This window comes from Rhipicephalus sanguineus, chromosome 6 (assembly GCF_013339695.2).
Source record: "Rhipicephalus sanguineus isolate Rsan-2018 chromosome 6, BIME_Rsan_1.4, whole genome shotgun sequence".
In the NCBI taxonomy this organism is placed as follows: domain Eukaryota; kingdom Metazoa; phylum Arthropoda; class Arachnida; order Ixodida; family Ixodidae; genus Rhipicephalus; species Rhipicephalus sanguineus.
The window spans coordinates 156825434-156933204 of NC_051181.1; the positions used below are offsets into that span (position 1 = coordinate 156825434).

The 107771-nt window shown below is 42.3% G+C and overlaps 3 protein-coding genes across 3 annotated transcripts; all 3 read left to right on the forward strand.

The window, feature by feature from the left end:
- The first annotated feature begins 4819 nt into the window (after positions 1-4819).
- Positions 4820-74370, forward strand: LOC119397654 (uncharacterized). Its single transcript, XM_037665078.2, has 54 exons — positions 4820-4847; positions 5822-5843; positions 6440-6651; positions 7927-8022; positions 8704-8814; positions 10048-10203; positions 11042-11271; positions 13457-13569; positions 13870-13984; positions 14714-14866; positions 15131-15253; positions 15780-15906; positions 16562-16585; positions 17935-18012; positions 20109-20243; positions 21010-21206; positions 22839-22951; positions 23774-23891; positions 29419-29568; positions 30081-30194; positions 31423-31549; positions 31990-32034; positions 34819-34890; positions 35890-36018; positions 37407-37630; positions 38291-38400; positions 38459-38570; positions 39166-39303; positions 40638-40754; positions 41255-41372; positions 45417-45494; positions 45570-45602; positions 45849-45902; positions 48495-48626; positions 49442-49647; positions 50964-51073; positions 51447-51564; positions 51938-52078; positions 52167-52283; positions 54295-54427; positions 54550-54585; positions 54702-54764; positions 55878-56006; positions 60767-60966; positions 61705-61811; positions 64547-64655; positions 64802-64966; positions 68055-68168; positions 69051-69180; positions 69253-69288; positions 70779-70907; positions 73099-73310; positions 73937-74037; positions 74226-74370. The coding sequence occupies exons 1-54, from the start codon at positions 4820-4822 to the stop codon at positions 74368-74370; spliced, it is 6405 nt and encodes a 2134-aa protein (XP_037521006.2).
- LOC125759044 (uncharacterized) lies at positions 73969-87012 on the forward strand. The gene is made up of 14 exons (XM_049417257.1): positions 73969-74037; positions 74226-74322; positions 74540-74697; positions 74863-74976; positions 75485-75614; positions 77081-77107; positions 77168-77209; positions 80100-80231; positions 80666-80886; positions 82740-82825; positions 84334-84442; positions 85349-85507; positions 85569-85682; positions 86826-87012. Exons 3-14 carry the CDS (start codon positions 74596-74598, stop codon positions 86964-86966), a joined length of 1377 nt encoding a protein of 458 aa, XP_049273214.1. The 5' UTR covers positions 73969-74037; positions 74226-74322; positions 74540-74595; the 3' UTR covers positions 86967-87012.
- A 14258-nt stretch (positions 87013-101270) lies between these two features.
- Positions 101271-106417, forward strand: LOC119395524 (uncharacterized). Its single transcript, XM_037662511.2, has 6 exons — positions 101271-101490; positions 101956-102062; positions 102954-103062; positions 105133-105273; positions 106031-106144; positions 106256-106417. Exons 1-6 carry the CDS (start codon positions 101287-101289, stop codon positions 106415-106417), a joined length of 837 nt encoding a protein of 278 aa, XP_037518439.2. The 5' UTR covers positions 101271-101286.
- The last annotated feature ends 1354 nt before the right edge of the window (positions 106418-107771 follow it).

Below are 107771 nucleotides of genomic sequence, written 5' to 3' on the forward strand. Positions count from 1 at the left end.
ACCAAATCACGCTTCATAACTCGCGACTGAGATTTGCGAGCAATATGTTGTTGCCGTCAGCGTCCTCTAACAACATAAATACGCATGAAAGATACTTTTCGAAACGACGCTCTTACTGAAATGCCTTGCGTCGCTACCAGATATTGCTATAGTAAAACCCATCATTTTGGTGTTCTCAAAATAACATCGTGTGTTGCTTTCGGAACGACGCGAGTATATATAAGCAGCTCGCTGCTCCATAGGTATGCAGCAAAACATTGTGAGCAGATATAAAGGCAACATATCGTGTTTATATGATCAAAAAATCCAGCATTCAGCTTAGCTTTCAAGTGGATGCTACAGAGAGAAAACGACGAAAGTGTTTTCGGTGCATACGATAGAAAAAACTCGCAGGGTCCCTTATGCATTCGCTTAAGACGGCTCGAAGGCGAATGCCATCTTATTTTTCTTCTCAATCGATGTATTGATTCTGCCCCTCCAGCCTTCGAAAGCTTTCTGCACCTAACATGGTTTTGCACTGCCTCCAGGATCGGAGTCGCCTATCTTGGTTTTGCATTGCCTCCGTTATCGGACCACCTGTGACCAAGCTACGATGTCATATGACTTCATCATGTGACGTCATGATGACGTCATAATGACCACTAATTTTGGTGATCTGTGGCGTCATCGTGACGTCATCACGTGATGATTTTTTGCATCACTCGTCCCCGACGCCGCGGGACGCCGACGGTCAAATTTCGCGTTTGATGAGGCATTTACGGCTTTCGCCTTAATAACTTTGCAGCGTACTTATTCATTTGCGGATGGAACGATCGGAAACCGATTACTTCTCTGACTTCTCATGCTGCGCTGGCTGTACAGCGAACGCCGTACTTACAAGATAATGCACGCCTGACCTCCGAGTATATATCACGCATCTTGTTAACTCGGTGGCTATTTATAATTACAGCAGGGGAAAATACGAAGGGGAGACACTAAACGACAAAACGAAGGGTTCTCGTTTTACCTCGCTTTCATATTTTGCGCTATAGTAATCGTAAAACCATGCCAATCACCCCAATTTACCATTCCCTTAATGGCTATGAAGGTGTGTTATACTAAGCACAATATCACGGCATCATTAAGATTTGGCTATCGTGAAGTGCCATGTGAAAAGCTATCTGTTTGTAATGGCAGACGAAAACAATTTACTAATATATTGAAAACCTTTAATTCACCGCACCTAATGAATGTAATCCTCTAAACGGCGAAGAGCGTTCATTAAGTGGTACCTCCAGACTTGGAGCATTGTCCTGCCCGATTTAACAAGGACATATCGGCTTATACATACAAGGGCAGCGATCCGCGCTCCTCTTACGTGAGCCTGCATCACCGCCGGTTAACCGAAGACCTATTTGCCAAGTTGCAGACTTCTCCATCACATGGGTCGGATCAATTTCCTACGCTGGCCGCACAGAATAAGGTCATAGAGTTATTTCGAGTTGAATAAAACAACACAATGTATCCGTCTTTCTTTAATATCTGTCGCGAACTGTTTCTTCAAAATGTTCCCGGATTTGCCCGTCTACAAATTTGTTATGCTATTTCGATGACACTGCCGTGCTGCTGTGTTCTTCGGAACGACGAAGTGTAAGCCTCATATAGACACATTTTCAATAGCAGATGCAAGCAAATGCTTTTTTATTTATTCCATTTCATTTTTATTAAGATATTTTAGGAGTGTTTTGAGTGCTGCATATGACTTTTATCTGAGACTTTATAATCGTAATCGTAATCGCAACGTACATATGTTTCGACTATAGCAACGGTTTTCTATATACCGTGACAGCGGACAGTGAGAGTCGACGACAAAGCTAGGTCCCAAGGTGCTTCGCCCCTAACAGTTTTGCGAGGGTGACGGAGGAGGATAGATGCATCGCCTGAGAAGAAAAAGAAGCTGTCTTTCGCCTTCGAATCGTCTTAAGCGAATGCATAGAGGATGCTGCGAGTCTTTTTTTAATTGTTTAGCGAAATAAGCTAGAGCTAACAGGTCAATATAAAACGTCGTGTCATCTTGTGAGCCCTAATAGTTCTAAATTACTGCTGCAAACCATCGTACAATTGTCTGTAAGGGCGCACCACTGCATACTTAGTAATATAAAGGCAAAGACACCGACAAAAAACGAACGCATCGTCGCGTTTAAGTAGGGGGCTTGTAAGGAAGGTGCTTATGACGTAGCCATCGCAACGCATGATCATAGCGCCATTTTTGAAATGTCGTAAAACGCAAAATATTTATTTCTCATTCCACGTTACGGCGCTAGATTTGGAGACACTTTTGCAGTTGACGTTCGCTTGTACAGCGAATCTGTTCAGTGCTAGGATCAAGGAGTGCATGTGGGCAAGATTCATGGTGGCAACAACTCGACAGAACCGCCATGTTTCGGAGCACGCAGACGCGCGCTATGGCAGATGCCTTGAATATAACGTCCGAGTTCGTTCTTTCTATTAAAGCTTATCATTTCTGCGGCTTCACTCGCGTGTCTGTCATCGTGTTTGCACGTCACCTTAAGAAGAGGCGGTGCCCACATCAACGAATTCGGCCCAATATGGCGCTCACCTAGACAAAGTTTGTCGCCACCCTGCGCCCGAGGCAGGCGGCACTGACTTCGAGACACTCCAATTCAGACTAATTCAGACAGGCGCGTCGCGACTGGCGTAGCCGTCTTTAATAAGACGTCATAGTATTTCACCAATAAGTCTCGTCAACCAATCGCGTTTGTCCTTTGTATACCGTGAAGTAAGAGATCACGCTAGCGACGTGTTCAGTTGCTCTTTTGACTCGTCATGGGTAGGACGCCTGTCGTACGTTCCAAAGACGAGCAGTGGCAGTACGAAGAACGTCGGCGCGCCCAAGAGCGCGAGTGCGCTAATGCCACCGATGACGATCGTGCTAGTCAAGCCAAAAGCACGCGCGATGCCTCTCCATCGGAACGCTTCCCTAGCTTCGCTGGTCTTGGTCGAGCCTTTCATGTCCGGGATCCGTGTTAACGCTTGTGGGCATCATAAACGGGCCCACTACTCACCCACTACTCACCACTGGTCCATTAAAAATGAAGGCAACAGTTAGCCCAACAAGCAGGTATGTGCACAGAAATCTGCGCGGCCTCTCAGAAAACTATCATCATCATAAACGAATATGTGCCACAGAAATTGGGTAAATCACACTACAGGAAACAACTTCCACTAAAAAGGCAGAGGGCAACAGTTATCCCAACAAATGGCGTGCGCGTTACCATAGTCACACCACCGTCACGTGATACTTTGTGGTTATGAAAGGTGGTGACTATACTACCACCTAAAAGCTTAACAAAGAGTGTTTAATAAAAATGCACTGATACAACATATCGGAGCATCTGAATTAGGCGAAGGCTTCTTTGTAAACCTGCGAATAAAAGTGGTATGGCCAAGATGCAATAAAGCTATACTACTACCTCAAAGTTTAACAAAGAGTGTTTGATAAAGAGCAGTGATACAACATGTATGAAAGACTTGCAAAACAATGAAATGCGTTAGCCTGACGAAGGGAAGGCCACGGGCTTTGCTGTTTCATCGGTGTCCGCGAAGCGGAGCTGGTTGAATTTTTTTTTCTTCACGAAGCGACTGAGTGGAGTTTTTTTAAACCACTATTTTTATTATTCACAGAGTATCAATATTGAACTGTTATGAGTGATTACTGCCGAAATCACTTCGGTAACATTTAACACTTTCTTACAATTTACAGACTGGTATAGCTTTGTTTCAATTTATTTTACTCCTTATTTTACCAAACCATTCTACTGCACGATTCAAGGCTGATACTCTAGGGAGGGTAGTTCCAAGTCACGTAGCAATCATGCGAACCAAACAACACTGTTCGAAGGCCCTCCGTAAGTCAAGGAAGACGTACACATATTTTTTTTTTTTCGTTTTGTCGTTTTTCTACAACCCGAACGAAGACGCTCTTGACCAATCCCACTTAAATTAAGGAGTAAAGTAAATTGTAACAAAGCAATGTCAATTCGTAAATTGGGAAAATAAGTATTAAATGCTACCGAATAACGCTGTGCAGTAATCACTCATAATACTTAAAAATTGATCATTTGTGAACCATCAAAATAATTGCTAAAAAGCTCCTCTATGTACTCGTTCGTGAAGAAAAAAAAAACTTTGCTTTTTTTACACATTTTATTTGCACCAAAATTTCGTCGATAATTTTGTAAGGTTTCTATTATATAACTACCCATTGCTAAGTTCTATATAAATTCATAAAACCACTCGATTCTTGACCAACCCTGCCGTGGTGGTCTAGCGGCTGTTGTGCTCGACTGCTGACTCTAAGGTCGCAGGATTGAAACCCGGCCTCGGCGGCCGCATTTCGCGGAAGGCGAAACGCTAGGCGCCCGTGTACATATAGGTATACGTGCACGTTCAAGAACCCCAGGTGGTCGAAATTTGCGAAGCCCTCCACTACGGCGTCCCTCGCAGTGATATCGTGGTTTTGGGACGTAAAACCCCAACAATTATTCATTCTTGGCAAATCCCCCAGAGTGGGTGTGAGCCACGGTTAATAGGTGAACAAGAACGAGAACTTTGTGGCTGCGTGCCACTGCCTTGTAAGACATCATCATCGACAACAAGAGCAGACTAAGGAAGAAGAGGCGTGCCTGTCGCGAGACAGAAGAAGACGCCTCAGCCGGCTCGGACGGTAAGCAAGCAGGCGAAACTACTCGCACGAAAGAAGCCCAACCCACGGCTTCCCTTTCTTTTTCTTTTTTCAGAGCACGACTTCAGGGACGCCATGGACGCGCCCCGGGAACAGCCCAAAGGTTAGCCCACTTTACACGCCGCCCGCATGAGCTCTCGAGGAACACCGGGAGCCGAAGGACGAAGACCGCGCTGTAGCTCGACAGATCGAACGTGACCTGCGTGCTCCATACGACCCGAAATGCGTGTCAAAATGACGCAATGCCTGTTGCTGACCGTATCGTGCACGTTTAGGATAAAAATATTTAGGGAGACCGTTCGCGACGGTTTTTACTCGAGCCCACGTCGTTCGCGCGCCACACGCGGTAGGCACATGTCGTGGAGTCATCATGCACTGCGAATATAACTTTTTTACACTCTGAAAGACGGGAAAGACGTTGTATACTGTAACACGTTACTGTGTTTATGCTAGCCGTGAAACCAACGTGCAAATTCTGCTTGAACTAGACGCTTCAACCATAGGCGTGCGCAGGGTTTTCCGTTAGGGGGGAGTGGGGGGGGGGGGGGGCAAGTTTTACCGCAGCGAACCCCCGCGCTCCCGTTGGTAGAGTACGCAAGAAGACCAACTTCGCAATGAATACAAGAATGAAAATGAAACGATGATGCGCTGCTCGCAATGGCCTTTCTTAAATCCCCGGATTTTCGGGGTTGCTCCCCGAAAGGTGGGAAGTAAACAGTTGTTGGAATGCAACATCAAGGGGCCTCGGCCCCCATTATCGTCAAAAACCTGCATCGCCATAACCCGGCACTTTAAACTATAACGGGACAGGTCCGGCTGAGTAAAAGTATCGGGAAGATTTGGCGCCCTCTTAGATAAACGGGGGGGGGGGGGTGCTCACCCTGCCTTCCCCTACCCGTGCGCATGCCCATGGGTTCAACATTCATTTTAAGAAGAGGACCGCGGTTCAGCTCGTATTTTCTTAGTGAAATAAATTCATGACTGAACTCAACTACTTGCACTTGTGGCCAGAGCCGACTCTCTTCTCTGCAGACGACGCATTTTACTTAACATGTCCATTTTTTTTCCTTTACGCAGATTCACCTGAGGCCGATCAACCGTAAGCTTGACTGACTGCTGCCTGGAGTAAAACAAAAAAAGGCTCCTTACGTGGCACTTACTTTTTGAAGAAATACGCGTTAGCTTATTGTACAAGACGTAATGCGGTGTGAAACATGGACTGCACATATCGATTAAGTATTTTCTTTCTGTGTCTACTGTAATATGGGAAGATTTAAAAAAGTCAGTAGAATGTTTGTTGTTTTTTTTTTCGTCCCCTTAACGACTCAGTCAAATTTACCATCGAGTAGAATCTACAGAGATGTGGTTGCGGAGAAAATCAGTTAAGGTCTTTAAAAGTCACATTTATGCATAAGCATTTGCGTGACGCGCGGTCTGAAACTGTCCACTCTCGTGCCATCTTTAAGGCGGTCTTAAGAGAAAAGTTTTTTATGATTCTTTGTGAAAGTGAGAAGGGTGCATTGTACAACAAAGGTTTGGGAACTGTGTGCTAAATAGGCGTGTGCAGAAAAACACTCACGAAAGGCACCATGCACCAAGAAGCCCGAAGAAGTGCTTTACTGGGACACATTGTATATCGGAAGTTGTGTCTCGTGTACATTTCTCATGTCTTCCTGCGCTGTCGTGTTGCCGCAGTGGGTCGAGCCCGAGCCAGGGAGGACGACGGCCGAGCCTCAAGGTTTTGGCTATTATGTTCTGCGTGGTCCTGGGCTTGGCACTGGCGTTCGCTCTGGGAAGCCGCACATCGTCGACGCCGCGCGAAGACGACAGCGGCATCAAGCCACCGCCGCCGCCACAATCAGCCGTCGCCGGACAGCCTCGCGCCGGACAGCCTCGCGACGAAGCCGGTCAGCGGGCAAGCGAGGGTAGGAAGTGTTGGGAGAGTAGCATACCTGTGAGAAGAAAGATATCCGTACAACAGAATCCATACCAGAGTTCACATAAAATGTAAACTTAAAACGATCGACAGTTCTTGAACAAGGGATTTTGCCGAATCAAACGTTTCGACAAGGGGGTGGGGTCTTGATGAATAAAAATTCCCTCGACGAAATGTTAGCTTCAGCGACATTGCTTGTTCATTAGAAGGGGCAATTATGAAATTTTTCGGAGCTGGTAATGACGAAGTGTTGTCTAACTGTTCCGTTTTAGGATTTCAAACTTTCCATCTAACTGCAAAACTCAGCTTAACCTAAGCCAGTGAAGGCGCAGACGAAGGGCAGGACGAGAATGAATCCGTGTATTTGGGATCACCTACTACGCATGCCTATGCCTAAGGCGGCGTACTGCAGTATTCGCGGCGCTCAAAGTGAGACTGATTAGGACTCAGTTCCTGTCTACACGGCTACGTAGTGAAATTCGCTTTTTTTTTCTCTTTCTTTGGTATAGATTTTTAGAGGCTGTGAGCACCACTGCAGTACAATGTAGATTCTGCCATGTATGCAGTGTATTCGAAGAACGACATAGTCTTTACAAAACTGTATTTAGCCGAAGTTTGTTGTGTAACAGTTGTTCCCATCTACAAACTGTAGTCTGTGCTTGCGGATATGTTTTGCAGTATGACAGGCCCCATGAAGTTGTATTTATTCTTGTGGAGTCTACACAGTCGAATAGGCTGTGTTAAAGTTGTACAATCTTATTCGCTTTTCCAATCCACTTCCCCGGTATTGTGACAATTATTTTACTGCGACTGCCATCCATTAAGACAATGCTGGAATAAGCTGCAAATATTAACAGTAAAATAAAACCGAAGACGAAAAAGCGCCCAATATCTGACCACGACACAGCAAAGACCGCTGGCCGATAGCAAGAAGGGCTCATCTATAGCTTAGCTGCCTTTAGGAAGCGCATTAGCGCCCTGCTAGTATCACGTATACTCGAACTCAGCAGCCAAGGTTATATACTGTAGCATACGGGAACTTACGTGGGACATCCTGAACATTTACGCGAGATTATTGCTTATAAGGCATAAGTGTTTTCTATCTTTTTTTTCTTTTTTGATATGGTACTAAATGATACCGTACGCCAACCTTGAAGGAAGGTGGGACAAATTTTCAAGACATTTAGCCTAACACCTGCGAATGCGCAGTTTTTGTATTCAGTCAATCAGCATAACAATTTCGCAGGCACCAAGAGACGTGATGCTGTCGCTTTCCCAGCTGCCCCAGGGAAACAGAAGCAGAGCGCGGCACCCGTGAACACTCAACAAGTGGCGAAACAAAGTGAGTGTTTCAAGAACATTGTTTCTTGCGTGAGTTGGTTTCGAACTCTGGACGTGTATTGGATCTCAGTAGTTTTTTTTAGAGTGGCTAGCATGAGCTGTACCCAAGGAGCATACAACATTCAACAGAGCCTGCCACACCATGAGGCACGCGAAAAGCAAGCCTTATGAATCATGGCTACAATGTGTCTCTGCTCTGCAGCACTGCATATTTTCGTTATGTATGGCTTAGTAAAACGTTTTGTTGGGCGAGTTGGTTCATGACTTGAGAAGGAAAACATGAATTGCGCCAGTTCAGCGTTCTCGTATCGTCCTCGTTTCTTTTGCGCTATGGTTCTTCCTTTTCATTTCGTTAAAAGTACGCGCAACGCAAAAGTCACGCACAATGCTTTGGGCATTGTCATTATTCTAGCGCGAGACGTGAGCTCGTCTTATTAGTACCAAGACCCGTGACTCCTGGGTCACAGACTCTTTTGATACCCTAATTCCATTACCGAGCATTATAATCCCTCGGAGATGCGGGGTAATCACGATAACGTTAACTCCGATTCTGCAAGTTGCCCACTGTTGCAACTATACGGCTGATAAAGCCACCCAGTGAGGTGCACCACAGCGATGTGTGCGTCTTCTCCTCAGCAAGTAAAATTTGTGGAATGAATGTGCACAACACTTGCCGTTACAGTCGCCGGCGACGAGGTTTACCGGACAGCGTATGTGAACGTATCGGTGGACCACCTAGCAGCTGGACATGCTCGTGCCGCCGATGTCGCCAAGCCCTCAGGACGCGCTGGAGGTAAGTGATGTGTGGCGACGCTCGTTGGCTGTTCACTCTGATGTTGTAAATTTCACCACAGACGCAATAATTAAATGCTTAATAGCGGAGGGCAATGTCTAGCAAATCGCGTTGGAAAGTTTTTCCGAGGCATAAAGATCAGCACTGCTTCAGTCGCTGTCTCTGACAGAGTTCATAAAGATTTATATGGAGAGCGAATACCATATTACTAAATATGTTTAAGGACAGATGGAATTCACCCGCTACCAGATCTATTTACCACTATGGCGTACGCCATTTTCTGTCTGTGATTTAACGTAACTTTACTGTGCTGGATCTTCAACTCGCCGCATGAGATGAAGAATTTGCGTATGCCAGCGAATCCGCTACACAGTAAAAAGGTGTAAGAGTGCTGGTGTGTCCCATGTCACCTTTACCCTTCAGGCTGTAAGAATTGGTTTGGCTGTACGTGGCAGCCAGTTCAAGCTAATATCTGTGATGAGAGAAGCTTTGGTTCAAAAGTGTATGCTAACTTTGGCCACTTGGTGCGCAACGAAATATATGGAACAAGAGTTTAACAGCTGTAACCATGAATGTGTACTTCATTCGGTCTTCGTGCTCAGTTAACATTGCACAGAAAATCGCAAAAAAAAATTTTTTTAATCGTTTCTCCTTATCAACGATTTGTTCCTGCCCTTTAGAAGCAAGGTTGTTGGCCATGAAAAAAATCAACATGTTTTAAAGGTAAAAAAATAATAGGCATAGACGTAGTACTTGTAGGTTGTTCATTATTACTCAACAGTATTCAAGTTTGCCTTAGGGGCGCATAGTATATTGAAGCAGTGAAGAAGCAAAGATAGTGAAATGCTCAAGCAAATTGAACTAAGAGGTCAGCTGTGGAGGCAACAAATGAAATCGCCGGGCAACCATATAACAGATCTATTCTGGTCGTATACACAAAACGCGAACAACGTTTGATGTGACCCAATTTGTCATTATTATTGTTCCCGTTCCTGGTTATGCTCCTGGGCTATTAAGATTTCTTTATATAGGAAGTCCACCATTGCTACTTTTTGCGTACTTGCGGGATATTCGGCGCTCGTCCTGGTTGTGGTTAAGTGTACTGAAAACTGGACATTCACCCGTAAGTTACTGGGAAGAAACTACATCCAGTTAGATCGCTCTGATACATAAACGTATTAGTGAATCCAGCGTGCATCTGTGCAACGACAACTACGATCCGCGCATGCGCAGGAACTTTTGGAGAAGGCGTTAGTGCCGGCCCGCTGTTCTGCGTGGTGTCAAGCAGTGCTACGCACGCGGCACAGTTCCCACGTGACGTCTGCACGCACCTCATTTACTCTGACGTTCATTACCTGGCTGACGAAGGAAAGTTCATGCCCGTCAACGGTGAGTTCGGTCTTCTTTTTTACGCAACAAAAACGAACTGCTTCGAATGTAGCAATTTTGGAGACCAAGTAGAGACGCTCGCTCGTGCGTCGCAGTTGCTGAAGGTTTCGTGAAGAAAATCTTATGGCACTCTCTATGCTCAAAAACTCTGTAGTTTCAGAAGTGCTGAAACAGTCATCGCTGCGAGGGTAACGTATAGTTGAAGAGCACGACACAAGCGGAAGTTATTGAAGCATGTATGTTTCATTGAAACTTTCACTTATTGAAACGTTCACTTCTCTAAACATATAACGCTTTCATAGTAAAGCTAATTTAGCCAGGTAATTGAAATTGACTTTTATTCAAGGGTACATCGTAACACTTTGAACAGAATAGAATTACTGAATACAGAAAGCTAGATAGATAGTGTATAAAATTTTAGAATATATTAAAAGTACACGAATAATATGGCCGTACTTTCTGACAGTATATATACCTATCCAACGTTTTAGGAATAATTGAAGGTGTTGTGAAAGCGCGAAAGAAACTTCTTGTGGTCTTTTGCAATAGCGGAGTCTGTCGCAACTGCCTATTCCCGCCAGTGGTGAAAGCTAAAGCATTCATTCGTGTGAACGACACCCGGAACGCGACGATCACCAATGACGGGTCGAAGCTTAAATATAGGGCAAAAAAAAAGAAAAGAAATGACGGACGAGACGGGAAAGTCGACAAACGAAGCGCTTACTGTCTGTTGGCTTTCTCGTTTATCTTTTTTTTTTTTCACTATGCGCATAAATATTTAACGTGTATCATCAACTCGGCCAAATAATCACTCTCCTCCCACAAACGACTCCTGCAGACCAGACATTCACTGCGTTCTTGCTGCTGGCGAGTACCACAGCGCAGCTAAAGACCCTGGTCAGCATCGGGGGTCCCACTCTGGACGCTATGGAGCGCTCGCCACCGCTTCTCACTCGTTTCACCAGAAACGCTGCCGGTTGGTTGACGTCTCGCAGCCTGGCTGGTCTCGCCTTCATCGAGTACGCCTCCTCGACGAGCCGCATCGTGGAATACGCCGCGCCCCTTCAGGTACGTATATGCCAGTTAGCGGGGCTCACGATGTGCCGACTGGGCTAGTAGGTTATTCATAGTGATGATAAACAGCGCAGAAAAGCATGGCCACGAAAAGCAAACACACAGGACAGCCCTTGTCCTGTGTGTTTGCTTTTCGTGGTCATACTTTTTTGCGCTGTTTATCTTCAGTTCGATGTGCCGCTTGGGTGTCACTGTTGCCGAGCGAGAGCGTGTCACTGTTGCGACAAAAAACAAGCATGATAAGCAGTGTGAAATCAACATTGTGCATCTCCTAATTACAAGTCAAATGTCCCTGCATTGTGATAACACTGGTTGCTTGCAGTATGTCGTCGCAACTGTTTTCAGACTACAGTTCAGTCAGGAAATGCACACAGGACAAAGAACGCGCTGTGGTATGCTACACCAATATTTCCGTGTCTATCTGATATTGCCATGGTCTGCCACCTCCACGTATGTATGTCCGCTTGTTGTATTTAATTACGCTGTGATAAAATGTAATCACTGGGGCAATTTATCGAGGGTCAAAAAGCCCGAGAACTCCACTCCTTACTGCTTTATTCACTCGTTGTTATTTAGCAGATTAATTGCCTTTATCTACATTGGACTATAGAATAGTGCTTCTGGGAATATGCAATATTATTATTTGTAGCCAGGGGTGGTCGCGTTGTACTGTTGAGCGCCATGTCGATAGTTTAGTTGAAGGACGACGCGACTATACTTTCATACAGCAATTATAATGAGGCGTAAAGAAAAACATAAAATACCGCAAGCACCACTCCCCCCCCCCCCCCACCTTACGGTGAAGCATAATCCGACCAGACTTGGAGGAGGAGGGGGGGGGTGGCACTGCTCGGTCCCGGACCGAAATTCAAGATGGCGACGGGAGAGCCGCTAAAAATAAGATGCCTATCCATGTTTCTAATGAAATGCTTTATTTATTCATTGTTTTTATTCCCCCTCGTCACTGTCAAACCATTGAAGCAGCGACCGGTTTGACCAATATACGACCGGCCACATGACAACAGAATTTCATAAACAACATTAGATACGCATTCAGCGTACTCATTCATGTGGTTCTTTTTACACAAGCGATGCTCGTCCTGAAAAAAAAAAAAAAGTGGCCGCAGGGGAGGAGGGGGAAGGGTCGCGCTTGCTCGGTCACTGGCGCTTATTTCAGATCTCCCGAAAAAGGGAGGGGGGCGCTTGCTCGGCATTTTAGCCTGCACCACTGTACTTCCATACAGAACGAAATAGCTACCGCTGGTGAGCTTTTAATGCCCGTTAGCAAACCTAGCTTTTCGATGCGAAGCAGCTTTTGCTCGGGGCTGTGTCCGGCGCTGGCGTCCGCGCTCTACTGCGCATGCGCGTCCCCTCCCCCTCCCTCTCCTCTCCTACGCCCCCCCCCCCTCTCGCGCGCCTCATTCTCGCGCAACGCCGCGATGAGCGCCAGCGCATGCGCATCCCCTCCCCCTCTCTCTCTTCTTCTTCTACGCTCCCCCCCCCCTCTCGCGCGACTCATTCTCTCCTGCGACGAGTAGGCAGCAGCGACGCCTCCGGTGTCTTGACGGGGCACGAGCGGCCGATGGCCGCCTCAGCTTCTGTGGCTCTAGACGCGGGGCGCTCATGCTCTCCTTCCCTCGCTGAAGAATCCCAGGACGACAACAATGGCATGGACTGCAGAGAGGCAGACGCACATGATCTTGCGACTTTGCGGAAGTCGAATACCTCAGACACCGGCAGTTCCACGCAGCGGGAGCTGAATGGAGACAGGAAGACAGTGCTGATTCTACGCCAGAGGAAGGCACAGGCTTGAGAACGCAAGAAAAAAAAAATTACACCATCTCCCGCTCAAGCGAACCATCTCCCCGCTGCTTCGCATCCACACATGGTTCCCTTTAGCGGGAGATGGTGTAATTTTTTTTAATTTAAAGCACGACTTCTCGCGTATCGCTCGCGCGGCATTGAAATCTTAAATGGCATCTTAGCAGGTACCATACGTTGGTAATCTTTAGCACTTTTCCAGTTCTCTAATCCATTGCATTCGTGCCACAGACGCCCTAAGGGGACTGTAGCATTAAGGCACGATGTGCTTCTCTGTGCTACACGTACGGTACCAAAATAAGGCAGGGCATGAAGCAATAACTGTTTCGTTGTTTTTTTTCGCTCTGCTCTTCAACAGTACCTGCAGGACAAGCTGTCGGTGATGGGCCTGAAGACTGTGTTCGGCGTTCTCATCGAGGACTGGAGCGCACCGGTAGAATCTGTAGCCACCCACCTGACCAGCATTGCAGAGTAAGAGGCCAATGGGACGCTGGTACTTTCGCGCGTATCACATGCAGTGTCACGGCGAGAATAACACCAGAAAAATCAAAAACGGTTTCTAAACCGTAGCTAAGTCTCCCCGTACGGCTGAGCAAACGCGGAGCGTCTAATTAAAAGGCGAACGAACACAAGTGTTACAGTATCTTTCATTATATTATCGGAAAGTAGATAAATTTTTCAGAGAATTGAAAATCGTACCTTGCTGCATTGGTGTCCCTGAGCACGGTCTCCTAATATCGTCTAAACCAATTTCTTCTCCCTACTCGACAGACACGTTGACTACATGTTCCTGCAGACACACTACGAAAAGGAGGGCGACAAGTGCAGCGTGGCACTGCCCTCTGTGTACGCTGCCGCCAACAACTGGACGGGTAGTATTCCCATCGTGAGTGGTTCAGTTTATTCAAAGATTTTTTTTTAAGCATGAGCAATTACTCAACGCCGTCTATAGAAGCGATTGGACTTTGATATAATCAACCGTATGTGTACTGATATCAGTTGCTTCGGCCTGACGACAGACGTACAGTTCCAGTGAAACCAGAAACATCCCAGACTCATGCGACGTTTATGTGCAAAGGCCCCCGGAGAGAGAGGAAACTCAAAACGTGGGAGCAGTAGAGAGTAAAATGGGATTATGTGACGGGAAAGGAGAACGAAGGAAAATAAAGAATCGGGGAACGAGAAGGTGCTTACCATCTACTCCATGCTTCGAAGGAAACGCATCAATTCGTATTCACAAGGTGTTCTTTTGTCTTGTGTCACATCTATCTATCTATCTATCTATCTATCTATCTATCTATCTATCTATCTATCTATCTATCTATCTATCTATCTATCTATCTATCTATCTATCTATCTATCTATCTATCTATCTATCTATCTATCTATCTATCTATCTATCTATCTATCTATCTATCTATCTATCTATCTATCTATCTATCTATCTAATCTCAAGCTTTAACCCTTACGTTCCTTCTATCGGCAGATTTGCTCCCCTTGAGAGTTTCCGTCGTCTGTAATTTCTGTATTAAATTTCTATGGCGGAAGGAAGCTTCTTGGCTTGCTGTTGGCGGTGATTCACGATTAATTGCGTTCCTGCCTGTTGTCCTTACAGTCAGTCGCCATGGACTGGATAGGGGCAGTGCAAGAGAATAGGGGCAAGCAGGCCACCCTATGCTTCTCCGTCAGCATGGCGGCCTTGCTCTATCGCTCGCACAAGGACAACAGCGCTCCATGTGATGACGTCACCTCTGTCAACTACATGCAGGTAAGCCATCCCATGTAGAGAACAGCTGAGCAGAGAGCGCTTGTTGTCGTCGAATTTGTGCACGATTGTTTTCGACGTCACGAGAGGAGGGCGTTCCAGTCTAGCCAGATTGATGCTTTCGAGGCAACGCCGCCCTGGTCCCTTAGAAAGCTCGGTGTTAGGCTTTACTAAATTCATTTGGCTTCAGCTCCTGTACCCGTTATCATTAGGCTAAATCCCTGCTCCCTACATTATAAATCCCAAGAAATGCTGGTGACGATCCAGGTCTGCGACCCTGCGCCGTGGCCCGCGGTCGTCCCCACCTCGAACCAGGCTTCGTTGGCGTACATGGGATCAAATGGCGAACAGCTTGAGAGTCACGAGACGGCTGACCTGCTGGCCGTCAAGGTGAGCACAGTGCATCGAACTTGATGAACAGCAATACTTCTTTGCAGACTAGTTGGTTCATACTTGATGTTCATAGTTGATGAACATATTGCTCGAGCGAATAATAAGTCACCTCCAGAGACAAAGTTATCCAGGACACGGGCTCCACGGCAAATGCATATACATTTTAGCACTTTCTGTTCATTTGCCATCTAATTTAATTAATAAAATTCGAGGTTGGAAAAGCTACTACAATTGAAACATTTAATTACAGGCTGCGTTGTCAGGCTGAGCGAGAATTGCGGTGAAACATGGTCCTTCCCTCCACGATAACATTCTTCAACCTTAATGAATAGCTCTCTGAAGGGGCCACCTGCCCCTAACAAAGTCCCATACCAGGGACACTGTTCTCCTTTCCCCCTTTTTCTCCATCTTACCTTTTCCCATCTTTTCCTCCACCATGCAGAGTACATTGTGCTCCCTTCATGTGCTGCAAGAGTAGCGCCTCTTCGTCATCTCACTCACTTCCGCCCCATCCCTGACGCAGGTGTCCCGCGCCGGCTTGCACCTACCCGGTGTATGTGTAGCCGCATTCGACGTTGACCGAGACGACTACGAGGGAGTGTGCGGCGGGCCGTTCGCACGCCTGCACGCCATCCGACAGGCACAGCAACGTACGTCTACAGTATACGTCACTATACGGTATACGTCAACAGGGCACGCGCTGCCTGCTGCCGTCGGACTGTGCACGGGATCTCCATTGTGTACCTTCTAGATATATAGGCAAAAGTGTAAATGACTTGCATATCAGAAAAGGTGTAAAAACTATGTGTCACTTTACTGCCTTAAAGCAGAAGCTTTCAGTGGCGTCGCAGATTCTGCGCAGTCTATAGCTTAAAGTAAGAAGTTCGCTACAAAAAAGAACAAAAAATAAACAGTAATTGGGGACGCGTGTTTCATTTGTTGTATCTATTGCATCGCGCAGTAGTTTCCGTTTATATTATTATTCATTCGGGATACGATTCGTTAGACACAAATACAGTGCTCCATTGAGGAGTAGAAACGTTAGAAGACGTTTTTAAATATTTTTTCTCAGTATCTTGGCCGCTTCCTTTTACTGTGTGTGGTCGAGACCTGACGGGCTTCCGTCGTGCCATTTCAGGACTTAAGTCATACTCGCGACTTCGTCCATTTTGTGCGCTTTATACGATTTTGGGTACTACGAACCTTCGTGTAAGGCACGTTGCTATCACTGCAACGCTTCGGCTTTCGGACGAAATTGCGACTTGCTGATAAAATACAACAGCCTGTCTTTTGCTTTTCTTCCAGCAAACGCATCAAGAGCAGCCCAAGGTAAGACGCAATGGTTTTGTTTGAGCTAGTTGGTCAGACTTACTGGTACAGGCATCCGGGCACGAAAAAGAAAGACAACGAAACATCTGTATCGGAATGGGCGCCTATATCTTTGTTTTTTTTTTATTGCGATAGCAATTATATGGACACTCGAGGCGTATTTTTGACGTCGCTGTCATCTTCCGTATAAAGTCGAAATCGATCAATCAGTGTTTATTCAATCAAATGAATACAAAGAAATGGTTACAAAAATATTTGGACTATTAGCCTGTGTGGCTAGTTAGTGGTCCAATCTATTACATGAGTATTCAATATATATACATGTCAGGAACAGAGGAGCGGTTAAAATTATTGATATTAACGCCCCGCGCATCGTATATTCTATGTTCGAGTGAAGGCTCACGAAAGCTGTAAACGGGCTCGGCTCAAGCAGAGATGAAACGCTCCGGCCGGCTCCGTCGTGCGAAGGAGCATGAAGGGGGGCCGGGGAAGGGTGGGAGCGGCGTCTCTCGGGCAGCAACTGCGAACTTTCATCAAAAATGCGCGTGCGATCTCGTCAGAGATCAATAGACAGCTCATAGCTTTGTACTTGCTGTTCTCTCACCGCTTACTTCGCTTTGAGACGGCAGCCAGCACGAAAACTGCTTCTCTCCACGGAGCGGCCGTATTCGCTTAGAGATTTACGCAAAATCGGAAAGAAGAGAGTTAGCTGCTAATCTTACTTCGCATAGCACTGCGATTTGTTGCTATCGCATTCACTGCTTCACCTTTGAAGGGAAACTGCGACTTTCTTTTGGTTTCTGCGCCAAGACGTCTATACCAAAAGTCTGAAGGTTATTGCATGTAATCCATAATTGGTCATAATTTCTGCTTTTATGAGCCATCGCTTTTTTTTTTCCTCGTTCTTTTCTCGCCCATATTTCGTTCTCTAGCATCTGACAATAAGCGTTTGTCGACAAAATAGTGTTGGTTTGCACTATTTAAGTGATGTTTATGATTGTAATCAGCAAAACGATTGCAGTTTCACGCGAAGTTTACTGTTCACACAAGCTGAGGATGATCAAAAAGTCCCTGTGACCTCATATTCTACTATGTAATAAAGGAGCTTTCGAAGAAAAAAAAACAATGTTGAATCCACAACCACACCTACACGCACGTTTTCATTAGCGAAGCAAGCGACAAAAGTGTTATAATAATAATAATAATAATAATAATAATAATAATAATAATAATAATAATAATAATAATAATAATAATAATAATAATAATAATCGTTATTAAATCGCGGCGATTAAGTTCTCGAAACCATCAACATATCGACCGCTAACGTGACCTTCTTATTATTGCAGGGCGTTCTCTGCCCGAGGACAAAGAGCGGAAAGAAGACCAAGTTGAAGCCTCCAAGCGATGCATGCCACGTGGAAAAGGTACGCAACCTCATCCTACATGAACCACGGCGCAAGATGTGAAATCTCGTTGATACGATCCCACTTAATACGGTTTTCGGCATAACACGTTTTTTTTTTCCTGTTCCCAGCCGACGCCCCATAGTGGTAATGCATTTTAGTACGGTTAATACGATCTTATTCCCGCGTGAGCTTGGATAATACGATCGCGAAAACGTCTGAAAACCTCGCTTGGTTTCAATTTTCACGCCAAGAGGCACTACGCCCGCGCGGCGCTGGCCCATCGAGGCACCCCATGTAGCGCTTGTGGTATAGTGTGATGATAACAACGAAGAGGCAGGAGGTTGCACCGGCGATTGTCGGCCTTGTCGCGATTTTGTAGTTCGGCGATGAATGTGCTACTCGCTTCTACGAGTTCCAAAAAAGCTTCTTGCGGGACATCGAAAAACAAAATGTTCAGCTCAAAACGACGGACTATTTTAAAGTTCTTTAATAAGAGCAAGTTCTGTGCCAAGTATGTACTGTTTGTGATCTCTGTTTGTGATCTGTTTTGGATAATGAGTTTTTCGGATATACGTTTTTTTATATATAATGCCCGTGAGAATCGTATCAACGAAATTCCACTGTACATCTTGGACCGTGTCTATGCGAGAATCGTCTAATGATGATAATATGCGCCGTATGTATACCACCTCGACTTGCGAAACAGGCACTGTGGCAGTGCCCGCATTGTGGTGGATGCACACCTATGCGCAGGCGCACTAGTGACAATTGATGAACGCCCTGTACCGTAATTGTAATGTATCACAGCCTCGTCGGACAATAACTGCGTTAAAGAACAGCTGGCTTATATTAGTAAACGTGACTTCACCACTTTGTTCAACGACCTCTCCTCGTTAAGGTTAGGCAGAACACTAAGGCACTTTCGTCAGTCTGTCTTCTTCTTTGAACACGTTTGCGTCATTTTGTCGTAAATTGCGCTGTTCAGCTACGCGCCGACTGTGGGCCAAATCCTTTCGAAGCATATTTGTCGCCTGCAGGCTCAGACCGGCGGCCATTCGCAGAAATCGTAAAACTAGCACTGCTGTTGTCGCCTTCTTGTTTCTCATTAATAATATTTCATGTTTCACGTTAATAATAACTTGTGTTTCTCGTTAATAATCTTTAATGAATGATGCTTGTAAGTAAGCAGTAGTAAAGTGGCCTTGCTTCCTTTGATTGAATTGCCCTGTAGCAGCGTGAGAAGCCGTGTAGTCATGCTGTCAGGTCACCGGTGGACAACGTCTTCCCCGTCCACCTTCGGACTACACGGCGATATCAACATTTCTAGTGTTGCCAGGTATCTGACGGGAAAATTATTTCTCGCCCGCTTTTCCGTCCCTTGCTTCCCTAACGTCCGCCCTTTCTATATAGGATACCCAAAATAGGGTACCACATTTTTCGGGACACCCTGTACCAATTTCTTTCAAGCAGTGCGAGTGCCGTTTACCGATATGCGTAGTTCCTGCTTTCCGAAATGTACTCAAATCTGCGCATTCTCTAAACGTTCCTGGCAAGAAAAAGAAAAAAAGAAAAAGAAATGGCACCGTCGCGGTGCGACATTATAAAGGGACACTAAAGTGAAACAATGAATTGGTTTACATTGATAACTTGAACTCCGAGTACTCTAATTTTGTTACTTTCACTGTCATAGGTCTATTAACAAAGAAAAAAATAAAGGATGAAATTTCATTTTTATATTTCGCGCCGAAATCTCCGCGCGTGACGTCACGAATTTCAAAGTGTATTATTCATATTTTCGAGTCATTGGTCCAGCGAAATTTTCAGGGGACAGTGCAGTTCATTTTTACGGATTAGGAACTGCGTAGGAACTATAGTACACGCCGTCAAAATCTATGACGTCACAGCTTTGGTGCGGAAACTTCAATGTGGCGTCGCCATGCTGCATTTTCTTTTTGCGTGTTTTCTCGCTTACGAAGGTTCTTTATGCGGCAAGCGGGGTGATTTTGAAATTGTGGCAGAGTAATTTGCTAATATGAGAAAAATAATTTTTCTCTTTATTGTATCTTTAATAACGGGTTCGTATCTATGCGGTGATTTAATTGCTTTGTTTATAGAGAAAGAGCGTCCGCTGGTGTGCGTGCTGTCAGAACGGACGGAGAACGCGCGGACAGTCACCACCAGCTACTGTACTCACGTGGTCTTCTCACTGCGGCAGTTCGGAAACGCTGACCTCACCGTTCTTCCTAACGGTGAGCACAACCACGTACTTTCTCTTTCCTCTCTTCACTGACGTCAATCCTTCTCTTCACTGACGGCGTCAGACACTTGTGGCAACGAAATCAGTGAGCTTGCTGAACTACTTAATATTGATTTACTTCAAAACACGGTGCACGCGTTTCAATGTTCCCTAATCTTATCGTGCGTTTTGTGACAAATGTCGACAGCGGGTATTTTTGCGCCAGGCTTTGCTCATTACGGAAAAATATAATCTTTATGTATGCAACAATCGAAGCTAATATCTGCTTTGGAAAGATCGTTTTCTGGGAAACTGGTAACCGGATAGAACAGGGCAATAGAAATCAATCTAGAGGGCGCTGATAGAAATGATGGAGTGGTTCTAAAGTTGAAATGCCTAAAGGTGTAAGGGTGTTAGGAAGTCTTCAGCACACGTTGCAATCGGGACTAACAACAACAATGTGATACCCTTACGTGTGTAGCCTTTTTTATTTCGACACACCCCTTGTGCGAGCACAGAATCGAAACTAACCATGATGGTTCCCTCTTGGTAACATTACGCAAGTCCATAGCATTCCTGACAGCAAGTGCGCTGTCCAGAGAAGGTTAAATAAAAAGAGAATTTTTCAAATATGTATACCGCCAGGATCACACAGAGAAGGGCGACGGTACGCGGTTGTGATGCGCTTTAAACTATCGCCACCGTGCCTGCAGCATCAGGAGAGTGGTTTCCAGATGAAACCAGGTAGGAGGTTTCTAAAGGCTGTGTCACTCTCGCAGGCTACCTGTCTCAGATACAGGAGAGCGGTGTTCGAGTTCTGGTGGCGGTACATGAGCGACTGTTGCAACTGTCCTCGCTAAGCGAAAGCGCCGAGGAAACAGCGCGGCAGCTGCGGGTGCGCAAGCTGGATGGTCTGGCGCTCCTTTATGTTAGTCGTTCCACTCGGCAGATACCTTCGCTGTCGCGCAAAATGAAGGTACGCAATAATTTGTGTGTTGCGACTATTCTGTAGTACGACGTAAAATGCGACGTCTTCATCATCATCATCATCTTATTATTATTATTATTATTATTATTATTATTATTATTATTATTATTATTATTATTATTATTATTATTATTATTAGTAGTAGTAGTAGTAGTAGTAGTAGTAGTAGTAGTAGTAGTAGTAGTAGTAGTAGTAGTAGTAATATGTTCAACTACCTTTCTCTCGCCAACTTGTCTTTCTATTTGATGCTGACTCACCGGCCTGTCTTTTATAGTGCGTGTTACGCACCAGTGCTGTGAACCCTGCGCTCCTAGGCATTTTTTCTAAGCACCCCCACACAAGTGGCCTAGCTAAGATCGAAAGAAAACTTGTGGCCGGTATTTAGCTTAGTCACGCAAGGAAACGATGTTGGGGCGCATGTAACTAGTGGGTTTACGTGTTTACATGTTAAATATAGCAACTGCGTGAAACGAAATGGTGGCGTATCGTTGGCGGTGTGCTGTGGGAGTACGCAACCTAACGCCAGTCGGCGCAACCCTGCCTCATTATGGAGCTGCGCAATATGCTCTTACCTGCTTCAGAATAAAAACGGACCGCTGAAATTGCGTGCATCTTTACCTCATAGGCGAGCCGAAGCGAGCAATGTACAGTAGGAATGGAAAGAAACGCGAACAGTACGGCATGTATATTCTCTGCTGTTTCGCATTTCTTTTCAAGCGGTTGTAGCCTGGACGCTAATAAACAGCCACTAGAGTCATCAATGATACAATCAAGAACCATTTTAGCATCTTTATTGACACCAAGGTCAAAAATACAGCGCGCCGCGCTGTTCGCGTTTCCTTCCATCCCTCATGTACGTGCATGCTTCGTCCGGTGAACTTATGCCCGTGATCGCGACTGACGTCGTACTTTACGCGTTTCAACGTTCCTCCATGAAGACATAAAACATGGACGGCACGAGTTTTAACAGTAGTCGCAGCAAATAAAATGAAGTATCGTACCTTTAAAGATTCGATCATAGTCGTTCGCAGGGTTCCTCATGAGGAGGGCAAAGTTTCATCGCAGCCTCGCTTCCCCCCTCGTGCGCGAATCTATCGCTTCGATGACCATAGCAGGCTGTAACACGTACTAACTTTCGAACTTCGCGCGCCTCAAATTGAAACCAAAAGTGATTTAGTTGTTTTTTCTGCCACTTGGAGTATTGCGGTAATTTGGCCGCTGGGCTTTATGGGAAGGTTCCTATACATTTTTTATTTCGGTTGTTTTCGACGCGCTGAAAGCGAAACTATGTTGCCACGCACGTGCATTTATTTGCCCCACAAGTCGTCGCTGAAATTCGATCAACAAGTCACCCGAGTCGCCGTGACTACAGGTAGACACAGTGAATGACATTGGGTATCCTCACCCATTCTTTATTTGCCTTGAAGTTGTATGAGAAGGTACGCGCTTCGGTGAGCGTGCAAGCTAGACCTCGACAGGTACGCGCCTGTGTTTGTTGGCTGGGGACAGAAGCATCTATGCCGGCAGAGACCCTGCTAAAGCGAAGTGTTACAGATAGCCTCGTATAAGACTGGGAGACGTGCGACATAAAACATGTGCGTACTGCTTGATTCACTGCAGGAACTGCACGACGTGTACCAGAAACACGGCTTGTGTGTTCTGCTCAGCCTTCAGATTGTGGACTACGACAAGCCAGCGACTTACACAGGTGTCCAGCTGAACATTCTCAGCAAGTGAGTCTACTATGTGTAAACGTATGCTGTAGCTGCGTTGCATCTTCATTTATAGCTGCATGGCGACAGGAGCACGGTGAACGTTAGTCAATCAATGAGGGCATATTGAACACTGAACAAAAGGCGAGCGAGTGTCACCTCTCACACTCGTGCAGTTTTCTAAAGAACACCTACAACGAAGTCGATCAGTAGACAAATGCCTGGCAAGTCCGGAAACCACGAAGGGGGCAGTGTTGGTGAAGCACATCGAGAAGAAACGTCGCGCGAGAGCACTTCCTCCACAATCTCAATCGAGGCCCGACCCCCTTTCATTAAAGTTAACTAAAAATTTAATTTCCAGAACCTTCGCATAAAATCTAACATTCCTGAAAATGGTTACTGCGTTTGTCTCTTTACATTCATGCTTCGATAGTGAAACCAATGTGTGTTTATATATAACCAGCGAAAACCTGAAGATGCAGTGACAAGTGCACAATTGTACAAACCTGGCAGTATTCATATAAGTTCCATTATATTTCACTTAGTTCTTTTACGTTCCGAAGGCACACTCTTCTATTATCACATACCTTCTTTGGGAGATCTATGTTTTGGAGCATGTATGCACCGAGGGCACATGCGGAACCGGCTTTGTGGGAGGAGGAGCATGTACCAGATTCCTTAGTTATCTCTTAAAACATAAAATGGGCAGCCTACAATGCAACGGTTCATGCCCGCATGGTCTTAAAACAAGTTGTTGGCGGTTATGCATTCATTTTGTTGTTTACTGGTACTTTCTGTGTGTGGTGTACACAACTTGCTCTCAAAATTATCTATTTTCTCAAGTTTTGTAGACTTCCTTGTGGTGAACACGCACTACAGTGGAGACTATGGCCCCTGCCGAGCTACACCTACATCAACCTTTAACCAGCCACTGTCCACCTGTATACCCCAGGTGCCTGTGGTAAGTGGCTTGCTGTTTTTTTCATCTGTAAATGTAGATCAACCTCAATCGTGTGTGTGTGTGTGTGTGTGTGTGTGTGTGTGTGTGTGTGTGTGTGTGTGTGTGTGTGTGTGTGTGTGTGTGTGTGTGTACATGTGGTGTGTGCCGGAGTGTGGCCACACTGGTGTGAGGAATGCTGTATGCGCACTTACGGAATGCGCTTATCGGCGCTGCTTTTCATTTCTGCCATCTGTTGTTAGTGGCTAAGCACTGTTATTTTGACCCGTGTTGTGTTAAAATTCATTGTTTAAGCCATAAAACGGCAGGAAGTGGAAGATGGAAGCTGCGATGAAAAAATCCGTAAAACAGGGGGTGGATGCTCGAGCCAACGTTTCGACAAGTGGACTTGTCTTCTTCAAGGCTGGAACTGATTTCCTTAGCTATCGTGTGTATATGCTTCGTGCCCTCTCCAAAAGAGGGGAGAAGGGGTGGGGGGGGAGAGGCCACCGCGACGATTGGGTGACTCATAAGGAACGAAAAAAAAAAAAAAAGGGGGGGGGGAGGACGGGAGGGTGTACGTTTCACTGAATGATTGTCAATGGAAGCACGTGGCATTTTAACAATAGTAGGTTCGAAAGCTTAGAAGAAGGGATTAACTCTCATTCGTTTTCGTTGTGTATGTACCATATCGAATCGATTCGAGAGCCCCCTTAGACACGTTAATGCCTGCTGGCTGGAGTGTATTGAACTTGTGAATAAGTTATGACTCTGTATATTTTCTGTCTCTTGGGGACCGGAAGTTTGACTGAAGTATGTAAAGTTTGAGATCTTCGAAGTTGTGACCTGCTACATTAAAATGCTGTGCCACTGCTTTGGGTAACTTTTTCGCTGTGTCCGCGCGATGCCCGTTTAATCTAACATTAACAGGTTGTCCCGTTTCGCCAATGTACCGTTTTTGACAATATGAACATTCGATCATGTAGATAACGTTTGAACTAGTGCAGGTGAAACTAGATTTTATATGATGGACGTAATCACTTCCGGTGCTTTTAACTATAACGTCATCTTGAAGGTGCTTACAAGTCTTACATCTTGGACGAGAACACGGTGTTATGTGGGCAGTAGAATGAGGGTTTACTTTTGCGTGCACTAACATGTCCTTAAAATTTTTATTGCGGCGATACACGACCTTTGGTACTCCGGGAAACGCTTTTCTAAGGCGCTCGTTGCTTGCCAGTATTGGGTAATACTTACGGAGGATATTATTTATGTTTGGTAGCGCATTTGAGTATTTGGTTATAAATGCTGGCGGCTGGTTAGGCTGTGCTACGGGGGCCCTTTGAGCTAGTGATGATTTCCTATCTAGTTGACAGGCTTCGTTGAAGACCTTGTTTAGAGCATCATGCGGGTAATTTCTTTTAACTAATGTTTCCTTTAGGTTGCTTAAGTGGTGAACGTAGTCGTTGTCATCGCTACAGATCCTTCTTATACGCCGCGCCTGTCCTACAAATATCCCTTGTTTGCAGTGTCGCGGGTGATGACTAGTGTAATCTAGGTATTGCTGGCTGTCTGTTGGTTTTCTGTAAAGCGTCGTCTTTAATTTTCCTGCTTCAATAGATACCGTCGTGTCTAGGAAGTTAAGGTTAAGGAAGTTAAGGAAGTCGTGTTTAGGAAGTTGTCGCCGCTGCACCACAGAACATAACGCATTTCATCATTCACTGTGGCACTAACGACTGTACACACAACAACGGCGACGTCACTGTGGAGGCCCTGAAGACTCTGGTAAACGATTTGCAGAACAACAGACCAGACGCAAAACTCACCCTCACAACAGTTCTGCCTAGGATCGCAAACAAACACCGATCTCTCATTGCACAATCACGCACACTCCTAGCTCATGCACGAGGATCACGTAAAGTTAACGAATTTCTTCTGGACATTGAACACGCCCACAAAAACGTTGATGTCATCCACCACGCGGAAATTCATCAGGACCCTGACATTATGCTCGCTCGGGACGGACTACACCCTAACTTTTCAGGCGTCAATGTAATTTGCAGGAACATCAAGTACAGAATCAGGAATGAATTTAAACAGACGCAGCCAATGACACAATCTAATGGACCGTCCCACAAACCCGAACAACACGCTCCACATGCTACAAGCACTAGCTGCAACTCACGCCCCACCGTAGCTAAGACACAAGAAGCATCTACTCAGACGGTGGACGTGATAATAACACCAGTAACAGAACCCACACAAAAAGCAGAGGCAACAAGTTCACGCACTCCCCTAACAGAGACATCTGCGAACGCTAGCAAACAAACAGATAGAGAAACACACATCGGGTCAGACCTCACCACTAACACAAAGAGTAGTAAGAAAACACCCCCTGAAAATGTTGTGCCCCGGAGGTCTGCCCGACTCCAACAGAAATGACTAACAAACACCAAGGACAGGAAAGGCAACCGCAAATCTCCGTCTTTTCTCCAATCCCGTAAACTCGCCGCAAAACAAACAAACTACAGAATGCATTTGAAGAAATACTCTAGCTACATTAAAGAAAAGAAAATTCCGAAAGGTCTTAAAATTAAGGTCAGATGTGCTCTTGGTACCCTACCGCCTAAACTATTAGCGAAATGGAACAGCATTCTAGAAAGCGCGTCTTTGTCATTAATAGGTATTTTAAAAGAACATTGCGGAAATCAACTTGCTTTAATCACCAACCAACTTAATAGCGTTAACTTATCTGAAGAGGAAACTGAAGAACTTGCCCAGTTTGTAGAACGTAGACAAGATAAATTGCTGATCAAGGAAAAGCGCAAAGAAAATCATGCTACGAACTCTGCCCTCAATAATTCGATGAACACGGTAGAAAGCCCCGCAATCCCAGCCCAACACCCAGAACGCCGCAGCGAAGTGGTAGACATATCACAAAGCTTAAGTCCAGTCGATATAGATCTACTCAAGCGCGGCCTTACATTTTGTCCGACAAACAATGCAGTGAACGAGTACGAGCTCCACAAAGATATAACTGAGTTTTCAAGACGTTTGCGCATCAAGGAATTCTTTTTTGATAAGGCGGATACGGAAGACGTAAGCAATGACTGTTTGCGTCCGCCAAGCACTTGGACACCAGATGCAGAACAATGCCAAGAGTTCGATCAATATATAAAACTAGTCTCAAGGGAAATTCTGAGCACAGCCAAACGGAGTCGAAAGCCGAAGAACTTAACTTACGCAGAACAGGAGGTCTTGAAACAACTTTCAAACAGAAAAGACATTGTGATAAAACCAGCGGATAAAGGAGGTAGTATAGTAATCTGGCCTATAGAAAAATATAAAAACGAAGCTATCAGACAACTCAGCAACAATACGCACTATCGAAAATTAGCCACGGACCCGACTCAAGAATATAGTAATAGCATACAACATACGATCACGGATTTTCTAGCTAGGGAATTAATCACACACTCTGAGCACCGCTTCCTGATGCCTAAAAACAAGCAAGCAGGCCGCTTCTACCTTCTTCCGAAGATCCATAAGGTGTCCATAGATGAACTGCTTATCGCGCAAATCCCGGGCAGGCCTATAGTATCTAACAACAATACACCTACTGAGTCGCTATCAACATTTCTAAATCATCATTTATCTAAAATACCATCTAACCTACCGTCTTTTGTTCAAGATACACCTCATTTCCTTCGAATAATAGATTCTATTAACGAAACACAAACACTCTCGGATCAGGCCATTCTGGTAACATTAGATGTCTGCTCCTTGTATACGAATATACCTATCGATGAAGGGATTGAAGCGGTCTCAAAATCACTCATAGAAAGCAAGCAAGCACATAATGCTGAAGTTTACCTATCGTTACTTAAACTAGTCCTGACGCTAAATTATTTTGAATTTGATTCGTCCTACTACCTGCAAACTTTCGGCACTAGCATGGGAACCCCTTTTGCGCCAACATACGCCAACATTTTTATGGGACACTTAGAATCGGAGCTGTTGGAGTCATGTCCAGTGAAGCCTTCCACCTATCTCCGTTACATAGACGACATATTTATCATATGGGAACATGGCGTAAGTACACTAAACGCATTCATTGACCACTGTAACAAGTTTCACTCTAGTATTAAATTCACCATGCACCATTCCCCCAGTGAAATTAACTTCCTAGACACGACGGTATCTATTGAAGCAGGAAAATTAAAGACGACGCTTTACAGAAAACCAACAGACAGCCAGCAATACCTAGATTACACTAGTCATCACCCGCGACACTGCAAACAAGGGATATTTGTAGGACAGGCGCGGCGTATAAGAAGGATCTGTAGCGATGACAACGACTACGTTCACCACTTAAGCAACCTAAAGGAAACATTAGTTAAAAGAAATTACCCGCATGATGCTCTAAACAAGGTCTTCAACGAAGCCTGTCAACTAGATAGGAAATCATCACTAGCTCAAAGGGCCCCCGTAGCACAGCCTAACCAGCCGCCAGCATTTATAACCAAATACTCAAATGCGCTACCAAACATAAATAATATCCTCCGTAAGTATTACCCAATACTGGCAAGCAACGAGCGCCTTAGAAAAGCGTTTCCCGGAGTACCAAAGGTCGTGTATCGCCGCAATAAAAATTTTAAGGACATGTTAGTGCACGCAAAAGTAAACCCTCATTCTACTGCCCACATAACACCGTGTTCTCGTCCAAGATGTAAGACTTGTAAGCACCTTCAAGATGACGTTATAGTTAAAAGCACCGGAAGTGATTACGTCCATCATATAAAATCTAGTTTCACCTGCACTAGTTCAAACGTTATCTACATGATCGAATGTTCATATTGTCAAAAACGGTACATTGGCGAAACGGGACAACCTGTTAATGTTAGATTAAACGGGCATCGCGCGGACACAGCGAAAAAGTTACCCAAAGCAGTGGCACAGCATTTTAATGTAGCAGGTCACAACTTCGAAGATCTCAACTTTACATACTTCAGTCAAACTTCCGGTCCCCAAGAGACAGAAAATATACAGAGTCATACCTTATTCACAAGTTCAATACACTCCAGCCAGCAGGCATTAACGTGTCTAAGGGGGCTCTCGAATCGATTCGATATGGTACATACACAACGAAAACGAATGAGAGTTAATCCCTTCTTCTAAGCTTTCGAACCTACTATTGTTAAAATGCCACGTGCTTCCATTGACAATCATTCAGTGAAACGTACACCCTCCCGTCCTCCCCCCCTCCCTTTTTTTTTTTTTTTTTTTCGTTCCTTATGAGTCACCCAATCGTCGCGGTGGCCTCTCCCCCCCCCACCCCTTCTCCCCTCTTTTGGAGAGGGCACGAAGCATATACACACGATAGCTAAGGAAATCAGTTCCAGCCTTGAAGAAGACAAGTCCACTTGTCGAAACGTTGGCTCGAGCATCCACCCCCTGTTTTACGGATTTTTTCATTGTTTAAGCCATGTACATGTTCATGGATGCAAAATTTCGGCACATCTAATTTACTACAAGATTTGGTTTCTTCCAGAACCTTGCACTAGAATGGATGCACAATGCCACTGAAGGGTCTCCGTACATCTGCTTCTCTGTGGACATGCGAGCTTTTGCCTACCACATGTATGGACCCATGGTCATGGATCAAGTGTGCTACAGTGAGGAACACTTGCATTATGAGCAGGTGGGTTAACAATTCAGTAATCTTGCACTGAAATCTGATATTTATAATACTGTACTTGTATAATATACACACTACTCATTTCATTGTTAGCCTTCCTATATTTATAATGAATATTCCTGACATTTTTATTTAATAAAGTATAGTGCAAGAAAACAATTTAAAGGTGTATTTATGTAATAACTGCAGACATATCTGTGCTGCTGATGGTACTAAAAACCCACAGTTGAGCCGAGCAATAATAGTGTGCGCACAAATGCAAAACATGTCTATAATTCTCATTTTCTTATATAATGCGTATATTCTAGCAATGTTTGCTGTACACATATTGGATATGACAGCAGAGGGATAATTAAAGAAGGGAATTTTGAAGGCTCGTTTCTTTGTTTGACATAACCATAATGAACACCAGCAGAGGGAGAGTAATTTACAACAGAGAAATCAGCTTAGCTATGTTCAGCAGCAGAAACAGTTACAGCCATGCTCAGATGACCATTCTGGCCGATTGTTTTCAGGTCTGCAGCAAAGAAGAATGGACGTATAAGCAGGATGACTATACCATGACCAATGTTGGCCAGCTGAGCAACATTCTTCACTCCTTTGAGACACCATCTACTCTCATGAGCAAGGTAACTGCCACCCCATCCACACCTGCATGCTTCTTTTTTCTTTATAGTAGTACCTTTGAACACATGCTTCGATTTATCTTGTGTAATGAATGACCAATATGTATGTACATAACTAATTAACAATAAGTATCAAACATCACCAATTGTTCAAACTCATTCGCTGCAACAGCAGCATTATAGTACTGTGTAGACCTCCGTAAGGGAACAGCCAAGGAGCCAGCAATTTTATAGACTGGTCTCAAGTAAAGGATGGGGAAAGTGGGGTACCGGTTGACAAATACCAACTAATGTGTTAACTTAGTGCACAAAGATGAAAAAAGGAGGCAATTAAGATATAAATTATGAAACTTTGTATCAGTGTTATCACAATGTTGTCAATATCAGCGACCCAAGATCTATGCATTAGATGTTGTTTTCCACTAGCCACCTTCATGCTTGCAAATTGCTCTTTGAATTGCTCTTCTGAATGATATTGAGACCATGTTTGGGCTTTTCTTGCTGGGAAACATTTTCCAATGCTGATAAGTGAGAGAATGCATGCATTTTACATGTTCACTGACATTTCCCAAATTAATAATTTGTGTGAACGTACCTCCAAAATACACAGGTGTAATAAATGAGCTGCCACAAAATGGCAAGTTGGGCTAGTTGGTGCTTCTTCATTCTTGAAGAAAAACAGCGCACAAAAAGATGTAGACAAAAAAGAGAGGGAACATACGCAGCGCTGCTCACAACTGAAAGTTTATTAGAAGGAAACAAGAACTTATAAACGAGAAACCATGCATGACGAGTGAGGTTAAAAAGAAAAAGAATACGGTCATCAATAAAACTTTTTTTTTGTGCAACATCACTGAGGTTTGGCTGGCACAAGATCCACATGACTTGTTAATGTGAAAGGCTTCAGGTACTTCACATGTGAATTGGTCATGGTGCTTAAACAGTACAATGTGTGTTTCCTCTCTTTTTTGCCCAAGTCTTCTCATGTGCTGTTTTTCTTCAAAAATAATTGAGCTGTATTGGAGCAGTTGCTCCTGCTAAAAGATTCAAATATAACCATGAGCACTGCAGGCCTGCTTCGCAGACAGGCTGTCACTGAGACGCTTTCTCTGCTCTCCCATCTCACGCTGTACATAAGCCGCCAGCTGCACTTGCCAGTTTGTAATAAGAATTTCTGAATAAGATGTGTTTGTTGTTCATATGCACATAAAGTTTACTGTTGTTGGTGTAGGTGATCGCTGCTTCAATGAGTGTTCATGCTCTCTGTGTGGCTGCTTTCAACTACGACTATGAAGACTCGTCAGGGCGTTGCCATGGGACTCCTTATGCACGCATGAAAGCTCTAAGGCAGTGGTTAGGTGAGCACTTCAGCATGGAGCTGTGGATCTAGTGTTTTCAACTGGTTTTGTTTTTGCACCTGCTGTACCATAACTTACATCATGATGACGGAGTGTAGAAGTATGCATGTAAGAAATTTTTAAATCTACCAATTGCAGCACTATATATATATATATATATATATATATATATATATATATATATATATATATATATATATATATATATATATATATATATATATATATATACTTTTTTTTGTATGCATAGGGTATTCAACTGCTAGGATGGCATTTTCAGTGTGTTGGTCTTATTAAAAATTACAGGACGTTTCATATTAAGATGAAAAGCAATTAGTCTTAATGCATGGCCATGTCTTTACAAAATCGGAACTCAATGTATAACATTTCAAATAACAGGCTTGCTAATACTACGTACATAATTGCACATTTTCTTCTAGATGAAAGTGTAAATACAAAGAAAAGCATACCAAGGATTCAAAAAGGTAAGCTACCTATAATACTACAGTAGACTCGCGTTAAACGGAACCTGAAGGGACCAGGAAAATGTGTTCCATTTAACAGGAGTTCCGTTTACTGAGAGATGAACAGGAGTGCAGAATACAAGTATGAAACCAATTATATTAGATGCAGTTGTTCCGTTTAACAGATTTCCGTTTACTGAGAGTCTACTGTACTTTGTTACCCTACAATGACTGCTAGTGCGGCAGGCACTATAGAGGGTGATGTGAAGTGATAGTGCTTGGCTGTCTGAGTTATGGTCTGGTTTCTAATCAGTCCTGCCTCATTGGTGCTGGTGAAACACGGTTGTAAAAGTTTCTCTATGTCATCGAAGGCACAACACCATTTTTCTACATCGCGATTTAAAAGCGGTACAAAAGGACGTACTCGAGCACCCCTGCGAGCTTGTCACATTAGCCCACTTCGGAGTTAGCGGCTTGGTGCGCATGATTTACTGTGTGCCTACCATCCCTTCCTCTCCCCCAATCTCCTCATCCATGACCTTCGGTCCTCCCTTGCCATAATAAAAGAACTTATCTATCTCTACATGACTGTAAGATCTCTCTTTCGCATGGCATGGCAATTAGACCATGTGCTGTCTGTACATTTCTGTATTATCAGGACTACAGTCTGTCAATTCCAGTGAAAAAGGCCAAGTACTCCCTTGATATTTGATGTCTGATGCTGTGCTTGCAAGGTGGAATATTGTGTTTTGCCAATGCCCTAAACTACATAAATGAAAATTGCATTCGTCTTTGTGGTTTCATTGAGATCTTCTGTAAACTATAGAAGGGTCTTAAGGGGAGATGCGGGTCGAAAAACACGAGTTTTGTAAAAAAATTATCGATTTTTTGTTTTCGCCTGTTTTGTTAAGATTAGTACCTCTACTGTTCTGAAAAAAAAAATCAATGTCGAGACTCAACTGGAAATGCTTTAAAATTGCGTCTAAAGAGCACAAGGTGGCTGTCAAAAGGCCGAAAGTGTGTCATCTTCGAGCACCTTGCCACTGATAATGCGCCGCCGCTCACCATTGTCGACCGCATGAGGCGAAGAGCCGAGCCTCACTCTTCAAATAACAGTTTCCCGCGCTGCTGCAGCGCAAGAAATAATAAAGAGAAGCACGCTTTTGCCGCCTTCTTCGAGCGCCGCGACTGGCTTTAAATCACGTGGTACGGATCGGGAGCCGCCATTGGCCGCTGCGCGCTTGTGTGTGCTGTGAAGCCTACTTGCAGGATCCGTGTCTCATCGAGCAGCGCAGCTGAACAACGCTTTTCTCGAGTGCTTATCCGTTATGGATGAAGAAAGCCGTAGGAAGCGCGGTTCACCGGCCTGTGAAGTTTCACGCGACGCACAAATTTTGAGGACGCCGGCGCAAATCAAAGCCGAACACTCAAACCACGAAAAGATCGTCTGCTGCCGCAAGGCGTAGTGGCAGTGACGCCGATGCGTCCGATGAGTTTGCCGCGGCATTCGAATATGTGAGTGCCTCCCAGAAAAAGATCGGACTCTTCGAAGACGAAGAAAAATCGCAGGACGACGAGTCTTCGTTGATTGCTGATATGACAGCATTGAACATGTTGGTTAAATCGAGGGCACTCTAGTTTTGAACGTGTTCTGGAAGAGCTTGGCGTGCTCCCGTCTCATGATCTGGTTGCTCTTGGCACATCACGGGACAGCACACGCCAGAAAAAAATGTCTCAAAAACTAACAGGAGAAGCAAGGGCCTGTCGGCGTGCGCTGAAGAAAAAATCTCTTGTCGAGGAGTCAGCTCGAAAGAGCCGTGAGGGCCAAACCTATGGTGCTGGCGCATTTTAATGGCAGTGGCCACTACAAGGAGGATTGTTCTTTCTTGTGTACAAATTTCGTTGCATTCAATGACATCTTTGATAAATAAACATGCAATTTTGACTTTAAAACTCGTTTTTCTCAAAACACAAATTTTGCCATTTTTGTCAATGTGCCCCTCCTTTTTCGGGTACTTCTGGTGCTCAGATCTGCATGAAATTTTTCCCAAAGTTTTTCCAAAGTACGAGAAATGCAATTATCTTGTTTAAGTTTCGATATTCTTATTATAAAATAAAAAAAAAGTTATGTAAACTTTCACTAGGGTAGGAGAAATATGAACTTCCAACGTTAAAATTTTTCACGTCTAGTACATATTTTGTATGGACTTCCTAATTAGTTATTTGCATTCCGCACTTTATTTGAAACATTATGAACTATCAATTGTAAAAAATTATTGAAGTTTAGGTCTGAAAAGAGGGGGGGCAAGATGCTTCAGTTTTTCACTTTGTCATGTTGCAGAACTAAAAGTGTGCAACTTGCAAGAAAACTAATTATATATTTGAAATCAGCATAAAAAGTTCTATAAGGAGCTCAAGTTTCATTGCTCTAGGGTGAATATTAAAGAAAAAGTGTCTTCGAGTAGCATCTCCCCTTAATTGGCATGTGACCAGGCAACCATCAAAGCTTCTAATAAGAAAATAAGTGTTTCTGAAGCACTTTGGATGGAAAATTTTTCGTAAAAGGAAATACTCTGAGCTACTCGCCTTTCCTTTTGTTGCTGTTATCATCGCTGTTGTTAATGGGACTGGCTGATTCTTATTGTAGCTTCAACCATCAAGTTATATGACAATGTTCCCTCCCAGGAAAGCTTTTAAAGCCAATAAATACATCAATTTGTTGTTAGCAGAGTACTTCAGCGGTATCTCTGAAGATTTTTCAGGTAGCCATTGTGAATAACGCTCTTTTTTTTTTAATCCTGAAAGGTTTTGTAGAGCCATCTGAGACTGAAGGTGGCACGGCAACAACAAGCAGCAGCCTTGAAGACTACCCTTCTGGTAGGTAATGGCAGTGCCTCATGTATTAATGACTCTGGAAGTCTTGCTGATGTCTATATAGAACACTTCTCTTGGGAATGCTGCTTCATGTAGTGAAGTGGATCCGTTTCTTCTAAATCGTCAAGCAAAGCATGACGTACTCACAGTGACAGAAAACTTGTGGCGGTTGTCTGAGGTAGAAAATTGGCTGGATGTATTCATCTCGAGCACTTTCTTGAAGATTGTGGGAATTCCGTGCAGCTTGGAAAGCGGTAAGGTAAATTTTACTGCTATGTGCAGTAATTGAGACAAGAAATTTGTTCTGCAGCCTAAAGGGCAGCATAGTTAATGCATCCTAGAATATTCCAACTTTATAGGCACTTGCAACAGCAACAGTGTGAAGGAATGCTTAAGGTACCTCATTACTGAGATATGTGTTTTTAGTCTTTTAAATCGCATTGTTTTGGAAAGACCTTTTTTTCCTCATTCATGAAGCATTGGAGATTATAGTAACTGGCTTTTTTTCCTTGGAGCAGATCGCTCCAGCAAAGACAGTTAAAAATTAGCATTCATCAAAAGAAAATTTATGAAGCATCAACTAATTAGTTGTATGGTTACTGGTTGTACTTATAATTGTGTTATATAATTAGTTGAGATATATTTGTATTATTGCATGTATTAATAGTGTTCCAAGCATATATTAGTATTTGAGTATGTCAGCCACTATGACGACTACACTGCCATGTTTCTCAAGTCGCCGCTTTGTCTTTGATGAAGGAAGAATAAAATGAATGAATCATTTGATGAGAAGCGTGAAAAAAATTTGGACGTGTTTTTTGTTATAAACCTGACTTGCACCCAATTTTTTCATGCAATAAAGGCAGTAAATGGGAAAGTGGCCCCCAAAAAATTTTTTTAATGTGGAAATTGTAATGTTGCTAAGCTTAAAATCCAAATTTGAATATTAAGAAGTGTAGTCTTGCCATGTGTTGTAATAGATTTCTTTTTTCATTTTTGCAGAGCGACCCTTGGTTTGTGTGATCTCCAAGAACGTTGAGGACGAAGCTGCTGTACCCCAGGGATATTGCACGCATCTAGTCTTCTCTGGAGCACTGTTCAATCAAGCCACAGAGACTGTCGTTGTTCCAAGTGTGTGACCACTACAAGTATTTTCTTTTCCATAATGTCTGAGCCTACTATTGAACTGCTCAGATGAAACTGAACATCAATGAATGGGGCTGCAGAAGCCTATTTAATTCAGTCTTTGTCAGGCAACAATGACGAGAATTTTTATTTGAAAAGTTATCAAGAATTACTTAATTCTAGTACAAGTTATTGTAATCAGACTGGATCAGCACCTACCGTCATGGCTCACTTTATGACATGACAGGAAAAGTGCTAGCTTAACAGCCTGAACGTAGCTGTGCCTTCTGATAACTATACACAATTAATGATGAATATTTGCTGGCATTGCCTGGAAGTAAAAAGAACACTGACTGTTGTGATTTTCTTAGCACCACTACATCTCTCTTCCTGCTCAACCCTGTGAGGGTTGAATTTTATTGTGAAATGCACTCCAAAAATGTGCATTTTTTATTGTTGAATTAAATTCTTGAGGCAATTCTATTTAAGAAACAATTTGTCTAAAATTTTCTTGCGCTTTGGAAAGAAAAAAAAAAGACAACAGAAAGACATCGGCACATGAAAAAAATTCCATGTATTCCCGAAGTGTGGTCGCTCGTGCCTAGCAAGAGAATTGATCAAAAAAGGGGCACATATTAAACGTAATGGAAGTGACGTACATTTACAGCGTAAACCCTTTGGTGCCTGTTAGGTGACGCCGCACATGTCCGGCGTAAACCCCCAAAGGGTTAAAAAGAATCTAGAACCGTGCCACCCAATTCATCGCCTCAGACCACTCAAAGCAACCTGGCATCACTCTACTATAAGGCATACCCAACATGCATTCCAAAAGCTATGTTGCTCTTGTAAAGTAACCTGGTTCTCAGCTCCATTCACTCTAGTGCTTTCCTACTATGTTGGTAACTTAATGCTTCTATTTTTTTTCAGTCTTCATTCTAATATCTTGAGAGTAATAAAAACATGTACTTTAGCTGCCCTTATGTAATACCATAGGGCCTCTCTGTATCACTGTTACTATCAGCATGTTTTGTGTCCACTGATGAATGTCCTCTCCTATCATAATTAAACGACTCTTACGTAGTACCAGCTGACACTATTCCATGCCTACAAGTTTCATAATTTCATCGCGTGACTAGGGTATCAGTCACCCTCAACTGCACTTTGTTTCCCCTCAACACCCATTCTGCTAGTCTAATACACCATCGGCTATCTACCCTGCATATTACCATCTCCTACTCTCTAATCCATACCACAGTCTTTCGATCTCTTTACGTTGTCTATCATTTTTCACTTAATCGCTTCAGGAACTCTTTAAGAATTAATTAAAGTGACTTATTTCGATCACCTTCTAACATCTTGTTGAGCGCATCTGATGGCATGTTTCCTGCTCCCAGGAGGAACATGGCGCTGGAGGCAGCTGCGCCGTGACATGGCGCTGTTTCTTGGTTTTGACGATGACAGCCTCATTGATTACCTCATCACGTATGGCTCCAAAGCAGGCCTGGCCTTTGGCAAGCTGTCAGCACAAGTGCTGAGAGAGCAGGGTTTCAATGGACTTGCTTTACTGAATGTGAACAGAACATCTCAAAGCATTGCCAAATTGTCGGACTCCCTTGCTGTAAGTATAATCCTTGAACTGCGTAAATTTTGACTTTGCGATTCTTTGCTCTTACCAAAAATACTGCTCTTGTGTGCCATCTGATTGGTTGTTAACTGCACAATTACTTTGGCTGTATGAGATTACCTTCTTTTCTCTGTCTTGGGCATATTTAGTATGCCCTGGACATGATAGTTACAGCTTCTTCATGACCATATTTTGAGGGAGTTAAAGTGCTACCATTACTACTTAAGTACATGGGAAATGTGCAAGATGTTCTGTCTGTGAAGTCACTGAAATGTCATGTATAAAATTAAGGAAAATCTCCGGAAAATTTAAGTTATACTTTTGCAATGCAAGAACAAATACATTTTTTAAAGGGCAATAATAATGTTTCCAAGACCTTACAAAAGCCTGCTTTAATTCGTTACTTATATGAAGGACTCCATTCAAATAAGTCTCTTAAAATTTTGTTTCACAAGGTGCTTTCTAGACTCATGTGGGGATATAACATATGTATATTTCTTCTCATTGATGTTCTCATAGCAGACAGCATGGTTATTCTAAAAGTTTTCTATTTTTTGTCGTGTGTTATAGGAGCAAAGTAAAAAAAAATTTCCTCCAAGAGGTTAAATTAAATTATTTAATGAAAAGATTTCTAAATGCGTGCTCTTTGTTCAGGTGATTCACGAGTTATTTGGCAATGACTTGCAAGTTGTGGTCAGCTTGGATGTTGTTGACGTTACTGCACCTCCAACTGTAATGGCAGTTCGCCTTCAAGACATCTTCAGGTAATCTTATGCAGTGTTATGTTATGCTACGGTTGTCTAATTTGCTGATATCATGCAGGTTCAGTCATTTGGTGGTATTCCAGACCCACTACAGGCAATCACTTGGGTACTGTGAAGTAGCACTGCCATCCACGTTCGATATACCCAACCATTCCCCAACTGTTCCTGTGGTAAGGCAAAAATTACTAAGATTGTTTAATGGAAAAAGAAGTGTTTGTAGAGAAAACTGAAACTGAATGCTCGACTACCGTTCATTCTTTTTCGTTATTTTTTTTCACAAAACTAAATCCAATAATTTTACACTGTTTTCACAGAACTAGGTCTCTCTTTGCGTGTGCCATCACATGTAACTGCTTTAGGAATTGAGGAACGAAGGGGAATTTAAGAGCTTGTTTTTCTTTCTTAGACACAACGTTAATGAGAGCTAACAGACATTCAAGCCAAAAAAAGTATAGGGGATGTTATTTATAGTAATTGTAATATAAGTGGGAAGAAATTGCTACAAATAACATCCCCTATACTTTCCTTAGCTTGATTGTCTGTTAGTTCTCAATAATGCTTTAGGAATTGGAAACATAGCATAGGTTGCTTGTGCATTTGTTGGTAAATGTTGCTCAATTCCTTACGAGGCAGCATTGTCCATCAATCTGACTTCAGTATTTTTGCTACTGTGTCTTGTTTTATAAACAAGCAGAAAAATGAGACTAAGGTGAGCGGTAGTCTGAAGCACAAAAATTTGACATCGTCCTTGCTTGGCTTATATAGGACACTGCTCTACGCTGGCTTGGGCACATGGGTACTGGCAAGCAGGCCTGCTTTTCTGTGAACTTGGCCATTATCGAGTTCTCAGCTTCAGGTGACACATATCTTTGCCAACAGAGAAAAGTTCTTAATTATGCTGAGGTAAGTTTGACACTAACGTGTTTTTGTCCTACATGCGGTTTGCTTGACTATGACGTGAGGCTGTTTCTGTAGATTAGCATGCGTGAGCTGTGCAAAGATTAAATCAAGGAAAAATGAGGAGGAGCAGTCATGCTCATAATGTACAGTTCAACCTCTCATTTAATGAAGTTAACATTGACAGTTTATTTCGTTGTATCACAATCTCATTATACTGAAATTCGACCTTTTATGCCAAGTATATGTTCACCGACAGATACTCTTTTTACATGGAAGGAAGGAAGGAAAAACTTTATTGGGCGAGTGAGTTGGGGCCCTTTACGGGTCCTGGACCACCGCACGGTTACACATTGCGCCTATGTGTCCAGACCACGCAGGGCCAGGGCACTGGCACCCTGGTCCACACAGTGAAGCTGTGCGTCCAGATCCTGTGACGCAAGGAGGGCCTCCCTTTCCTCCCATGTACTGATGCCCCTGCGGGGGAGGATCGGCAGGGCAGCCAAAGAGAATTTGGTCTAAGGTGGCAGGCGACTCTCCACAGAGAGTGCACTCCGGAGAAATGGGGCAGAAGTGGGATAGGACTTGAGGGGTGGGAAGTGTTCGGGTCTGGAGTTGCCTACAAATGATTTGTTGCGAGTTGGAAGGGCAGGGGTTGGGAGGGGGGTAGAGGCGACAGGCAAGGCGTTTTTGTTTGGTGAGTTCAGAGAATGTGTGTGCCCACTCTCTCGAGAAATCCCGGCTGGGGTCACCATTTGCCCGGATAATAAGTCCTTGGGCTATGTTATCAGCGGCCTCATTTCTGGGATTGCCAGAGTGAGCAGGCATCCACATGAGTTCAGTATGACTATCGGAATTTATGGTGCACACCCTCAATATTTGCCATGGAAGGTGCTTCAAATATGCTCGAATAGTATGGTGTGAAAAAAAAAGCTTAATTTCAATGACATTTTGAATATTTTATTTTGATGAATACTGAGATTGCTTGCAAAATAAATGAAAGCTTATTGGGTTTAGTAAAACTGTCTCTATAGCTTTTGATGCTGGTCATGTCGCACACAGATCAAAATTAATTCAGGGTCCTCTTCCATGGCAAGCTTCATAATAAAATTGTGGTTTAAGCATGTAATATCCCAGAATTTTATCTTAATTTGGCATATTGTAACTGGGAGTGCAGAATGTATCCCTTGCACTTTCTGCAAAGTGCCTGCTTTTTCTTTTATTATCGTAACTGCAGCTCACCTAAGCAGCCTTTAGAAGGAAACGCAGCCTTACTTTATTTTTGTAGAGTGTGAGTGTCCAAAAAAAATGTAATATATATGTTACTACTCCACTTGCAGGCTTGTGACACTGAAAAGTGGGTTGAAGTGCGACAACCTCGTGGTGCACTCTGCACTCTGCGGCAAAAGGGCAAGCGCTGGCAGGCATACGAAACTGAAGATCAACTCTTTGCTAAGGTTGGAGATTCCTGTTCACTCCTTAAAACACTAATATTTTCACATGCCAACCATGCCACGAAATTTGAAATACGTAAAAATAGTGCCACAGCAGATGGGCTGCAACTAAGGCATGCTCAATTTAAGCATAAATATGGCAAAATATTATGACTGTTTTTAAGTAGAATATCAGTGAACTGAGGTTGCTTGTCATTAGCAATTGTAGTTAGCTCACAGGTAATGCATTTTGCTTGCTTGTTCTAGGCTGTTTTTTGTAATTTTTAAAATTTGATTCAGCAGTGTATTTAACTCGCTTAGGTATGGTTTGTTAATTGTAAGAAGAATGTCATTGGCAAGCACTTTATCTCATTTTTTAAAAACACCATGTGGGGATCTGCTGTGGGATCTGGTAAAGCTGAAGTATTGTTTGATACTGAAAATGTCCATTAACTAATATTTATCTTTAGCCAAAGAGCATTCACTTTTAAGAAACCTTCTATATATATATATTTTTTGAACAGGTTAGCAAAGCCTTTGATCGCAACACGGGAGCATGTGTTGCATTGTTTAATGTGGACTATGAAAACTACAAGAGTGCATGCTTCCAAAAGTTCGGCCGAATGACTTCAGTTGTGCAGAGTAAGTGCATCTAGCTTATGTAAGGTCTCTGGTGTGCGTATTTGCCCATTCAAACTTTGTGTGTGCCACTGATTTTCTTTTCCTCAAATTTCGCAACAAGGCAGCATTTTTTTTTCTTGTTTATTCAATGAAATGTCTGGCATTGTTTGTTTAGTTAGTACTGGTTTTTAGTTAACAGGCAGCAAAGTAGTTCTCTGTTCACTCTTGTGATTGTGAGATGTGCACCCAATGGGAGTTTTTCCTTTTGTTTCATATTCTTTGTTTGCCACTGTAATCCATCTGCAGTCCCAGTCATGATTTTCGCCAGTTTTCAAGCTTTTCTCCCTTAACACAGCTGCCAACCAAATTCCTGCATCAGAAAATTTTTTAGCCCTTTGAGGGTCAATTTTTTTTTTGCCAAATGCAACCCTCAGGGTCGATTCTTTTTATTGCTGATTTAAATTCTTCAGACGAATCTATTTCAGAAAAAATTGTAATTTTTTTAGAGCGACCATAAAGTGACAAAAAAAATCATTTCTTGTTACATACACATAATTTATTCATGAGTACCAGTGAAATAAATCCTAAAAAAAGCTTATACGACCGTTAAAAACTGGTGCGTTGCAATAAGCAGTTCACAGACATGCAAAAGTATGTGCTTGAAGTGCCATCAAATAGAAAAACGGAAGGAGACAAGTCACCTTTGATCCAATCAGCCACGTCTCACCGCGCACGCTTTTGAGATGTCGCTCGTTCATCAACAATACGAGTCTTAACTCAGAAGTTACTCCTCATATGACGGCTGACATCCAATTAATCAGATTTTGATTCGGGAATCGAGCGGCGATTCGGAGGAATCGCCACTAGACTCACTTGCAGCAGAGCAACCGGTGCGCACTTCCATAGTGCAAGTGAACTGTGCGAGTGAGCGCACTGAAAAAAACTGTATGGTTGTATGCGCCTCCGGAAAGCAAAAACTAGTGAGAAAGCTGTAATAATCCTTCGTCTTATGAGGGAAGCGGTTTTAGTGAGTCCCCAAAACAGGAAATGCAACCACAATGGCATTGTTTGTGCCAGTCGGCGCCTGCACGGAAACGGGTGTAATCGCACCTTGGGGAGCAATAAGCGAGGGAGTAACAAAGTGGCCACTCTTTGCGAGAATCTAAACCAGACAATCATCAGTTTTGAGGGCGCAAGAAGCGGAAATCGTCAGGAGGATGAAACCAAAACTGGCTGCTGCATGGCCGCTTGCGACTGGATGCGCAAGCGATAGTTGGTGCACTGCTGTAGTAAAGCATAAAATAAAAAACAGAGAGACATCGGCACAAGAAAAAAAAAATTTATGTATTCTTGCAACGTGGCAGCACATGCCAAAGAAAATTTAACGAAAAAGGCACGCTTTTTGAACATACAAGCGAGGATGTCATTGACCCTGATAGGGTTAATTGTTGTTGTTTAAGTGCAAATTCACTGAAACCAAGATGTGTGCATTGTCACGTGCCCCTACCTTTATTCCCACCTTTAGCATTTATACAGTAGAATCTCGATGATACGAATCCCGCGGGGTCACGAAAAATATTCGTATTAGCCGAAATTCGTATCACCGAAACACATGTAAAACTAGCTAAATTAACAGTCAGAGGCAAACTCATTTTTAGGAACACATAAAAAAACATTTATTTCTTGCAGAAAAAATCTCTAATGTCTTTCTGCTTCTTTTTTTTCGCGAAGTCACTCAGCAGACTTCTTTGAAATCCGTAAAAACGCGTGCACGTGTCGTCGCTGATTTCATCAGCGGCCATAGCACGCCTCAGGACGTCGAGCGCGTGCAGCGTTTCAGCCGCCGGTGGTAGTCCTTCACCATCGCCCTCGTCTATGTTGTCGCCATCATCGCTGGAATCGGCAACCTCGCATGTGGCCTCCTCAACAATATCCTCCACCGTGCGCGCACCACAAGTGGCGAGGTTGTCATCCGCCGTGCAGAAGTCTTCAGCTGTACACCCAGCATCAAGCAGTTCCCAACCCTCAATTGGCTCTTCCTGCTCTGAGGGCACCTCTTCGGAACTCCTGAAGAAGCCGCATTTCGCAAAGCAGTTTGCTATGGTAGTCGGCGTTACTCGATCCCAAGCCATAGCGATAAAATGGATGGCGTCCAGGAGGCTTATCCGCAGGTCGCCTTCGTGTTTTCTGTCAATATTGGCAAGTAGGCGGCGCACAAGAAGGCCCTTGAAATGATGCTTGAGGTTTTTTATTATTCCAGCGTCAAGCGGTTGCAGGTGCGTCGTCGTGTTCGCGGGCAAAAAGATCAGTTTGACGTTTTGAAGCGTTACTTGCCTCGGGTGGACGGCGCACTGGTCAAGAATCAAAACAATCTTCCGATTCTTGCAGGCCATCCTTCTGTCAAGGAGCGACAGAAATTCTTCGAACAGGGCCGCCGTCATCCACGCCTTTTTGTTTGCGCGATAGACGCACGGCAAATGGCTCTCGCGCTTGAAACACCGAGGCTTTTGGGATTTGCCAATTACCGTCAGCTTAAGTTTCTCCGACCCGTCGGCGTTACAGCACAAAAGCACCGTTATTCGCTCTTTGCTTTTCTTGCCTCCTTGGCACGCTTCGCCTTTTAAGCAAAGGCTCTTCTCAGGCTGAAGGTTAAAAAACAGGCCAGCCTCGTCTGCGTTAAAAACATCACGAGGCTCATACCCAGAGATGAGTGACTGCAGCTTCGCGAGCCAGTCGCGTCAGCCTTCTTCGCTTCCCCACAGACGCTTTTGTAAACGAGACCGTGTCTCGTCTTGAAACGGTGCAGCCACCCACCTGAGGCCTGAAATCCGTCGATGCGCAGAGCAAGTGCGATCTCGTCGGCTTTCTCACGCAACACTTTGCCATCGATGTTCACACCAGCTGCAGTAACCTCCTTAAACCAGGTCAGAAGAGCTTCTTCAAGCTTCACGTGTTGGGCTGTCTTCGCTTGCCTCGCGTTGACGTTGAATGAAAGCACAATCTTCATTATTGAGTCCCGCTGTCCAACAATTGTGCTTAATGTCGACGTTGCGAGGCCTAGCTCCTTAGCCAACTCCGTCCGTTTTCTTTTGGGATCCTCATCGACCTTTCGAAGAATGTCCAGTTTCTCCTTAAAGGAGAGGGCTTTCCGCTTGCGAGACATAGCTTGCTGCCACTCGGCAAAAAAGGCACAATCACAACAAAGCAAGAACGCGGGCTCGAGCACAGCAACGACAACCACTCCGTCCGACGGCACGCATAGAAGAAAGAAGCTCCCGCGGGCCGTGCCTCTACCTCTCCGGCGTCTCCGCCTGCCGGCCTGCCTCCGCACCAAGAAAAAAAAAAAAACGTGGCCAGCGCCATCCGTAATCTTCAAGAGAAAGCAAAAGGCACACTCCGGCCTCCGATACGCGCAGATTTTGGAGGCTGTCGCGCGCTGCTCGCCGGCGGCGCTGGCAACGTGCCAAACCGGCGGCGCCGCACGCATTCCAGCGCCGTAAGTGCACGCTGCTATCTTCCGCGGCCGTCGGTGGGGCCAACGTTGCGTTGGGTGGGGCGGCGTTTATTCGTATCAAACGACGCGGGTCAAAAATCAGTTCGTAACAACCGTACTCAAGCACGTTGTAAATTAATGGGCCTTGGCCGGGACCACAGAAAAATTCGTATCATCCCGAAATTCGTATTAGCCGTGATCGTATCATCGAGATTCTACTGTATTTAGGAATAAAACTCTATGCGTGACTGTGTTACATTTGTGCTTCCTTGACAGCTATAATGACTACGTTTTCTTTCTTCCTTTACCAGCTATGGAGGTTAGCAGATGTTGTGTGATGCTGCTAAGCACAAAAAGCAGTGTTCGCATTTGGATGAGCCAAATGCAATAACACGTATGTGGTCAGAATTATTCCAGAGTTCCTCACTATTGCAGGCCTCGTAATCTTACCATATTTTTAGCACATAAAACTCCAGAAGTTTTTTTCCTTCTCATTCGGCCTCGAAATGCATGAAGGGTAGTTTTTTGTTTTATTGAGATGCGCAGTGTGCCAGTGTTCTCTCTTGTTTCAGATTACCTAAGTTACCAGCACCAGAGGCCGCGGCCATTAAAACGGAGTGGACCAGTGAAGCTTCCGTTCAACAGAACACGTATGTATCAAACTGCTCCATCTGGTAAGCCAAACATGGGCAGGAAGAATTCTTACATTTTATTTTGTTTTGTAGGCTCATCACAGAACAACCATCCAGAATTAATAAGTAAGATGTCATTTCTTCCCTCTCAGAACGTGTTGTACTTCATAGCTGTATCTTCTTGGTTCAGTGCATTAGTTCACTACTGTTTTCACGTGGGACCATTTACTAAACCAATGGATACCGGTCCTAATGGCAGAGTATAAATGAAGCTTCTTCAACTCACTTCAATCTTGGAACCAAAGTGGCTTGCAGGGAACGAGTTATCAACAGTACCTGATCCTTTTTATTTCTTTCTTTCTATTTGTGCAGGAAAAGTTGATGTACCAGGCCCAAGACTACCTCGGGGCAACCTCATGTCGTTGCGTAAGTAGAAATATACCGTATCTCTTATGAGGACAAAGTAGAAAGTATGCACTGACATCAGTGATTTAAAACAGCCTTGGAGCACCACGAAATCATGGCCAGTGATTTAAAACTGCCTTGGAGCACCACGAAATCATGGCCATGCTTTGTTTCCTGGTGCACTTACAGGAAAATTCTGCACATGGGCCATTTACAAGGCAGGCAATATACAGGATGTCCCAAATATCGTGAAGCACACTGAGTTATTATTGTTCCCAGTATTCTGTAGTAGCCACTGCTAATTTTTTTCAGTAATGAGGTTTAATTAATTAGTTCCAATTATGTTTTTAACTGAACAAGTACCCGCCTAATCATTAAAATGTCAATGAGGCATATGTAGGCATGCTCAAGTGACACCTAACTGCGCTATTTTCAGCAGCATACTAGTTACGTGCTCATTTTTTCCGGCTGATAAAGAAAGCACATGAAATATGAAAAATAACACGTGACTACGCTTGCATGTGGGAGCGTGGTCTTGACTTGCTACCTCACAGTGATCCTATTTGAGGGCGCTGCTTCCTGATGTGCGCTGCAGTCTAGTCACGTGTCATTTCTCAGATTTCGCGGGCTTTCTTTATTAGCAAAAAACGAGCACGCAATTAGTGCGTTTTTTGAAAATAGCGCAGTTAGATGTCATTTGAACATGCCTACATATGCCTCAGTGACATTTTAATGATTAGGTCAGTATTTGTTGAGTTGTAAACATAAGGACTAATTAACTAAACCTCATTAGCAAAAAAATTACTAGTGGCTACTATAGTATACTGGCAACAATATGCACTAGGTGTGCTTTGCGTAACAATGTTCTTATTTTTTTAATCGTGCTGCGTGATATTTGGAACCCTGCATAAGTGGTCATATGAAACTTGATGTCTGAGATTGGGACCATGCATGCGATATTTAAAGCTAATTCTTTTAGATTCTTTCAACTGTCTGCTGTGTCATGGCACACACAGCAGACCCTACCTGCAAGGCATGGAAGGCAACAGACCTGTTCACATTATATGGCAGTTAAACTGTTGACACAATCATCTAAAAGCTCAGGATTTGTTTCAAAATGCATGAGAAATAGAACTTTGCACATTTGTTCAGGCACTGCAAAAGAACTGAAGACGTATGCTTTTTGTTGATTGTAAACATCTTGTATTAGCATGGTGTCTGTGCTAGTAATTATGCATGGTGTCCATGCTATTAAATTATGCATTACCTAGGGGTGTGCGAATATTCGAAATTTCGAATATTTTTCGAATAGTGTTTGGTATTCGATTCGATTTGCACTGGAATTTTACTATTCGAACTATTCGAACTTCCCAAAAACAGAGTCAACGTCCGATTGAAAGTGACCCCTTCAGATTTTCAATTTGTTTCACCTCATTACACTCTAGTATTGCGGCAAAGCTGCCTTTCAAGCTCCGTTACGGTCGAACTTTGCCAAGACACAGTCAACGTCCACTTGGAAGTGGTCCCTAGATTTTCAATATGCTTCACCTCATCACACCTTGGTATAGCGGCAAAGCTGCCTTTCAAGCTCCGTTGCAGTCGAATTTTGCCAAGACACAGTCAACGTCCGATTGGAAGTGGTCCCTAGATTTTCAATATGCTTCACCTCATCACACCGCGGTATTGCGGCAAAGTTGCCTTTCAAGCTTCGTAGCGGGCGAACTTTGCCAAGACACAGTTAACGTCCGATTGAAAGTGGTCCCTAGCTTTTCAATTTGCTTCACCTCATCACACCCCGGTATTGCGGCAAAGCTGCCTTTCAAGCTCTGCTACGGTCGCAAATGTATCAACTCAAGAAAACGCTGGTTCCAATATGGAGATGAAAGTGGCAGAGGTGGGGGCTTAATTAATGCTGTTTTGGACCTGAAATTTAGGCAGGAAGTCCGAAAAATCGGAAGCCGAAGCTTTTTAGCATCCAAAATTTCAGATGTTCTTATATATCGACGTCTACGAGGCAGATTTGGAACTCCGGACTTGAAGGGAGCACACCCTTGTCCACCACATCAGTTGGGCTTCCACAGAAGTTGAAAGAGGAGGAGAGGCTGAGGAAATGGCAACTTTGCCTATCATGTGTAAAGTGTTGTCGGCAACACTTTGGTTGCACCAAATCATGTACATAAATACAATTCGGCCTCTACATTGCCTCATTCTTGATAAGACAACTATGAAACACCACCCCGCCAGCGCTTCATCAACCTAGTGAAAAGAAACACTTTCATGTTGCTATCTCTTAAGAATATGCTTGGGAATCCTCTCTAACTTTTTTTTCTGCAATTTCATTTCGAAGTATTCGAAAAATATTCGATTCTATTCGCACTCACACTTCAATATTCGAATTCGCTTCGCACCCAAAATTTTGCTATTCGCACAGCTCTAGTATTACCCAATTATTAAATATCTTATATACTACTACAGATTTACTCAAGTGACTGCTAACATTAATTTAGTTTTTTTTTGTATATAAGGTATAAAACATACACGTTTAATGTGTGTGTGTTGTCGGACTTTGGGACTGCAGCACAGCTTGTGTGTTAAGTTATGAATATTTTACAGGTGTCCCCACCTCAAGCCGTCCATTGCTTTGTGTTCTTAGTGAAGAGTGGACAAAAATCGACAATGTTCCAGAGGTTTACTGCTCCCATTTTGTTATTGATGTGGCACACCTGAACTTCAAAACTGGTTTGAGTAAGTTACTAAGATTGCTTAAGCTTCATTTTTATTTAGTGCATATTTAGTGCAAAGCTAATTATAGGAAATTAAGCTTGTTACTTGTCTGCTTGAAAACTGCATCTCTTTGATTGATAGCTTATGCTCCTATTTGTCATCCATCTATTGTATTAATTATCATTACAGTGTTGAAGGCAGCAGAAGGAATAGGCTTTGCACTACTTAGAGAAGTGAATAGCAATGTCCTTGAAATCCACCAGTGAACACTCCTGTATGCAGCTTGAAATTTCCACTCTATATTTGATTTCGAATAAAGAGAGAGAAGAAAAAGTGAAGGGAACAGAAGAGAAAGAGAGATTGGATTGGATTGGAAGAACTTTATTAACAAAGTCCGGAGGCGTGTGCACTCCACCTTACACCACATGCTCAGAGAAAGAGAGAGAGAGAGAAATAGAGAGAAAGAGAAATCAAGGAATAGAAAGAGAAAGTGAAAAAACAAAGATCGAGGAAGAGATAGAAAGAAATAGACAGAGAGAGAAAGAAATAGAAAGAAACAGAGACAAAAAAGAGATAGAAGAAATAGAGAGAAAGATCAGAAGAAGAAAGACATGAAGAAAAAAAGAGAGTTCCTTCAGACTTGCCTCTTACTACATTTCATCAAATTGCAGATAGTTCGAACTTGAGATGATTCAAACAAAGACCTGGACTCCTCAAAGTTCAGGTTGATGTGATTTGAATATATATATAATTTATCCTGTGATGGCTTCCAGCTAGGTGGTGCTTTTTATGCCTAGTACTAGCACATTAAACCTTTTGTTTCTTTCTGCTTTCAGCTAAAGACCCTGTAACGTTACTGAAAGAAAAATTTGGCATAAGACGTCAGTATTTGGTAAAAGTGTCGAAGATACCCATGAGGAATGTCACACAGTATGCTCAGGAGCTGTCAGCATCCATTTCAAAGCTACAATTGAATGGAATTGCAGTGCTAAACCAGCATATAGCATCGCCTCTTTTGTCTTCATTTAATGAAAGGCTTCAGGTGAGTTGATATTAAATGCAGGCATTGGTAAATGCCAGCGCCATGTTGACATTTGTTGCATAGTGCTAGGTTAAGTATATTATGAAGGCATAGTGTGGTGCACTTAAGTTGTTGTTTATGCAGCCACCAAGGTCAGGCATAGGAAAATGAGATCAAAATAAACAGGCACCCTTAAAAACAGATTCCTAGGTATGTGTTCATATTGTTGAATGTTTGTGTAGTGCCTCATTACCTTCCATAAATCACTTGGCGGTGAGCCACAATGAAATTAAGTGCTATGCTAATCTCATAGGCTTGGGGTTCCAGTTTTGTCATAAACTTAATAAAAAATAGTGTCATATCTATATGAAGACTGCACAGATATTACTTTTGCTTGGAGATATCGTTGTAAGCTTTTACTATTCTGTTAGTGCATTTAGTATTTAAAATAGTAGACCCATAATTTACAGGGCATTTATTGGTTTGCTATGTTGTTTCGAAAGGGCATGATAGCTTTAGCTAGAGTTAGTAAATCATACACAAGGAGTAATTTATAGGATTAAAGTTTGCCCAAAATGACAGTATTTTGGCTATTCAATAGTGTTTAAATGCTGCATGAGGGAACAGAGGCAAATTAAGTGAGGGAAGCATGTTCCCGTTATTTTATAATTTGCGTCATCATTTCTTTCTCAAGAAATGCCGGCTAGGTTTGATGTGCGTAGTATGTTTTGCCTTTAAGGTTTGTTTTAGTAGTGGTTCTCAGTATGTGGTCTTTATACGCCTTTACAGTCACCTTAAGAAAATAATTTCACTGCTGAGTATGGCTTTAGTGTTATTTTGTTTCGGGGAAGTGTGATTCACAGTTTAAGCTTTCAGCTTTCAATCAGTGTATAACATGGAAAGGTGGGGTGCTAAGAAATTGCTTCTTAATGACAAAAATTGCTAATGGAATGACAGGTTTCTTAAGGCATTGCAATATAATGTCCTTAAATTTTCTTAGTTCTACTAATTCCTCAGTAGACTAAGAAAATGTTGTACTGTCGAGAATTTCAGCCATTTGTTTGTTTCTAGGAGTTTGCCTGAATGCTAGTAGCTGTTAAGAGCCTCATTTCCACGCTAGCTCTAACGTATTTTAGTCTGACGCATTTTAGCTTGAAGTATTTTAGTTTTTTTGCAGCGTCTCCCCCCCAGGAATCGCTTAAAAATGGTGTTCTTAGTCTTACACCCACAAATCAGCAACAGAAAATTCTGTAACTGGTGGAACTCTTGGGGATTTTATGACTTACTCCTGCACCATGCAGTTTCTTAATGCGCACTTTTTTTTCGATTTTGTGCAGCATTTTAGGCTCTCACTAAGGAAGGATCTAACCTTGGTTTTGGGTCTGGAGATACCAGACTTTGATCAGAAGCCAAAAGAGGTTGCTGATCGACTAGCGCCACTCTTTAGGTGAGAGAAATTTCTGCATGATTTCAGTGTCATATTGAGCCTCTCATCACTTGTCATATAGAATAGTGTCAAAGTCTGGCAGTTGCAACACAATGTGACGTGCACAGCCAGCCAGAATGTGACATTTCTTCATTGGGCTTCACAACAACTTAATCGCTACAATGCTACTGTGCAACTATAGTGGGATCTTTAACTAAGCCCTTGTCAGGTTCCACAAAAACGTAGAAGAAACATGAAGAGTATTTGAAAATATACTTATTATGATGCTTACAGTCAGGAAAACGTCAACAAAAACATCCATACTGAGGAGAGCAACATATCACACTGGGCGTATGTTTAGCTTATGCACATTTTTAAAAAATTTAATTTGCAGGGCTGCCGACATCGTCATTTTGCAAACACACTTTCGACGCCTCTGGAAGTTCTGCCGCTCAGCTTATCCCTCTATCGTCCAGGAGAGCAATAACACATGCCAGCAGTCGGTGCCCATGGTGAGTTAAGCACTTGCATGTAAATCACTGGCGTTTCGTTTTGTGAGATTTTGGCAGTAGATGTATTTTCTATGTGCACTGTTAGCCTAGATTGCCTGCATGCAATAGTGTGCATGAAGATTGAAACTCAAGTTAGCAACATATGTAAATGTGTAATAGAGTTTGTGATGCAAACTACCTTGAGCACAAAAAAAAACACAGGGATTATGCAAAAGAACAAATTAATGCTTTACAAGACTCGTTTAATTGCACATTGAGGCAAAATTCATGTAAGCAATTATTCCTTCACCATTTTACTCACAAACGTCTTTGTTATGGCACTGAACACACTTTGAAGTGTAACCTGAAATGTTCATAACTTTTGCTTTTGCAGTTGAATGCACTGAAGTGGGCCAAACTTATGGAGACAGACAGGCACGTGTGTCTATCGGTCAACTTGGCTACCCTACGATTTCATTATGTTGACACCCCTGGTTCAGATCTTCCGTGCACCAAGTCTCGAGAAATACCTAATGTATGCAGTCTTGTGCTTTAGTCACACTCGTACCTCATAATCTTCAACGGGCTTTTTGTTTGTTTCTTTGTTTTCTTCTTTCATTTAGTACTGTGAATCTGGCTCATGGAATGAATCCATTGATGCACTGTTCTCCATGAGTGCGCATCGACACAATGACGGACAGTGGGATGCATTTGAAGAGGAGCAATTGATCAAATCCAAGGCAAGTTTTGCTGGGTTGTCGGGATGCTGCTAACTTGGTTAGTTGGTTCAATGTTATCAAATAAGCATCTCTCAGAGGAAGGCACTTTTGAAATTCGAGATACAATGTACGTTTCAATTGTCTCTTTGTCTGTGCAACCTTGAAAATTTAGTAGGGGTGTGCGAATATTCGAAATTTCGAATATTTTTCGAATAGTGTTTGCTATTCGATTCGATTCGCACTGAAATTTTACTATTCGAACTATTCGAACTTCCCAAAGACAAATGCAGTCAACGTCCGGTTGAAAGTGACCCCTTCAAATTTTTAATATGCTTCACCTCATTACACTCTCGTATTGCGGCAAAGCTGCCTTTCAAGCTCCGTTACGGTCGAACTTAGCCAAGAGACAAAGTCCGGTTGGAAGTGGTCCCTAGATTTTCAATATGCTTCACCTCATCACACCCCCGTATTGCAGCAAAGCTGCCTTTCAAGGTCCGTTACGATCGAACTTAGACAAGAGACAGTCAACGTCCGATTGGAAGTGGTCCCTAGATTTTCAATAAGCTTCACCTCCTCACACCCCCGTACTGCGGCAAAGCTGCCTTTCAAGCTCCGTTACGGTCGAACTTAGGCAAGAGACAGTCAACGTCCGATTGGAAGTGGTCCCTAGATTTTCAATATGCTTCACCTCATCACACCCCCGTATTGCGGCAAAGCTGCCTTTCAAGCTCCGCTACGGTCGCAAATGTATTAACTAGGGGTGTGCGAATATTCGAAATTTCGAATATTTTTCGAATAGTGTTTGCTATTCGATTCGATTCGCACTGAAATTTTACTATTCGAACTATTCGAACTTCCCAAAAACAAATGCAGTCAATGTCCGGTTGAAAGTGACCCCTTCAGAGTTTCAATATGCTTCACCTCATTACACTCTCGTGCTGCGGCAAAGCTGTCTTTCAAGCTCTGTTATGGTCGAACTTAGCCAAGAGACAAAGTCCGGTTGGAAGTGGTCCCTAGATTTTTAATATGCTTCACCTCATCACACCCCCGTATTGCGGCAAAGCTGCCTTTCAAGCTCCGTTACGGTCGAACTTAGGCAAGAGACAGTCAACGTCTGATTGGAAGTGGTCCCTAGATTTTCAATATGCTTCACCTCCTCACACCCCCGTATTGCGGCAAAGCTGCCTTTCAAGGGCCGTTACGGTCGAACTTAGCCAAGAGACAGTCAACGTACGTTTAGAAGTGGTCCCTAGATTTTCAACATGCTTCACCTCATCACACCCCCGTATTGCGGCAAAGCTGCCTTTCAAGCTCCGCTACGGTCGCAAATGTATTAACTCAAGAAAGCACTGGTTCCAATATGGAGATGAAAGATGTGGCAGAGTTGGGGGCTCAATTAATGCTGTTTTGGACCTGAAATTTGGGCAGGAAGTCGAAAAAATCGGACGCCGAAGCTTTTTAGCATCCAAAATTTCAGACGTTCTTATATATCGACGTCTACGAGGCAGATTTGGAACTCCGGACTTCGAGGGAGCACACCCTTGTCCGCCACATCAGTTGGGCTTCCACAGAAGTTGAAAGAGGAGGAGAGGCTGAGGAAATGGCATCTCTGCCTATCACGCGTAAAGTGTTGTCGGCAACACTTTGGCTGCGCCAAATCATGTACATAAATACAATTCGGCCTCTACACTGCCTCATTCTTGATAAGAAAGACAACTATGAAATATGACCCCACCAGCGCTTCATCAACCTAGCGAAAAGAAACACTTTCATGTTGCTATCTCATAAGAACATACTTAGGGATTCTCTGCAACTTTTTCTGTAATTTCACTTCGAACTATTCGAAAAATGTTTGAGAAATATTCGAAAATTATTCGAAAATATTCGATTCGATTCGCACTCAATCTTTATTATTCGAATTCGCTTCGCACCCAAAATTTTGCTATTCGCACAGCTCTAAAATTTAGTCATCTCTTTGTAGCTGCCTACTGCTGGACATCACCTAAAAGTTTTTTTTTTCCTTTTTCGCTAGGTGGAAAAAATAATGGCTGCTCGCCCCAAAAGCTGCTGGGCTGTGTTTAACGTTGATTATGACAGAGATACAGTAGCCTGCAGTGTGCACAAGGAGAGTTTTGCACGTCTCAAGTCACTAGGCAAAGCAGCCGGTAAATATTTCGCCACTGGCCTGCTGAGCATGTTTGGTTTTCGTTTGCTTGCACAGCTGATGTCTTCGTGATAACGATACCTGCATTTGGTGTAAACATCCATGATACACTTTCTATTTCAGGCTACAGCTCTGATTGGAAGGACAGTACTCAGCCAGGTGAGGATTGTTATCATCTGCGACTCTTATAGTACAAGTATATTCATATAACTGAAGGCCTCATTAGGAAGCTTTTGCATGCCTTGCCGTGCTTCATGTAATGCATTCTGTTGCAGATAAAGACGACTCAGCGAAAGGTAGGATTGACACGGCACCCAACAACAGAACACAGGCTAAAGGTAAGCGTCTTATCTTAAAACTCAGACGTCGCCTTCATTGTAATAATTTTGAGCAGGCATGGGCATAGAGGCATAGCTATCGCATTTTCCTGGGAGGAAATGTGGGAGGAGGGGAGGTTGAAGGTGAAATAGCTGTGTAAGGAACGAGGCATGCAAATTAATCGTTGTGTTGTAATTTAAAGTTTATTTATGCAAGGTCCATTCCAGCAGTATAGTACTATAACAGAGGGCCTAGAATGACACAACAGATGCTTCACATTAAAAAAAATTCTGGCAGCTTCACACTATTAGTGCCAAGCCTGAAGGAAGAACAGAGCTGGGTGGCCTTCCTTGTTGCTCTTTATTTTTCTTTCTCTTTCTCTCTGTTTCTTGTATATATCTTTTTTGTATCTGTTTCTTTATATGTCTTTATTTCTCACTCTATCTATTTCTTTCTCTTTCTCGCTGTTTCTATATTTCCGTCTCTTTCTTACCTTTCTTTCTCTACGTCTTCCTCTTTCTATCTCTTTCTCAGTTTCTTTCTCTCTCTATGTTTTTTGGTTTTTTATCTTTTCATGTCTTTAGTCCCGTTATTGATCTGTATTTTTCTCTTCTTTCTTTCTCTTGCTTTCTTTCTCTCTCTCTCTGCCTTTCTTTCTCGGTTCTGTCTTATCTTTCTATGTCTTTATTCTCTTTATTTCTCTCTATTTGTCTCTTTCTTTCTATCGCTTTCTTCCTCTCTCCTTCTTTCTCTCTATTTTCTTTCTTTCTATCTCTCTCTTTCTCACTTTTTCACGTTTTCGTTTGACACTCGCACCTGCTGTACACAGTAGTGGGGCTTGCCCAATTCCTGTGGCGCATACGCACCTGAGGAGTTTTTCATGATGGAGCACAAGTTACCGATAGCTTAAACAACTTGTCTGTCAAGAGAATGAAGAGAGCGCATGCCAGTTCTTAATGATAGTTTTTTGCGACGGAGCGCAAGTTACTGACAGCTTAAACAGCTTCCCTGTTAAAATTTTGCAAAAGTTAGTTTTGGTATTGTTCACTTTTATGGAGGCACAATAAATGCTGCTTGAACAGTATCGAACAATATAAGGTGAACTCACAGCTAGTGAACGAATGTTGTTGCAGGGTCCCTTCTGTGTGTGTTCAGTGGTGCCATCTCTGAGAGCTTGCTGCCACCAAAAGGCCTCTGCACAGCTGCCATCTACACCACTGTCTTGTATGATGAAGTCAAGAAGGCTTTGGTCGTCAAGGATGGTGTGTTTAACATCATTATTAAAGGAATAGTTAGTAACAAACAGTTAAGCAAAAACGGGTAGTCGGTGATTCCACGTAAGATCGAACAAACGATGGCTGGTCGACCTCTTAAATTTGTTTCAAAATTTTAGATATTATTGCCTGATGAGTGGAAAGAAGAGATCCGCAATTTGTTTTGCCGCCAAAAATTTTTGCGAAGCACAGGAAATCAATAACGACGAAGAGGTGGAGTGGAGCGCTCATCCGCTCTGCTGTTTTGGCCAACATTCGTTAAGAATTGCACAAAATATATTAAAGTTAGGTAGCTGAAATTCCTTTACCTAAATATATGCATGATTTTGCTTCTGCTCAGGTATGTTTAGTTTTTATGTGTAGTGTAGATGTTTTTATAAAAAAAACCTCAAAATTGGCCCAATTGGCAAAATTTTCTTTACTTTGAAGGTCTTTATCTCAAAAAAGCGTTGTAGCAGAGCGACAAAAATTCCGCATTACGTTCTTCGCATGCTTATCTACCAAACTGCCGAATCTTATATTTATATAACTTTTCAGTAAAGAGATATGATCGGGCTAAGTTCAAGAAAACTCCGATCAATGGAAAATTCTGACGACAATTAAAAAAGAACCCCTTTTTTTAAATTTCTTAAACTTTGTCCACTTATTCTCCTCTACATCAGCTTTCACAATCATTAAAAACATGTTGCATAATGCCATTGCACTAATAGTTATGGCCCCTCCAATGAGACCCTTAGGCAAGGATTGGCAATTGCGACTTCTTGCCCAGCAAGTGTGTAAAATGCAGGCAGGATTGAATTTCTTTTTATTAAAAGGCCAGCAGGTACCGAAAAAGGTGTCGCCGGCACTGAAGACGTTAATTTTAAAAATATTTGGTCACTGCAGCGGCCACGAGCGCGGGGCTACCGATCAGGCGCGCGCGCACTCAAGATGCTCGTTGTAAGAGGCGGCGCAGTGAGAGCTCGTTCTCGCGTCCTCAGACCGATTGAGTTTGAAACAGCAACACCTCTCGGGTGACTTGAACGCACGTGCACCAGTAGTCGCAGTGATCTGGTTAATGGCGTCGATTTCTTTTTCAGGGGTCATAAGAATGTCATCGTTAAACTGTGCGTTCCGTGAAGATCTTTCATTGCAGTGCTAGCAAAAGCACACGTAGCACACATAGTCCGTCTCACTGACAGTCACTGATCTTTCGGGGCGTTAAACGTTCCTTCAAAGCATTTATGTCTAGGTCGGTCACTCTGCGAAATTTTCTTTGCAATGATTAAAGGAGTACTGACACGATTTTGAGACATCGCAAAAGGGAGGTTTTTTGCTTCGTTGGTATGCAGTGTCCGCGCTGTCCACACACTGGAGTTGGAGAACACGTATAAAATATTTTAATTTGACTTTGAAGTTTTCGTCGCTGAGCATCTGCAAGCCAGCCACACTGCAAGGACATTATCCCGACGAGTCAAGACAGTTTCCCCAAGATCGCGAGTTCTGCGTCCTGCATGCAGCCTAAATCGTAGAAATCACTGTCAGGGTCACTGGACGACAATTCACTCATCGTTGTTTATGTGCACCACAAGCAGATGACGGATTTGCCACTAGTACGTTGCGAGTTTCTGTATCTCTGTGACGTCACACTGCTATGAAACGACACTGAGAAGCCACCCCCTCAATATCGAAACCGAAAGTGTCTTTTTAAGGTGGCGCTAATTAAAATATATAGGATGCATTCCCAGGCACCACAATAGTCGCTTTAGGTTTCTCGACACCAGTATTTTTATTTAGAGCAACAATCGGAAATTTTTTAAAATTCGTGTCAGTACTCCTTTAAGCTTCTTATGCTTCGAAAGGTAGTCTCCACAATAGACTCATTCAGAGCTATACTTTCTCGCCATGAGACGCACAGGAGGAGTAGAGTAAGAGCAAAGCACAAGAACTATCCGCGCCGAATCAAGTGTGAACAGCGCACCGAACGCATGGCCAGTTCAGACCGTCAGCTGCCGACATCTAATATAGGCAAGCGCATCCGGTTACCGATAGTTTTGCTTTTCTTTCCTTTCAAATTCCATATATTGCTTTGCCACTGGATCGCCACATTCATGCTTTCCACTGATCGCAACTGGCGCAGCGCAGTTTCTGTGGCAGCAGCGTGCGTGACGCGAGCGCTCATAGCTCCCTTATAGAGTTTTCATCTTGCTTCCATCTCCGCCGTGTTATGAGCGCCTAGCTGCGATGCGAACAGAGGGTGGATAGAATAGCGAAGCTCCAGTGCATGTGCGTTCAAGTCACCCGAGAGGTGTTGCTGTTTCGAACTCAGTCGGTCTGAGAACGCGAGAACGAGCTCTCACTGCGCCGTCTCTTACAACGAGCATCTCAGGTGCGCGCGCGCCTGCTCGGTAGCCCCACGCTCGTGGCCGCTGCAGTGACCAAATATTTTCAAAATTAACGTCTTCAGGGCCGGCAACACCTTTTTCGGTACCTGTTGGCCTTTTAATAAAAAGAAATTCAATCCTGCCTGCATTTTATACACTTGCTGGGCAAGAAGTCGCAATTGCCACTCCTTGCCTAAGGGTCTCATTGGAGGGGCCATAACTGTTAGTGCAACGGCATTATGCAACATGTTTTTAATGATTGTGAAAGCTGATGTGGAGCAGAATAAGTGGACAAAGTTTAAGAAATATAAAAAATGGGGTTTTTTTAATTGTCATCAGAAGTTTCCATTGTTCGGTGTTTTCTTGAACTTAGCCCGATGATATCTCTTTACTGAAAAGTTATATAAAAATAATATTCGGCAGTTTGGTAGATAAGCATGCGAAGAACGTAATGCGGAATTTTTGTCGCTCTGCTATAAGGCTTTTTTGAGATAAAGACCTTCAAGTAAAGAAAATTTTGCCAATTGTGCCAATTTTGAGGTTTTTTATAAAAACATCTACACTACACATAAAAACTAAAAATACCTGAGCAGAAGCAAAAACATGCATATATTTAGGTAAAGAAATTTCAGCTACCTAACTTTAATATATTTTGTGCAATTCATAACGAAAGTTGGCCAAAACAGCAGAGCGGATGAGCGCTCCACTCCACCTCTTCGTCATTATTGATTTCCTGTGCTTCGAAAAAATTTTTGGCGGCAAAACAAATTGCGGATCTGTTCTTTCCACTCATCAGGCAATAATATATAAAATTTTGAAATAAATTTAAGAGGTCGACCAGCCATTGTTTGTTCGATCTTGCGTGGAATCACCCTAGTATTGCTGCATGCATCAGTGGTGCTGGCATTTGATGTTGGATACCGCTAGGTTTCGTTAATGTTTGCACCCATGAAACCTTAAAAAACCAGTTGCTGAGGAGTGACAGCATCATAATTCCACTTTGAAAATGGCAGGCTTTGATTCCTTCTTTGAGACCAGCATTCACACTACAGCTGTAGTGAACCACATCATAACATATCCAATGAACAAGTACATTGTGCATCACTGGTGTTATTGTGTAAATCTGTTATGGTGCAGATATTTCAATCATGCAACGAAGTGCACACAAAACATCTAAGCAAAAAAAGTTTGTTAAAAGGTGACATGCTTGATCAGGTAGACTTTGAACCTATGTAAGTTATGTTTGAAAATTACTAGGCTTGTGCGAACATTCGAGCAGTTCGAATACTCGAACAAGTATTACAGTATTCGAATTTGCTTCGATTTCAATTTAAATGATTGGAAATTTCGAAGTATTCCAAATGTACGAATAGGTGTATATTAATCCGCATGTAACCCCCAGTAAAGGTGGTTTCACTGCAGTGAAGGGGTGCTTTTCCGTGAATACACCTTTCCAGAGAAAATCCGCACTGCCTCGAAGCCCCACTTCGAGGTTAAATGAGCATATTACCCTCACGTAGATTCATCATTTCTTAAGTTTAAAAGCTTGTTATACTGGCTTATATGCTATAAGTATAGTAAATCTTAAAACGTAACATATTTTACAGGTTATCACTTGCATTCTTCCGAAAGTCAAATCCTGCTACTATTCAAAGTTGCTTCCATTTCCTTTGAACCAAAAATAATGACATTTGCACATGCCTTGTTTAAATTTTTTTTAAATATTGTGCAGGTTAGTTGGGGCATGACAAATGTGCTCATTTTTCTTTACAATATGTGATATACACTATTCGATTCGAAATTATTCGACCAAATCACTATTCGCTTCAAACCTAACATTCACTCTTGGCACAATCCTAAAAATTACGTATTTGGCAAGCATGCTAAAAATTATTCTTGTCCTATATTTTACAGAAAAATTCCTTTGAATTACTGGTATATCACTGCCCTTGAGCCCTTTGGAAATGAATTGCAGTGATAGAAAAAACCAGCTCTGCCAGCAATTTTACACCACTATCAAGCACACAAATTAAGCTTTTTTTTTAAACCACTAAGATTTATGTAGTCGAGAGTTCAACAGAATGCCGTCTGGTCAGGGAAAGGCATTGTGAAAAAGCAGGTCATGGACCAATCTCAAAATAAAATAATTATTTTATTTTCACATTGCTCAGTGACCTGCTTATTAATGTGACTACATCAGGCATATTTTTCACTCACATCATTGTCTTTATTTCTTAAAATCTTACAAAGGAGTGTCAGCGTAACAGTGCAAGAAAAAAAATGCTACAAAATCTTAATTTTCTAGAATAAAGGTGGACAAAACCAGGGTCTGTCTAGCAGTGGCACGGCACCCTTCAGAATGCTGTGTTATATTCTCCTTTGCAGGAGACTCACTGCACCATTTCTCGACACTCGCCAGACAGTTGAGTTTGGTGGGGGCTGGTGTTGCACCAGGTGCTCTGGCAGCCAACCTGGCACGAGATTTTGCACTTGAGAGCACAGCCTGGCTTCGTGTGAAGGGCTTCAACGCACTGGCTGTTCTGACAGACCAATGGCCTCGCCAAGACATACTTAATATCTTCAGGGTGTGTTACAGTGATTGTTTATCAGTCAAACCTTGATACAACAAACTCGGAAAAAAAAACAATTATTGAATATAGCAAAGTACATCTAAAGTATTTGCAGCTGATATTGGTATGCAGTGAATAAATGCTTATAATGAATACTAGATATGACAAAGATATTCTGTTGGACATGGCTTCATCAAATAAGGCTGAACTATACTGCAGTTGTAAACAACAATGCAACTACCTAGTGAAATTTTTTTTAAATGAGGTGACGTGTGTGTATGACTTCCCCCATTACTACTTGTCATCAGCTGATGTATGCAAGTTGTTCCAAGTACATGTCTGCATAATGCAGATAATGCGCACATGAAAGAAGCTTGTGAATGTTAGTCGGTAGCTTCCCAAAGACACTTGGTTAAATACTTTCCAAATATACCCCGTGACTCGCCAGTTATAGTGGGCCATCAGATAACCAATAAAATGAGAGCAAACAAAATACTGAAGAGCACATAGTCTCACAAATTTCAGGTTGCTTGCTTAGAGCCACATTTATTTAAGTTTTGTTGTTGGTGTGTTGTTGCGAGTTAATGTGTTTGAGTCAGCTTATTGCCAAGTAGGATTAATGATTGCAAGGCTGTTAAATGGCTTGCTAAACTCTCCTGCTTTTTCCTATTTTGTCCCTTTGTTTTCTTGAGCGATCATTGTTGTACCTAATTCAATAATCTAATAATTAATGTCCTACTTCTTATGATACAGGAACTGCGTAAGGTTCTCAAAATGACAGAAGAATTCGGTCAAGTCTCAATCATCCTTGGAATACCACCTCAGCAAAAAATAAACAACTTGATGTTCCTACAAAAGGAGTAAGTTGTTCATCATTCTCTTACATCTATAAATAGTGTGCCACGGTGTGTAGTGAATCATTAGGTGTAATAATACAGTTTCTTGCAGTTCATTAGGAAGACTGTAATGATGAGTTTTCAGAACTGCCTTAAGAGTCTGTAAACATTTTTATGAGTAAACTAATACTGAAAATAGCCAACTGTAATACCTGTGAACTTAACAGCTTCTCTCTGCCACATATTTGCATCGCCACTTAACTCTAAAGCTCGGTAAGGGCAGCAACTTAGGGAAGATAACGGAAGATTGCATGAATGAATAAATCCATCCTAATGGAGTGGCTCCAACTCTACAACACTGATATTGCAATGCTCTTGTGATATTTGGGGACCATTGAAGTCTTCCTTGGTTGACTCTGGGTGTAGATTCAGTGTCTTAAAGAAGCTGAAGAATGGATGCTACCATGCTCACGGAGCAAGAATATTTAGGAGGCGCAACTTCTGATAGAATGGGCGTTCGCGGGTGACCAGATGGTGTCACAAAAGTAGCATGCGCCTGCGGAGGCATTTCAGCGGTGCCTTGCGGCAAGAAGCCGCAGCCACGGTGATGGAAAACTGGAAAAAAAAACACGACCGGGTGCTCTACCAGGCCTAAACGAGCACACCTGTGCGTGCCCTTTGGCATCGTTCGTGAGCAGACGACAGCGGCGTTACAGTTACACATAATTTATTTCTTTCTTTACTTTATAATTTATTTATATATTTATTAAATGCGAAGCATTTCTTAGCGAACCTCAGACACTTTGGGCGTTTCTATCTACGTATCTATCTATCTATCTATCTATCTATCTATCTATCTATCTATCTATCTATCTATCTATCTATCTATCTAGCCGCCTACGTTTGGGCGCTCTCCTGGTCGTCTCCATAACTTTTCATATACCGAAATTGTCACAGCAGAGGATCAAAATATGACGAACACGATTCACTGATGATGACATGAATAACGCAAAATACCTGTCGCGTACGTCATGAAACCCTTTCTCTCCGCCACGTGTGGCACATATCCGTAAACCAGAGTTAATGTTTTGCGGGTATGTGCCACAGGTGATACAGAGTCTCAACCAACACAGCAACACACAGAACACAGGCATCTAGCATTTTGCCTCCATCGAAATGCGACCGCTGCTGCCGGGATCGAACCCGCGACCTTCGGGTCAGCAGCCGAGCACCGTAACCGCTACACCACTGTGGCGGACACAAGGAAAGTGACGAAGCTGAACACAGAACACCCTAGAAGACGTTCAACTACTATCCACTCGTCCACGTGGTCCGCAACGTGGATCACGCGGATTACTCAAAAACCGGCGTCAGTGCTTCCTACAATAAATCTGCTGAGAGAACCAGGCCTCTCATCATTACGGTGACTTCAACATTGATTTATCAAGACCCAACAACGCTTGGTCCTTATAGTGCGTGAAAGACGGATTGGATGTGGAGAGAGCATCAAAAGACCTCGCTGCCACGTCCACGATAGGAGGCATCATAGATCATTTCATCGTAAGAGGCATCCACGACTTCCACCAGCAGCACTGTACCTCGTACTTCACTACACTTGCCTCCTCATAGCCGCGATCACGAACGGATCCGATTAACAAGTCCGGTCCAGCTGCTGGTGCACACTGATCATGGTGACGATGACCTTGTTCAAGAACTGTCAATAATCCCTTCTACACATACACACGGGTTCGTGACACGTGCGTGCGTTCTCCGTAATAACGGACAAGCATAAGCATAACAACTGTAACTGTGACTGTAACCTACGTGCAGTGCGCCTGTGCGTGCCAGTCGGCTCTGTATATATCTAGGGAAGCTTGCCTGAATGAAGCTCAGTTGCGAGTAACGCCTGTCCTGTGCATCTGTGTTCCTTCTATGTCCTGTTCGGATTCGCGCTATCCAGTATTGAAGAATATAAGCACTACATATCAGCTTACCGCGTCTGGTGTTGGTAACACCCATGTTGCTGTTTCCGTTGTTACACAACTGTAAACAACTGGCTATATAATAGATATGCGACTCTTCAACATATGAGTGTGCGTATAGCACTTCCATATTTCTCTAGCGTCATTCTATAACGTTCCGCTGAATGTTAAAAATTACTGTACAGTCACCATTCCGCGCATGCTTCGCATAACATCGATTCCCACGGTACGTGAGATCTGCCTATTTATTTATTTATTTATTTATTTATTTATTTATTTATTTATTTATTTATTTATTTATTTCTGATGTATCAGTTTCTGCAAGTTTATGCAAGCAGTCCGCGGCGACAAAGCAAGAAACAACAACACGGCAGAACGTGCTCCTCGTCCACGCTCTGTGTGACTGAGGCGGAATGGAAGCAGCACATGCGATCAGCTCCCTTGGCAACCGAAACGGTGCCAGCTTCATTGTCTGCTGTTATATGCTACTAGCATGATGTGGCTCTGCGGGAGTGTGACGTTATCTGGTCACCTGAAATAGCGGAGTTACACCTCTTAAATGTTTCTTGCTCCGTGACCCTGCTCAGCTTCCTTAATTTGCCGACTGACCAACCGACCATTTTCTATCCCAGCGTACCAAACAGTACCTCCTTTTTCCCCTCAAACTCCTCCTCCTTTCCATCATCATCGCTTAGTCTTTGTAGACAATTCTACAGTTATAAGCAATAATGACAGTTTGCAAGTAAAGCTCTTTAACTGCATAACTTATCCCTTTAGGCCCGTGGACATGGTGATATTCATGGGGCACTACCAGCCAGGTGGTGAGTCGTGCCATGTCATGCACCCTTCGAGTTTGTCAAAAACCACAAGCACATTATCCAGTCTGGTGAGTCTTGGCACACCATTTCTGGCACATTGTAAAGAAAACTGTATAGGTACTGGCTAAGCAAAGGCGCATTTCAATCTCTCTGCAGTGTAAAGAAAACTGTATAGGTACTGGCTAAGCAAAGGCGCATTTCAATCTCTCTGCAGGTTGAAACCACACAGGTGATAAAGACCCTTTCCATCAAGTTGAATATCACAACAGAAATGTGCATCTCTGTCAACTTGGCTGTGTTGACGTTTACTCTTGGCAGTACAAAGAAGTTTCAGTTGGGCACGCAGTGCTTGAAAGAGACTGTGAGCAGCTATGCTGACGTGAGTAGAAATATCTTGTGGTGTAATAGTAAGTTACAACAGCACGTAAACCATTCACTATGGCAGAGCTTTTTTTTTTGAGGGGTGGGGGTGAATTTTGTGAAGTACACATATTTCCTTAGGTTCATTGTGACACAAGACAGCAGTGCCCTTTCTCAGATTGTACCAATGCGCTTGATGTTTGAATCAAGGTTTTTTTTTACTTGTGCTGCTTTTTTTTTCTCTTTGCATATTTATGGCTTTATTACAAAACATGCCATACCTGCATTTTCACATATGTACGGGGGGAGTGACCGGGGTGACCTGTTCGTGACCTAAATAACGGTGGACAAACCTCTGTCCTTTTCAGATGCTCTTACTAAGTGTGACAAATTAATTTGTCTAAGTAATACATTAGCAGATTTTTAAGTTTAAATGCTGTTTATTTGTAATGTGTTGCTGAACGTCTCAAATATTTTACAGTCGAAAATAAAACTTGATATGTGCTAATTAATGATTTTAAAGGGACACTTAAAGGGACACTAAAGACAAATATTAAGTCGACGTTGGTTGTTGAAATAGCGGTCCAGAAACCTCGTAGTGCCACTTTTATGCCAAGGAAGTGCTTATTTTGAAATAAAATCATGTTTTAGTGGTTCGCATCGCGTTAGCGCACTTCAAATCACCCGCCTGAAATCCGACTTTCATACGTCACTGCTGCCGTGCCCAACATTGCCCGCCTTTACCGCGCGGCTGCCGACACTATAGCAGCAGAGCGAAAGTAGCGGGACCCAAGCAGCAACAACGGCCATCGAAGCCATCGAAGCTTGCCGCAATCGCTGCAATGGATGTGGACGGAGAACTTGATAACGAGACATTGGCTCACGACGCTGGGCTCCAATTCAGCGACTTGAGCCCTGATGAACACGGTATGCGGCTGAGGGCTGGTAGTGCCGGCGTCGTTGCATGCGGCATTTTGTCGAACTTTCTGTCAGAGCGACTTTCACGAGCGCACAAAACACACACTGAGACGCGACCGCGTAATCGAAGCAGGGCGCCGGGCGAAGCGCAGTTCGGCGAAAATGGAACCTTTGAACCACGCGCGCCGTTCCCCATGGCAACACCACAGAGGTTTCTTTTTTCCATGAATCAAACGGAAACGAACAAACAGCATTTTATTATGTCTTTTGATGCACGGAAGGTTCTTTTTTTATTGCTGCTAGTTTGATTCCTAGTGATTCATTGTAGGCAGACTCTCATACGTCATCAGGATCACTTCGAAAATGTCCCACTCGTGGCGCTTATCATGTGATACATTTAGCTTAATTTCTCGGTAAGTAGGGCACTGCTGTTGATAATATTGCCGTTTTAGAAGTTGTCATACATTGGGCTTTCACTCTGACATAAATTGTTATTTGCCTTTAGTGTCCCTTTAAGAGAAAAACGATTTTTCTTTATTAGTAAATTACACTTTCACAATACCGAGAACACCACTCCTACCGCGAGAAGATGCTTGGTAAGCGAGGAAACACGCGAAAAGAAAACGCGCTTGACAACGCCCTTTTGAAATTCCCGAACCAAATGGCATGACGTCATACAGTAAACTCTTGATAATTCAAACTCTGATAATTCAAACTTTTGGCTAATTCAAACAAATTTTAAATTTTTGGTTGGCCCACTATGTTTTCAATGTATTTTAAAGCTGCTTAATTCAAACTGCCTCACTGGACGAATTCGGTTTAATTCAAACTTTTTGCTTGTCCACGTCTGGAAATATCTGCTGCCTTTGTTGCTTCTAGCTGAACATTCACGTTTTTCTGTTACTAACATGCGCAAATAAAGCTGAATGCCTGCCTATATACAAAACGGCCAAACTAGCCGAACCTTGCGCACCAATAATCTCGTGTTCATTGAGGGAAAAAAAAAACTGTACGGTCTGACCTTGATCTATTGCATGCCAAACATTTCTCAAAGTCACTTTCTCTGCGGTATGCCATGCGAGAAAGCGTCCCAAGAATTAAAAGTGGCTAGCAACTGTCATGGGATGCAACACATTTCGTCCGTTAATTACACATCCATGCATGCCTTGTATAATAACAAGTACCAGTATTATCGCTGATGTCTAAACGTTTTACTGTCAATCACGCAGAGCAGTCTATGATGTTGCTGCGGCACTGAGAAACAATAAACATCGCAGTGTTAGTTGGTGTGTTGCCCTGAGTCATATTTATGAGAACTTCTGATAATTCAAATAAAATCCTGAGGTCCCATCAAGTTTAAATTATCGAGAGTCTACTGTAGATGCTGATAGCATCTGCTAGGCCAGATGCTGTCAGCATCGGTAAATTTGAAGTACATTGTCCTTTGAGGGGCCATAGACTAACGTACCAAGTGTCAGCAAATTTCGTTGAGCCAGTGTCGTCAAATTACAAAAATACGCTTTGAAATCCACAACATCACGCGTGGAGATTTTGGCGTGACATTTAAAAATGAAACTTTGACCTCGATTTTCTCCTTTATTAATAAGCCTACGATGGTGAAATTATTGGCATTAGAGTTTTCAGAGTATAATTTATCAATCTAATCCGATTCATTGTTTCACTGTAGTGTCCCTTTAATTAAGATTATTGGTTTTCCTCAGACAGGATGGTCTCTTTGTCACTGTCATTGTTCCAGGACACCTTGTAGCCAACATCAAAGTCCTCTGAATCTTAGTTCATAAGAAGCTCTTGAACTTCATCATTCAAGTTATTGAATTGCTGCGCCATATTAAAGTATGTGGGCATTTTGTGCAAGCCTGCCACATTGAAAAAGCGAGAGGCGATGAAGGCAAATTTATGCTGTTCAGTGTGCTGTTGCTTTTCACCTGCATTTACACCTGCATAAGAACAAACACATAATCTGTGAAACCAACATATTTTATGGCCTCGGCACATAGTTTTTGAATTGGAGCAATATTGAAAAAATTTCTCGAACTTATGTAGTGCAATCGTCAAGCTCCTGCAGGCTTAGTTAAGGCAAATATTATAGGGAGAGCATTTCCTGAGCTTTGATGAGTAGGCATGCACTGTTTATTTAGGGCTCATTCTAGCTTGTGTGTTACCCCTAGGTCTGCCCATCACACAGTGGTCCCGATATATTCTATGACAGCGCCCTATCCTGTTACAAGCAAAATTCGACACATGTACAGACATTTGAAAATGAAGGAACATTGGAGATGAAGGTGAGTCACCTAATTAGTGATTATGGCAAATAAGTTTATAATTAGTGATGTACAGGATGTGATAGTTTGGGATTATACATCTAAAAATATTCTGCCTTTCTTGTGGCACTTTCGGCATAATATTAAGAGATTAGAATACAGCAGAAGGGGTCAGAGAATAGGGTAGCTAATATTCTAGCTGGTATAAGCGAAAGAAATGAACCTGGGCTGGCCACGTAATGTGTAGGGCAGACAACCAGTCGGTTCGAGCAATGGAATGAATACCAAGGAAAGGGAAAAGAAGTTGAGAATGGCAGCAAGTTAGGTGTAGTGACGAAATTAAGAAGTTTATAGGGATAAAATGGTATCAGCTTGCACTAGATAGGGTAAATTGGAGATCATTTAGAGAGGCCTTCGCCCTGCAGTGGACATTAAAACAGTCAAGCATGATGATGATGATGATGATGTGCCTTCATGGTCTTCAGCAACTCCAACATGCTGTTTTATAAGGAGAAAGCAAGCTTTAGAATTCAGTACCACAAGCTGTTCTATTTGCAGTCAATATTTTTAACTTCAGCATGGCAGTGCGTTTAATAATCGCATGACTTAGCTATACCAATTAAAGAAACCTGCTTTAAGCAGAGGTGGAAGTATTGTAAGACGGAGCTATTCGGTCACAATTATGACACGGTACCCGATGTTTAACATGTTCTTAAGAACCTTTTTTTTGTGCCATTTTTGTTGTTTATGTGAACATGGCTGTTTCTCATTTGTTTATGCACTTTCTACTTGAATAAAATTGATTGATTGATTGATTGATTGATTGATTGATTGATTGATTGATTGATTGATTGATTGATTGATTGATTGATCGATCGATCGATCGATCGCTATTGCGTTTAGGTTGAATTCCTCAAGAAACATATTGCCACTCCCTGTGTGGCAGCCTTCCACTCGGAGTATGAGGACACAGAAGGAATTTGCCCAGACAGACCAGCCTTCTCACGCATTACTGCCCTTAGGGATAGCTTAGGTACGTGTCGCATAAGAAACAGGCTCTGTAAATACTTTACTTGACTAAGTTCCTTTGTTCCCTTCTACCCAGATTCACCGCTGGGCCATGGAAGCTCGAAAAATCAGTGTAAGAGCGATTCTTTTGTTTTTGAAAGTAAATTTACTTATTTTACAACAGTTGCAATCCTCCAGGGAGGTTTTAAGTACATGGAATAATACAGAAAAATCTGCATCATTATATTGATTAGATAACACAGTAGCACATGTCACGTCAGTGTTGAAAGATCACTACACATAAGAATTGTAAAATGAAAAGTAACAAGCGATAGAAATGGCATACAATTGTCTGTGATTTAATAATGAAAAAAAAATTGTGAAAGAGGAACAGAAGAAAGATGACACAGGGAGGGTGGTCCCCACTGATAGCAAAAATATGCAGGACATGTAAGAGCACTTGAAGACCTGACAGGGTGGTTGTGTTTTTCTAGAGCGGTTAGGCGAATCAGACATTTTCGTGATAGCTATTTATCTACGACATGAAATCGTGGTCAAACTTAAGGAAAAATAATTTTCTTAACTTCTTTTTATTTTTCACAGCCACAAACACAAGCATTACACCCATGACTGCAGGTCCAGGACCATCAGGTAACATTTATTTGACTGTGTTGTGCTGTTTCTTGTAGTAAAGATTCATAAAGTTTTAAAAAAAGTCGCGGTTATTAGCAAAGTGAGGTATTGGGCTAGTTGGTTTTGCATGATTAAAATACTGCGCTACAGTTACTGGGCACAAAAGAAGTTAGGGAGGATACGCGTTGCGAAGTGGGCACGACAAGCGCAAGCTATCAACTGAACTTATGGAAAAAAAAAACATGAAGGAACAAAACTTTGGGAATGGGAATGGACAGTTTACGGTGGGGGAGGGTACGACAACCTTGCGGAACTGTCTTCCGATGCTACACGTGGGTTGATTACTGGATATGGCGATGACTCATGAAGTTCTTTCCAGAGTCGGCTGGCTTAATTGGTACACTGTTCACATTGTAACATTTTCTTGAATTACCCCCCTTACGCAATGCTTCTATGGGCCTTTAGGGTACTTTTAAATAACATGTTGCTTCTGATAAATTCGATTTCTGTCGGGGTTAGCAGAATGGAGCTTGAACTGATGCATGCGCTTTGCTGGTTTGATATGTGCAAGGTTTCTCATATTTCGCGTGCGCTTTTATTCTTTGACTTTGCCAAACTGATGCTTTGTCGAACAGTGGGCTACACCCACACTCCCTGCAGTGCATGGAAAGGTTGCCTGAAATTGCCGTTTGCTGGCATGCATAGTGATGCTCTTTGAGCCATTCATTGAGGCATCTTCCCGATTGCCCCACATATGCCTTGCCACATGTCAGTGGCATGTGGCAAGGCATATTTTCGCAGTTATTAAATAGCAGTTTTTCAAGGAATCCATTTTACAAGCAATCTGTTGCACACTTTTCTCTAAATGGGGTGCTACAGGTTGTTTGACACAACTGTAAATTCGATTGAAGATAATGATGCTAGTTAAGGATGTGATTTCCATTTTATGACTGTACATGGTAAACAATTCGGTTCTCTCCCCCAAATCAGACACTCTGCTCTGTGTGTTCTCCGAACGTCCTGTGACGCCAAGTTCCCTGCCACACGGTCTGTGCACCCACATCATCTACACCGGCTTAAACTATGTACCTGATAGCAAGAACATAGTACCTATTGATGGTGAGTTTGTGTTGGCAGTGTTCCTTTTACAGCACATTATCACCTTCACATCAGTGCTTAACATTGCACGCTGAGTGTCATGCTGGCCCTTTCTACAATTTCGCTCCTGCAGACCACACTCTTAAAGGGGCTTTGCAACACTTTTCTATGTGATCTTCAAATGGCTTCATTAAAAGTGTTTATTGCCTCACGAATCGACTACTGCAAAATTTTTTAGAATCCGTCTAGTATGAGCGGAGTTACAGGGATTTGTTGCACACTGTAAGTGCTTTCTCTCTTCTCTCGTCCGGACGAGTGCGCTGTAATCTAAGCAGGGAGGGATGGCACGTGGGAAACGAGTAACATCACGCGCATGTCATGACCTTGAGCACTTTCTTTTCTTTTTCTTCATACGCGCGGCTTACTTTCAATCAGATCGTGAGCAAGCGCGAGGACACATCGCACCATCCCGCGGTGGCTGCAGTAACTGTGCAACTCACGATGCTCAAATCGGCCAATGGCGGTGGACTTCTGGGTTTATGTCATCATTTGTCGAGAGAAGAGGGAGCAATTTCTTGCTGAATTTGAGAATTAATTGTAAATTCTAGGCCACATACTGCATTGAAATGTTTAGCTCACTTGCTTTCAGGAGCCTCGACTACCGATCGCCAGCATTTTGTGACCAAAGTGTTGCAGGGCCCCTTCAACAGTTTGAGAAGCTTGCATTTGATAGTGAACCATTGGTGCCACAACAATGAACTCTACCAAGCTTGCTTCTTCTAGCAGTTCTTGCTGATGTAACGAAGATGAGTTCTATTTACCCACAGTGCATCTGGCCACAAAAAAGTCCTGTGTTCTTTACCCAACTTCAAGTTCAGCAGTCGAGTTTCCACACTTAAGCATTTTATTTTGTTGTTTGCTTAACATTGAATGTGATGTGTTCAGGATGTTATCTCTAAAGCATTTGTGCAGAGAGTCGGAAAGCTTCTTTGAAGACAAGTTACGAAATGTAAAAAACTGAGTGTAAAATGTATTTCTGATATCAGGATGAACCAGCCAGCACGAATGCATACGCTTTCTTTAGGACTATGATGTTAACATTGTGTTGTCCGTAAAAACCCTGTGTCTAAAATACTATTCGCGGAGCACATATCTTGGTATGAACATATCTGCCATGCTTTTTAAAAAGTATGAAGAGTTGGTGTCTTAACTTGAAGTTGTCCTGTGGCAGCTGCCGTAACTATGCAGCACAAGAATGCCTAAATGAGGCAGTGGCCATGTCCTTCCTAGGGTTGACGTATTCGGGTCCTTCAATGTAATTGCCAAGAGAAGAGCGGGTGATTTTGAGCTGTCTTTGATATGTTTTTGTAAATTTACTGCTGCATGCAGTGCTGTAATATGTGGCTCACATGTATGTGGCTCACTACCGATCAGCAGTGCTTCCTGACCATGTTTAAAAACCATTGCAGGGCCTCATAGAAAGGCATTCACTTGTTGAAAACTTCATTAGTTCCTTTACTTTAAAGGGGCCCAGCAACACATTTGTAAGTAATCATCGAATGGCTTCATTAAAGGAGCTCATTGCCTCATGAATCGACTGCTGCAAAAATTTTTAGAATCTGTCAACTAACAAGCAGAGTTACAGGAATTTGTCATGCAATATAAGTGCTTTCTCTCTTCTCTCGTCCCGACAAGGTGCTGGAAGCTAAGCAGGGAGAGATGGCACGAGGGAAAGAAGTTACGTCACGTGTGCGTCATGACCTTGAGCACTTTTCTTCGTTTTTTTCTTTGAGCGCGTGGCTTACTTTCAGTGGGATTGCGAGCGAGCGCGCAGGCACACGCCATCCCGTGGCGGCCGGCTTAGTTATGCAGCTCACGATGCTCAAATCATCCAATGGCCGCGGACTTTGTATTTATGGCACGGTCATTTGGGTTTATTGCATCATTTGTCAAGAAGAGAGCGAGCGATTTCTGGCTGACTTTGAGAATTGTAAATTTTAGGCTGCGTACTGCACTGTAATGTTTGACTCACATGCTCTCAGGAGCCTCGACTACCGATTGGCAGCGCTTTCTGACCTCGCTCAAAAAGTGTGGCAGGGCCCCTTTAAGCATTTATTGCACTATAAATGTGCTAGAGTGCTTTAGTATTCCAGTTTGGTGAGCTTTGGCTTTTTATACTTATTAAAAGTACTAATGCTTTAATTCATTCCAGAGTCTGCCTTTGAGAATTTCCTGACACTAAGGAAACACGCACGACTGTTGGCTGCAGTCCCCTTTGACACAGTATCGAACCTGACAAATACTTCAGATGTGGAATCTTTTTCGAACGTTGTCTCCTCGTGGTTGATGAAAAATGACCTCATGGGTCTCGCTTTGTTTTCAACTCTCAACACGAATTTTGAGGATGTGTACGCTGTCACCAAGGTATGGCCCTGTTTTCTCACTAGTGTGTTTGTATGGTTAGTAAGTGACTCTTTGCTTACTGCAGAAAAAAGTGTTAGGTTTATGTGGTTTTAGATTGGTTTTGTTTTTTTGCTGGAGTGCTTGTCAGAAAAGGCGCATTTATCAAAATTTAGCTAAAGTGTCCATATATTAAATGATGGCAATATAGGAAGTGCAAGAATGGAAATGGATTGAAAGTTTTTCTTTTTTTAGACATCGCCATATGAAGCCAACAGAAAGCTAAAACACTATTGAGGATCAACCAAGAAAATCGTGAAATAGCCTGAAAGTTGGAGGAATTTTCGTACAAGCCCAACGTTATAACATTGGGCCTAAATTAAAATAGCGCAGCCGCACACAGAAAGTCAATAGACTCGAAAAGCTTTTTACTTGAATATCCTTGTTTGTGGATAGAGCTTTGCTATCTGCTAATCATGGTAGTTACTATAGGCATAGGTAGCCATGGAGCTAGAGTGAAGATAAACTGATTGGCAGCTTGAAGTCCAGAAGACTGATTAGCTTGAAGGCCAAAACACTGCTAAATCCTGTACTGCAGTGCGTGACACTTAAGAGATGCTAACTGTGATCAAATTCTTTGTCTTGTGAAGGTTCTTCGTTGGCAGTTCATGAACCTGAAGTTGAAGCACCTGCAGCTGATCTTTGGTGCCCCCATTCATGTCATCACGCCAACACTCATCCGTATTGCAGAGTGAGTAAAAATTATGACACAGCTATGACTGAGCACTGCTAGGAAGGAGCATCACAAGTGCATACCATTTATATTCGTGTAATGACCGCAGGTATTCTTCAGATTTGGGGTGACAGTAGGGGATGTGAACATTGCATGGAGAGAAAAACTTTTTTTTTTAAACACCTTCTCGTTCTTTCTCGTTGCAGTATCGTAAACTATCTGGTGTTCATACACCATGATCCAGTACAAGAGTCGTGTCGCCTGGAGACAATGCTGACAAAGCAACTTGGGAAGCACGAACTGGTATTGGTTTTGGTTACTGCTTCTGGGAGTGAAGGCACTGCTGCATAGTATCCCTGTAAAACTAAACTCTGCTATGATCTTCTCTTATTTTCGTGGGTCGCAACTACTAAACTAGAAACTAGTAAACACGCTCTGAGATTTGTATGGTCTGCATCACTAAGCACACATTTTTCTTATTGCATGATGTTGGGTATTAATTTTATTCCATTCCGGCCAGGTGGAGACTATAAATCTTGCAAAGAAAGTCAAACTGGAGGTGCCATCGGCGACATTATGCCTATCACTCAGTCTGGCAGTAGTGAATATGCCAACGACAACAGAGACCGGCAGGAATTAGTTCCATGTGGCAACAAGACACTCTCTACTTACGACAAGGTTTGCGGATCTTCGCTCCCCTTAAATTTGTTTTTACACGAAGAGGCCCTTTGAATTCCTTTGGTACTTACTAGCTTGTGGCGCTTATCATGAAATTTCTTACTTGATTGGACTGATTGAATAATTAATCTTAGTTGAGTCATTCTTACGGTCATATCATTACAGGTCTGCTCCATGAGCCAGGCAGCTACAGTTGTGGGGAAAGATTTTTCTGGCGTGTACCATCAAAGTGACAATGCAACTTTCTACTTCGAGAATGAAGAATCCCTTCTTGAAAAGGTACTTCCACAATTATACACATGGAACCACTTGAAATTTTGTTTGCTTTTCAACGAAACCCACACAAGATGATACCCACTTCCTCTTTTTTCCCTTTGCTATGCAACTTTCTTTATCACAATTATCAGTTGTAGCAGTGGAATTTTGATGGCCCGTGAATATTGTTATAAGTAAGTTTGAATTTGTGACAATTAGTATGGTGTCGTGAACATTGTAAAAGAAGCTTCCTTTTTTTTTTACATTCTAAAATACCTTGGCAACTCAGTCGCTTTGGCCTTCCTCTTCCGAGCACGTCGTCACAGGCTTGATTCGAAGCCTTGGTGGCCATATTCTAGTAGAGATACAGTGTACAAAACTGTGCTTTGCATGCGTGTTAACACCATGTGGTCAAATAGTCTGGAGCCCTCCACTGTGACATCCCTCGTAACCCTATTGTGTGTTTTAGGGGTGATAAACCAAACTGTAATAATTTTGCATTATTATATGCAATGTTATGCTTTTTCTTCAGGTTTATGCTGCTAAGAAACTTTACCCACTGAAATGTGTTGCAACTTTCTACACTGACTTTGAAGACTCGACTGGGCTTTGTAAAACAAGGGCACCATTTTCTCGGCTAAAGCAAATTTCAAAGGCATTGGGTAAGTGAATGCTATCATACCCAAGAAAATAAATGAGAGGATGACCTCTGCAGTACAGCATGGTCTCAATAATTAAAACTCAGTGGACCCCAAGATTTTGTTTGAATTATCAGAAGTTGTCATAAGTATGACTCGGGGCAACATACCAACTTGTTTTATTGAATTGTTGATACATACCTTCCAACCTGAGGATCTTGAAATGTGAGATATTCATAAATGGGGAATGCGACAGGAGAAAACTTTTGTTTTCTGATGTCAGTGCCGCAGCAATGTCAATGAATGATTGCCAGTGGAATTTTTAGGCATCAGTTTTCATACTAATAGTTGTTATTATGCAGTGCATGCATGCATGTGTAATAATGGGACAAGGTGTAGTGTCCCGTGGCGGTTTCCCAATCTTAGTACACTTTTTTTGCACATCACCAGTGTAATGCAGTGAAAGTTACTTTGGAACCAAGGCCAGTCAGTCTCGTCTCCTTCTTTCCTTACTTAAACATGCAATTGTTGATGTGTGCAGCCTGGCTAGCTTGGCTGCTTTGACGCATGTAGACAGGCAGTTGGCCTTATTTGCGACTGTTAATGACATCAAAATGCAAATGTTCAGCTAGAAGCGACAAAGGCAGCATATATTTTCTGGCACAGACAACCAAAAAGTATGTGCTACCTGGGTCTACAAAATGGAGGACATTGAATTTAGTGGCCTTAAAATACACTAAAAACATAGCGGGTCAACAAAAAATTTAAAATTTGTTTGAATTAACTGAAAGTTTAAACTGTCAGAGTTTGAATTATCGCGGTTCTACTGTACATAGTGCAATGATAAAGCATCACGCGCATAGCATGGAAGATGCTTGTCTGGCTCTCACTTGCACCGAGTTGTCTCTCTATCCACTTTCATTTAACTTTTGGCTGTTATATCTAAATCTAAATATTTCTTATGCTGTGGATTTTTTCTCTACTTTCTCTGGCTTCATTGTCACTTTGCTTCATATCAGTAATAAAAAAATTTGCTGCTTGTCTTACATCAGTTAGTCTTCTCTCTCATCTAGAGCAGTTTCCTTCTTTCTTTCTTTTTTTTTTTTTGATAATACCAGCTGTTACCAGTGCATTTCTTTATTCAATACTTCATCTGTGAAGCTCGTCTCAGTTATTACACATTCAGTTTCAACATTAAGTGGAAAGATGATCTTTGTTTTGTTCGTTTCTGTGTACTAATATATGTCTCTGCAGCGATTTGTTGTGTGTGCACTCCTATCAGCCCTCCACTGTAAACATTGTCGTAAGAGCATATGGCTTCAGTTTATTAAGGGAAATACCACTGGAAAATAAAAAAAAGAAAAAAAATTCTCTGCCTCTGTCCTGTCCCCGTGATGTTTACAATTTCTTTTTAAGCTCCACCTTACACTTTTTATGTAAATATTATATTTGCACTGAGAATTTAACCCTAATTGGGAACTGTTTTCCAGGTTACCATGAGACAAGGAATGAACCAAGTAAGTTCTTGACATGCTGCCCATTAATGACCCTATTGTGACACCACATTTTCTGTACAGTTACTTCTGTTGAAGCCAGAAATGGAACATCAAATGCCTCTCGTAAGTATTAAAGTCCTTTTATATGCTGGAACTGCACTGTCCTTAATAACTGCACTAATAACACAACACAGCACGGACCATAAAAAGTGCTGGACCATTTGAGATGCTTTTCTTGGCTCTCCTTGGCCGGAGCAGTTTGCCAAAAGTGCAGTTGCTGTCTTACTGGCAAGCAGACAACTTTCCAGTATATTTAACCATTTGAAGGATGAGAAATAACTACCAGAAGGAAATGCTTTTTCTTCGTGCAATATTTTTTAAATACACTGAGGATAGGCATATTTAACAAGAAAAATATATTTTAAGGAAACTTTTTCAGCAATAAGGCACAACACAAAGAACAATGCTGAAAATGAGCTCCACAACAGGTTTGTTTGGAACTGGTAGAAACAGATCTCATTGGATGTGAAACATGGCTGCTCATTAGGCATAGGCGAAAATTATAATGCTGTAATATTCGAACGAACATTACGGTATTTGAATTCGCTTCGACACAAAATTATATTATTCAAATTTGAAACGGAACAAATAGACGTACACTTGAACGCATATAACCCCCCTGTATAGGTGGTTTCGCTGCAATGTGGTGGTGCTATGCCATGAAGCCCCCTACCCAGGAAAAATTTGCACTGCTGCGAAGCCACACTTCAATGTTAAATGTATATATTACCTATATTAAATGTACATATTACATTCACCCGAATAAGTGTGTTAAATCGGGCTTATATGCACTAAGTATAGTAAATTTAGAATGTAACACATTTTACCGCTTATAACTGGCACCATACTGCCATACAAATCTTGCTACTATTCAGAGTTGCTTCCACTTCACTTCGAATCAAAAAAGACATTCTCACATGCCTAGTTCCAATTTAGGAAATATTTGGCAAGTTAGTTGGGTCACGACGAAAATGCTCATTTTTCTAAATAATGTGTGATATATACTATTCAAACTATTCAAATTATTATTTGACTAAATCACTGTTTGCTTAGAATTCGCTTCGAACCTCAAGTTTACTATTTGGCCATCCCGTATTTCATACATTTGCTTTACCTTACCTGTATAATAACCCTGCGAATAAGGATGGGTTTAGAGTAGGTGTTTCAAGGATTCCTGCCACCATACTTGATAGGCTGTCCCAGTGGCGTAGCCAGGGGGTGGCACACCAGGCCTGTGTCCTCCCCCTCCCCCCTCGGAATATTTTTTCTCCCATAGGATACAGAGCACAGAATGATGCTTGACCGCACTTACCTGCCCGGACCCCATGTCGGATCAAGGGTGTGCACCCCCTGAAACAAATTTCGCCTATGCCTCTGGGCTGGGCTGTCCAACAGAACTTTTTGTTTATGCAGAAATGTGTGTGTGGTGTGCTTTTTTTACTATGTTTCTGGTACTGCAGTACAATGCACTTGTAGCTTGCTTACATAACTGCAAAATTTATGCACAAAAAAAAATTATCTGGTAATTGAGCATGTTCATTGTACCTGACTTTTGCCATCTTATTTCTGCTTTTGAGATCTTGATCAAAGTGTTATGAAAATAAGTTCTTTATGAGGCTGCTCAATCATTCTATATGCTCCATTTTTTAATATATACTTTACTCAAGCAATCAGTTGCGAATAATATAAAACAGCTTGTTAGGTTACAAGCATGCACAAAATGTTTTGGGCACTGTATTTGCTCGAATGTAACTTATTGCTTTATGTAATGTAATATCTAGCATTGAAAGAGCCTTTCATTATGTTCTGAACTATGCTTTGAATAACGCAATGCTCGTCTGGTATGCATGTATCATCAGTTGCATTGTGTATTAAAGGGGTCATGAACCACTTTTCCAAGTAATGATCTAATGACCTTAGTATCGGAGTTTACTGCCTCCCGAATCGATTACCGCAAAAATTTCTCGAATCCGTCAAGAATGAGCGGAGTTCGGGGGTTTGGCGCACGCTCTCAGCGCTTTCTCTCTTTTCTCGTGCCGACGAGCGCACTGGAAGCTAGACAGGGAGGGGTGGCACGGGGGTAAGAAGTTACGTCAGCGCGCGTCATGAAACACGATCGCTCTCCCGCTGTGATTCGCATGCACGAGTGCAGCTACCGTGTAAAGTTAGCAGACCGAGGAGTGCGGCGCGGGCAAGTGGCGGCACCCCGTGGCAAGAAGCGCATCTCATCCGGCTTTCGGCCAATAAGCATGCTATGTCTCCGCGACGTCAACGTGCAGACGCCCCGCCCACCGACGAGAGTGAGAACCGGCCTCTGTTTGAAAAGAGGGCGCCTGAGGAAACGGCAACTTCTCGCTCTGCTTATGGCCTTTACGCGGCGCGCACGACTGTAATATTTTGCAGAGAAGGTCATAGCCGTGTCAGCTTTCCGCAGGTTGTGTTTTTTCAACAAGCCCAAGGGGTGCTTCATGACCCCTTTAAAGGTGTGTGAGCTCAGGCCTAGATGATGTGGTTATATCCACAAGACCGACATTTGGTACATTACAAACAACACAGGACTATGTGGCAGTCAGAATGTCAGCAAAATATATGATACTTTCCAGAATTAAGAAAAACTTATATTATGATTTGATTGTAGTAACTTGGTTGTCTGTTATATGTATGAATTCTTGGCAGAGCACCTGCAGTGCAGCTTATATTGTGCAGAATTACACAGAGCCTGAAAACCTGGAAGCAGACTGGTGATGTGGGGGATGGACCAGCAACCACTGTCATGAGAAAACAGAAAATGGTTGCGATGGTGGGAAACCAGCTAGGTGGCAAGCCTATTCCCTTCTAGTTCTTTCTTTCCACTTGGTATACTTCTGAGTGACCTGTGATGTTGCGTAATATTGATTACAGTGAAATTCTGTTGAAATTGTTGATGTTCACAGAGTGCCCATTTATATTACAGGTTCACTTGTTTGTGTGATCACTGACCACTACCCAGACTTTGACAAATTTCCAGTGGAGTACTGCGATTACCTGTTGTTCGTTGACCCCAATGTGAAGTTCAGGAGGAATTCTTTCCGTGATTTCTTAGGCGGTACGTTTTCATTCGACCAGAAACTTTTTCATGGGCTTTGAAACACTTCTTTTGAAACATGAGCAACACATTGAAGTGAATGTGCTTCCCTTCAAGGAGCATATTCCCAATGAAATGTAGACCACCATGAAAGCACAGCGTATCTGCATGTAAATTGCAGAGGACAAGTGCTGTAGCTGTTATCTTTTTTAAGTAGCTGTGATTGGCCAATTTCAAACTTTAGGTTCCGCTGCTACATTTGGGCTATTGAAATTGAATATTCTAACCATTCAGAGTGGGTGTACGATAAGTTCAATTCCTTGCTGTGACGTTTCGTATGATGTAAAATATTTGTGCCTGCATTCAAGAATATTTGTATCCTTCAGTGAGTGTGCAAGAGAGAGCACTATTTTTGTTGCAATTCTGTGGCTTATGCATTCTTTTTTTTTTTTCAGGGACATTTGACACGTTCTTGAGCTATCGGTCACGACCCAACCTGCAGGCAGTTATAGGATTTTTGGTAACCAATGATAACTGGAAACTCCTTCTCTCAGACACCGTAAGCTACGCTTCAAACTTGGGGAAGTGGCTTCGAGAGATGCAATTACGTGGTTTGGCATTCGTGATGCCAGATGTCGCAGATGCCATTGCAGAACATCTGCTCGTCTTTGCAAATGTAAGTTCTCCAATTAGGGTAATGGCTATTTTAAGATGACTACTGCTCACATTTTCCTATAGAACCTTGTATGGATCTGAACTTCCATCTTTTTTTACTGTAGGTGTTTACACTGCATCTTAGAACATTATTATTACCGGCAGTGTAAAAAAAAAACTGAGGAAAATTACACAGTGGTGATGGAAACGAGGTTTACTTTCATTGCACTAACTGTGTTCACACAACGTGCAAAAATTGCAGCAAATTTGGTTAAATAATAAAGCTTCAGCTGGAATAGCAGATAAGTGAGCAAATGGTACATCGGAACATATTTTTTAAACCAGGGTTGGCATATTCACTACAGCATAAATAAGGGAAAGGCACTAGCAGATTTTGCATGACCCGCACACCTTGTCCTCATCTTCGTTATCTAACAGTTCACAATATCACTTAAGGCATAATCAACTTAGAACACCAATGTTCAGAACTATATGGTACTCACACACTCACCTCCTTAATACCACATTTCCTAAATAATGAACGAGAAATCGCTAATATGATTCAGGATTGCAGTTTGGCATACAGCCTCAGGAAAATGTTAAAGGTTACCTTTTGCTTAGCTCTTAGCATACGGTATGTTTAGTACTTGCTTTAATTTTTTTCCCCTATTTGTTGTATAATGTTTTCGTAACATTGATAAGCATTATTGTTGTATAAATATTTCCTTGTTGCACATTACTATAGTATGTATAAAATGTAGCTATCTTACTTTTGTATATTTGATTGCCTGTTGCATACATTTTGACCTTCTTTCCTTGTTTCTGTGTTGTTGCACTATGTTTATGTGGTTTTCCACCCCCAAGCAATGTATGGGTAGCGGGGCCTTCGTCAGGCACTTGCATCTGCCTTTAGCCCCTTCATCCCAGACAACTACTGTCTAAATAAACTCAAATTCAAATTCAAATTATGAAGGATAACTGCTGGCTAGGGACTTTCATGGAGAGAAACAAAAATGCATGCATGTGCATGTAATACCAACAAAGCATTAACAAACGTATCGGTCCTCTACTCCAAAGAGATGTTTATAAAATGGAGCCTCACGCGCCTTCCAATCTTTGTCTCAATATCACCCTTTTGAACTTGAAAAACTTCCTGAAGCCACACGACCACCAATGAGCAGACAGACGTGGGAATGGCAAACCTTTTTAATAAGACTTAAAGGGAACTGCTGCGAAAAAACAGGATGATGACAAAAGGAGACAAAGTGCTGACTTATGCATAATCACCCTGTTCTTCCACTGTACTATTTTCTTTTTCAACTTCAGTACTGTACCAAAGGGCCCAATTCCGTTTGTTCAAGTTTTTCCAGAAAATTCAGTTGGGAGAGTCGCTGGAAAGATGAGAAAGCAAGTGCAAACAATTGGAATGAAGGCTGCGTTAAAACCAGTAACCACAATAGAATTATTATTAATAATAATAATTACATTACCACAGGTTAATATAAACAACACAAAAAGGTCACAGAAAGATGTATAGCTTTGAATTGATAACCAGTAGGTGGAGCAAGAAAACCTCAGTGTAAAGCTTCCATTTTGAAAAGGGACAGTTAGTGATGACAAGTCCCTGTGTGTGACAAAGACAAGGTTGTTTGTCAAAATATTGGTGTTCGGCTAGGGTTGCCCTCGTGTTCTCACTAGCTGTTACTCAGGGTCCTGTGTATTTATAGAAATGTGCTACTAGACAGTCTGTGCAAGCTACGCAAGTTGCTTGTCCTCAATTTTCCTATCCTTTTGTGCATGCTCCCAAAGCAATGTTACTAGCCCAAATTACATTTCATAGCACCACTGAGGTGTACTAACTTTTTGTTTTCACAGCTGTTCAAGAAGAATCATCCTGATCTGAAGCTCGTGCTTGCTTCTCCTGTGACAGAAAAACCTAATGCTTTGCTTCCATTTGTTGAGTAAGTAAATAGATCCCTAAAATTTTGTGAGGTCTTAGGGTTTTACACACATGACAAGTTTTGTCAGGTGAAGCAAAAATTGAAGTGTGATTTTCGCCCTGTCGACATTGCTTACCAAGTTGGATTTTTGTTGCCTGGTGGTATGGCTACAATCGGGAAAATGCATTTTTGTTTAAATATTTTTATTAGATGGGTCAAAAACAGCATCTCCATGCAAACATAAAAAGAATAGAATATTTCCTCAATGTCCCTGTCACAAAAATTGATTTTATTTGTCTAAACGGGGAAGTGAATATGTAGCACTGTGTAGTATATGGGCATGCTGATGCTACATCTTGGATTTTAACATCAACTTGCAACATTAGAAGAGTACTTTATGGGTGCCTTTCATAATATGTGATGAAACAAAGGTCTAAAGGAATTTAGTGGGAATTTTCACGAAATCTGACAGCACTTAACACCTCCATAGAGTTCCCCATTCACCTTATTTATATATCAAGATGAATGTTACTTAATTGCTTCCGAGTTGATTTCAGTTTGAAAAGAATTAAAAGCGAGTTATCCAATTGCCTTGAGACTGAGGAGGTTGAGATTTTCACTCAAGCTTTCATCTAGTCCTTGCTGTGATGTTGCAGAATTTAGAACATTACTCGAATCATTTTGCATAGAGGCAAGTTTGGCACGAGAGATGTTCAATAGTAATTGTTTTGCAAACAGTTTTTTTATTAGTTGGTAGAGTCAGTAACAAAAATTTTAATCTAGCACACTTGCAGCTTTTAGGTATGAAAAGCAGTATTGCCTGCATCATATATTACAAGGGCAAGCACTTGAAACAAGAAAGCTGGGGCATTGATGGACTCTCCCTTCTCATGTGCTGAGTGTTGGAAGTCATGCGATCTGCTTTGCCGTGGAGGTAGAACGCAGGGAAATAGTGAAGGGAACTTCAGTGTGAAAGGTGCTTATTTGCACATTCTTAGCAGCAATATGCCTATGTGCACATATCTTTTGGCATGTGACGCTACACATGCTTGATTAGTAAGGGAATGTTTGCTGTAGCTTATACCACCCATAAAAATATGAGCCTTATATGTATTCTAGTAATTTGCTTTCATATCAATGCTTTGCCTGTCATGTGAAACTGCAAACATTTTTTTCCAAGCAGGGATTTTCTTTCATTGGTGCCAAACTGTATGCACTACATATGTGAGCTTTCACAGTAGGCCTATATTGCATTAGGATAATCATGCATAAACATGTTCCAAGTTTCTTAAGAAAGCACCAACTACAGCTGGTGACTGCAAGTGCAGCATTAGTGTCAACTGAATATTTTGTCTCTCATAAGACAAGGTTTGATAAAGCTCATGCTTTTAAACTTCACGAAATCATTACCTAAAGAACTATACGTAAAGATAGCTTTAATTCATTCACCTGTCGTGCTCACTTGTGTGAAGTGAAAACAGTTGCTCCAGTACCTTTGCATATTTGTACATGCATTTTTTTCTCCTTAGTGTTGTGGACATTCTGATATTCTTGACACACCGCAAGTCGCCAGAATCCCCATGCAGAATAACACTGCCATCCACGCGATCACTACTCCAGGATGAGAATAATGACTTGGTGAGTTTAGCATTTATTGTTGCCTCATTATATTAGAAAGCAGGAGTGATATGCCACAATTATTTGAATCATCAACTAGCAACAGTGATATGTAATTAGCTTGTTGGCACAGTAAAAAATGTGCTGTGTAGTACGATTGGACAAAGAAATAGCCTTGTTCAAAGGGGCCCTGCAACACTGAACATGGCTGCCGATCAGGAGTCAAGGCTCCTGTGAACATGTGAGCCAAATATAGCACTGCATGCGCAGGGAATTTACAGTTGCATTTCAAAGGCAGCTAGAAATTGCTTGCTGTTAGCAAATTACACCGTTGGAGGGCCCGACTACTTCAAAGAAAGGAAGGACACAGCCATTGGCTGATTTGAGCATTCTTGTGCTGCATAGTTACAGCGACCGCCACGGGTTGCCACCACATCCCACACTAGCGGTTCTCACATGCTCTTGACCACAGGGAAAGCGAGCCGAAGCGTTCAAAGAAAAAAAAGAATTGAACGGGCTCGACGTCATGACGCGCGTTGACGTAGCTTCCTGCCCCTTTGTTATCCCTCCTGTGTAGCTTTCAGCGTTCTCATCGAATCAAAAGGAGAAAGTTCCTGAAGCGTGTGACAAATACCTGTAACTCTGCTCGTACTTGACATTCGAAAAATTTTTCTGAGAATTGATTTGTCAGGTAATAAACTCCAATAATGAGGTCATTCGAGAATTATACTTGAAAAAGTGTTGCAGGGCCCCTTTAAAATAGGCAGTGGACTAAAACTGAACACCTTGCAACATTGAGAAAAAAAATCTTTCTGGGTGCAAGTTTTTTCCGGACATATAAACTTGGAACTGTATACAGTTTTTTGGGATCGTAATCAGGCAATAGTTAAAGGTGTATTAACTCATGTATGAATTTTATTCTGACAGGCAGCATCAGCTCTCTTTATGCAAGCCTTTGGGGACAAAAAACATCAGCTGTTGATGTGCTTCTCACTCAACTTTGCAACGCTCAAGTTCGTTGTGAAAGGCAATAGAACTGAATTTGGCGCTCCATGTGAAAAAGAAACCTGGGTCAACTACTATGAGGTAAGGGCTGTTTATATCCACAGCACATCTGTAGTGTGTTTATTAACTTGCTTTATTTCAGACCTGTCCTCGCACTGGAGTCTTTGAAGGCTTCTTCACTGGATTCAAGACCATGGTGCAGTTTTCAACAAACACAATTTGGACGTACGAGGATGAACACACGGTGTCCTGGAAAGTGAGTGCACGAGTAATAATATAAAATTTTTGTGCTGTTGGGCAAACACAACTACGGCTTTTCAATACATACTCACTGTTATGTTACATGCCAGCTGCACACAGTCCATTACCATATTTAATATGTACTGAAGGGCTAGTTAGTGAGCCATGATAATTGATCAAGCAGTGCACAAGAGGACACAATCATGCACACATAAAATGACGCAAACACAAGTGCTGTACTGCAACTAATGAGTTGCAGTACAGCACTTGTCTCCGGAACATTTTTAAGCACGTGTAACAGTAAGGGTAACACTACATTGTACTATGTCATTTATAAATAGGAGCACTTCTCCCTTAGATCAGATTTCGATGATTGACAATCGTACTCACTGCTTTCTTTGTGCTTGTTTTCCTCGACATTTTGCCCTATAAAGAGTAGTTCTATGACACAGTATTGATACTGTCACGTGGTCGTGACGTCGACGAAGGCAGCAGTGAACACGTCCGAGATGAAACTCTTTATTTGGCCGAACTTGTGGCCGAGAAACTAAAAGTCAAACCACAGCGATACACTGATAGCGGCGGACGGAACGTCGACCGTCGATCAACTGACAAGCGCTCAAACGCGTCTGCTTTTATACAGGCGCTATCGAACTTTCCAGCAATATCGCTGGTGGCGGCGTTATCTCTAGACAAAGCTGGAACATTCGCGTGCGGGGAGCAATCTTAACAAACCGATCTACTACAATTGCGACGCTTCTAGAACACTACTTCGCGGACAGCGTTGAGCGTTGATAACCGTCCCTGCCGGTCAAACCCGAATACATCAAAACAAGACAAGAAGTGGGCGTGGCAATACTATCTGGTTCTTCGCAATCATTATAGCATAATAACAGTCCTTCCACAAAATTGTAAAGAATCATTGGTAATGGTGCTTGTCCTCCATTCAGTTCCTGTTGTCTCTGTGCTTTGTGCGGCCGTTCTTTTCTTTACTGCCATTCACCAGTCAAACTAGCATGAAGTTCCGAGACAGTTCTTTCATCCGGATTTGACACGTGAAGCAAATATTAGTTTCACAATTGAAAGTTCCATAAGTTCTTGTTCTCCTTAGATAGATGCACGCTGCTGAATGTTGGTTCATACTGTTTTTGTATTACAGCTGCTGTCCTATCTGGAGTCCAACCCGATGACTTGTGTAGCTGCTTTCAACCTTGACTATGAAGACCGAAGAGGCGTTTGTCGGCAGCCTTACTCCAGGCTTGCCAGGCTCAGCAATGCTCTTGGTAGGGTTGATCTGTGAATGACCTTAGAGTGGAAAATATAAAAGAAACCTGTTATCACTCTGACATGCCTGTCTCTTTCATTTGGTAGTGTTTTGTTTTGTCATCTTAATAAATATGTCGGTGAAAGTGAAAACAGCAGTGCAAGCAAAAATGTGTTCTTGCTTTTAGACAAACTCCACACTGAAGAGTCATACAAAGGTAAAGTGCTTTCCTAGCATTGGTGCATCCAAAATAAACCTACTCTGTAAAATAGCCTTGATTGATCTCTGGTCTCCCTTTTTTTTTGCATCCTAGCATCAAAATTCAAGGACACGTTAGGTAAGGTGTTTCCGTTACATTTATCTTGACAACTGCAGTGTATGCTAACTAATGTAATAGTGATTCAAGTGCTTTTGAAATCTTAGCTGGAACATTTAACCCATTTCAGTCATTGAAGAAGCAATACTATCTTTCCTAGTTTGTTCTCCAGTTTAGTTTCGACTACACTCAGCATCTCTGAATAATATAGCAGCACATATGAAAAAACATACAGGTAATTATGCATAACAGTTCTACAAATTTTTAGTTTTTTTGTTTACAAAATAAACCCTGAAAGTTACATTCCATTTGTCATAACATCTGTAGTTAATGAGAAATATTAAGCAAAGTTCGACGTTCTTCTAACAGAAGCTTGTTTAAAGACCTCGGACACCTTAACACTTATTGTGACAGTCTACAAGCATGTGATGTAACTACTAAGTTTGGTATTTACTTTTTTATCATTGTAATTGTGTCATACTTGGTATGCTTGTTTTTCTTTATAAGACATAGGTCTTAGATGTATTCATGGCACTGTTTCCTTAATCAAACTTTCTGTACATTTGTAAACAGTGATTTTAAGGAAATGTAATGGACAAACAGCTTTTATATGTTATGTAGTATGGATATTGCATGACAAAAAAGTAAGACGTCGGGACAAAATTCTTCAGACAAGTTTGCACAGTTTAAGAGGTCAGAAATACCAAGCCTGGAGCGAGCGTTTTCTGAAATCTTGCTTTGTTCAATTATCCAAAAAACAGCTGTGTACTTCAATTTACTCAAACCATGTGACACGCAAGTATATTGTGCAGTCAAGCCAGCTACTCCTGAGATATCGACGAAGCCTGGTGATTTTGCGACTAAAAGTGGAGTTGCAACTACAGCCAGCCCTGACAAGAAATCATCGACCAGCGCGAATCGCACAGCATTGATAAGCCCTTCTGACAGAGGAAATATTGAAAGCCGAAATACAAACGGTGAGATCACTGGCATTGTCCTATATATCTGTGTCATAGAAAGAAAAGTAAAAATAGACCCAGCAGACTTAGATCTCTAAAATTAAGATGAATATAAAGTGACCTTGGATACCTGTTAGATTGAAGACAGTGCAACAAACCTCTTTGCTGTTGTAATTGCAGCACTGTAAAAAGCAAATAATAACAGATTTTTGACGAGATTTCCTTAGTTTACTGTGCATTGGTTAGTTCTGAAAACGTTGACTTCATTCTAACCTGCATTGCGTTTGAGATGTGTATGTATTATTTAAAGTTACATAGCAATGTAAGTGCAAATCACAAATTTCTACTAAGCATCTGTTCCTCTAATAAATATTGTAAAGGCAGCACTTTGCAATATTTGCACATCTATTATATCAGTATCAAGATGCCACATTACAATTCTACTGCTTTGTTTGTGGGATGGCAGAATTAGCAGGCCAGGCGTCTTTGAAATCAATGAAATATTTAAAAATGGTTATTTTAAAAAGCAAAGGTCGTAGTAGCCGAGTTTGTGGTTTTGTAGGCTTACACACTCAATGTTTTCAATTGCTAGACTAATATTAGTATTATACTTCCGTGCATGCTTGTAAAACAAATCTTCACAAACTGAGCATTTTACTGAGCCTGTCGTATGCTGTCGTAGCTTGGTGTCACGCAGGCAAAACCACAAATAGCATAGCCATCTGTAGCATATTGAGTGCGCGCTTATGCCAAGGAAAAGTCTTCTTCCTCTTGTTCTTTGAGCGCCTTGATGATAAGTGTGGAGCACTTTAGGGGCCCTGGGCTGTCGTATGCTGTCGTCACTTGGCGTAACGCAGGCAAAACCACATATAAAAATAGAAAAAAAGAGGAAGCAAACGAGAAACAAAAAGAGAGAGAGAGAAAGGGAGAAAATAAGGAACGAAAAATAGAAAGAAAAAAAAGATGAAGAGAGAGGAAGAAATAAATAGAAATAAAGAGAGAAAGAATGAATGAATGGAACGGAAAAAGAGAAAAGGAAAGGAAGAGAGGAGGAAAGAAAAAGAAACAAAGAAGCCTGCAGCCCAGCTCCACACTTCCTTCTGGCTTGGCACCCCTAGTGCGAAGCTGCCTTAATTTTTTTTTTTTTGCAATTCATTTTCAGCAAGATTTGTTTTTGTTGATCATTTCTTTTTTTGAAAGGTAGAGAATTGAGGACAGTGTGTTTTTGCACTTTATCGTCCAGGTTCATTGGTCTGCATCCTCTCAAGTGCCCCAGACGGATTTCCACACAGCCTGTGCACGCACTTCATCTTTAAGGACATCTCCTATGACTTGAACAAAAACATTATCAAGGCTACAAAATGTGAGTGACTCTCCCCATTTGTGGCCTTCGGGAAAAATAATAGGAATGTTAGCAAGGCTTGCGAATTAAAAAAACCTTAAGTACAGTGTCATTAGAACTATTGAATGGAATTGACAATTGTAGCGAAGCGTTCCTACTCAGTAATGGGTCGTCCTCTCGAGCGCCTTCCAGTGGGTCGTTCTCTTCTCTGAGAGCACGCCCCTCGTGCAGAGAGTCGGCCCCGCTTTGACTGTCGCTGCCGTGCGCCGTCGCTGAGTGCCCGTTAATAAACGTCTTGACACATTATACAGTTGAATCAATTTTTGAACCGTGATTGAAGACCCAAGCCAAGAAAGTATAAAAGTAGGGCTAAAGATCAATATGCTGAAGACAAAGATAATACAGTGGAACCTCGTTAATGCGTACCTGCCGGGAACGCCGCGTAACTACGCACTAACCACAAAGTAAAGATTTGCATCTCCTCGCTTACGCCATCGCCGCCAGCAAAGAAATAAATGCAGTGCCACAGCAAATATTGCCTAAAGTACCCATTGCAAAGCCTTTTCTTTCTTTTTGCCAAAGTGGAGAAAAGATTCTGGTACTCTCGCACGACCGTCCGATAGTGCCGATAGCGCGCGGTGGCGACGCCAAGCAGCATTTCGGAACTATTACAGGGTCCGGCATACGTAGTGACCAACATAGCGACAGAACGGACAGTGTCGGCTTTCCGCGATATATGTGCGTGCGTCTGTACCGCGATCTGCTCATAAACGAAAACTGACGCAGTTCCTGTGAAACGCGGTACGGCTGCGTGGAGCCGATCGTCTCCTGGCTAGTTGCGTGCAGCGCGTCGCCTTCTCGGCTCACGCCGTCACTGCCGGGCCGCTTGCTGTACCGCACGCGCGCATTTGTCGTGGGAGTGTTCTTCGTACCCACTTCGTTCCAGACCGTGCACAGATGCGGCGAGTAGCTTGTTCGGTTAACGCGGCGATGACGAACTTCCTGCAAACGATGCGCACTCCGCGACGCTGTAGCGGTCCTGGCAGCGAACGGCAGCGCGTTTGGGTGGTCGCCCAATAAAAGCGTGCAGTATGGTTGCAACAGCGCTACGCTTGCTGTACCGTACGTGTGCGTTTAACGTGATAGCGTCAATGCAGAGGTTTCTCGTCGCCCGCGACCAGCAACGCTCAACTCCGCAACAGCGAGCTGCTTTCTTTTCTACAAAGCGGCGCGCGCTTGAACAACGAGGCGGCAGCGATCGGCGGCCCAGCGCGTTTAGGTTGTCGCCTATTAAAAGCGTGCAGTAGGCTTAAAGTGGTGCTGCGCCGCACGCGTGCCCGAGCAGATATCTGAAGATACTTATTGTGATAAGGTTGTCGGCGATAAGTCATGCTGGAGCGTTCGTCGGTGGCCGCCGCCTCACCTTCGTTCTTTCCCGCTTACCCGCAAAAGCATCGCCGCAATCGCGCGGAAGTCGGAATCAGTGATCGACCGATCTACGCACTTCTCCAAAAGACGGAAAACCTTTGGCGGCACATTGTGGCGTCGGGAAGTTCAGCGGCGCAGTAAAATTTTATGGCACAAAACGTTATCGCGGTACGCAGGGTACGCACTAACCGGTAGGCGTAGGGCGAAGTACTACGGCTTAAGCGGTCAGCGAATGCATTGGGCTCTATGGGATTCGGTCGGGGATTCGTCGCAACTACGTTTTAACCGTTAGTACGCTTAAAGCGGGTACGTATTAACGAGGTTTGACTGTACTCAGTAGCCTGGCAAACGAGAAAGAGTACACGATTGGAAACCAACCATTCAATTCTATACAAGGATATGTATACCTAGGTCAATTGCTAACAGGGTAGCCTACTCAAGAAGAGGAAATTTACTGATGATTAAGGATGGGCTGAAGCGCTTACGGCAGGCACTCCTAAGTAATGACAAGCAATTGGCCAATGTCTCTAAAGCGAAAAGTATACAAGCACTGAATACTACCAGTTCTAGCATATGGGGCTGAAACTTGGAGGATAACGAAGGAACTAGAGAAAAAGATCTACACCGCATGCAATGGAACGAAAAATGATCGGTGTAACACAGAGATCGAAGGACGGCAGAATGGGTTGGGGAACAAACGGACGTAGCATATACCCTATCCGACGTCAAGTGAAATAAATGGGCCTGGGCCGGCCACATAATGCACAGGACAGACAACCTGTGGTCAGTTAGAGCAACGGAATGGTTACAAAGGGATGGGAAACATCGATTTAGATGGAGTGAAGAAATTAAAAAGTTCACAGGGATGAAATAAAATGAGGTCACAAAAGATAGGGTAAATTGGAGTTCAGTGGGAGAGGCCTTCGTCTTGCACTGGACCTTAGATAGGCCAACAGTGATGATGATTATAATATGCGTTCAGTATATACAAAAAATTCCAGCTTAAGTTTTCTGAATACTCAAATTTTCTTGGTTCGATTACCAGTTGGCCTGGTCGAGATAAGTTGCACATATTAAGCTCACAATAGCAACAAGTTACAAAGGTATGTTAACATACTGTTTATCTGTAACACTAAACTGTAAAATGTGAGGTGAATGCTTACTAAGCAAGTTTATTGAGTGAGAACCTCCAACTCGTATAATGTTTCAAATATATTGCAGTGTTGTATGGGCAGCCACTTCAATTTTTGATGCCACACATAAATGACCTTTTATTGTTTTTTGTGTTACTTTATTCTTTGGTTTGTTCTTTTCTTGTACTTCTGACTGTCATACTTACAATCTGTGTTGCACATTGCAACGTGAATATTTTTTAATGCTTGGTAATGTTTAATGCTTGTCTTTCTTTTTATGCACATATTATTCAAGGAATTATACCCAGCCGAAAACATACAAACACTGGAAACGGTGAAGGCCAGTGAAGGCCGGTGAAGACACAGGAAATGGTGAAGACTACCAGAGTTGGTAGTCTAGCCGCTTTCCTGTCGCCTTCACCGTTTCCTGTGTTCGTCTGTTTTCGGCTGGGTATTATTCCTTGATGCAATGCACCAACTAGCCCAACAACGAGTTCTACTAGCACATATTATTCATACCTCTGAGCTTTTTCTTTTTTGTTTTGCACTTGCTGCAAAATTTTTATGGGGGCATAGCTTTGGGAAGCTGAAATATGTGCCTTTCATACCACAACCCTTCATTTTTCTCTAATAAAAATGCATGTACGTACATTTATTCATTCAGTCGAATGTTAAGTATCATATTTTATAGTTGCACTTCCTGAGTAGGTATGCAAGCATTTCTGAAGAGACTGTGCTGAACAATGTGCCAGGTGGTTTGTTGCACATTCATGTTAGTGTGCACGAACAACAAGAAAAAACTGTCCCTTGTGGTACTAACAGAATGCTCCTATGCTATGTCCTACAAAGAAGCTTTATGAAGCAATTGAGAATACACACTAATTAGGGTATTTCAATAGAAGAGAGGTGTGTTAAAAATGGCTCCGAGAAAAATACATGAATGCTTTGAAAGCCTCTGGTGCTCTGCTAAAGTAATCTGGGTGGTTTCTTTCCTATAGCAAGCGAGCTCCTGGCATTCTTGCACATGGCAAGGAGATCATCAGCCACCACAGCCATCTTGGTTAATGCAGCAGAAAGTGGCCTTATGGATCCTTCACATGCGAATGCCATTAAGCGATTTGCACAGAGCTTGAGCACATGGCTTCGTGAACATGCAGTACAGGGTGCAGCCCTGTTTTCAACCCTCTATGCTGACATCAAAGTTTATGACTCTGTTGTGCTGGTAAGGTCGACTGCTTTTGCTCATTCCCACTTGTAGTGCAGCAATGGGGAGACTGTAAGGCTACAAACTCTTAATGTGGCTTCATTTGCAGACACTCTGGCGTCATTTTCAAGCTCGAGCTCCTTTGAAACTTCAGCTTATAGCTGGGATCTACTTCGAGCACTTCAAGTCGGCTTCATCTATAGCAGTCGTTGAGCAGGTCTGTGCAAGAATGCTATTGCAATGCTGAGTGGTAATGAAACTTGGTTGTCGTTGTGTACGCGGTACATGCATGACTTAATTTGTTCACAATGGCTGGAATAGATGAGGCATCAGATGAGGAGTGAGCTTAATTGCCTTTATTTGTCATTTAAATCAGCCACAGTTTGAGGTATACAGTACTGACAGCCTCTTTGCATAGTGAGAGATGCCTGTTGCTCAGTTGTGTCGGTCATTACAAACTTCCTCTGGTACACTTCGTGCCACTGGAACTGTTATTAACCAAATTGTGTTCACTTGATCTGTATGTCCTTGCTTTTTCTTGTGTCTTTTTTTTTGCCTAATTGTTAATTAACTTTGCATTTGCATATGGGCACTTCGTATAAAATATTTTGCTCAGAATTGTCTGCAGAGGAATCGATTAATGCTTATTTGCAGCAATAACTAATAGGCTTGTGTAGTTCAGCTTTCACAGTGACAATCATTGCCATCTTTGTTATCTGACATAACTCACACCAAGTGACCTGCCAACCTTGGAATTCACAAAATATTATCTTGTCTACCTAAAAATGACAAATTAGTCGAAATATGCATAGGATTGTCTAAGTACTCATAATGTTGTCTATTTATTAAACATTGCCAAACTTTGTTCTGTAAAGATGCTGTGTGTAGGCACTCTGCTTAATTTCTACTATAGTCACAGCAAGAAGAATCTGCACTGCAGACAAAAGGATGTTCATGAAAGTGTTTGTGCAGCAGTGGACGATATTCTATTTGCCGTTGTACGTTGCTTTTATAAGTTAGCAACAGTTTTGTGCTGATAAATCTGTATAACTAAATATTCCAAAAATTCGGGCTATGAAAAATCAATTATTGACAGTAGTATTTACATTCTTATGGAGTCTGTTTCGCCTAGAAATAAACAAATTAAAAATTGTGAAGTCACTAAGGCAATTTTAACAATCTTAAGCAATATATAAAAATCTAAAAATAGAATATTCTAGGATGAAATTTTAAAATTTCAAGATGGCATAAGTGTAATCAAAATTTCAGTTCTGCCAAAGGCATGCATGTGAGCTTGTACAAGAAATGGCCTATTCAAGTAAAAACGGCAATTATTGAGGCTCATGATTTTTGCTTTTGCATGGTTATATCTGGCTTGTTGGGACATTGCAAGAAAAAACATAAAGCTGCCATTAAAACAGCAGTACGTGAAATCGGCCCGTTTCAAACGCTAGTTTGGGTATGGGCATCAGTTATCAAAAACAACTGGTAGTATGTGTTATGGAAGCAGTAGTGGTGTCGTGGGCTACTATTGTTATTGTCATTTCGCAAAATATATTCCAGAAATGAAAAAAAGACCTTTCCTTTTTTTTAAATTTCCATTGAATATTTCATATTCAATAGAAATAACACTTCAGTGCAATTCGATTCAATGTGACTGGTTTTGCTGCAAAACGTTGCAAGCTTCAGACATGCGTTTGTCTTACAGGAACTCTGACCTGCTCCTCTTGCTCACGCATAGGATTGCTCAGCCTGATACATGCACTGTTGAATACCCCTTGCTTTTCTACTTCACGAGAGATGATTACAAGTTCATGGTAAGCTACTTGACTGCCACTAGACGAGCAAAGGAAATAATTAGGGGTGTGCGAATATTCGAAATCTCGAATATTTGTCGAATAGTGTTTTTTTATTCGATTTGATTCGCACTGGAATTAACTATTCCGACCTATTCGAACTTTTTCCAGAAACAATACCGTCAACGGTCCGATTGAAAGTGAACCCCTTCAGTATTTCAATTATGCTTCACCTCATCACACCCTGGTATCGCGGCAAAGCTGCCTTTCAAGCTCGTTTCCCCCCCCCCCCCCGGTCGAACTTTGCCAACCAGTCAACAGTCAAGTCCGATTAGAATTGGTCCCTAGATTTTCAATATTGCTTCACCTCGTCACACCCCGGTATTCGCGGCCAAAGCTGCCTTTCCAGTCCGTTACGGTTCGAACCTTTGCCAAGAGGACAAGTTTCCGATTGAATGGTCGTCCCTAGATTTTCTAATATGCCTTTCACCTCATCCACACACCGGCATTGCGGCAAAGCTGCCTTTCAAGCTCCGCTTACGGTCGAATTTTGCTAAGACAGTTCCAACGTCCGATTGGAAGTGGTCCCCAGATTTTTCAATATGCTTCTCCTCATCACACCCCCGTGTGTGGCAAAGCTGCCTTCTCAAGCTCCGCTACGGTTGAAATGTGTCATTAACTCAAGAAAACGCTGGTTCCAACAGGATATTAAAGATGTGGCAGAGTGGGGGCTCAATTAATGCTGTTTGCAAATGGGTATTAACTGAAATTTCAGGAACGCTGGTTCCAACAAATCGGACACCGATAGCTTTTTAAAGATGTGGCAAAAGTTCAGACGTTCTTATATATCAATTAATGCTGTTTTGGGCCTACGAGGCAGAAATTTGGGCAGGAAGTCCGACAACTCCGGATGAAGGGAGCACACCCTTGTCCGCGAAGCTTTTCAGGTGGGCATCCAAAATTTCCACAGAAGTTAAAGAGGAGGAGAGGCTTATATATCGATCTTTGCCTTCACGCGTAAAGTGTTGTCAGCAACACTTTGGTTGCACCAAATCATCCGGATTGAAGGGAGCACATTCGGCCTCTGCATGTCAGCCTCATTCTTGATAAGACAACAGAATAAAGAGGAGGAGAGCCAGTCCTTCATCAACCTAGCAAAAAGAAACACTTTCATGTTGCTATCTCATAAGAATATGCTTAAGAATCCTCTCTAACTTTTTTTTCTGCAATTTCGCTTCGAAGTGTTCGAAAAATATTCGATTCGATTCGCACTCACACTTCAATATTCGAATTCGCTTCGCACCCAAAATTTTGCTATTCGCACAGCTCTAGAAATAATGCTTGCTATGTGATTTCTGTGACACAGTTTTAAACAGACGGGAGATTTTCTGCCATTATTTTTCTTATTATCTATGCAGAAGTCAGTGTGCGACAAGGCGCATTGTTCCCTCTGCCTTTCATTGAACCTTGCGGTCTCAACATCAGCGGTGATAAACAACAAGTTCCGCTTTGGTGATGTGTGCAAGAAACACAGCATCGAGGGATATGACCAGGTTTGGCACTGATAGAAGCAGTGAGAGTTCTGTGTTTTTTTTTTTAGCTGTCACTGGCTTAAACTGAAACTGAAAAAGCCTAGACCGCCCGACAGCCATCAGCTGGGCCCCATATGATAGGACTAACTAGTTGATACATTCACTTTTTTGCACTTCACACGTCTAAAAATGTTAGGAAGCCATATGACAGAGTGCTTCACCGCTGCATGTCTTTCTCAGTAAATGAAACACTTGTTAATAGGAATGCATTTTCCTGGCCCCTTGGAGTTGCACATAGGAAAGTTCTACTGTATAGAGAATGTGAATCCATATGATGTTGCTTTTGTGTAGAAAAGTTAGAAAAGTTAATGTCAATTGAGTTTTCATGTGTTATGCAACCATTTCATAGCTCACGCTGCTCTTTTTCTGTGGTCAGACTTGTCTGTCCTCTGGCCATGTGGAGAGAGATCTTGACTGGGACATGCCACTGAGAAGAAATGCCAGCCACTTACAGGCCTTTGAAGATGACGCCAGCCTTACTCACAGGGTACATGTACTTTGTTGTAATCATGGAGGCTAGTTTCAACATCAGCTGGAAGGTGCCCTTAAAAATTGATCAGAAGAGTAGCTGCACTAAAAATCAGCTAGTATTGCAGTAGTTCATTTGCTGAAGGATCTTTTGCACTTGGCACAGCTTCTCCTGCTTTAAATCCATAGTAATATGTCTGACGTTTTACATTTGAAAAGGTATATTCCAAACAATTTTAATGAACAAAGTTAACTGGAGTGAATTAAATTAAGAATAGAGTGATGTTTTTTTTCTGATGTCAGGCTTGCTGTTAACAGCTTTTTTATTAGTAATGTGTAAATAAATTGATTAAGAATGCCATCTAAGGTGGGTTATAGACTATAAACGGACAAGAAATGCTACAAATTAAGTCATAAAAGCTGCACATTGCAGTGTTGTGCAGTCCGCACCAACAGCAAGTTACGATTCACCACCACTATTAATTGCGCCCATAGCTCTCAAAAGCACCCACAAAAGATGACAAACTTGAACAGGCTTGTTTCTCTGTTTTTGTAAATGTAGCAACATGTAATCTATGCTTTTGCTTTGTTCCCTGTATTTGTCAGGTTGCATAGCATATTTTAATTATACTAATAAGCAAGATGACTTGCCAACATGTGTTCACAAGTGCATGCATTGTTTAATAATGTTTTCTTCTTTTATTCCTCATTCATCTATTAAAATAAAAATTGTTATGAAGTAGACAAGCCTTAGCAGAACTATAAACAAGAGGAATGCCTCTAACTCCAATTATTCTCAAATCGGAACTCAATTAGGAAATTTATATTTTCAAAAATTTGTTAATGGATGTGGTTAGGTTAGTGTTCATTAGTAAGACGGCACCTTGGGCGAGTTGGTATTGGTTCATACTTCGGTGTAACAGCGCACAACAAAACAACCAGACTGATAGAGAAGTTGTGTGTGTCGTTTCTTCTCCTATCGGTCTTGGTTGTTTTGCTGTATGCTGTTGCACTGAAGTATGTTCATTAATGTTGTTCACTTGTATGTTGTAATATTCCCTCTACAATGCCTTGTTGGGCTTACTGGTTTCTAGGGTAACTCCAAGTAAATATATAGTAACTGAAAAGTAAATAAGCAAGCAAACCTTGTTAGTATGTTGCTATGCTTTCATACAATTTTTCGTCTATTGTATCCTTGGATGTGTGAGAGGAGCATCGGGAGCAGTGTACAATTTAATTCACATATTGCAAAGCTCAGATAAAAAAACATCTCGCTGTGTTGTTTCACACGTGCATTTTGGAAGAACTTTGCCACATGCAGGTAACATCATTTTTCAATGTACATCCAACAAGCTGCGTGGCTGCTTTCCAAGCTGACCTTGAAGACCTCTCTGGAAAATGTCCAGGTCAACCAAAATATTCGAGGCTTCATACACTGGCAAAATTGGTTGGCAGGAACACAGGTAAGTAACAGCAGAGTTTGAACATCCGCAACATTGTTGTAGTTGAGACCTGGTCTCTCTCGTGCACGTTGTGAGCCTGAGTAGCCTGTTTTTCATGAGATATGCCTAGCATGGGTGCATATATTTGCTTCAGAAAACCTGCTCGGGAAATCAAACTCGAGAGGGCGCAGTGGAAGCAAGGTGTCAGCACCAGAAAAAAGTAAGTTTCTCGGAATTTCACTTTACTGTTTGTGTTAATTTGTGTTTGTCTGAAGGTGAGACAGATGCGAAGTACTTGCATTTATTGCCTCTAAAAATATACGGAGTGTCTGTTAAATAGCATGTCATGTTCAGTTTTCCGCCTGTCACTTCTATAACTTATGTGCACTGCATAAAAATGATTTGAGGTAATAATTGCTTTCATGGTATACACACCCATATAAGTTTACTAAGTCACAAATGCAAGTTCTAGATGAGTATTCTGTTGCGATTGCATGAGACATGACCATGCTATAATATTTATCACTGATGTTCATCATACGCTAATTTAAGTGCATATGGCATATGGCAATGGCATATGGAAACACATGTGGAAGTGCATATGGAAACGCATATGAAAACTATTATGGAAACGCATGTGGCATTGCATATGGCAAGCTTCTCGGAGAATAAAAAATGACAGCTTGCGCAAAATTCATTAATCAAATTTTAAATGGCCTTGATTGATTCATGGTTTTTAGTGGTGCAGAAGCCAGGTGTGATTAGAGTGTTAGCCACATGCAACAACTTTGAGTTGTTGGCAAGGTGTCTCATGATACTCTTACGAGCAGTATGCAGCATGCTAAAAACTTGTGTACACTGTAAATTTCCTGAAAGCAGCAGTTTGTTAATACCATTATTACTTGCATCTGTTTTCCCAGGGCCTTTCATTTGTGTCTTCAGGAAATGGCATATCTCTGCTCGATTTCCAAAAGGCCTTTGCACACACCTGTTATACCTGAGTGTCACCTATGACATGTACAAGGAGAAGCTTTATGAAGGCAAGTGGCATGAAAGCTCTTCACAAGAGTATGTGCTTTTTTCTTCTCTTCGGTTTCAGTATCAAAAGTGCCTATGTTTCTACACTTTGCTCATATTTCAATTGTAATATTTTGCATCAAGGCTTTTCTATATCTACATTGTCTGAAATTAAGCTGCTTAAGCAATTAAAAATTATTTTGCAGTCGCCCTTTAAGGGATTATACAATGATGCAATAAAAATAATAGCATACATTACGTCAGACTACTCCTTGTATGAAGCTAAGACGTGAAGCTATCTATAATGTAAGAGGATTAAGAAACGGAAGAAATTGGTTTTCTTGCATTTGTACTTATTTTGGTGTGCTGGCATGTAGCTTTAAATATCATGTGGAGCGGCTTGCAACCTTGATAGTCCAGAGTTGCCAAGGAGTAGCAGAAGTCTTGGTGTCTTAGAAGGGTGGCTGGCTATGCCACCTTGAGAAGAGCTCCTACTTAAATGCTCTGCAGGTCTGATATGCTCTTGGCAGAGCCCCAGTAAACTGGCTGATTTCCTTTAAATCACTGTGCTGTGCTCTTGCTAAGTTTGTTAAAGGGCCCGTAAAGAACTCTGAGGTCCAAAAATTGTTATGAAGATTAATATGCGCACTTTTGCTATGTGAACATGCTGCCGCAAGAATTTTGCGAGTACGTGCTATAATAAGGAAGTTACAGGGGTTAGGACATTCGCTTCAGCCAGTTTCAAATTTTTTGCGCGGCCTCGCCACAGGGAGGGGAAGGCGTAGCCCGTCGTTGTGACCCCACCCATTTCAGCAACGTGACACGACGTCAGCAATTGGCATCATCGGCGAGCTCGATCGGTCGCAATGTGCTTCCGCTTGCTGCGGCTCCTGGTTGCTAATTGTTTACGTTGTCGCACGTGCTCAATAACTTGACAAGCAGTTTTCGGCTCTTCGGTATTTTTAAACCTTTGTGCTAGTTCACAGTGCAGTGCTCAAGAATGGGTGCTTGCTTTCCAAGACAACGAAGGGGCGCAAGAGAAAAGCGTGGAGAATCCTGACCCGTCCGAGCTATTCCCCCTCTCTCCGCTCGATTTGCAGCCAACAACTGAACAACACTTCCTCCACGTGTTGCTCATGTCGAAGGCCAAGTGCGTGCAGGTGCCATGCAGTGCGAGAAATATACGCACGACAACTGCGTAGCCGAAACCGCATCACCGCAGGGCCAAGAAACAAGGCGCAGTTTTGTAGCGGTGGGTGGGAACAGGAACTGTCGTCAACTTGTGGAGACCTGGTTTAGGCCAGTCGACGAGCGCAATGGTGCGCCAAGTTGCCCATGGGCAAGTTTGCATCACTGCACGTACGAGTGGGATTGGTCAGACGAAGGAAAGAGGCGCGGGAATTGTTTTTTGAAATGGAGGGTCTGCGTGGCACGCAGCGCTGTAATATTCGGAAAATGTGATCGCCGCGGTCTACTGTATGAATTGGCGGGCTTGTTTGGTGGATGTAAAAAAAAATTCGAAGCCTGTTTACTTGCCCTTTAAGGTGCATTGCTGTATCTCATGAAATGTGCAACTGTGAATTACTTCAGTAGTCATATGCTTGTCTCTATAAATTCTTATAAATTTTGGGGGCGCATTGTGCAGAAAAGGATCTGGATATGTTCCTGCATCTTCGTGGCCCTGCTGCAGCAATTGTGGCTTTAGAAAGCTCTTTGGCCAACATGCTGCAGGCAGGAAAGCATGAGCACATGGACCCTTTCCTCCACATCATGAGCAATTTTCTCCAAGAACGTCATATAGATGGTGTTGCCCTCTTTTCTACACTGGTCACTGACATGGGCAACTTTGTTGACCTTGCAAAGGTACACATTTTTGTGACACTCCCAGTCAGACAGGGGTTAACATAAGCAACGGTCTTGTTTAAACAAATGTATGAATTGCATCTCTCCTGTACTCACTTGGCTGCAGTATCTGACATATTTGTAAATTAGTCAGTACCGCTTGAGAAAATATGGAGCCCTTCGACATTCTATTATTTCTGTATAGGAGTTGCCTTTCTTTCTTTGTACTTTGGATACAGGGAAATAAGGAATCCAGCAGCATCTAAACCTTGAACTTCTGCAAAGGATGCAATGCTTAGCCACTTCTAAGCTGAAGCGATCACTGACCTTCCCCTTACTTTCTTGTACAATTGTGAACCTGTGTAGCATGTGCTTTGTGTCTTTGCCCTACAAACTTTTGAGAATTTGTGCAGCTGCAGTTAATGAGCTTGATTCTATTTTTGCTCTGCGTGCAACTTCATGCTTACATTTTTTTCTGTCTTACAGCGAATATGGAATCATATTGAAAGCGCTCACACTGAACAAAAGTGGCAGCTTGTCTTGGGCATTCAACTGCAGGCAATTAATCAGAGCATCGTTGACAGCCTCACAGGGTACGTTGATCGTATTTTGTTTCATGGCTTCCTAGCTGATGTAGAACTTTAGTCCCTAAGGCAGCTTTATATTGCCCTCCTAGTTTCATTTGTATGCTGCTACAGTTTCATAATGACATCTCAGATCACCAACTTATTTGTCATCTCTGCATTGTGCTTTGTAGTTCTGAGTTAATTCAGTGCTGAAAGCAAGCCTGTGTTTCTGTCTAGTAAAAAAAAGAAGGTATTTTGTAACTGCAACTTTTAAGTTTCAGTGACTTGACAGCAGTGATAACTTTGCAATGCAGGGTTAGTGTTCCAAGATATAATGCAGACGGTATGTAAACAACCAATTGTAACGTACTGTTTGCAGTAGCATATAACAGAACAAGTGTCAAGAAAAGATGTGGTCAATGGTTGCAGAATTTCTGTTGCACCCTCGAGGTCAAGAAATTTCCACAAATAATGTTTAGGTGATGTGGGATTGGGGCACTCATATATGTTTGGGTGAGGTTTTTTTTTTGCTGCTTTGTACTAAATAACTTGAAGATGATGATGAATAATATGATAAAGTCTACATAGACAGAGAAATTGAAGTTTAATACTCCATGGGAACGCAGCATACAAAGACAGAAAGAGAGAGCAGAAAAGACCTGTCTTTTCTGCCTATTTCTTCTGTTGTACATCTCATTCATACTGAGTGGCAGGTACTTTAGCCTAGCAACAAGTTTTACTGAATGACGTCTAAAGGAGTAACGCGCTATAAGGCACTATATATATACAGCCTTAAAGTGCACTGTGTCTTGCACTTAGTAGGTGTGCTTGCACTGTTTCACATCAGTTTATGATACTTTAAAACCAACCTGCCAAAATTTTTTTCTGTTCAGAAACAACATCTTTTTCCTACTTTAGGTATTGTGACATCTTAATATTTGTGAACCACCCCATCATTGAGCCCCCATCTTGCAAGGTGTCTCGGCCCTCAAACATACCTCTCACAAAGCATCACCACATGATTATGGTAAGCAAAGTGAAAAGCCATATCGACATGGAATACAAAGTAAGGATGTAAAAAAGTATACCTATATACATATTGTGTTCACAAAGTGCAAAAATGATGTGTAATCCTCTCAGCATTGGACTAGTTTAACTGAATAGACATGCAGGGCAACTTTAGCACCTGAGTCACTGCTTGTGCCATAGTGACAGATTGCTGTAGTAAAATTTTAATGCTCCAGCCCAAAGGGCCAAATGCATGTTTTGAGCATGACTGCTTTTGTTAGTTCCCTTGTAATCTAACAAAGTTACCAAATTAACAAAATTAACAAAAGATCACGTGCTTTGTGACGCCAGCAGGCAGAAAAATAGTGTTCCACACTCGCCGTCATGGCTACTAGCGGCGCTGACTAACACTCCCAAGTTTAAAAATGCACACATAAAGCCCATAAGGTGGACGGGGGATGACCGCTGCTGTAGCTCAGTTGGTAGAGCATTGGATGCGTTATTCGAAGGTTGCAGGTTCGGTCACTGCTGCCGGCACGTTACCTTTTTGTCCACTTTACTTTATTCACATTTACATCATAATTACTACAAAAATAACATTTCTTCACGAGGCAGGATTCGAACCCACGCTTAAAGGTGAGCATCGTAACCACTCTGCTATCCAGGCACGTTAGCAGCAAAACATAGCCTTGTATAGTAAGTATACCAAGGAGGTTCGAAGGGTAAAGGAGGGCGAGGCTGACGGATGTGAGGGTGAGGAGGAGGGAAAGGATGAGGGGAGAGAGTAAAGCATAGCATAGAAAGAAAGCGAAAGAGAGAAATAGAAGGAAAGGGAGGAAAAACAGAAAGGGAAAAGACAGAACGAGAGAGAATCAAAGAAAGAGAGAGAGAAATATATAGACAAAAAGAGAAAGATGGAAAGAAAGAGGAAGCAAGAAATAGAGAGACAGAAAAGAAAGAAAAAGAGAGATAGGAGTGAGGATTAGAAAGAAATATATAGTTAGAGAAAGCAAGAAATAGAACTCAGAGATGAAAAGACAGAAAAATAGAGAGGAGAGAGAAAAGAAAGAAAGAGGAAAAGAAAGAAAAACAAAGGTGGCTGCCCAACTCCGCACTTCCTTCAGGCTTGCACCACTAGGGCGAAGCTGCCTTCATTTTTATTTCAGTATAGTTTTCTTGGGCATCGATGCACTGATTACAGCCCTATTCCCACACTGCAAAGGCTCCCTAAAAGTCATCTGCTGTGACCTCTTTCAGAGACTGTGGCAGCCTGTTGGGTTGTGAGAACACCATCGAAACGGTGACTTGTCTGGCTTCTCTTGAGCTTTGAGAACAGTAACAAGTCTGTCGGGCTCACATCATGGCTGCATTAGGGCTGCACGAGCCCCGATGTGAGCTCGGCAGACTTCTTACTGTTCTCAAAGCTCAGGAGAAGCCAGAAAAGTCACTGTTCCAACGGTGTCCCCGCAATCCAATGGGCTGTCACAGTCTCCAAAAGAGGTCACGGCAACCGACTTTCGGGGAGCCTTTGCAACATGGGAATTGCATTGTAATCGGTGTGTTGACGCCCGAGGAAACTATATTGAAGAAATTAAATAATACGTATCGATCAGATCAATGAATTCTTTTTACCAGATCCAGCTTCGTTACTTTATGGGCAGACCCTGCACATTTGCATGTACAGATCCACTAGCTTGAGAACAAAGGGAATATATACTTAGCTGTGTAGATGCATAAAAAAAGTTGTATTTTGCTTTTATGTGCTCTGTGACACATTCAAGGGAATAGGTGAATCATACACACCTCATTTTCTATTGGAGTGTGTTTTACAATTCAGACAATTTATATATATAGAAGCAAAAGAAATCAGCTGCTACCAACTCTTCTTATTCATCGTGTCTTTGTCCTTCAATACTTGCATTCTTTGCTGCATGTTCTCCTGCCATATAAGATGTTAGACTGAAGTCACTGACTTTCAGCAGCATTGTGTGAATAAATCTTTTGCAACGAAATGAATTATAAAAGATAAGCTCTTTAAAGCTGTAAAATTTTATAAGGAAACTTAAATAACTTTTATTATGTCCAACAGCAAAAGTTTGGTGAAAGGCCATTAAGGAAGCCTCGTCCTTGCATGTCAGTGAGCTTGGCTGTGCATGACTACAGACTCCGCTCTTCCCATGGAAGCTTTATGGATGACTGTGTTCGTGAAAAGTGGGTCAACTATGAGCAGGTAGGTGACATGGCACACTTCGAAGAAATTTCTGAAATTGGCCATAGGGGCCATTTTCATTAGCTGAGAAACATCTAAAATTATAAAAACATGATTTTCAAGCTCTAGTTTTGCTAGAACTGCAGAATATCATAGTGACCTGGTATTAAACAGAAGACCATGCTGGAAATGCAGTCAGACATACTTAAAGCAAATAGGATAATTCTAAGAAAAATGGTCATGGCAATGCCAAATGCTGTACGTCAGAACCACCGTGTATGTTTAAAACAATTGCATACAAGAGTGCCAATTCCAATAAGTGGGCAAGATTGTTTTTTTAATTGTTCCTTGCTCCTACAGTATAGTGTAACTGAAACCTGGTGGTTGTAATTATTAAATTTTTCATAAGTGGATAGTCTGTGCCTACTAAAGCATTTTGGTTTGGGGTTTTTATGATCCTTTGTCATGTTACAAGCAGTTAGAAGGCAGGACTGTGTGCCATTGAGAAGCAATGTTGTGGCAGTGTTAATGTCACAGCTTTTCAGTGTCAGGTTGTGAGATTAATATGGTCCTATATTGTCATAGCAAGCACTTACCTTGTTACACAAATTTGACTCTTGAGAACTTGTTCTCCAAACATCCTCATTTTTAATCCATGCTAATGTAGTACATGGAAATCCACAGAGCTCTGCTTTCTGAACTTTGTGCAAGATAACTGAATGAATTCTATACAACATGCAAGTGGAGCTATTTTAGTACACGTTTTCTTTTGTTTCAGGCATGCCCTTCAAAAGTTGGTTTTGTCGAGAGGGATAAAGAGTGGGGAGCAGCTTATGTGAAGAAAAATACAACAATGCTCGTCTTTGAGGATGAAACAACAATCACTGATAAGGTAACATGTCAAATGTAATGCATCATTACATTTATAGATACATGTACATGTTTTATATATATGTAGACAGTGCTTCTGTGTACAATTTGGATTCATACTTTCTGAAAACAGGTTTCAGCATTTCTAGAAGAATGTCCGTCTGGATGTGTGGCTGCTTTTCATGTCGAGTATGAGGACTTCACGGGTCGATGCTTCGCAAGAGAAAGGTACTCAAGGCTTCAGTCTATTGCCAAGGCTCTTCAGCACACAAGAGGTAAATACATTTTAGTTTAAGTGCAACAAAGTAGAGCTGAATTTGTAGTTTTCAGGATAATAACTCGTTTTATTAAACTTTAAAAAGACAAATTACTCTTGCACTTATTGGCAGCAGATTTCTGTGAATGAAATTAACTGTTTCTAAAAACGAGCGTTTTTTGCTCTTGGGCACTGCAAGGCTAGGCCACTTGTTCGGTAGTGTAACTTTGCTAGTGGCCAGCAGATGGTTGTTTGCAAGTGAAATTAACCAGCAGTTCTAGTCACCAGAAGCGAAGAGGAATGAATTGGTTAAGTATGTTTTGTGCTAAACAGGTTTTGTAAAGGAAGTGTATGTTTGTACTATCAGACTCTTATCAGGTTGTTTGTATCAGGCTCTTTTTTTTACTAAACCTAATGTTTAGTAAAAAAAAAAAAAAAAGAGAGAGAGAGAATTACTTTGTACAAGCTTAGTTGCTAAAAGATTTCATTCATTTCATGTTTTGACCAAACTTCAATTTTTGTTCTTTTCTAGTTCCAAGTCGAGAACATTATGTACCACGAGATGAAATGACTTGCCCAACCTGGAGGGTGTGTGTGAGGGAGGTAATGAATGCTGTTCCATGTCACTGTTTTGTTATTTACAGTTTCCTTGCTATTCCTTGCATTGCATGGTTAATTTTTTTTTTTTTTTGCATCGCAGGTGGTTCTAAAGAAGAATGCCATAAGAGTAAGAGCTTGAAGCCTGGTAATACTCTTGTGTGTTCTCATGTTTTCTTGTGATTTTCTTGTCTCGCAGGAACACTGGTGTGCTTGTTGTCCAGAAAGGCCAGAAATGCAGTTCTTGTTGGCCAGCTTTGCAGCCACGTTGTCTTCGTGGAGGCTTCATACAGCAACCAGTCAAGAAAATTCTCAGTGCCTGGTAAAGTTTGCTGCTGCTTGATAATATGTCTCCTTCGTTTGGTATCCACTAATAACATGCTTACAGGTAGTTTAGTAATTTTCTTAAGCTTCAGGATTGCATATGCTACTTTTACGAAATCAATAAGAAAGGTATCAACAATGCATAACCGTACCAAAGATAGAAGTATGCAGGGGCTTGGAAAAATTTCATAGCGAACGATTGTTGGCCTTAACATGCAGGTCATTGTACACACTGATACGCTGAAGACTCCGTATTACCAGAATATGAAAAGTTTGTCAAGTGTTGCACTGTTAACACAAAATCTTTCTTTTCAGAACAAAGTTTCGAGGAATTTCTTTCTATGGAAGGGTGCAAACACTTGGTTGCCTTGTCTCCTTCTGTGACCTCAAAGCAATTATTTGATTCAAAACAGAAAAAATACATCCTCGAAGCTGTGAGAAATTTCGCCTCTCATCACTCGAAACTGGATGG

Coding starts and splice junctions, on each gene's coding strand:
- LOC119397654 (XM_037665078.2), top strand. CDS start 4,820: ATGGACGCGCCCCGGGAACAGCCCAAAG. Junction 23,892..29,418: donor GTATACCCCAGGTGCCTGTG/GTAAGTGGCTTG, acceptor GGTTTCTTCCAG/AACCTTGCACTAGAATGGAT. Junction 56,007..60,766: donor GGCTTTGGTCGTCAAGGATG/GTGTGTTTAACA, acceptor TCTCCTTTGCAG/GAGACTCACTGCACCATTTC.
- LOC125759044 (XM_049417257.1), top strand. CDS start 74,596: ATGCCTATCACTCAGTCTGGCAGTAGTGAATATGCCAACGACAACAGA. Junction 77,108..77,167: donor TGAGACAAGGAATGAACCAA/GTAAGTTCTTGA, acceptor TTTTCTGTACAG/TTACTTCTGTTGAAGCCAGA. Junction 84,443..85,348: donor AGGATGAGAATAATGACTTG/GTGAGTTTAGCA, acceptor TTATTCTGACAG/GCAGCATCAGCTCTCTTTAT.
- LOC119395524 (XM_037662511.2), top strand. CDS start 101,287: ATGTTCCTGCATCTTCGTGGCCCTGCTGCAGCAATTGTGGCTTTAGAA. Junction 101,491..101,955: donor ACTTTGTTGACCTTGCAAAG/GTACACATTTTT, acceptor TCTGTCTTACAG/CGAATATGGAATCATATTGA. Junction 102,063..102,953: donor ATCGTTGACAGCCTCACAGG/GTACGTTGATCG, acceptor TTCCTACTTTAG/GTATTGTGACATCTTAATAT.